Consider the following 142,765-nt stretch of genomic DNA (forward strand, 5'->3'; position numbering starts at 1 on the left):
TCATCATTGGTCAGTGGGAGCCTCTAACTGGCACCTAGGTCCTTTTGACATGACCCTTGTAGTCTTTAATAGATTCCTTGCTTTCTGTTATGACAAGATTTCCAGGATCATCTTGTACATTTCCTGTTTCAGACTTGACATCTTCCATTTCCCCAAAGAGTCCTGGTTCCTTTTAGTGCAAAGTGGTATTTAAAGACCACAATCTGGGAACTAGAGGTGCTTACTGCTACCGAGTTAGTCAGTTTCTTGTCCTTTTCAGTGCACAGAGCCAGGAAATGACTTTTTTTAAAAGTTAGAATGCATCAAGAGCTACTAGTAATACATCCAATTAAATCCAGGACTATAGGGATTTTACTTCTCTTCCTTGATCTTCCATCTGGTATTGTTTGTTTCTCCCACATCAAAAAAACTCCAAGAATATAAATATCATTACTTATTTGCTTTATCGGTGTATGCCCCACTAGGCAATGTATATATAGTCAACTACTAGGTTTTAAATTACTTGGAATAATTTCTATGTGGTTATGATACCAGCTCAATAGAGAGTTAGGTTCATTTGTTTTTATTTTGCTTTTGCTTCTTTGGGGATTGCTTATTTATTTACTTAATTTTGTTGTGACATTATGTAAAATATTTACATGGTTCTAAAGTCAAATCTGCAATATGAGATATCAGTGATATCAACCTTCTACCCTGTCCTTTCCATTTTGTTTCCTCCCTTCTTCAATAGATGAACTTAAAAAAAAACCTTCTTTGTTTATTTTTCCTTTTTGTAAAATGTAAGTTAAAAAGTATATGCATTCATATTCCTCCTTTCTTAGATAAATGTTTGCCTATTATACACATTTTTATCCACCTTAATATTAGTCTTTTAATAAAACTTATGTCCAGGAATATGTTCCATGTTCATGTTGTGACTCAGCCTGCTCCCTGTTTTGCTTCTTACCTAAGGGCATGCACTTCTTAAAGCAGATACCCAACGTCAAGGTATGGATGTACTTTAAAAGGGAAATGGACCTGGGTTTGAATTCCACCTCTACTTGTTACTTGCTGTGTGACTTCGGGCAAATATGTTAATATGTCTTGGTCTCATTATCTTTATCTGTAAAATAGAAATAATAAAACCTTCTTAATAGGGTTATTGTGGATAATGCAGGAAGAACACTGAGCTCAGTGCCTAGCCCATACTAAAGGTTGGATAAATGTGAGTTGTTTTCAATCATGCTATTATTAGCTCTGAGCTTTCTTTCCTATTTTTGTCAACTTGATGATTCCAAGAATCTTACAATTACTGAATGTGATTTACCATCCCTTTAGTTTCAGAAGAAGCAGATACCACTTGGGCCACGTGAGTACTCAGAGCACTGAATGCTGTCAGGGCTGCTCAGATACTACTCTGCAGTTAGGGGCTGTGTCCTTCGGACCCCAGCCTGGGCCCCTACATTCTGGCCAGCCACAGAGAGCTGTGTCCTGGCCTGCAAAACCCGACAGGGGCCACTATTTCTTGCTTCCCCAACTTCCCTTCTTGACTCAGCTCTTTCTTGTCCCAGGCTGCATCATCCCTGCAGAAGCTGCTTCCAGACCTCTGCTGTTTCCTGAGGAAGCTTCTTTTCAAACTTAGAAAGAGCTCTCTCCCTCCATTCTCAGGGCCTTGGGCTCAGGATAAGTGTTCCTCTTCCCTTCCACTGTCCTTGAGGCTTTATTATTGTGTGACATCATCACCATTCTGACGTCACTATATTAGTACAGTGTTACTGAGTTAACATGATTACACTGTAAGTTGGTCGTTTCATTGATTGGTTGCATGGTTTTTACAGTCATTTCAGCCCTAAGGTGTCCCTGATTACAGGGTTACCGCATTACCACAATATAGCCCCATTTGTTAACCAGTAAATCATTTCCTGGTTGATATTAGTAAATTATTGTATGGTTATCCTGTTTCTGGATTACACCATTACAGCCCTACCCTATCACTTATACCTGGTGGCACATCTTTACTGCATTATATTATTGTAGAACCACTTTGTTTCAGTATTATACTACTACTTTGTCACAAAATTACATTGGCTCATCCAAACTAAAATACAAATTTGGAGGATAGGAGAGTGAGAGCAGGAAAGTATATCTCCCAATTCTACATCCCAAAGCCGATTCGCTCCCTATAATTCTGTCTATTGGACACCATGCCCACGTATGTTGCTCAGACGCGTACACTCAGCATACAAAGTCATGCTCATTGTTTCTAGTCCCAAGGTGGCCTCTCTTCTTACCTCTGCTGATAGCCCAATCAGCCACCCAGCTTCTTGGAAGCAGTTATCTTTGCCCTATCTCTCTTCCTCACCTTCAGGTCCAATTGGTAGCCAGGTCCAGATATGCCATCCCAGTGAGGCTGTCACTAGACCTTCTTGGGCAGCTTGATGGAGCCCACTCGGTTCACCTCATCCCCCTCTGTCCCTCGTGGGAGACTTCTCCATCACAAACCTTCCTTCCACAAGTCAATATCTCTTCGTCATTTCTCATAACTACACCAGCCTCCTAAAGTTCTCCTTGCCTTAACCTTTCCCTTCAACCACTCTGTCTGGCAGCCAGAATTACCTTTGCAAACAAAACTTTGCATCTGGCCGTCTTAAGAAGCAACCAGTGACCCCCTTCCTCATCAAGGGCAGGAGAAAGGCCAAACTTAGCCTGGCACTCATTGCCCTTAACAAACTGGTCTCCCTTTCCTTCATCCTTTTCATCCAATCAGTATCCTCGTCCTGTCAGTTCAAACTTAGGTAAATATATCAAAATCAGTTTTGGAAAGTTCGCTCTCCAACTGTTTCTCCCTCTCCTCCACTGGTCAGCCCCATGTTTCGCATGCACCCAACTCGCTGCACAGAGCATGCTTCTTCCAGATCCTGGGCTTTGCTCTTCTAGCAAGTCCTTCCAGTCATTCTCTCTACCATTCTAACCTCCAACTGTCTGCAGCCTCATCTGAACCCACCCAGCACAGCTGGCTTAAGTCAGTCTGATGGGCTCACAGGTTGACTGAGTGTTCTCTGAGGGAACCCCAACATGTCTTGGGCTGCCAGGAGAGATCTGACTCTGGGGATCTTGACCCCAGAGTCAGGCCAGGGATAGAGCCAAGACAAGATTAGGCCTTTATTCATTCAGTTATTTATTCACCAAGTATTTTCTGGTATCCACTAAGTTCCAGACTCGAAGGATAAAGACACGGACTCCATTCCTGTGAAACTTAACATTTGGTGGACAGAGAGACAATGCACAAGTACAGTGACATGTTGATGAATGGGAAGTTTGGGAGCTGTAAAAGCACCTCATGGGTTCAGGGAAGGCTTCCTGGAGGGAGTGACATGTAATCTGAAATCTCAAGGATGAATAGGAGTTAGTCAAGTGAGTAGTGGGTGTGTAGGGTAGAATTTTTCAGGCTTCGAGAAGAACAGCGTGTGCAAAGGCAGGAGGGGAAGGTCAGTGGGGCTGGAGCAGAGAGAGCAGGGGAAGCGTGCTGGAGGCAAGGCTGGGCTAGTGGCAGAGGTCGGGGCTTTGTGGCTTGTGAGTCAGGAGTTTGGACTTGACCCCCTGCAGGCCCATGGGGGTCCATCAAAGAGTGTTAAACCGGAAGTTAGTGTGTATGTGTATGAGTGTGGTGGGGTACATCAGGATATTATTTGCATTGTAAAAGATAACATTAGCTACAAGAAAGAGCCTAAATCAGGAGAGCAGGCAGAGTCGCTGATGGTGGTGAGGGGGAGCTAGAAGATGGTGGTGAGGGGGAGCTAGAAGCAGGTGGCCCAGATTTGCTATGTTTCTGGGAGGTTGAACTGACAGGACTTGGATTCTGATTGGCTGAGTGGGATGAGGGAGAGGGAGGGGTCAAAGACGACTTGTGGGATTCTGACTTAAGTAGTTGAGTGGGAAATGGTGCCGTTCCCTCAGATTAGGATCAACGGTTGGGACAATCACGCCTTGGACTCTGCACAAAGAGTCACCCAAGATGGTTGAGGGTAATGATGGGGGGCACAGGAAGTTATGGGTCCTAACACAGTCAAGGGGCCAAAGAAGCCTTCCTGATTAAGACAGCTGATGGCAAGGCCTTGACTAAATGCGGCTGAGGGTCTAAGACATGAGGTTGGGCCTAGGGCTGGGATCTGGGGGCACCTGGAAGCTGAGGGAGCAGGACGCCTGGAGACTTGGAAGTGGACGTAGAGTGGCCAAGTCCTAGGTGACTCTAGCCTTGGTTGGTGACAGACGGCTGGGCTGGGCTGGGCTGCCCTCTCCTCCTCCGATAATTAATCCCGCACGGGGGCCGCGGGCGATGACAGGGCTGTCTAGCGTGCACTTAAGCATTAAATGACCAATTTCTGTCAGACTAACTTCCCCAGCCTCCCCGTCCCCTCCTCTGCCACCCACCCCCCGCCTGCACCCCCTCCCTCTGCTCCCTGCACTGAGTTTTTCAGCAACTGATGGCTCCTGGTTCATTTCTGTGGAATTAATTGGTCCCTGAATGAATTCTGTTGACAGGGCAATTTATCATGTGTTTGGGCTGACAGTGCGGGTGTCGGGGGGCAGGGGGGTGGAGAGATGAATCGGGGGGGCTGAGATGAAGGGGAGGAGGGTGTCTGGGTTGGGGTGAGTATTGACCATAGATAGGGACCTGAGAATTGTCAGCCCAAGGGTTTGGGGTGCCATAGAGCACCCCCAATCATGGCTGCATGCTTTGATACACATCCTTGATCCCACAAGTTTGAGAGAAAACACTAAATTGGAGAGGACCCTCCAAACTTTGTCTGACTCCTTCCCGATCCTTCAATCATCTCAGAGAGGGTATCTTCATTGGGGGAATTCAGCACCACCCTACCTTAACCCTCTGAAGGCTGGAATGGGGCCTGGGGCTCTGGGAGAGAATAAGGGAGTGTGTGTCTGTATGTGTGTGTGTGTGTGTATGCATGTGTGTGTGCATGTTCGTGCACTCAAGGAGCAAAGGGACTGATTAGTCTGGGGGGTAAGGGGGCTGGTCCCCAGGGAGTTGGGCGCTCAGCCGGCCTGGCTAACAGGGGCCTAAGGGACTGGCTAATTAGGGTACTGGAATGGTTTGGGCAGGCGGGGGTGTTGGGAGGAGGCAGGAAATGTAGTTGGCCCCAAATAGCTGCTTCCTTTGTCTCCCTCCCATAGTCCCCTACCCTACACCCTCAATGGTCCCCACCATTCTCCTAGAGATCCCTGGGCAGATTCTGGGAAGAGAGACAGCAAAAGGAAGTACTGACTCCCAGGTGGGAGAAATGGCAACAAATTAATAAATCCATGCCTCCTTTTCTAGCTTAAAAAGTCCCCCGTCCCCTTCCCCATCTGAATGTATCCACCCCACTTCCACAGAGCTTTCTTGAACCTCTCTGGGCCACAGAGACTGCCAGGCCACCTACCATATACAACTGCAGAAGCTTAGAATGTCAAAGTGGGAAGGAGTCCTAGAGGCTGGTTTTACACACCATCTGGTTTTACACACGAGGAAACTGAGGCATGGATAGAGGGAGGGGCTTGTTGAAGGTCACACAGTGATCTTGTGAGCCAACTTCTGGGTCTCTTCTGCTTTCGGCTTGGAGAGGCCTCCATACACACATGCCTTTTGCTCTGCTTCTAGGTTGCATCTGGGGGCTGAGAATTCCTTAGGGAGGGGGAGGCTCTTCTACAGGCCTCTTCTACCAGGAAATTGAGGCTGAGCCTGGGCACTTGGGGATGGACAGTCACAAAGGTCAGACCATGGGAATGGGCCCAAGGTGCTGCGGGGGTTCAATCAGGTAGGGAGGCCAAATGGAGGAGTGGGATGGGAGAGGGGAGAGCAGTGTAATCTCGGGCCCTGAACCCTGAGTCCTGAGAGATGGAGCCAGCCAGGGTAAGGGGAGCCCTGGATCAAGGCAAGGGTCTACCACCCATGTGTGCTCTCCCTGCTGCAGCCTGGCAAAGTGCTCCTTCTGCCCTCACAGACTACCTTCTAAATCTCCCAGAAAGATTCTTCCAAAACTCTTTACCCTCCACAAGGCAGGGCCCAGCCCTTCTCCCCCAACTCTCAGCAGATAGCAACTGTGTCTCCTGCACTCTCTCTGAGCAGCGATAGGAGCTCCTAACCCCTCATGATCTGCCTCTCCCCGCAGAATTCTCGGCTTCTCCCCATCCCTCACCCCTATGCCTCCACCCCATTCTTTCAGGCTTCTTTCCATAAGCCCCTCAGTCCATCTCTGAACAACCCCTCTTCCCCCGCCCAGTCTCCTTCCTCTGCGCAGCCACAGGCCCGCGCACGTAGCCTTAGCCTGAAAGGACCCTCCCTTGATCTCATTGACTGCAGCATCTCCTGACCCTTCTTGTGTTCCCTTCCCTTCCAAACTTTTCTAAAGAATTGTTTACACTCTGCCTCCATCTACTTCCCCAGTTCTCAGCCACCCCTCCCCCTGCAGCTCTCCCTCCACCTTCAGAAAGCACTAGCTTTCTGGTCACCAGGTGGCCCCTATTCACCAAATTCAATGGTCTTTCCCTCAGTCATGCAATAAAAAAAGCAAAATCTAGCTTATTCATCAAACAATTATGCTTATCTGTGTCAAGGAGCTGGTTGTCTCTTTAATTTTTTTTTAATTTAAAATTTTTAAGCTCAAAACTACATTAAGAAAGTGTACTCACAGAAATCTCACCCTTACCTAGTCCCCATCCACACTGTTCCCTGTTCAGAGATAACCATTTTTTATTAGATTATTAATCTTTTCAATGTTTATGTATAATCTTTTCAATGTTATGTATATATAAGCAAATGTGGTAAAATCCTTATTTTCCCTCTTTCTCACACAGTGTGTCCACTGTTCTGTACTTTTCTTCTTTTACTTAAAATTCTAACCTTGTTGTGTCTCCAAGTCAGTGTCCTCCCTGAGCTAATCCCTAGCATGGACCCCATCATATCTTGCCTGGACCATTGTAGTGGGCTCGTACAGGTCTCCCCATACCCACTGTCTCTCCTTGCATCCCACTCCTCACGTTGAAGACAGAGAGCTCCTCCAGAAATGAGGGTCTATTACTCCGCTCTCTCTTGCTCAAAAACTTTCCATGACTCTCCTTGCCTATAGAAAAAAATTAAAATTCTTAAGAGGGCATCCATGCCCCCCAGAACTGTTTAAGTCAGAACTTTGGGGTTACAATTGGTAAACACTCAACACATTTGCTTAAGTGAAAAAAAAAAGGAGAAGGTACTGGCTTACGACCCTGGAAGTCCCAAAGTGGCCTTGCTTTAGGCCGAGCTGGCTCCAGAGGCTTGAATGATATCGCCAGAGCTCTCCTTCTGTCTCCCTCTCAGCTCTGCGTGTCCCTGCTTGACTCTGAATGTGACTGCACTGAGCTCTCAGGCAGGGACTCTCCACATGGTGGGAAGCTGTCCCTAGGGGTCCAAAGCCCTATCGTTGCAGCTCACAGACCAAAGGAAGAAGAGGCCCTCTCTCTTCCAGTCCCCAGTAAAAAACCTTCTAAGAGGACTCTTCATAACTTGAAATCTACGTGCTTTGAACCGGGATATGGGGTCCCCATTGGCCAGACATAGGTCTCAGGCCCACATCTATGGTCAGGAGCTGATGGGGCATTCTGATTGACAGTCCCATAAGAACTACACAGGATGGGGGAGGGACAGTTTCAAATGGAGGGGGGGTGCGGATATCTTAAGGAAGTGGGGGAGCCAGTCATGGGGCTGCTAGGGGGAAAAGGCACATCAAGAGCAAATGTCTTGGGCATCCCTGGTGGTGTAGTTGTTAAGAATCCGCCTGCCAATGCAGGGGACACGTGTTCGAGCCCTGGTCCAGGAAGATCCCACATGCCGCAGAGCAACCAAGCCCGTGCACCACAGCTACTGAGCCCGCACACCACAGCTACTGAAGCCCATGCGCCTAGAGCCCATGCTGTGCAACAAGAGAAGCCACTGCAACGATAAGCCCGCGCACCATGATGAAGAGTAGTCCCTGCTCGCCACAAGTAGAGAAAGCCCGCGCACAGCAATGAAGACCCAATGCAGCCAAAAATAAATAAATAAAATAATTTATTAAAAAAATAAAAATATTGGATGCTCTTTCTTAAAAAAAAAAAAGAGCAAATGTCTTGGGACTTCCCTGGTGGTGCAGTGGTTAAGACTCCACGCTCCCAATACAGGGGGTCCGGGTTCAGTCCCTGGTGAGGGAACTAGATCCCATATGCATGCTGCAACTAAGAGTTCGCATGCCACAACTAAGGAGCTGGAGCAACCAAATAAATTTAAAAAAAACCAAAAACCTCAAAAAAAAAAAAAGAGCAAATGTATTGAGAATTCCCTGGCGGTCCAGTGGTTGGAACTCCGCGCTTCCTCTGCAGGGGGCACGGGTTTGTTCCCTGGTCAGGGAACTAAGATCCCACATGCCACGTGGCGTGGCCAAAAAAAAAAAAGCAAATGTCTTGAGAAGGCTCATGCTTGGTGTAGGCGAAGCGCGGCACAGAGGGCAACAGGCTCAGAGCACAGTGAGCTGGGGGGGGTTGTAGGGGTGGAGGTGGGGCGACAGGGGACACTCAGAACACGCAGGACCTTATAGATCAGTTTTAGCATTCTGACTATGATGGAGAAAGGGAGCCTCTGGGGGGCTCTGAGCAGAGGAGGAGCATGCTCTACTTTACATTTTGGAGAATCACTCTGTTGATGGGAAGAGAGTCGACTGGGGTAGGTGGGGCAAAGATGGAAACAGGAAGGCCAATTAGAACTTTTTTTGCAAATCGAGGTGAAGGATTTTACTGGCTTGAGCTGGGATGGTAGAGTGCAGATCACCAGAAGTGGTCAAATTCTGGATCTTTTAAAGGTAGAACTGTCTGGTTTTGCTGGTGGATCACATATGTGATGGGAGAGACAGGAGGAGTCAGGGAAGATTTGGGGTTTTGGCTGGAGTGACTGGTAGAATGGAGTTGTCCTTGACTGAGAAGAAGAAGACTGGGGAATCCCCTCAGGGCCTCCGTTGGGCTTTGACTTTCATGGTAAATGGCCTCTTTCTCTCTGTACTTCCTAGTTCTGTGTCCTGAGAGAGGGGGACTAATTGGCTTAGCTTGGATTTGTGCATGAGTCCAATTCTAGTAACAGAGTTATTGGTGGATACACGGGCAGGAAGGGATGTGAGTGGGGCAGCTTCCTTAAAGTAGCTGTCAAGTGATGGATACCATTTGGACATTTCTAGTGTCCTGGCTCTCAACTACCTTTAAGCTTCATCTCCTGTCACCTCTCCCAACCCCCTCTGTCTTTCACCAGGCAGCTTATACTTCAGCCACATTTTTTTTTTTCTTTTGCGGTATACGGGCCTCTTACTGTTGTGCCCTCTCCCGTTGCGGAGCACAGGCTCTGGACGCGCAGGCTCAGCGGCCATGGCTCACGGGCCCAGCCGCTCCGCGGCATGTGGGATCTTCCCGGACCGGGGCACGAACCCATGTCCCCTGCATCGGCAGGCAGACTCTCAACCACTGTGCCACCAGGGAAGCCCTCCAGCCACATTTTGTCTGGTATATTTCCATGCCTCCATGTCTTTGCTCCTGCCGTTCCCTCAACCCAGGACAGTTTCTAACTGTCATACTTGGTGAACCTCAGCTGGGAACTCTGTGGGAGTAGGGTGGGGGGACAGGGCTAGCAGAGTCAGAAGTAGGTGAGTTCTGAGGAACAACGAGGCTGGAGAATAGGCCCTGTTTGTGTTTGGGGTGGGTAAATGGGACTGCAGTTAGAACAGGCAACTGGTCAAAGATTGTAGAACATGTTTTGGGGGCCCTCAGGCTGATTCCAAGCAGAAATCAGCACCCCAGGAGCGACACAGCCTGAAAGCTGGGCAGTGGTGGTTACTGTTGACAGCGGATCCTCGCTGTCCAATTTGGTATGAAGGAGACCAGAAATAGAATAGAAGGTAAGAAGTTCTGGTGGGACCCAGGTAAGAGGCCCTGGCTCCCAATCTGATGAATTGAGCAGGCCAGGGCTCCCATTCTGGGGGCACCTGGAGGCAAAGCCGGGCAGTTGGGGCCAGATAGCCTACTCTACGGGATGAACGCAGCATTGACTGGGCCAACCCAGTGCCCTGACGACCTCCAGGAATTCACTCGCTGTGCACCAGGCAATAATCAGGAGTTCTGCCATGCTGGATTTCCATGGGTTCTGAGCAGGCTCTCTGAAGTGGGGTGCACATCTTCCAGGGGGAGCAAGATTATTTATGCATGAGAAGAGAACACTGGAATTTCTATGTATTCCAATCTCATCCTTTTTCTATTTTATGTCTTGTAAGATTCATAATATGTTAGTCTAGTAGTACATTTATGGAATTTGTAAACAAGTAACTATACTTATATTGCAAGTACATATTTACTTCTTTTTACTGATAGGGTGTATGATCAAAGAAGTTTGAAGACCACTCTTCTAAGAGACTGGTGATTAAAAGGAGCAGCACTGGGCAGGATGGAAGGTGGGACTGTCATTTGCTAAGATGGGAATAGGGAGGAGACACAAGTGGGGAGGGAGAAGGAAGGGGATGGACTTGATTAAGGGCTTGCTGATTTGTTGGGGGTCCCACAGTGTCATGATATGAGTAGGCTGGGCAAATAGGCTTGGGGAAAGACAGGCCTGTTGGAATCATGATGGAAAGGAGGTGCCTGGGAGACACTGACCGCAGCCAATGGGAAAGGTCATTCCTAGGTCTGCCTCTAGGCTCTGCTTGCAGCTGCCCAGCCACCCCTGGCAGCGCAGAGCTTCAAGAGGCTTTCAAGTGGGAGGAGACAGAGATGGAAGCTGAGCTGGGAAGGTTTCCCAGGGGCAGAGAAGGAAAGTATCCAAGGGCGGAGAACAGGTGGAGGCCGTGGCCTTTGTGGGAGGGCTGGAACTGGGAGGCTGCTGAAGGGATGGAGAGCAAACCCCTTCCAAGTATCTTAGAAGCAGCCAGGACAATCACTCCATTTCTCCCCCAAACAGGAACAGAGAGACCCAGGGACAGACACTCATCCTTCACTGGACACCCGGGCACAAGAACAGTAAGGGTGTCTGAGAAAACCAACAGTTCTCCCACTTCCCCACCCTCAGACTCACACAGGGACACGTAGACCCACGCAGACCAACAGAAATGGGAGCCAGCGACCAACCAACCGACCCACAATATAGGCGCCTGTATGCCCTCAAGATACACCCGGACTGCACCAATCCTAGCAGCTGCTCGCCCAGGCCAGGACTCCACCAGAATCAGGGGGTGCGCGAGGTCGCTTGAGCCCTCTGGTTCTCCCCCGGTCTCTGCAGGGCTGGATGCTGTCCCGGCCTGGAAATAAATGAGCAGCGAGGAAACTGGTGGCAAGCGTCTATGTTATCTGTGCGGCCTGGGGGATAAAAATTGAGGCACGGAGGAGGGAGACAGGACAGCAGACAACCCCCCACCCATGCGGAGAGGACCTCCGATGTCGCATTCTGAGAGCCTGCACCCTAAGTTTGGGTGTGGTTGGAGAGGTAGGGAGACCAAATCACTCACTCGAAGGTAGTCTCAAGTTTTGCAAAGCAAAAACTCCTCGCCCCGAAGGGGGGTGGGGGGGCAGGCAGACTCATCTGGGCCACCGCGGGCTTTCGGCTGCCGATGAGAGGGTCCGAAAAGGGGTGGGAGGAGGGTCTCAGCAAAGGGGTGGCAGGGTGGTCGCAATGGAAGTGCCCTTGGGAGGATTATTGAGGGTTTATTTGAGATCGACCAGTGTGAGGGAAGGCCTGTCCCAGAGACAGGTAGAGACAAACCTGGAGCCATGGGGAGTGACATACAAAATTTTATTTTTATTATTATTTATTATTATTATTTATTTGTCATGTGCAAAAAAAAAAAAAAAAAAGGAAAAGAATCAAAACGAACCGACGCGCTGAAAGTGGCCAAGGAGACCAGAGCCATCGGGGGATCTTCCGAGGGTTCGGCTGGGTCCTGGGTCTGGGTCCCCTGTTGCGCCAGCCCCACAGGGACTGGAATGGGACGGGCCTCGGAGTTTGAACTTTGACTCCCTCGCTGCCCGGCTCGGGCCACTGGAGCCTGGCTGGGCACCGGCATTTCCCTTAACTATTCTCTTCTCTCTCGTTTTCCTTTTCAAAAAAAAAGGCTCCAAGGGAAGAGAGATCTGGGCGAGGACTCCAAGCCTTTTCGGATTTGTTCAAGGATTTTTATTTATTTATTTATTTATTTCACTTTTATTGACTTTGTTTCTGTTATTTCGAGTCGTCACGATCCACGGGTGAGGAGACATGCAGGGCGCATCGCCGCTACCGAGAGAGCAACTACGGGGCAGGGCGGCCTGGCCGCCGGCGCCCCAGGGCGCGCGGGGCACGGCCTCGAGGGGTAAGCCTGGGGGCTGGAGCTGCCACCTCTGATCTAGTCTCAGGGGGCAAGGCAGCCAGGGCAGGGCTGGGGAGAGAGGCCGAGGGAGGGAGAGAGACAAGAGAGACGAAGACTGAGAGAGACAGAGTCAGGGGGAGAGAAGCAGAGAAGAGAGATGGAGAGGGGAGAGATGCAGAGGAGAGAGATGAGGAGGGAATGAAAACAGGGAATTACATTGAAATAGCCAACAAAACAGAGGCGAGAGGAGTCCACAGGACCATGTTCATCATTTTGCATAGAGATTTCTTTTCTTTCGTAATTTTTTGTAACAGAAAAAAAAAAGCCCCCCTCCCCCAGGACGTGCTGTGCTTTAGTGGGCGTGTAGCTGTGTCCCCCCCTCCCCCCCAGCGAGCGGCGACTCTCACAGCACAGACAGCAGGGCGTATCTACAGGCAGGACGGGCGGGCAACTGGGACTCTACCCGGCGGGGCGGGGCGGGGTGGACGGGGTGGGGTTATATACACAGGGGTTCGCCTTCACACGACACACCATCTTTCTACGAAGCAGCAGCCTGTTGGGTTTTTGTTTTTGTTTTCCTCTTTTGCAAAGACCATCATATTAAATAAATGTAGACTTTTTGCGGCCCTGTTCATTTCCTGCCAGAGGAGGAGGCTGGACGTGGGTGGGAGGGGGTGGAGTGGGCAGCCCCCCACCTCCCACCCGGCGCAGCTCATACGCCAGCTCAGACCCTGCTCCCACCACCTGCAGATTGAGAGTCTGTGTCGGGGGAGTGGGGGGGCATCAAGCAACCGCTCGGGGAAGACCAGTGCCGCGGCCTGCGGAAACTAGTCCTGAGGCAGGCACGGAAGAGCCTCCGGCGGGGCAGCGAGTTAGGGAGGAGAGATGCAGAGCGTCGTGGGCTGGGAAAAAGACGGGCAGGAGGGGGAAGTGCGAGGTCGGCAGATGGAAGAGACGCTGAGGTAGGGGCAAGGCGGGGCTGAGAGTCCGGTCACTAGTAGGAGATGCCTGGGCCCTGGGGAACTGGTTAATTCAGGTGGAGTAGGGAAGAGCCAAGAGTCGGGCTCCGTGGGTGCGGGCTGCTGAGGCCTGCGTGCCTTGGGTCACAACCTTGGAAACACCGGACAACCCAGCCCCCCCCCCGCCCCCGTCCCCGTCCCTAGAGCCCGGCCCTCACGCCCCCATTCCATTCCACCTTCTGGGCAGGGCACAGGTGGGAGCAGTCCGGTTGGCGCCGGGGTGCGGACTTTTTCCCGGGGACTTGGTGGGAGGCTGTTCCCCCTTCTGCAGAACATCGTTTTGTTCTTAATTTCCTTTGCCCAGCGAAGCCTCCCGGCGCCGGAGCGTCCGAGGCGGGCTGCTCCGGGGCTGGGCCGCGCTGCAGTCCGCGCTGATTGTGTGTCACAGAAACGTGTCCCCCGCGCAGCGGCGGGCCCGGCCAGAGTCCGGCGGTGTGGCTGGTCGACTCCCGGGTCGGCTCGGGCGAGGCGGGGATGAGCTGTGTCGGACCCTCCTCGCGACGCCGCGTTGTCCAGGCAGGCGGGGAGGGGCGGCGGGCGGGATTGGGGGCGGCGGGCCCGGGCCTGAGGGTCCCGCCCGCGGCTCCACCCGTCCTGTCCGGCCTTCGACGGGGTGAAGTGAAGGGCTGTAGGGGTCCTGGGATGGGGTGGGTCTGGGGCGGTGGCCGGGAGGCTTCTTGTCGCGTCGATCCTCCCTCCCTCCGGGGTGGGCGGTCAGACGGGGACGATGTGGAGGCCAAAGCTGTCGGCCTGAAGCTTGATGTGGTCCCCGCGGTAACTAGTGGCGGTCATAGGCAGCGGCAGCAGCGGCAGGGGCGGAGCCCCGGGGGGCGGCACTATAATAATAAGGGGAACCTGGAAGTTAACACAGGAGAAGAATGGGCTGGGTGAGAGGACAAACAGGAGAACAAAAAAGGAAAGAAAAGCAAAGCAAAGACCTCCCCGGGCTGGGGTCTAGCAGGGTCCGGGCAGGGAGGCATTGGCTGGGCTGCGGGGCTGGTTGCCCCCAGGAGACCTGCATTCACCGGGTGGGAGAGGGACCCGATCGATGTCGGCCGCCGCCCGACTGCGGACCTTCAGGGGGCCCGAGGGTGGGGGCGGTGCAGAGCCTTCCAGCGACGGGGAAGGGAGCGGAGGGGAGAGTTAGGAAGGAGCGGGAGGCGCGGGCGTCCTCTAGGGATCCCGGGGCCTCAGTGCTGCACTAACAAGCCTGCCGGGCTGGGCACCCAAAGGGCGGGTCGCGGGGAATCGGACCCGCGTCCGGAAGCACTGCCGAGCTGGCCGGGGGGCGGACGGAAGCGCTGAGCCGCCGGCCAGCCAGGTGGCGTACTCACTTAGTAAGGCGGGGTTGCTGAATCTCCAAGCCTCGTTGTAGGCCGTGTACTGGGGATGGCTGTACGGGTTGCCGGAGAACTCGCTCCCTGCGGGAGGGCGAGGGAGTGGGGATCAGACACGGCGCAACGCCAGAGCGGACCCGACGTGCCCGGCCAGCGGCCTCCCCCGTCTCTCCGAGGTTCAGGTGCAGCGGGCAGGGTAATGCCCACTGCGGGCGGACGGCAGGGTGGAGGCGGAACAATCCACCTGGTCCAAATGGGGGGAGCCCATGGGGTGTGTGTATGCGTGTGCGCGCAAAAGCACCGACCCGCCTCGCACACCGGCGTGGAGGTAACTGCGGGGCGGTGCCCGCCTGGGGCTCCCCCCGCGGAGGCGCTCCGGGCCACCCAGGAAGGGTTTGTTCCGGGTCCAGGAGTGCCTACGCCGCTGCGTTGGGGGCCAGCGTCTCTTTAGTGGAAACTCTGGTTCTAGGAGCCACAGCCCCATAGGGTGGAAGCGGGGGAGGGTGGCGAAGACAGGCCCTCGGGACACTTTGTCCCAGAAAGTCCTGAGAATGGCATCTCAGCATGGTGCCAGTACAAGGGGTGGGGGCTCTGCTGGGAAACACCCCCCTCCCTCCTTTCCCTCTAGAGATTTGATAGGTGGGCCACGCAGCAGGGGAAGGAGGCGGCGGGAGGCAGGTGGACTGCCCGCCGGTTCTCAAGCGGTGAGCGGAGGGCCCCGTGGGCTGGGAGCCGTCGGAAGCTGCTTCCCTCCCTTCGCGGGAGAAAGGCCAGGCCTCCGGGTTTCCCCCTCGCCCTTTCTCCTGTGTGATGACCCCAGACTGTTTACAGTGATCCCTAACCGCGGGTTAAGTAGAGGAGAAGGGGCCCCTCTCGGAGAGAGAGCTGGGGTGGGGGTGGGGGATGCAGCCACTGGAAAGCCTGTTTATTGACGAGGAGGGAAAGCATGCGTGCAGCAGGATAATGAGCTTCTGAGCTCAACTGTGACCAAGAGGAACTGAGCTATCTCCTTCCCCATCGCTAATGAAACAAGTGTAATTTCCTCATCAGCACTAGATTCTGTTTAACGACTCCCCCCTTGCCACCATGAGCTCTCTGAGGCTCCCCTCATCCCCATCCCCTTGCAGACTCCCCCCTCCCTCACCCCCGCCTCTCTAAGACCTCCTCCAGCCTCCACCTGCTCACTGCTGGAACCTTCCCTGAAGAACCTCCTGGCACCCAACACTTCCATTCGCCCTACCCCAAATCTGGGCAGGGATACCCTCACCCACACCAGCAGCTCTCCTTACCCAGTTCCTCCAACTCCCTTCAGCCCCTATTCTACAACACCCAGCAGCAGTCTCCCTCTTGGCCAGCCCCCTACATCCACCTCTGCTTACCCAGGGCTGTCCCTGAATGAACGGTCCAGGAATGGGGCCAGTCACCCTACTCTATCTTCCCCCGCATGAGAGCTGAGCTTCAGGGAAGGGGCACACAGAGGGCAGCCAGCAGGACAGGAAGCAGGCCCAGTGAGTCTCATCCTCTTTAAGACAAGAGTTTTTTGGTGCTTCTGTGAATAGGAACTTCAACTCTCTTTGGCTTCAAGCCCAGCTCCCAATCTGGGGTGAGGGGTTGGGGAGAGCACAACCTCCAGCTGCAGTCACCAGACCCCAAATATGGCCTCTGTCTCTCTGATCCACACAGCCCAAACCCAGCTCCTCTCAGATGGGGACGGGTCAGAGCCCCCAGGAGCAATGAGGGCCCAGGGCTCCTCTCAGGAGATGTGGAGGTGCTCCAGCTTGTCTCTCTCTGAAGCCAGTCTCTCTGGTTCCTGCCACAGTCTGTCTTCTGTTCCTCTTTCCTTAGGGAATAACTCCCTTCTCTCCCTGGGGTGGGGTCGGCTCTCCACACTGGTCTTCCCTGTGGGTTGGTGTGGACCAGCGTGGCTTTGTCTGAGTGACAGACATGCCCCTGGAAATGGTTCTTGGCTCCAAGTTTCCATGGAAACCAGGGCAGACTCTTCCAAGCAGTGTCAGCTGGCTGGGGGTGGGCTGGGGCACTGAGTGTGGAGCTGAGGCTGCGTGCTCCTGGACACAGACTGGGGTGGGTGGGCACTGCGGAGGGGCCAGGACGTACAGAAGGGTGCACACACTACTGCAAGCACTTCCGCAAGTTCCCTCCCTGGATTACTCATGAAGGAGGATGAGGGACCCCGGCTGCAGCCTCTAGGGAGAGAGAGGGATAGAACAGCAGTGGTTTGCAGGGGAGGAGATGTTGGGTCTCCCCCAGCCCCAGCCTCAGACTACAGACCACTCAGCGGCTCACCCACAGTTTAGCTACTCCCACCTAAAATAGGCAGCTGCAGCATTGTCACCTACCAGGCACCATTCCTGCCAGGGTGGAGGTGGGGTAGCTTCCCTGGCCAGTGGGGGGCACGTGAGGGGGGTAACCAGGCAGAGTGGTGCTCGCCATGTCACGACCTGGAAAAACACAAAGGGGAAGGGGTGAGGCCTGGAAGAGAGGGGCCTGCCTCTGCTCACACAAGGGTAGTCCATGGAAAAGAAAGCGCTGAGTGCAGACATGTAGGGCCACACCTGAATGAGAAGGTCCAGGTGTGCCCTTACATGTATCTAAGCTTACCTAAATGTCCTATGAGCAGCTGCGTGTGTGCACCTCTGCTCTGTGTAGCTCTTTGTGTGTCTCTCTGTGCATGTGTGTATGTGTGTTTGCCTTTGCTTGTGTCTCTTTGTAGCCCAAACCCAGATGGAGAAGGGAGGGAGATGACCTGGTTTTACTCCTCCTTCCCAGTGAGATATTCAGCTGTGGTCTATCCAGTAGCCAAATGGACCTCTATCATCTTGCTCACCTCTCCCCTCTTTAACACCCCATCTTTCCTTCAGGCTTGGAGGACACCCCACCAGCACTTGTACAGGAGCTGATGGGTATTCCTTGTCCTCTCCAAGTGAAGCTGCAGGTGCTGGGCCTGGCAGGTGTGAAGAGTGGGGGGCCAGCCAGTGGGCTATTTTGCTGTCAGTGTTCATGGCATTTAAATGATAGAAAACCATCCCTGAAGCAAATCAGGAGCTTTGAGCTAACAGTGCAAATGGATCAGATCAAGTTCCAATGAGCAAAGCCTGCTCTCCCCACTAGCTGCTAGACTTCTGTCCCTGGAGATGTCTATTAGCTAGAGTGTGGAGAGTGGGAGGAAGGGCTTTCCTAGTATCCTGGAGTGAAGGCAAAGTGAGCCAATCTTAGGGAGATACTCATGGTCCACAGATATCTCTGGAACACAGCTGTATCTGAACGGCCCCCCTTCCTTGCCTGCCCCCTCCATCGCCATGAAGCGGTCACCGCCTTCTTTGCAATTTAGCATGCTCCAATCTCTAATGACAATAAATTTGTCCTCTCCCATACTTCCATGCCCTAGAGACTACTTCATCCTTTTCTGGGTCCTGGGTCCCCTTTCTCCTCTCCATATTTCCCTTACACTCCTCGTCAGCCAGTGCCACTCTCCCACTTCAGTGCCTCTGTCCAACCCTGGAAAGAGGTGTGGCTGGAGGAAGGCAAGAACTAGGCATCTCTGGCCCACTTTCTTTTCATCAGTTGCCCTAGACCTCATCCTCCCGATGGCTATTCCAAAGCATTTCTCTCTCTCCTTGCCACTCTCTCCTTAAAGTCGACCTCACCTCCAACTTTCCTGAAATGTGTGAGTTTCCTCACTGCTACCTTAACACATCTGAATGATTCATCCTTCCCTAAGTAGACAGGGATGCAGCTCAGGCTTTTGCATTCCCAGCTGCCTGTGAACCTTTTCATTAGCTGTCCCACTGTCACCTCAACCCTGACAGGAATAAAAGAGATCACCTTCCCCCCAGTCAGTTCTACTGACCTACTTGAAGACCATCAGACCAAAACCTCTGGAGTCGTTCTTGACATAGCACGCCCAGCTTTGAAGTCAGTCGCTGGGTGTTGTCAATTCTCCTTAGCAATATCTGTTACATCTGTCCCACCTTCATTTCCTCCACCACCTCCACAGCTCAGCGCCTAAGCACCTGCCCTGGGTCTGCCACAACAGTTTTTTTGCTTGTATTCCCTGCCTCCACATTCTTCTCCTTCAGTCTATGCCTCACGTGGCTGCTTGGCTAGCCCTCATGAAACGCTGCTTTCATCACATCACTTCCCTTGTAAGAGCCATCATGGATTCTCTGTAGTCTACAGTTTGGGTGTCTCTCAGGCAGTCTACACTCTGCCAGGCGTTCAAAGCCTCCCAGGTACTCTTCCCCACCCAGTTTTCTCAGCTCTGATTCTCACCCCTTCTGGTTTAGTGTGACTGTTTTCACTGGCTTGGATGCTGTGAAATCTCTGCTTTTGCTACCTCTTTTCTTCTTCTTGCTATAGTTTCCCTTTCCTTCCCTTATAAGCTCAAGGCTTAAAACCCCTACTATTCTACCCATCGGAGAAGTTTCTCTCTTCTAAACTTCTATAGTGTCTGTGCTCCATGGTTTACCACGTCACTACAGTTCATGAAACATCAGCCCTGTTGTTTTCCTCCTCAAACAGATCATAATCAAACGGAGGGCAGGCCCTGTCTTCTGCTCTGTAATACAGTTGAGAATACGGTAGATGCTCAATAAAAACTTATTGACTAATTCTCTATCACTCTATTGGACTTAATAGCCAATTCTTGGTGGATTATATTGTTTTCTGTTTCATATATGTTGGTGTCCTTTGAAGAGGTAAAAGCTGGGCAAAATGTAAATGTTTGAATCTGCTTTTTTCCTACAAATAATTTGAACAATGGATTGTGAATTTTTATAAGATGATGAAAGATTTATACAGGATGATGAAAGAGGGACTCATACGATGTGACTCAGCTTTATCATGCAACAGAATGATTTTCTCTCTACTTATTAATATAGCTAATATCTTACATTTTAAAACTCAAGGACAAACAACAGAGTAGAACTGTCAAACAAGAGATCATTTTGAACTCCCAGAGAGATAGCAGAGAGAATCTGTGTTTGCTCTGTGTGGGTTTTCTTTCATTGACTTCTACTGTCAACTAAATGTACAATCTTCCTGACCATCTCTCAGTGGAGAGGACTTCAAGTGGACAAGTAAACAACATCTATCAATTCCTAGAGAGATTAATAATATGGCATTTCATTGTCAAAAAAGGCCTAAGAGAGGAGAGTTAGTGAGGATGTAGAGGTTTTGAATAGAAAAATACAGAAATCCAATTCTTGGTCTTGTGATCCTAATGTCCACAAAGCAGTCAGGAAGAGAAGGCTGCTTCTTTCTCAATAAACAGGAATTTAAATGCATCTGAATTCTGATTTGCAGCTGCATAGCTCCCTCAGCTTTTCACACACAAATTCCTTGTACTCTAAGGTTGTGTCACACACTCCCTTACTTAGCTTCAGGAGAGAAGAGGAAATGTGGGATGACTAGAAAGGTGTTTCCAGCTACCTGGAGGCACCCCTATTGCAGTGTTTACTTCCACTGGATCTTTCTCTTGCAAATGGTCCAACTGCCAGCATATAGAAACTTTGGCCTGCTGAAAGTCAGCCACAGAACTGTTGATTGAGAGACACGTTTCCAAATTCTATTTTAAAAACTGAATCTGGGAAGTGCTATTCAAGCATTTTTTTAAGTGTGAGAGACGAGACCCATGATGAGGAAAAAGCACGCAAGCACACGGCTGTGATTCTGCTGTTGTGGGTTCTGTAACATCATTACAGCATCACTGGATTCTGTAACATCAGTACAGCATCACTACCAAGAGGTGCCCGTTCAGGACCCCTGAGCCAACAAAGGTATAAGCCACTGCATACAAAGCACCCTCAATGGCTTCATTAGCACACAGGTGACACCTGAAGAACAGGAACAAATTGACCAAACTCTTGCCAGAGCCATATATTCTTCTGGAACACCATTGTCAATAATAGAAAGCACACACTGCAGGAAGTTTTCAAATTACTAAGACTGTCATACCATTTGCCCAGCAGCATTCTGCGAGCAAACTTCTTTTAGTGACTGAATATGAATGGGTAATGGAATCTGTGCAAGGAAGAATCGACAGAGTGCTGGGCGTTGCATTACTACCGATGGGTGGACAAAGGGGAGCGGAGACAGACTCTAAAACTGTATGACATCACAGCCACCTCCTTCAAGCAAACAGGCAAAAGTGCAGAAAGAGGAGAAAAATAGCTTCAGAGCAGAATACATCAGTTATAAAATATGTCATCCGACAGACAATAGGAAGCAGTAAAGCATTTGCTTTGCTCACTGACAATGCCAGGAACATGAAAGCAGCACGAAGAATTACACATGGATAAAAACCCACATACTACAAGAGGATGGGCATTTCCTGTTGGATAATTGCTTCCTAAGATTACGAAGTTTTAAAGATGGAAGAGCCTTCGAGATGATCAGTCTCACTTCCTTGTTTTCAAGTTGAGAAAATGGGGGCACAGAGAGGCATCGTGACTTTCCTATGGCTACAGAGCTAGTAACTGACGGAGCCAACGTGTGAAGCTAGGTCTGTACCACACTGCCTTTTACTGATAACATGAAGTTAGATACTCCCCAAAAGAGCCAAAGAAAAGGAAAAAGAAGTCATCTGACAAGCAAAATCTCATATTGTCACTGCTGTCATTAGGATGAGGCAAGAAAAACAGGACACAAAGCATAAAATATTGACACTGAAAGTCTGTAGTAAAACCCCATGGGGTGGAGTATCAATCTCTTTGGAGAGTTTTCTGAAAAACAAAGAGGCTCTTCAAGAAACAGGAGTAGCTGAGAATCTAAAGCATCCAGAAGTGTTAGAAGCACTGTATTTGATGAGGATGTCTTCTCAGTTCAACTGCAGAAGTCCCTGAAGATTCTAAAGCCAATTTCTACAGCAATCACTACATCTGAATCAGACAGTGCACTTTTGTCAGACATTCCTTACCAAATGGGCCAGATCAAATCAACTGTTTCGGAGAATCTAAGTGCAGTTCCTCTTACAAGTACAGAGAAAAGCAAAGTGAAAGACTTTATTAAGAAAATTTCAGTCACTGGATAATTTATGCTGTTTTTTCAGGTCTTAGGATCCAAGGGCAGAGTTGTGTTTCTACTTGCACCTAGACTAGCTAGCATTCACTGAGCACCTACCATCATGCTAGGCACTGTCCTAAATATTTTCTATATATTATCTCACTTAATCCCCATATCAACCTATGATGTTGATCTGTTTTAAATCCCCATTTTATGGATGAGAAACTGAAACTCGGAGGGGTTAAGTACTATATCCAAGATTTCACAGCCAGTAGATGACAGGACCTGGACTACAGAACAAGCCGTATACTTGGGGATGGATTCTAGAATGACATTCTCAAATAACGTAGACCCAGAAAATAGGTATTTGGTCCAGGGAAGTAACCTGGGATTATGCTAAGCGAATCCTTCCTATAACAGAACATCTTGTCACTTCTTGTTTCTTGCATGTTTCAGGTTCTTCCATTTTCTACAGCAAGGCTTTTAAACTGGGGTTCACCGATCTTGTAGGATGTCATGGACGTGCTTCAGGGAGTCCATATAAAACTATACATGTGATGTTACAGATACATATATGTAATATCTAGATGGCTTTTATCATGTTCTCAAAAGTATTCATGACTCAAAGATTAATAAGCAGGGCTTCCCTGGTGGCGCAGCAGTTGAGAATCTGCCTGCTAATGCAGGGGACATGGGTTCAAGCCCTGGTCTGGGAGGATCCCACATGCCGTGGAGCAACTGGGCCCGTGAGCCACAGCTGCTGGGCCTGCGCGTCTGGAGCCTGTGCTCCGCAACAGGAGAGGCCGCCATAGTGAGAGGCCCGCACACCGCGATGAAGAGTGGCCCCCACTTGCCACACCCAGAGGAAGACCTCGCACAGAAACGAAGACCCAACACAGCGAAAATAAATAAATAAATTAATAAACTCCTACCCCCAACATCTTAAAAAAAAAAAAGATTAATAAGCAGTGTTTATAAAAGACCAAAGAACCTTTGTTTTTTGGTGTAAGAAAGACACTGATTTGTTTGAAACTATTTGAATTGGACCAATAAACCAGATCATACAAAGAACAGTCAAATAACATGTGAAGGGTAGGGAAGCTTATCTCAAGTAAGGCAAATGTCAGCATCCAGGAGACCAAGGAAATAATAAAAAGGAAGCTGCCAAAGCAGCAGAGATGCTTTAGTTCAGTGATGGCAGGACAACAGACTTATTAGACACAGATTTATACAGTAAAAGTTATATTCAATCAGTTTAGAGATGCTTTCCCTCAGTATCTTTCTCTGAAAATGAGCACTTTTGCTATCCACTTGACACTATGGAGGACCCTAAGGCCGAAAAACATAACTCTTGTTTTACTATCCTAACCTCAAGTTGTGTCTGCTTCTCATAAGGTCGTGAAAATGAAGACATTAGATTGCTTCAAGGTTGGCAGTCTGTGCCTGAATTTGACACAAGCATTTATAATACTTCCAAGAATACAGTTATTAAATTTGTAATTACTGCCTAAATATACCGTACATTTACCTGTACTACACCAATTATGATCCCTTTATGACCAATCCAAGTTATACAGAATACACCAAAGTAACAAACTTTAAATCTGTAAAAGATGCTTTAAAAGGAGAGGGGAAGAGCTTTCTACATATTTCATTTTATTCCTTATTTCCCGGGTTTCCAAATTCTCCGGAAGTTTTCTCCTGGGGGGCAGAGGCGCCTGTATGAGGGTCCCCAGCCCCAGGCTCTGTCTTGGCCCCATAGCTCTGCATCCCGAGGCTGGCCTGCCCTGGGCTCCGGCAGACGGGGCTGTGCTTGCAGCTCAGGGCGGCTGCACTCCCAGCCGATCTCAATTCCCACCCACAGCTGGACCTTTAGTCCCCGGTGTGTCCTAGGCAGGGATGCTGCCCAGATCTATGTGGGCTCAGTAAGGTCTACACCTCGACAGCCAACCAACTGGACACAACCAGTCATGCTGTGCCTACCCCTTCTCCCAGCACGCAGCCCTTCATGGGCCACGGTAGCCTGCTGGCCTAGGGCCCCACAAGAGGCGCTCCTTCTAACTCAGCTGGACCATGGGTGGAGCTGCAGCCTCAGGATACTGGGATAAGGATAGGGAGTGTTGGGGAGAATCACATTCTCAGGGCCGAAAGGGAATTTGACTATCCTCTAGTCTACTCCCTCTCATTTTACAGAAGAGGAAACAGGCTCGGAGAGAGAGGAAGACATCCCAGCCCTCTCCGTGGTTCACTTCCCCAGGCTACCCTCTCTGGCTCCACTAGAAAGTGGCAGAGGAAGACTGGAGTTGGGCAGGTGCTGGCACTCTGGAGGCTGGGCCCAGGCTCACTGATGGGCTCAGAGCCCCTCGTGCTGGGTGGGCAGAGGTTAAGCCTGTTTGCACAGTCTCCCGATACTCCAGGTCTCCCAGTTCCTCTCCGGCTTTATTTTGTTCTCTGAGAGCACTGAATTGTCAGCTCTAATCCTTCCGAAAGCGCAGCGTTTTTCAGGCGCTCTGTGTAAGTGAAACCCTAATCCCAAGGAAAACGGCCACTTAAGCTGCCGGAGCATCAGGCGACTCTCCGAGCCTGCCACAGGATTTCCTCCGCCCTGCCCGCCAGCGCAGCGGCCCCCGAGAAGGAGAGGGGAGCATTCCAGGCTGAAGGCATGCAAAGCCCTCTCTGAAGTAACAATAGTGGCAGGGCTTTTGCCTCCCAAAGCTCAGGGTTGAAAAAGTGCTGGCTTGTTTGTCCTGAGCAGGGGAAGGAAGGACTCTGATCACCCGGAGGAGGGTGGGAGGTCTTCCTGTCACCTTGCGGATGGCTGGCTCTCCGGGGGAAACAGGCTTTTAGGTCTTACCTAGGTGACTCTGAGGCCACCAGGACATTTCTGAGCCCTTGGTCCCAATACATACCTGTAACATTCACTGGGACACCCCTCTTTAGGGTTTCTGGTCATCCAGAAAAGGTTGGGTTGGCTGACTTCACTTTTACTTAGCCAACCTTTTCTTCTTAGAAAGTGCCAAGTAATGGAGTAAACAGGCTTAGTACTGGGGGATCCCCCCCTTTGGAGAACTCTCCTTTGGGACACCCCAAGCATCTCTAAATATCTACAGCAGCAGAAAGTTTCCCTATAACCCAGCTATCCATGAAAACAGTGCCCAGTGCTTTCTACTAGGCAACACTTTTTTGTAGTTGGCTACTACATGCATTTGAAATAAAGCTCGTTGATTTCTCAAAAATATTTTGATTCAAATTCAAACTGTCCTCTCTCCTTGATCTCTAAATGAATTAGTGATTCATTAGGGGGGCCAAGCACAGTCCATTTGGCGTGCTCAGCCTTTGGGTCTCATGGACAGAGGGAGGAAATGAAGGAAGGAGTCAAGAGGTAAGGCCCAAGGTAATGGGCCAAAGCTGAGCTCAGCTTAGAAGACCACAGAACTACGTCTTTGCTAAGATGCCCGGGTACCCTTCATACCTTCCTCCTGCTCCTCATGCCTCTCCTTCCCTCTGTAGCTCCATTAGCAGCCTCACGTGCTTCTGCCCAAGGCACCCTGCTGGGGAGGGAAGCCCGTCACTGCTGGGATGGCTGGTGGGCACAGACATGGGTGTGGAACTGGGGCTGGAGATTGTGGTGGCCCAGCTTTTGTTCTATTCAAATTTGACCTGACTCTCCCAGTCCTAGAGTAAATTAATGTCTTTTCTTTGCAATATCTTTTCCCTCTAGGGGTGGACTGGATAAAGAAGGAAGGGAAAGAGCCCTGATCCAGTGACTCCCTAGGCTGCAGACCCAGGGCACCCACATTATCTGTCAATGTCTCATTGCTATGGAAATGCCCCTGTAATTAAATCAGAGCTGAGGTCTGGGGGCTGGAGGCCCTGGGGGATGTGGCTGGAGGCCTCAGGGATGTTTGGAGGAGGCTAGCCTCTTCCCAGTGGGCCTTCTCGGCAGAGGAGAAGCCCTCTGGCTTGGTGTGTCTGAAGTTGCCCTAGCCCTCTCCTTTCAAGGTTGGCGAGGAACTCTGATGTCTGTGCCCTAAATTCCTCAGCTAATCAGGGGCTTTGAGCTGACAGACAAGGCTAGGAGACTCCCAGCCTCCTTCAGAAACATTTCTCAGCCTTTATTGCCCTCTCCTCCCCCAAGAGGCTGGCCAAGGGCTAAGCTGTTTGTTTTATGGAGGGAAATGCAGTGCATTGGAAGGGGGTTGTTAACTACAGGAAAGAGGCACTTCCTAGAGGTCCTCAGGACTCCTAGAGCAGGAGGAGGAGGGTTTCCCAGGGTCCACACCTCTGTCTGCTAAAAGGCCACTTCACTAACCATCCTAGATGTGGGTAAGGAGTCTGAACTTCTAAGAGTCTGCAGCCCTTTCTCAGAAGCCGAGCCCATACTACTCTCTCTAGGCCCCGGGGGCCAGCCCCTGCTTTTCTTTGAACTTTGTCTTACTGGCCTCCTCCACCTCTGCTCAAATTTGCCAACTTCCAGGAGACCCCCATCTTCTGCTCTCTCTCCCCACCGTGGACACTCTCCTCTTAGGACGCATCCACATCTCCTCCCGGATCTTAGCTACAGATTCCAGCAGAGCTGCAGTCTCCGGGCATCAAGAGAAGTTTCTCCCAAGCTCTTGAATAAAACCACCTTCTCCCCACCAGGATGGGGAAGCTGACAAGGCTTTTTTTTTTTCCCCCCGTGAGGGAGGAATGGACCGTCCCTGTTACAGTGCTCCAATGTTCAGACATTTTTCCAAAGAAAAGGGAAGACTCTCTGCTGAGACTTAGCAGTCTGGGAACTTGGATAAGCAGGGGAGAGGCTCTACTTTCAGGGCTGCCTGGGGCTCCTCTCTTTCCACGCCTCCGAGTCACAAAACAATGCGCTATAGGTGCCTTCTTTGCCCTTTAAGATCTCCATTATCTGACAATTTGCTGAGCAGTGGTGGGGAGGGGGATGTGGGATCAAGATCTGTGATTAACACAAAACATACTTCTTTTTTATCTTTTTTAGAATGTTAAACATGCTTACACTATAGTTGTTTTTGGATTGTTCTATTATCTCTAGTTCTTAGGGGTATTATCTGTCCTGTATATTGCTTCTGCTAACTCCCCCTCATGATAGTTTGTATTCATATGAGGTGTGTAATTTTTTATAGTGAGCTCATCTTTAGTGATGGGTTGTTTTTTTTTTTCTTCTGTGGGAGTCCCATGTGCCCTGGATTGTAGAATGTCTCTGCAAGGAAGGTTTGCCCTTGTTCCTGCTGGGGTTTCTGAGTGGGTTACTATCCTAGACACATTTTTATGTAAGTTCTTAGCTGGGGGTTCCTGCCACATCCTCATGGTATAAATTTGGACTCAGGGTCAGGCTTGGGGGGGTCTCCATTTCTCATGGAGACGTTATTTTCCCTCCCTTGCTTTCCTGAGCACCTGGGATGAGTTTGTGTGTTTCCCATGCATAGATAGCGTTGTCCTGCTCCATCCCTGGCTTTACTCAGGGGAATGCTGACTTCTAGTTTCCTGCTTCTTTGGGGCCCAAGGTCATCTTTTCTGTCTGGTGTGTTACAACCCCAGCCTCCCCCGATTAGGGTCTGCCTCCAGTGTGATGCCAGCAGCCTCGCAATCTGCTCTGGCTTTGGGTCTCCCTCTATTTCTTGCACAAGATGGTGAGGTTTGGTTGTGTGGTAGAATTCTCATTGTTACATTTATCCAGCTGTGTTTTGGTGAGTTTAGCCTGCCTTGTTTCTAGATATCAATCTCATTCCTCTATAACCCCTCCGGGACTAAAATGAGGATGGCGAGGACTACACTTGCACAAAGCTCTCCCAGTGCTCGGCAGTGAGCCTCACCAGACGCCAGTGAAGCCTGCTCACTTGGTGCAGCAGCTCTGGGGCCTGGTGCATCCCTCGGCTTCTAGAGTGAGCATGGAGAACCACTGTACCATCCCCGACTTCCTCCAGCACTGTCTCGTTCCATTTGGGCTCCAGGGCAGGGAACCCGCTCTCATTATCAGGGTGGATTTTCGCCAGGTGAAGGGACTCTCAGAATTCTCAGAAGCATCTCCAAGTGACTTTGGGACTCCTGAAACTAGTATTCATCTTACTCTCCCAGATCAACATCACTGCCAAGGTCCCCTCTATGGCTGCAGAGCTGGCCAGGCACAGGAAGGGAGGAGTCAAGGTGAAGAGGCTATGAGGAAGGGGGGGCTCTTTTCTACCAGTGACAGGCGACTTGAAGGCACCAGCACACAGTTGGAGTCAGAGTCCTCACTGAAGAGGCCCTGACCCAGAGGCCTGCGGGACCGCTGAGGGGTTAATGGCAGCCCACTGTGGGGTCCTTTGGAAGGGTAAGAAGGAGGTAGAAGGTACCAGCCACAGCCAGACAACCTGAGGAAGCCTGGGGCCAGAGTGCCCCCACCCACTCTCTCATCTAGTTGGTCCCTTTTTCCTTATCACTTAGGAGAGACTCGGCTCCGTTCCAGACCAGCAGCCTAGAGCAGTGGGCTGGAGAGAAGAGACGCTGCTGAGCTAGAGCAGCCCAGCGGCGGAAGGGAAAGTGGGTGATAAATTTAAATAACCAGCTTGACTTGGCAGCTTGCTGAGTTGTGATGCAGTGAAATTAAAATCTCGGCAGAACTTGCAAACACTACTCAGAAAAATGAGTCTCTCTCCTTGGTTCCGTGAGAGAAGGTGGGGAGGGGAGGCTTTTGGGCCGAGCCCCGGCCTCTGGCAGCCACCCTTGCCTGCAAAGTGATTAGCTGTGTCCTGGCCCACTGGGCCCCACTCTCCCCTCTACACAATAGTCCAGGCTCCTCTCTCCTCTCAGTCCTGACCTTGTGGAACAGCTGTATCAAGTGGCTGGTGAAGTTTGAAATCAGCCTCCAGTGCCAGGAGGTGGCAGGAATATCAATAAGGTCAGGTTGAGCTAGGGCTTCCTGGGCTGGTTTCCTCAGGACTCATTCCCAAAGGTTTGCAGCCTCAGCTGCCTGTCCCTGGGGAAGAAGATGAGCTGGGGGTTTAGGATGTAGGGGATGAAGAGGGCTCCTTGAACATCTTGGCACACTCAAGCCAGGCTGTGGCCACAGGATGCCCTCCTGCTCTCTCACCCGTAGCACATACCTGGCCAGAATCACCTGCCAGAAAGTGCCTCCCCTTTTCCTCCTCCACCAAAGCCCTTCATACTCTCCAACCAAATAAGCTCTTAAAGAATCTTGGAGGGCAATTTTTACAAATACACCAAAAGCCCCTCCCATATCCCAGCTATTCTTGGAGCCCAGTTCTAGGTGCCAACATCTTTCTAGAAAATCTCACCTGAAATCCACCTCTCTGGTCTGCTCTCTACATCACTGCTCACCACTACCCGCAAACTCCTGGCCCGAAGGCTAATGTGCTGGACCCATTCCTGAGATGATCCATGAAGCCTCTGGGCACTGCCCTGTTTCTCACCCTGACAGTACCTCCAGCAAATTCTGTTCATCCCCATAATAAACACATCATGAATCATTCATCTTTAATAGATTATGCAAATTAGGAGGACGTAAAATCAACAAAGATCAATAACTGCAGCCATTTAATTGCCAGCAAAAACATTTTAAGAATGAGCATAATCTGTAGCCCTTTCTCGGGTAATGGCACCATTAATCCAAACATTGGATCTTGGCCTAAGCGTAGAAAAATCATTCCCTCCCCCCTCCCCCCTCCCCCCACCCCTCCCCCACTTCTCCACACACTTCTCTCTTTTTGGTAATTTCCAGTTTCTGAGCAAGTTTCCCTGTCATTACCACTGGTGAACAGCTCCGAATGTTAATGGCTCTGCTTTTGTTACTCCTGGCTTGATTGAAATGTCGCATACAGATTGAGATGTTAGTGCTAACTTGCCACCTGGGAATGTCAAGCTGGGTCTGAAATGAACTTTTCTCACACTTGGATCCAGATGGATCAGCCAGAGATGTTCCCAGGCTGAGCTGGGACCGTTCCAGGGCCATGGGGGGGAGGCGGGCGGGGGATGCTCAAGGTGGAGGCACTTTTCTGCACCAGCCTGAGTTCTCCTGCTGCAGGAACCCTACCACAAAGATCCTTCTCTCCACCCCAGGAAGCCTCTGCCTTCTAGACTGTGGCCCTGGGCCCAGGGAAGCACAGTTGGGGTTAGAGAAAAGTCTCCTGGGCTCTGTTTTGCTGCTGCCTGGGGTGGGCCACTTTTGGGAGGTGACCAGTGTGACTCTCAGCAGATCAGGAGAAACATGGCCTGGCCTGGACCATCACTCTTTCTTGGGTCAGAACACCCACAGCTCAGAGAGCTTCCGAACCGGGCTATGGAGGGTTCTTGCCGAGGGCCAGTTGATCATAGGCTGTATCCTGACCCAGCTTATGCTGTCACTCCCAAAAGCCCATCTAGGTCTCCGACACTTCCAGAACTCAACCTCTGATTGCCTAGCCAAAGAGCTCGACTCTGTCCAGGCCGGAAACAGCTGTACCAGGACATCCCTTAGGGAGAATCTGGGAAAGCTAACAACAGGGCTCTCCCAAGCCCCCCAGGTGGAGGCCAGGTGGCCACTCGCAGCCCATCTCAGACCTGAGCCGTGCTCAGAACAGCTCCAAGTCAGAACCAGTGCGCTGTCCTCCAGTGGGGCCATGCCCGCTCCCTGTCTTTGGTGACGCTGGCTGCTGCCAGGTCCCCAGGCCGCCTCCGCTCGCCTTGTCGGCAGGTAACGCCTCAGTGTCTCCCAATCACCACCAAGACCCTTCTCAATCATTCTTTCTCCCAAGGAACAAACGGCACATTGGCTTTAGTGTCTCCAGAATAATTAGGTGAATTTTAATAACACCTCAATGTGTGTCTCTCCCACTTGGGCACTTTCCTGGCCCGGAAACCCTTCTGCAGTGCCAGCCGCCTTCCACAGCCCTCAGCTCTGGGGCCTGGAGCCTCATCAGCTGGGCTCTACACTGCACTGCACCTCAGCCTTCTTCCCCTCTAGCTGCCTCCGCTGCTCCTCCCTCATCCATGCCAGCACCTGGATTGGGTGCCCCCTCCCCCTGCCTTTTGACTGAGGGACAGGCTGGACCCTGCCTGGCCTTGAAATCAAGCCTTGGTCTTAGTGATTTCTCTGGGAAGCTGGAGAAAGGCTGAAATAATTGAGCTTACCTATAACCACATGGCCAGATGCCACGCTTTGAAGCCCAAAGCCACAGCTTTGGCACACCAGGCTGCCCAGAGGAGAGGAAAGCAGGTCCCCCAGGGGCCTCGGGGACACAGGAGTGTGGAGACTCGACACTGGGCACTCATGCTCCACTCTTGCCAGCCCGGCCTATTTGCCCTCATTCTCCTGCACACATCCTAACAAGAGGCTCATAATTCCGGCCACCTTGGTGGAGGCAAGAAAAAAGGCAAAGGAAGAGGCAACAGGATGGGCAGAAAGAACCAACCCTAGCCCTTCCTGGCTTTGACATTTCCAGGCTGGAGCGTACAGAGACCCTGACCACGGTTTTTTCTCCCACATCTGCACACATCTGTTCAGGAAGCACCCTGGTTTCTGGAGACTCACTCTCTCTACAGAGATCATGGCAGGGAGCCCGCTTGTCACGCTGGGCCCCAGATGGCATGGGCTGAGGTGCCCCCCACTGAAAGCAGTTTCCCACCCTCCTGGAAGCCCCCTTACCGGTCACAACAGGGTATGTCTGCGTGCCCGACACGTTGCTGCCCAGCTCGGGGTTGGTGGATGCAGATAGACTCGACTTGACTTCATCAAGCCCAGGGGTCAGTGCTGGGAGGGAGTACTCGTTCCCCTGGGAGGAGAGAGAAAAGAGACAGCTCACTATTGACGTACACATGCGGAGAGAGGGCTTGGTGTGCAGATGGGGAGGAGGAACGGGGAGCCCTCCCAGATGGGGTGGAAGGAGATGGCCAGGCAGAGGGCGGGGAGTGTGGGAGGGGCGGGCTCGATGGATGATGGAGAGTTGTGCGTGGGTGGGGGCAGACCTGACTCTGGGAAGCTGAGGTACAGCCTGTACATTCTCGGTGGGCACCCCAGCACCCTTTACATCTCTGTAGCATCTCTTGTCTAAGAAGCCCCAAAGGCGGGGTTTAGCAGTGGGAATCCCCCTGCTGAGAGGCAAGCGGTGTTTTAAGGTCCCCCAGGGGTAGGGAGTCTTGGGGAGGAGGGGCGAACCCTGACATGATGGCAGAGGCAGTAGCTGGGGGAAGGGCCTAGTGGGGCCTCGAGGCTGGCACTGCTGGGCTGGCTGACCGGGTGCTGGAGCCCCTTTTTAAAAAACAAACAAAGACTGCCTCACGGGCCCCTCGCTCTCTGCCTGTGCACTGGGGTATGAAATTGGGGAGGGGGAGAGTCCACATGGCTAACAGAAGGGTGGGAGGGGGCCAGTCATTGACTCTGAAAGGGTGTCCTGCCTGAAACACTCGGGTAATTGCCTTTTTATTGCAGCCACCGCCAAGCCAGACCCCAGAGCTGGGCTGACCAGGAGCCCACACGAAGCAGGAAAAGTTGCTCTGATTAATATTACGTTAAATTAAAACTGATTTTCTGCTCTTTCGGGTCCGTTTTTTTTCCCTTCCGCTTCCTGGCCCCCCCAGAGGGCCCCCTCCCCTCCCTGGCTGGACAGGATTGCCTCGTCATTTCCAATTCCTTCTCGTATTGATCTTCCTGTAGAAATCAGTTTTGTAATTAGCTGCAAATTAGGCCTTCTACTGGGGGTGAAGCTGCCCCCTGATTTATCACCAGAGTAATTCGCTGTGATCGGAGAGAAATTAAAATGAACTCAATTAGGCTTCGGATTTGCTTTATGGGCCCTGCTCCGAGTTTCAGGGGGAAAAATGACTGTGCTGGTGTTTAATAGTCTAATGAAAGTAAATAAAGGTTATTCATTGTAATACAGCCGGGGACTCGGGGAGGGTGCACCAAGCCGCCCGCCTCCGCCAGCTCCTCCTTTGTTGGTTTATGGCTCAGGGCACCTTAAAAAGACTTTTGATTTTTGTTTTATGAAGACAAACAGCTTACGGGATAAAAGGACAGGCGGGGAGAAAGGCGAATGGCTGGGAGCTGTTGGAGTCCGAGAGTGGAACTGCGCTGTGCAGTCTGTGCAGTTGCGCTGGTGCGTGTGGGTGTGTGCCCGAATGGGCACACGTGGCAGGCTGTGCTGTGCTGAGGCCGTGGGCCTGGCCTGGGCTTTAGTGTGGGGGGATGGGTGTGTGCTCACGCGTCGGCGTGTGTACACAGGGGGCTGTCCTGGTGTGTGCGTGGAGGCAGGTGTGGAAGTGCGCTGAGCTGGTGGTCTGTGGGGCGTGCACACCTACTGGCTGAAGGGCTGTGCTGTGAGTCCTGTGGGCTGGGCGGCGGGTGGGCAGCAAGCAGGTGGGTGGCGGTGGTCTGTGAACACGTGCACACAGGTGAATGGGAGCAGTTAGGACATGTGTTTCTATGCTGTGTGATGTGCTGGTGTGTTGTGGGCTGCATCCCATGCTGTGTGTTCTGGGTTGCTCTTCATCTGTGGGAAGTATTGGGTCTGAGGGGTAGGCTGTCAGGAGGCAGGCACAGCGGGCTCACCTCCTGACGCCCCAGGCTTACTCAGACTTTCTGTAGGACCCTAGGGGCATTTAGGCAAGGGACGTTCCTGAGTACTCTGTGCCAGAAGCACAGAATGGCAGGGCTGGAAACGACCTGTCAGTTCATCTGTCCAAGCCCTTCATTCTACAGACGGGGAAACAGGATAGAACTGAAACTGAAATGGGATTAAGATTTACCTACAGCCATACTCGCGCCCAAAACTCACCCTTTCTAACTACCATATACTATGACGATTTTCTTAGCTCTGCTATGATGTCCCTGTGTGAGCGTGTTCACACAGCGCACCCAAAGGCAGCACACACGACGCTGGGTGTGCGTGAGGCTGACCCACGTGTGCACGTCCTCCAGAGGCCTTGCTCTGCCCAGTCCCTTTCCACTTCTGCAAGCAGAAAGCTTCTTCCTCACCTGCTCTGATTTGATGTGCTCTGATGCCTGGAAGACGTCAGGGTAGGAAGGACGCTCAAAGACCCGATCCAAAGCTTCTAGCTGCTGCTGGGTGAAGGTGTCAGCTCGCAAGTGCTTCCGCAAACTGTCCACGCCACTCTGGGAATCTCCATTGGGGACTGAGCCCTCAGACACATCTGGAGGACACAGGGACACTCGGGGCATGAGTGCAGGTCAGCAGAGGCACACAGTGGGCAAAGGTGACGGGCACCTGGCTCGGCCCCCAGGGCTTTGCACCCCTGCTGGGACCCCTTTTCCCCAGTTTTCAGGCTGGGAGGGGCTGGCCATGCCTCAGAGACCTGGCTGAGATAGCCAGAGCCCCTGAATGTCCTGGGAAGAGGAAGGGAAGCTGTCTCAACTCGGGGGCGTGGGAAGGACTAGGCAGAGGCGGTGGAGCCAGAGGGATTCCCAGGGGCCATCTCCCCAGGGCACATCTCCCCTGAGCCCCTTCTGTCCCCCCCCTTGGCCTGGATTGGCCTGGGGAAGGAGCTGGGTGTCTTGGGCCAGCATTACCCAGCCTGTGGAGAATTGAACTCGGCTCTGAGATGAATTTCAGTTCCACTGACCCCAAGGGTGGAAAATCATCAAATCTCCGAGGCTGAGTGTAACATGGAGACTGGGTGAAGTAATTAACTTCACCACTGAGGGACGAGGGACTCAGGGCCCAGCTGAGGCCCAGCTTGCGTCGTGCCAGGCCTGAGACTGGAGCAGACAGCAAGTGGCACGTGAGTCATGAAATGCAACTTGGGCAGAGACTGAAGACTGGGTCCCTGTAGACGCTGCTGTGCCCAGGCCACCCTCCTCAGCTTGTCCCTGACCTGGACTCTGGCGAGGCTCCGCCAGAGGCCAGCTCCTTGGCCGCCTGGCTCCTCCTGCAGTCTCTACAGGAAGCTGAGACTCGTCCCATGTATGAAAAACCACGGTGCAGCCACGAAGTGCCCGCTCCCTGGGGCTGTAGGCCAGTCCTGTCTGTGTACTGCTCTCCCCAGGCCTCCCACCACTCTGCTACCCTTCCCTCCCTGGACCTGCCCTCTATCCTGGTCCACTGGGGTTTTCAGAGTTCACAGCGGGCCAAGTACCTGCTGTGCCTACACTCCCTGACCCCACACCCTGCAACTTCCCGGGCTCAAAGCTGGGTCCTCCCAGCCACAGCTTGGCCACTCCTTGGCTTCCCTAGCCCAAGACCAGCTGGGGAGCCTTGGGCCTGGGGCCAGCCCATGCTGTAGGCCCCAGGGTGTTCCTCTGGGACTGTTACATATATCAGTTTATAGGTGATTATACGATATGATATAATCAATATTGCATTATATACAGTAACACCGTACAGTATCATTCAGGAGAGCATAGAAAATATTACGTATTGATTAACCTCAACCTGCAGCCATCCTCTCTTGCTGGCCTCCCAGATGGAGCAAGGGGGTCTGCTTTCCTAATGGGACTTCCTGTCTTCACTCGATCCTGGAGGGGGTGGGAGAGCAAAGAAAGGGTATTTGTGTGTGTGTGTGTGTGTGTGTGTGTGTGAGACAGAGACAGAGATAGAGAGAGAGAGAGAGAGAGAGAGAGAGAGAGAATGGAGACCAGGATCGTGTCTGAGGTGGACAGACAGACACAGGGACAGCCTTGATGATATTTCTATGTTCCCTATGTTCCTAAGGCCACAAAACTTGGTTGTTGTGTTTTTTTCTGTGTAAGCTTCTGGAATGATTTTCTGTCTTAGAGGCAATGTATGCATCTCTCTATATGAGTTAGGGTGGGACATATTTATTTTTCCCTTTTGTGTATTTTCTGTATATATGCATTTCTACACGAATAAGCATCCAGATAGATAAGCGTCTGGGAATGTGTAAGTGACAGTCCAGGAACCTTTCTGAAAAGGTGCGTGTGTACGTGTGTGACTGCATGGGGAGTGTGAGCCCACGTGCCCCCGTGTTTCTTCTGTGCCTGCTTCTCTCTCAAGGATCTGCCATCATCTTAATGCTACCCCTTGGGGCTACTTGCATGTTTTATTGTGTCTAATTCTCTCTTGCTGGAGTCCTCCTACCTTTTTGGGAAGCACTTCTGTCAGAGCAGAGGGAGACAGCGAGTGTCTTTGTGTGTGGTTACTGCAGTGTCACCAGTGAGTCCTGGCAAGTAAAGTGCATTTGTCTGCGAACATGGGCTCACATGTTATGTGCATGGGTGTGTGCATATGTGTGGCGAGACTCATACTATGCTTCTGTGTAAATTTGTGTATATGCCTGTGTGTGGCTTGGCCCAGCCCGCACGCGTGTGTGTGTGTGTGTGTGTGTGTGTGTGTGTGTGTGTGTAGGGGCTGAACTGAAGCTTTGTCCTCAGGTCACTGGCTGGAGGAGTCTCTTTTCCTTCATTTATTCAGGGGCTCTTCAGCTCTTGACAAATCTGTCACTCTAAATTTGCGAGAGATTATGGTGCTCTCTCCGCAGCCCGCAGAGAGGTGATATATGATATCTGCTGCCCCTATTGATTGCCTGATCTGGTGGCAGAGGCCGGCGAAATGAACTTGAAATGAACATCATGCCTCAACTCATTGTGCGTATAATACACTACTTAATCCCACATTTTTCAGCCGCTATGGAATTCAATTGATCAATCATGTTCCACTGATAGTACTGTTTTAGGGGTTATTGCTGCTCCCTCCACTCACTGACCTTTTTATTTATTTATTTATTTTTTGTATACTCAGGCCCTGGTGATAAAACAGGTTACAGAGGCAGCGATGGAAAGGGGGAGGGAGGAAGGAAAGGCAAAAGGATGGCTGCTACTGGAAGAGGTGGCCGAGGGTCCGGGGAAAGGGAGGAAGAGGAGAGGGAAGGGGGGTGGGGCAAGGAAGAGACAGAAGGTGCTAGAGGAGCAGAAAAGCAAACTAGTCTGATGCAAGCAGGAGAGAATCGCCAAGGGAGGCTGCAGGAGGCTTGAGGAAACTCCTCAAAGGAGAAGGAAGGTGATAGGGAGGTGGGAAAGGCAGCAGTCATGATGAATGGTGAAGGAGCACAAAGAAAGTTCTGGGGAACAGGGAGGACAGCCACAGGGGCAGGGAGACGGCAGTGGCATTACTGGTGGGGGACAGGGAGGCAGTGTCCCCCAAATCAGCCAGAGGGCCCACAGGCTCTCCCAGGCTCTCCCCAGAGGCCAGGGTGGTGCCCTTCCCTCAGCTAGAGAAGGAAGGGAGGAGTGAAGGCAAGGAGGAAGGGCGGGAAGGGAGTGAGGGAAGGAGGCCGGGAGAAGCCTGGGCTCAGAGGTCAAAGGAGGAGAAGCTCAGGGAAGAAGGAAGCCCAGAGGCAGAGGCAGGGCAGAAAGGGAGAGAGGAAGAAAGGGAAGAAGCTTCCTACACCAGACGCCTCAGGAAGCACAGGCTGGGCTGAGGGCCCTTGTTACAGGAATAACCCAGCTGGTTCTGCTTTCCCGGAAGCCTGTGTATCCAGTGAGGACGGTAGCCTGGGGCCTGGACGGGGGTGGGGTTGGAGGGTAGAGGTTGGAGGAGGAAAGAAGAAGAGAGTAGAGGAAGAGCAAAAAAGAAAAAAGAACATGGAAGAAGAGAATTGAAAAGGAAGAGAAAACGAAGCTGTTGTCAGTACCACCCACTTGCAGGGACCTACTCAGGAGATGGAGAGAGAGGGCTGCGTGGGCGGGTGCTTCCCAAGGTAGAGTCTCAGCGGTGGCAGCAAGGGAGAGGGATGGAGCTGGGCTATGAGACACTGCCAGGCCCAGGCACCGAAGGGCTCTCTGGCAGAGCTGGGCTAACATGGAGGAAGAGGCAGAAACAACTCCTGATCTGGGCTGCAGAGTGAGTAGCAAGGAAAGTAATTAGATAGCACCCACCCCCTTGTGCCAAGGAGCCAGGCTGGGAATTCCCTGCGGGCAGGAACCATGACTGGTGCATCTCTGTAGATCCAGTGCCAGGCATGGAGCTGGGTACAGACTTGATACTCAATGGATGAAAGAGTGAATGAATGAATGAATGAACGAGGCTCTCCTGGGTGGCATTCAAAGCCAGACTACTGGCAGAAGGCCTCTGGACCAGCCACCTGGCTGGCTTAGCATCCCAGGACACCCAGTTACCTGTCAGGCAAGTCCCACACATCCTTAGCTGTCAGAGGATATGGGAAGACCCACGACAGGCCCCTGGGTAGACTCATGCCCCTTCTTCACCTGCCCCACTGCTTGTTAGCTTCCAACAGCATTGACTCTGGTCCACAGAGGCCCTTCCCACTCTCACCAACACCTTCCTGCCCACCTATGGTACTTCTACCCAAGGACAGAGCACACCGTGTTGCCAGTTAAGAGTGAAACTTAACCTTGGAGCTGCAGAACTGCCATCCAAGGCAGCTGGCAGAGGCTGCTTGAGAAGTGGGCCCAGAGATGGCCCCTATGTTGGACTCACCACACCACGGCCCTTCGCAAAGAGTAGGATAAAGTGGGTCTATCTGCTCATTCTTGGTTCCAGGGAAGGCCTTTCCTAAATGACAGAGCAGGCCCTCAGCCTTCACCTTGATGGGAAAACCAGCCCCTACCTTGTCAGGGCTCCAAGAGGAGGGCTGGAGTATGATGCCGCATGGCCTGGACTTTCTGGAGCAGTTCTGATTTCCAGTATTCTTTCCCACTCTCAGGCCACATTTTCAGATTGAGGTTGGAAAATGTGGCTGCGAAGGTTTAGTAAGACTTCCCAGAGCAAGGAAGATACCCTGTGCTCGTTGGTCCCATATGTGGAGGATTCGGTCCTGTTCTGTTGTCCCCTGCCCAGCCACCATCCATTAGCAGCTCACAGTACTGTGAGCTTGTTACATGCCATTTAATCCTCCCAACAACCCTGTGAGGTAGGTGCTGTGATACCTATTTTAAAGATAAGGAAACTGAGGCAAAGAGAGGTTAAGTAGCTTATCCAAGGCCATGCAGCTGGTAAATGACAGTTGGGATTTGAATTCAGGTCTGTTTGACTCCAGAGCCTGCTCTCCACATCATTTCACTCTGCTGCCCCGGATGCCAATCCCAGGGGACCCAGTTGAGGGCCACTTGGCCCCACCCAGGACACTGCATCCCTCCCAGCATCCCCCCTTTTCTACTTTGTACCCTCCCTACACTGAGGCTACCGCCTATGGCCCCTGAGCTGGCCGAGCCCAGACTGCCGAGAATGATGAGGGGACACCTGGTCCAAACTCCTCATTTTAAGGTAATGAAAACTAGCAGGGTGGGTGGTGAGGTGGGGGAGGGGAGGTGACCAGTCCAAGGTCACACAACTGACTAGTAGGACCCTCAGAACTGGAGCCCATTCCAGGTGCTTTGTCCACTATGGCATGAGCCGTAGCATCTCTGAAGGAGAGTGAGCTACCATAAGTCCTTTTCGGAATGAAGCAAGATATAAATACATTAATTAAATTAAACAAACTGCTGAGTTAAAACTTTGACGTAGATTACTCTTTCAAAGGGAACAAAGGTTCATATTGTCTTCTCCTCTGACCACTTCATATTTGCTTGCAGTTAACAAAAGCTTTCACAGACCTTATGTTATTTGGGCTTCTTAACTACTCTCCAAGGTAGCTAGGGATTATAATCCCCTTTTTACTGGTGAGGAAACTGAGGCTCAGAGTAAATGAAGTGCAGCATAAATGAGGGTAAGTGGCTAGGTCAAGGGCATTTCTACCAGGGAGCCTGGCACAGGGAAGATGCCTGTGGACAGTTGCGGCCTGAGCCCCAATGAGGAGCAGCAGCTGCCTGCCCAGCCCATGTGCAGAGCCTGGGATCCAGCAGTGGGGCCCTGATCTCCGTGCAAAAGAAGAGAATTGTAAAACCAAAGATCACCTTGACTGGAAGGAGAGCCACCCACAGGGTAACAGTGATTACTCCCTGATCGTGAGCAAATTCTTTTCTTCTCATCTAAGTTTTTCTATATGATCCAGGCCTTGTACAGGAAGCACATACCACTTCTAGAATCATTAATAAAAATGGCTTTTACTCCTCAACAAAAAGATGTGATTTCCTCATTCACTTAACCTTGTCACTCCCCATCCATTCCTGGGCCACCCTGGAGCAGAGCCCTACCTCCCACACCTCTGACCCCAGGCCAGAGCCCTCTTGCTGGCCAATCATGAATAGGGCTGGCCGGTGAGTTCTCAGCAGCTTGGGGAGGGGGACAGGCACTGAATACCATGTATTAGGGATGAGGGCTAGAGACAAGGGACAAAACAGAAGTGTTCTGTCTTCCTTGTGTGTTGACACTGTACCTGAATCTCCAAAGCAGTCCCTACAAGGGACAAGAGAAATTCTCGTGTGCTGACCAAAAGGTAGGTGGGGTTGATGGTAATAGAGAGAATGAAATAATGCCATTTCCTTGGTCAGAAAGCACCAAGGCTCATCAAAATCAAAGTGGAATGAATAGGGGCTGCCCACCAAACCCCAAGAAGTAGGAATTAGGCATTTGAGAGAAATTCCTTTAAAGTATAGCAAAGAACTATATTAACTGCAGTTTTCCAAGCCCAAATACACACATCTACCCATCTATGGGGAAACTGACAATATTAGGGCTTCCACCTACACTCATTAAATCCATTCACTTTTACGAGGTATTTACTATCATTCTTATCTTTCAGATGAGAGGCAAAGTTATTTGTTCAATATCATCCAACTAGAAAGTAGGCAAAGGCTGGATTTGAACTCAGGAATATCTGACTCCAAAGCCCTCTCCACTCTATCAAATTTGCCTTCCCTGTCAAAGATCATCATCACTGTCATGTACTGAGCACTAACTATGTACTAGGCAGGCTCCAGGTTCTTTATTACACATTATCTCTAATTCCCACATAACACTTGCAGAAGAGCTACCATTAATCCAATGTTACAAAAGAAGAAACAAGCCGAGGGAGAGTGAAAAACATGTGAGTGCTTCACACAGCTAACAAGGAGCAATCCCAGGGAAAGTCAGTCTCACTTCACCTGTAGACCAAAAATGACCTGAAAAAGTGATATAGGAAGAAAAGAGAAATGTGTGGAGGAAGTGGGGACAGTAGGTGATGGACCTCAGCCTCTAGGGGGCTTCGGGGAGGAGGAGGGGTCAGGGCACTGATCCGGGTGGGAGCTCTTTGCTGCATCCCAGTCTGACCAGTGGCCTCTGCCCCCTCTCCCTGTCTTAGCTCCTCTAACGCCACCTTCCTCCTCTGAGGGGTTCACTCCCAGGCCGCCCCCAGTCTCCCCAGCTGCCAGTTGTTGCAGTTTCAAACTCAATTGTTCTCCTCAGTGCTGAGGCAAATGGAGTCATTAATTACCTTCTATCAGCTGGGCTGAGTTCAGAATGCGATCAATATCCCCGCTTGTCATTCAGGGCAGCCTGCCTGTGCCGCTCCAGCCCCACCCCCACGGTGGCGCAGGACCGCGAGGTCTGGGCTGACACCCTGGCCTCCTATCTGATTGAGAACGGGGAGAGAGGTCGGGTATGCTGAGGAATGGGGCTGCTTTCCGGACTGGGAGAAGAGCGAGGATTAACAAAACGGGGAGGGGAGGGGGCAGAGGGGAGCGGGAAGGAGAAAGGAAAAGGAAGGAGCATGAGGGGTGAGGAGAGAAGGGCAGGAGACAGAAGGAGGAGGGAGGAGGAAATGGGGGAGCCATGAGCTGGGAAGAAGCTGATGCAAACACTGTCTGTCCAAGGAGGTGGGATGACATTCCCCATGGTCTCCTGTCCTTATACCAGACGATCCGTGGGACTGCCCTGGCCAGTCACCCCAAGCCACGCTCAAGAGGAGGGCATGAAGAAGTCCTTGGAAACCTGGCCCGAAGCTTTGGCTCTGAGCAAGACCAGCTTCTGCCCAGCCTTCCAGCCCCGGAGAACCTGCTAACCCTGACCAAGCCCTGCTTCTAAACACTCCATGAGTTCACGATAGGGTGGAAGGCAGGGGCATGGCTACCTGCCTGCCTGACCTCAGTCTTACTGGGCCCATCTACACCCATGTGCCTCTGGGGACACTAACTACACTAGTGGCCCTAATGTGACACTGAACTAGGAGTATCATCTCCTGGGTTGAAATCCTAGTTTTGTCCCTCACGTGCTATGTGACCTTGGCCAAGTCCCTCGAGCTTTTCTGGACTGAGTTTCCTCAGATGAACACCAGAGGGTTGCTAGCTCCTACCTCAGCAGTGTTCACTTCTCTTTTCTCTGTGTTCCAGTAGACATCTATCCAAACCGCGTTGTAGAAATAATAATAATAACTAAAATCGATCCAGCTCCTATAATGGTACCAGACACTATGCCTAACGTAATCCACTGATTCAATCCTTACAGTAACAGCAGCTCACGTTAAGTGCTTACTATACATAGGGCACTCATCTAAGAATTTTACACATATTGACTTGTTTAATTTTCACCAGAACTTAAGCAGGAAGCTCCTATTATTATCCCCATTTATTTTGTAGGCGAAGAAATGGAAGTGAAGAGGTTCAGGAACTTTCCCGAGGTTACAGAGCTAACACGTGATGGAGCAGTCAGAAGCAAATCCAGACAATATGCCTCGGGCAGTTCAGCTCATAATCTGGAGAAACCAAGGGCTACACAGGCTTTGCAACTCACCCCGAAGTACTTATTCCAGCCAGTAAGTGGCAAAGCCAAGTTTAGAATCAATATGTATCGTAGTTATCACTATCATTATTTTTTTGGCCACATGGCGCGGCTTGTGAGAACACAGGGTCCTAACCACTGGACCGCCAGGGAATTCCTACGTCATTATTTTTTAATGTTTGTTTTCTTCACTAAACTGTGACTATTTTAAAGGCAGGGACCCATCTTTTTCATGTATGTAAACTTAGCCCAGGGCCTGACACATAGTAGGTGGCAAAAAATGTTGGCTGATTTGTTGCATAGAATTCCCAAAGCAAAGATTGATCCATTCTTTACTTGCCTTGCAGTTTACCTTTTAGAAGGAAAAAGAAGCAGTGTAGGACACTGCCACTCTGGATTCAGTGTTATCACATTTTATAGCCAGAAAGTGTCATGGAGATAATTTAATCCGTTCCCTCTTAGAGATTTAAAAAGAAAAAAGAGGCTCAGAAAGGTTGGGTAATTTCCCCATGTCACACAGCTAGTCATCGTTAGGATACAGAGGTTTCTCAGACTCGTGCCCTTTTCCGCTACCCCAGGCTGCTTAATTCTGACCAAGAAAGAAAAAACTGATAAAAGGGAACTGTTGGGGATCTGGGGAGAAAGCACCCATGTCTAGAGGTGACAGTAGCAAAAGGAGGGGGCATTGCACAGGATCTGACTTGAGAAAAGCAAACTGCTATGTGTTGAGGGAAAGAATGGTTGTGTGATCCCGTGGCAAGAGATTCTAGAAGGGAATATAATTCCATGAGGACAGGATGCTCTAAAAATGAAATTCTGCTGCTACAAGCTCAAATAATCAACCTGACAAAGTAAAGGGAGTAGGAGTGGGAGTGGGGGAAGGGTGGAAAGAGAGGGTCTTGAAGGGAAATCATTGTTGTTGCACATGAATAAGCTTTAAAATATGATGAGCCTAGATTTTAAAAGAACATGTACATGGAACAGTGGAAGATTATGCAGCCATTAAAAAATCATGTTTTCAAAGAATATTTAATGATATGTGAAAATGGTCCTATATAATGTTAAGTGAAAAAAGCGAGACACAAGCTGTATATACAGTATAATTCCAATTCTGATAAAAATTATATATATATTTAATTATGTATACACAGGGGAAAAAAAGACTGTAAAGAATATGCCAAAATTCTAAATCTCATCACCAAAATTCTCTTGGTGATGAGATTATGGGTGATTTTTTTTTTAATTTACTGTATCCTCCAAATATTTTTACAATGAGTATACATTACACTTATTATCAGACAAAAGTTATTTTTTTCCCTCTTATAAAGGACACACACAACAGATGGAAGGAGGGGACCATAACCAGGGATGGATATGAGAGTAGCAGGAGCCTGTCAGGAAGACAAAAGCTCAGAACAAGCTGAAACAACAAAAAAGGGCCTTGGTAGCTACGTCTGGAGAAAGAACAAAAAGGAAGGCTAGCTTAAGCTCAGTGCTCAAGAAAGGATGCAATGCTGAGAGAGAAGGCGGAACTTCTCAACCCCTGGCTTGACGTGGTCTTCTCCATCAAAGAAAAGGATCTTCAAAATGGGACCAGGAGGAGCTGCCCAGGTCAGGAGGAGGCCAGGCAGGTACCTCTTAACCATTTCAATTGAGTTACCTCTCCCAGGCCCAGATAATTCATATATCAGAACTCAGGTGAGGCAGGGTGGTGGCTGGGGGGAGGTAGATAGCATCCTAAAGTTTTTGTTGATAATCCTTGAGTGGTCACAATAAAAGGGCAACACAGTGACAAAACCAATGCCATCGTGAAAAGGGGAGAAAGGTAAGCTTATGCAAACAACAGTCTAGTACATTTAATATTAGGGTCTGGAAATCTTTTAGAAGAAATTATCATGCCGTTAATGTGTGGGCATTAGAAAAGAAAATGGTAATACTGTGGAGTCTGCATGCACTCCCCAAGAATACGTGGTAGCACATTAACTAGTTATCAGTGCTTAGATCAAATGCCATCCCTACAAAGACTTCCTCAATTGCCCTGATGGGAAGCAACTGCCCCCCGCTTCTTTACATTTATCATAGCACTTTATACCTTGATCATAGATCTATCACATTCTGCTTGTGTAATGGTGTGCACATCTATCTCCCTACTAGATTAGAAGCTTCTTGAGGTCAGGGACTGTGTCCTTCCTATTTACCTTTGTAGATCAGTCCTGCTATGCTTTATCCATAGCAGACATTCAATTTTCTCATCAACTTATATTGGATTTTTAAAATTGATTGATTAAGGAAACACTGTGGGTATAGTGAATGGTAACAGAGAATTTCACAGAGAGTCTTCCTAACTTTATGGACAAGATGAAGGACAGTGAAATGGCTGATGGCTGTTGGGCTCAATGGTCCCTAAAGCACCCAGGAGGGACGTCTCCACTGGTGGGCCATGTGGCTTTCCTTTATTTTAAAGGAAAATCACTCTTTAAAAAAACTACTTGGGGGACTTCCCTGGTGGTCTGGTGGTAAAGAATCCACCTTCCAATGCAGGGGACATGGGTTCGATCCCTAGTCGGGGAACTAAGATCCCTCATGCCGCAGGGCAACTAGGCCCGCGGGTCCCAACTACTGAGCCCGTGTGCCTCAACTACAGAGCCCACGTGCTCTGGAGTCTGTGTGCCACAACTAGAGAGAAGCCCACACACCACAACGGAGATCCCGCGCTTGGAAATGAAAGATCCCCCGCGCAACTAAGAAGATCCTGCGTGCTGCAACTAAGACCCGATGCAGCCAAATATTAAAAATAAAAAATAAAGTAAAATAAATAAAAATAAATTTAAAAAATGAGTAGGAGATGTCGGACAAACAAGAAAAAAAACCTACTTGGATGATGACATAGAAGACATCCTTATGATCTTAATTGGGTGGAATTAAGAGCCCAAACCAACAAGATGAAATTCAACAGGGATAAATGGAATGCCCTATGTTTAGGTTTAAAAAAAATCAATTACACAAGTGTAGAATGGGGTAGACCTGGCTTGATAGCAATTGATGTGAAAAAGATCTCAAGGTTTTAGTTGACCACGAACTCAATATGAGTTTGAGTCTGACACGGCTGCTAAAAAATCGAATGTAATCTTAAACTACATTATGGATGCAGAATCTCCAGGTGGAGAATGGCAAGCGTTCTACTGTACTCGGCTTTGGCTAGACTGTCTCTAGAGTTTAGTGTTCATTTAAGAAGGACTTTAACTGTCAAGAATGAATTCAGAGATGGGTAACCAGGATGGTGAAGGGCCTTCCACAAGCATAGGGACCACACCATGTGAGAAACTGAAATCCACTCAGGGCTCAGCCCGGTGTTAGGTGCTCAGTAAATCAGGTGGAATGAATGGAAGGGTGGGAGGGAGGGAGAAAAGAGGGGCTGTTGCGTGGAGATCTTTACCACCCCTCTATGTGGCAAATGTTGTTATCTTATTTTAAAGATGAGGAAACAGATTCGGAGAGATTATGTAATCAGCCAAAGGTCCCAAGGCAAGCAAGGAGAGGAGATGGAGCCCAATCCAGACATCGGGATTCCAAGTCCCATCCTCTTCCCTCAACACCACGCTGACTCAGTATAAAGGCAGTGCTGCTAACAATGACAACTGTCCATCTATGTCCTATGTCCAGGCAGGGGCTGTGACCTGTCAAACAGAACTGCTAGAGGGGAGAGTTCCATGTGAGTGGCAGATAAAACCAGATGACCTTTAAGAATCTGACTCTCTTGTCACCAGCCTTAGCCCAGCCACTGGCCTCCCTCCATAGGCGAGATAGCCCTGGAGACAGCCTCTCCAAATCTCAGCCAATTCCAGCTTCAAGTCCCATCTCCTGCCTGCTCTTCTAGCCACTTCCCTGGATTTCTACTGAACACTCAGCCACATGGTTCAGCGTTCAGTTAACAGCTTATTGTCTGGTTTGGGATAGCCTTACCTCTTCATAGACTGTAAGTTCCATGAGATCCACAACCTGGTTATTTGCTCCTCTTACACATCCTAACACAGTGGGAACTTGGGCCCACAAAGATCCCCAGAGAGATCAGTGTAAGTTTTCTCAATATCCCACCTGTTTACACACTGAAGCAAAACCACAGACCCTCAGCTCTCTGAAATGGTTTATGGGAAATCAGCCCAAGGACAGAGAGATGGCCTGAATGATCATTTAGGGCCCTCATATTTTCTAACCAACCAGGGGAGAAGAGGCATATATGGGGGAGACCTAGAACCCCAGAGAATTACATCCACACTGTCACTATACCCGTTTTGAATAAGTTAGCCCCCAGTTACCTGTAGAAAAGTGGGTCATGGGCGCCTACTGCCAACATGCTGCCAGCGTGGTGGCTGTGACCCCTACGTGAGGAAGTAGAAGGACGGCGAGCAGGGACAGATGGCGGAAGGGGAACAAACAGGTAGTGGGGAGAGAGGACCGCTGCACAGAGGAAGGGGAGGAGTGAGCATTGGGTGGGTTTGGGTGAATTCCCCAGGATGATCAACCTTCCTGGCTGAGAGCATACGCTGAGCCTTCCTGCTGGCCTGCAGGCAGAGGCTGGGGCTCTGGGCGCACTGGCCACTGGCGGGGAAGGAGGGCTGGCTGAGGGTCTGTCTGAGGGGGACCTGAGTCCTCCTTCACTCCTGTCTGGGCTCTCAGGAGGGGCTGCGGCCTTCTGCCTGGTGCCGGGCTCCAGCTGGGGCCAGAACGAGTTAGAAACCTCTCTGGAGCCAGAAGGGAAGGGGCCTTTGTTAGCTCAAAGGACACAAGCAAGGCGAAAAATTACATACCAGGCCGCTCTAAGTATGCTTGTTTAGAGAAACTGCTTGCATTTATGAAGTCTTTGGTGCGGAAAGCAGGGTTGCAAATGACTGCATCAGAGCGACAGTAAAGGCCATTAATTTCCTGTTATGTTTTCCTGTGTTGGGGGCTTTATTAATTTAATTTTACACTGTCGAACAACAGCGAGAGCTGACACTGCCACACCGCCACGGCTGGGGTTTTCTTTTTGTGTGTGTAGCAAAGCTTTGCCTGACATGCAAATCAACGCTATTACTGGAACCAATAAAGATGTGTGGAGGGAAGAGGGGAGGGATGAGGAGGGGGAATGAGGGAAGGAAGGAGGGAGGAAGAGAGAAAAGAGGAGAGAAAGGGCAAAAGCCATCCCTGGGCAGTTTCTGCCTCCCTCCATGGCTTGTGTCTCCTGGCTTCCCAGAGCATCCTCCACAATCAATTTCCAGCCATCCTTCCCCTTCCCTTGTACCCTCTCCTGCTTGACTCTCTGCCTTCAGATGACTCTACCTCTGTTTTCCTGCTCTGTCCCAGCTCCTGGAAGAACCTGAATAGGGACACGGAGTTCTCAGGAAAAGGTGGGAGGTAGGCTTCTCCCCACTGCCCGTCCCCAGCTCAGGCGTTTCATGGGGCAGGAGATGGATGTTGCCACCTTGCCCTGGGCAGAGAGAAGGCTTTGCTATATATTTCCCTTTCCAGTCATCTTTCTTCACACTCTCCTTTTGTCTGAAGTCAAGGATTCTGGCCCACTTACATATTATTAGTGAACACACACATGAACCCAAGTGCTGGTGCACATGCGGAAGAGTCTAGAAAGGCAGTTACTCCGCCTTGCTTATAAGTCCGTCTGAGAGCTCCCATATCCTAACCTGGTCAACTATTTAGTTCCTCTGAATTCCCAGAAAAAATACTGTCTCTGATTGTTTTTCCTTAAGAGACTCCTTAAATTTCTCCTGAAGGACTGTCTTCAGTAGCTGTGGGGTATCTGATTGGTCTAGAGCAAGGTGCCAGACAAAAATGGATCCCCAGCATCAGAAAAAAGGCAGGTTCTTGGGAGACCACATTCTGGTCCCTTTTCCTTCCTAGACCTCAAGACCACCTGCACTGCCCTTTTCCCAGAGCAGCTTCCACAAGCTGGTTGCCCCAGTGGTCCACACTGCAAAGGAGATGGAGATGCGGATGGGGAGGTAAGAGGGAAGGGAAGCTCCCAGGGTCCCTTCTACCAAACACTCTTCTGCATCCCTCCATCCCAGGCTTTGCAGTCTGTTGGGGCCTAGGGAGATCTGTGTGAGCCAGTGACAGAGAGAGAGAGACAGAGAGACAGAGAGATTCTGTGTGTGTGTGTGTGTGTGTGTGTGCGTGTGTGTGTGTGTGTGTGTGTGTCTGTGCATCTCTCCCTCTGCCACCGGCTTGCTTGCACTCCTGCCTGCACTTTCTGTTTCGGGAGCTGTCTGGCAGGCTCCAAGAGGCTGTTGGATGGACTCCAGCTCTCCCCAGGAGGAGAGCATAAACTTCATAAACTGCATTTACTTTAATGCAGGTTCCTGGGGCTGCCTTCCTCCTGCTTTTCTTCCCTCCCCTTGTCTGCTCTGTCTCGATCACATTTTATCCCTGCCCTTGTGTGCACCCGGACACCACACACATACACACACACACACACACACACAAACACACACACACACTATAGCTCTTGAAAAAGATGAAGCCTGGGCAGGAGGACGGGTGGGCAAGGTGTAAAAGCTTTGTCTGAAGGAGGAAGCCTCAGCCCAGCCCTGGAAAGACCCCCGTGAGATGTCCACACGCTTGCCTCCAGAGGAGATGAGCACAAAGGGTGCTTTGAGGCAGGCCGGCGGGCACCTCAGGGAGGGAGGGATGCTGACATTTCGCTCGGATGGCCAAATGAGGAGCCACCTGGAGGCTGGGATACGGGCTCCAAGGAAGGGAGGGAGAGAAGGCGAGGCCTCCATGCAGGTTGAGGTCTGTGAGGCCTCCCTTGTCTGGTGCTGTCAAGGTCAGCAGGTTTGAGTTCACCGAAGGGTCAGGATGGTTTGAATTACTGGCTGTGCTGCAACTACTCGGCTCTGAGGCTCGTGATCCGTCTCCCAGCCCTCCCCCAACCCTCCTGGCCCTTCCACCCCCACGGGGGAGAATGGGGAGGGTCCCCCCTGCCGGCCACCGGGGCCCTGAGGAAGGCAAGCAAGGGAGGGGGCCCTCCCTGGGCTCTGGGGCCCCTCTTGTGCAGCCAGCAATGGTCGGGAGGCTGCTGGGACCCATTCCTCTGGCAGGCGGCACTCCTGGGTCTCCCCAGCTTACCTTCTCCCCGACCCTTTTTCTGAGGGGTCCTCCAGGCCCCTGCCCGGATTTCTCTCTTGTAGCCCTTGCCTGTGGGGGAAGGAGGACGACACCTACCTGCAGGGCTGGAAGGTAGTTGCCAAGTGGAAGACAAGGGGTTGAAGATGTGTTCTGACACGGTGGGTGTGCATACACGTGCACAGGAGCGCACAGATGCGGGAGTGGGGAGGACCCGAGGCCTCTGCTGAGAAAGTTATTGCTATTCCCACCCCAATTTCCAGTGGTGGAGGGTCACACACAGCCCCTCCACTGCAAGTCTGTACCTCCTGTCCTGGGGAGCGGGGTCAACCCATCCATTCTGACTTTTTGGCACTTTACGAAAAAAATGTACTCTTTTGTGCTAAATCTCAACATCCTTCCTCAGACAACCAAATATAACTCTTTACCCACAACAGCATGAACTGGCTGGGAAACTAAGGGGGTTAATGACGCGGCTACAGTCTCTGATATAAACGCAGGGATTTACAAATTCACGCACCTATGTCAGCTACACACAGCCATGGCTAAACCCTGCTATCTCTCTACAGAAAAAAGTAAGTCCGAGTGTGCACAGGGCGCAAGGCAAAGGTCTCAATAAAACCTTTAAACCTAACTCTGTATAATGACATGGTTGGTGTTCAACAGGCTCGTAGCCAACATTACCCTGAGAGTTAGGCTAAAATATGTGATCCAACTAAGATAGAAAAATTCCCCCCTCAGGTATGAACGGTCTAATTTCCCACGTTACTAGGAAGATATACTCATAACAATGAATGTGTGTTCAGCAGTGGGTTTTGGGGGTTTGTGTGTCTTAGCAAATACTGACCTTTAAAACTTAGTTTGCTCTTGGGCTGGAGTGGACAGTAGCCAGGGTTTGAATATTTGTTGGAAAATGAACATAGGTTGAGCTTTGTTAATACAGTTAAAGTTGGGTGCTTGTCTAGACAGATGACTACCTCCATGCAGATTTTGTTTCTGAACTTTCATAGAACCTGCCTCCTTAGGTTCAGAGTCTGTGACCTGTGCTTGGTAGTATGTAATGTTTGTGAAATAATATAATTCTAGCAATAACCCGCAGAGGTACTTTCCTTACAGAAACTCAAACTCCACTTGGCTTCCCTCTGCCAATATACTGTCCTCATGCAGTGCCTGGCCGGGGCCTGGAGGAGAGTAAAAGCAAAAATGGCTCTGCGACATCCTGCCCACGATGCAAGCGCACTCCAGAGGTCTGAGAGCACAGCACCCCGGGTCCACGCTCCTGGATGGGTCTTCTCTAAGAAAGGAGTTGGATGGCTGGGAGTGTGTGTGTAGGGACTGAGTGGCAAACAGACATAACTGCTCCCAAGTGCTGGGTTTAGGTTAAGGAATCAGTGCAACCTCCTTTTGTTTACCCAACATAGTGCAACCTCACCTTGCCTCTGGGCCCTCCTCTGCACCCCTCCCAGCTCCTTCAGGCTGCATCCTGTCCCACTAAGATGATGTGGACTCAGCGAAACTTCCCTAAGCATTTCCCATGCAGGGAGCGCTCAGATCCCTCTCTGCTTCTGCCAGCCCCCAGCCCCTGGACCAAAAGGCCACAGAGAACAGGCGCTGTGGGCCCCAGAGAGTCAGGCTCTGGCTCCTGCCTCTGCCTCTAAATGTCCACCCATGCAAACCTGCGAAGGAGCGCTCACCTGCAGATCCCCCCAGCAGCCTCCTCCAGGACCGAAGGTCCGGGCCTTGAGCACCAGAGTCCCAGCGCCTGGCAGCTGGCCAGCGGCGGCCTCTCCTCTTTCCCAGCGTCCTCCTTGCCTGCCTTTTCTGACACCAGCACTCCTCCTGCTGCCCCTCCAGAAAGAGAGCAGGGAAGAGAGCCCGGTGACCAGGGCATGCCTGGTTTACACTAATGAGATACACCGAGTGTAATCCAGCCATGGAGGCAGCCTACAAAGGGAGGTGATCTCGGGCGGCCAGGAGCAGAGCTGCTCAGGTAATTGGTTTATCTATCTGGAAGCAGGGGGAGCAATCTCAGCACAGACAGACTAGCAGTAAAGTCTCTTCCTTAAGGCTATTTCCTTTGTCTTTTCAATTGCTTGCACATCCATGTGAGAGAGGGAGAGAGTGTTAAAGAGAGAGGGAGAGGGAGAAATGTTAATTTGTGAATTAATGGCTTTTCTCAGCGGAATTGTAAATTCAAATGTCACCTCACACGGTGACACCACGGCTGGTCTGCTGAAGAAGCAATGATAAGATCCCCCACCTCCCTCGGTGCCCCTCCCTCCCCAAAGGTAGCTGCGGAGTGGAACATGCTACTTTTAATTTGCAATAACAACACAACAGAGGTATGCAGTAATGACTGCCTTCTTCTCCCCTCCTCCTGGCTTCCTTCCCCCCAGTCCAGTTGGCTCCCCACTTCCTCCCTCCCAACCCTCTGCTCTTCTGAAGCAACACCTCACCTCACCCTGGCTGCCCCCCACCCCACCCCAACCAGGGCCTGATCACATGGGGGGGTGCCTTTGGAATTGATGCTGCAACCCTCTCTTCTCCTTCAATAATCAGGGAATTAATGACCCTGAAGTTAAAGTGAGGCTGATACCGAGGCCCTGCCCAGCGTTGGGAAAAAGCCTTCATTGTTTTCAAGCAGGAGGCGGGCAGCAGCGAGGGAGATTCATGGACGGAGATTGAATATGCAATTTTCTTTCACCTTGCCAAGAGCTGCCCCTGGGCTGTGCCTGGCCTAAATTTTTCCTTTTACCATCTCTGCCTTATCCGGCCCTCCCACCTCCCTTCCATTCTTTCCAGAAAATTACCTTCAAAATTGATTTCCACTTTTACAAACAAATATAATGGGAACACAGGAAAAAACTTGGGCCGTGATGAATTAGGGCTGTCAGGTGTTTCCAGGTCTCCTTTGCTTTTGTTTTACTACCCGATCTGCTCTTTGTTTTTCCAAGGGCTGGAAAAAGTGTCTCCCATCCACTGAGGGCCTGACCCTCCAGGCCACAGGGCCTCAGCCCCCAAAGCCAGCAGTAGCCCAAGGCGGAAGTGAGCCAGGCCCTGAGATTCTGTTAGCCTCTTGGTTTCCCAGTGGAATCCTGGGCCACCTCCTCCTATTCTGCTCTCTGGCCCTTAGGAACCCACTCTCTGAAGACTCTCTAATTGCCGCCCCCGGCTCTTTCCCCTGGTCCCCGCACCATGTTCCCTCTGGCCCCCATACCTCTTAAAGTCCAGACCAGATGCAAACCTCCACCTCCTCTAATGTGGGCAGGATCAGTGTATACCTCGACTAGAGCAAATAAGAGACAGACACTGAGAGATCGCGAAAGACAGGCAGGTTGAAGACCGGGGAGGGGGGAGAAACCCTGAGGTTGGGAGACCAGGTTCCTCTGTAAGGGTTCCCAGTCTCAGTCTCCCTTGCCTTGGGGGCCAGTCCACCCATGGAGGCAGGATCAGGACAGCCCGTCCTTTTGCCAACAGAATGCAGGGTGATGCCTACAGGGCCCTTTGGGCAAAATTCCATACGCGAACCTATGCCTCAAGACCATGCAGCCTTAACACACCCAGGCCTGGCTTAGAGCTCTCCCAGCTCCCTGGAGCTGCTGACAGGGACATGGACATGCACCTGCTCACATTTGAACATCTCTTCGCGTGCATACACTACCCAGAAAACTGCATGCCTGCCCAATGCAGTTCTGCATCCCCTTTCACCCAACGACCTCAGAAAGGTAGAGAACACACAATACCGACATTTGCATAACCCATGTAGAAAAGCACATGTGGCCACAAAACAAACATACATTTCCCAGGGTAAATAAATAAACTTGTATGTGGGAACAGAAATACACAGCAATGGATAGAGGGAGGGATGCCTCCACGTTAGAGAAGAAGGGGTCCCGTATTTATTTACCCACATCTAAAATGCCTGTGGAGGCTAATAAGAGATGACATGCGGCCCAAGTGGATAACCGCAGAGCAGATGAGCAAGCAGAGATGGACAGAGGTCCTCCCAGTCACACAGGGGAGGCTCATATCTTTCCCCCACTGCCCTGGTCCCATCTAGGTCGGTTTATCCCAGCATCAGCTTCCCTAGGCTGCCCTACGTAAGAGGAGCTGCACCACGATGAGAGAGGCTGTACCTAAAAAAGTTTCTTTCTGACACAACTTCATTTCCCCTTGAAACATAAACCTGCCAATTACGCCTTCCTCCCCAGACACACAGCAAGCCATCTTCCGAGACGGAGTCGGCTCAACTCCATCTCCATGATCGCGTGTAGTGCTCCCCACATCCCTGTGAAGTAAGTACCGTCACCGTCTCCATTTCACAGAGGAGAAGACTGAGCTGATGAAGGTTAAGTGACTTGCCCAAGGCACTAGGACTCAAAGCCGGCTGCACCTCCCTCCCTCCAGACCCCTTCCCCACTGAGCCACACTGCCCATCCCTGCTGCGCTCCCGGGACTGCCTGTTGGCCTCCACCCGAATCCTTCTTCTGCGTGGGGGTCTTTGCAGCCTTCTCTTGCCTGAAGCCCAGGCTCCTAGACAGAGCAGGTGCTGCTCCTTCCCACAGCCTAATCCCCTCACTTGCTCCAAGTCAAATCTGAGCAACACACTGGGGGACTTTTGGGGAGAAACTAACTAAGGAAATAAACCACTTCTTGAAGTTACAGCTTCATCCAAAGCAGAAGGGAGCTATTAAAGGCAGTGACAGGTCTCGGCTGTTTGCAGCCATGCAGCCTGCCCTACCTGCAAACGTACAACTGCACCGGCCTGGCACCACTCGACTGCACAATTCATTGTGCCCCTAATTAATGGAAGGCAGAATCACGGCCCCCTGCAATCCCACACATCAAAGGATGATACCAACACACCTCCCCTCACACAGATCAAAAGACTCACACATATGACTTCATTCAGATTTTTGGACAAGTTATGTAATTGCTCTGGCCTTCAACAACACTGATGGAGGGCAATGCTTTAGGCCACAGCCAAAAGCAACTGGGTGAAGCTAAAGGACTTAGGTCTTTCAGCCTAAAAAGAATACAAGAGTCCCTAACCTGCAGCCACATACGCCAGGGCATGCAACATTCGGGGAAGCAGTGTTCCTTCAAAGGACCCTAATATACCCACCCATAATTGTAGCCAAGAAGAGGGAAAGATTTTAGCAGGGTACTGAACGGGGATCTACCTTCTCAGACGGATGGACAGCCTGTCTGCCGGGTGCTTTGTGACATAACTTCCTCATCTATCCCTGGTCTGTCTACCTGTCTCATTCTGGGACCTCCTGGACTCTTGTGGGGAGGGGAGGTCAAAGCTTCTTGACTCGCATATTTCTTAAAGGCAAGTCTGGGGATTCTTCCATGCTTCCAAAGGCCAAAGCATGAGAGGCGTCTCAAGCAGGCTCACAGGCACTGTCAGTTTCCTTTTTCCCCAGAGTCACAGCTGATTGGCCCTTCACTAATGTCCCCACAGATCTGATTGCTGCAGATACTAATAACGCTGTCCATGTTCTGAGTACCAATGCCAGTAACGCTCTGGGTATTATCACTGCGAACACCAATAACTACTGCTGAGATTGTCTCCAATAATGCCAGCGCACGCTGCAGTGACTGTCCTCGCTAATGCCCACCACCATTACATTGTTAGTGCTGAAGAATAGGCCGAACCGTACCCACAGGCAGGAGTGGGAGTGGCTTCCTTGAGGACAGAGAGGCTCACAGCTCACCCCTGGGCTATGACACTTCTAGGGAGATGCCCCAGTGGGTGGGGCCAAAATCGAGCCAGCCTGGCAGGGGTACAGGGTCCACCTGGAAACAGACCTGCCCCTCCACTCCCTCGAGGTCTAGTCCCTTGACATGTATCCCCATTCCCATCCCAGCGTCCCTCATCGTCTGAGTCAGCTCTCTCTTTTGCCTGTGGTGCTGGCCCAGTGGCTGAAGGATACACCTGGGTGTCTGTGCAGCCCATGCCCGAGGCTGCCTCCTGCGACCGGCCTGCCAGCTGCTGTGCTACCTTGGCCTGACTGCAGAGTTGGGCTACATCATCTTGACACATAATTATCTCCCCTATTCTTAATCATCTGAGCTGCTCCCTAATGCAAACTGGGCCTGGCTGCTTGGAGGCACCCAGAATGGGGGAAGGGGGGAATGGGCTGTGAAAGGTCTGCCTTTGCTCTAGCCTCTCCTTTCCCCTCCCTTTCTACCTGGGTCCGATGGATCAAGTGTGTGTGTGGTGGTGTGCGTTTGGGGTAGGGGGGTGGTCAGGGAATACTGGCCTCCCTAATAGGCTCTGGCCTCCACCAGGGGAAGGACAGCTCCATCTGGCCTGGGGTTGGTCAGAAGGGGTGTGTCAAGGCAAAAGAACCCTCTTCCCCCAAAAAGAAGCAGGGTCTCTGATCCTTCTTGCCAACTGGCTAGGCCTGTGGTAAGTATTTAAGCAGCAAGAGTAAACTTAGAGGCTGCCATTACCCCTCACCCAGAATTCAACTGCTTCCTGAGATGCCTCCCCACTGCCATCACCACCACCCTCCTGGAGGAGGGTCTTCCCCAGCCCAGCCCTGCTCTTGTCCTTTCCTGCCCAGACACTTGCAGTGGCTTCTCATGTCTGCAGGAAAAAGTCCAAACTCCTTATAGGGCCCCGTCTTGGCCTGCTCTCCTGTGACCCTAACCCCTCCGCTCAGCCTTACTGCCACGACTTCCCCTCAGGCCCTTTCATCCCAGCCAAAGCACCCCTGTGTTTTCAGCACAGTGTCTTCTGGGCACAAGGCTCAGTCTGTCCGATAGAATTTCAACTACCGTTGTCTTTGAACGGTGCCCCTTGTCCATCCCTCAGGCCCCTCCTCGAAGAGCAGCCTTTCCTGGAGGTTCACTGCCTCCCCACTTTGAGTTCCCATGGCCTGCAGCCCAGACCTCCATCACAACACAGATATCTAGATCTCTGATGGGCCTTTCTGCTCTCTGGACTCACGTGTTTTACATGCCCCACTAGACTGTAAGCTCCTTAAGGACAAGAATCATATCTTGTTCTGCTCTGGGATCCTACAGCACCAAGCCTTTCTTGCGACTGATGCCCAGGAAAGGGTGACTGAATTGAATTGACTTGAAACAATGAATGTGATCAATTGCTCAGAGAGGAGAGCACTCTGTTCTGGGCCAGCCGGGCCCGACCTGCAGTGGCCGCAGCCTCAGGCCAGCGACTCTCTAACCTCAGCTCCTTTCACGGCCCATAGGAGCCCAGGAAGCAGAGGACACGCTTGGCCCCAACCGCAGACCAATGGGGAAGAGGACAAAGGGGGGGTCCTGGTCATCTCACAGGTGCTGGTGGTTAAAGGAGAAAGCCTCAGGTTCTGAGGCAGAATCTTCCAGATCACTCAGAGTGCCAGGGAGCCTGGCGAAGGCCTGAGTGTGGGAAACCCCCAGAGAGAACTGAGACTTAGGCCCTTTCATGCAGCCACCCCCGCTGCCCGGCAGTGGCTGCCGCCAAAACAACCACAATGAAATTTAGTGAGTGGCAAAGGCCGTGGCAGCCAAATGGGTTTGGATGTTTTGGAAGAAGGAGAAATAGAGCCAGACAAGCTGTTTTCCTGTGAAACGAGGCCATTAGGGCTTCTGGAAGGAGGCCAGCCCCAGGTCATCCCTGTCTTGCCAGGCCCAGGCCTCTCCTACATGCTGTCCTTTCTGCTGGAGGCCGGGGCTCTCACACTCTCTTTTCCCTCAGTCTGGGTCTAGGGAATCTCAGCTTTGTCTCTTTTCTCTGTTCCTTACCCTCTAGAGCTGCCCCAATCAAGGGCTTGTCTGCGCTTGGGATGACCACATGATTTACTGTCCAAACAGGACATTTTTGAGAGAAAAAGGAGACGCTGACTGGCCAAGACGCAGAGACAAAGGCATAAATTGGGACTGTCTGGACTGATGGGATATTTGGTCACCCCCCTATGTTCATATTTAGAGGGTTCTGTCTATGTCATGGGAGATACCCTTAAAATCATATGCCCTTCCTAGACCAGGAAGTTACTGTCTCCCCAGCAGGGACCATGAGATCAGGGCAGGAAGCAGGCTCCAGACACTGGTGTCTCCCTTTGTCTGGGCCTCCAGCCCTGCGCCCTGGCCTCATGCATCAAAAGAGAACCAGATGGGGCTTCCCTGGTGGCGCAGTGGTTGAGCGTCCGCCTGCCGATGCAGGGGACACGGGTTCGTGTCCCGGTCCCGGAAGATCCCACATGCCGCGGAGCGGCTGGGCCCGTGAGCCATGGCCGCTGAGCCTGCGCGTCCGGAGCCTGTGCTCCGCAACAGGAGAGGCCACAACAGTGAGAGGCCCGCGTACCGCAAATAAAAGAGAACCAGATGGTCACCAAGGGACCTTAATGTCATAATATTTGAAGAACACCTTCTTCCAAGTTCATCTCCACCACTCTCTCCTCTGAATTCCTTTCCCTGCTCCTCCTCTTCATCTCCTCACCCTTTAACTCCCTGCCTAACAGCTAGCTGCACCCGAGGAATTACAGGGAATGAGGGGAAGGGCCAGAGAGGAGCCTGGGGGGTGTCTCCTCCCATAGAGAAGAGCAGAGAGGGCCCATGCCCAGCTCCCCAAGTGGTCTGAATGGGCACAGGGTCCACGTGTTACAGAGAAAGGACACAAGGGTCAGCTGCGCATGACAACACCCCCCCATCTCCTGATGGGTTGAGATCAGAGGAGGACAAGTCAGGTTGGCTTTTCATCCCCAGGTCAGAGACCAGCTGTCCCCCAACCTCCAAAACCTTCCCATAGTCCATGGCTCATGCTTTCCCTCCTGGCATCTCACCGGGATGTTCGGGATGAATCCCAGCGGAAGGTGAGGCAGTCGGGGCTGCTGAGCAGATGGTGAAACTGATGGCCCCACCAGCAGCCTGCCTCCCTCTCTCCAGGAGCCAGCAGGGTAGTGGGGGGACCCAGGCTTTGCTACTAAAACTGATCTCACAGCAGAGCAGCTGCGAGGCTAGGCCGAAACCGGAGCTCTGAGGCCAAGGACAAAAGCATGCACGGGGGAAGCCAAGCCTCTTCCCTCCTCCCTACCTTCATCACGTTTCCTCTTCTCACCGTTGGAGCGAGGGATCCCCAGGATCCCATTGATGGAGTAGGATCCCACCGGATCATTGGAGGTGCTGGAAACAGGAGGGGAGGCCGTACTGGGAACTGGACGAGAGTAAGGAGGAAATGCCATCAGGATAGCAGTTGTGATCGCAGGCCAAAGCCCCAAGGCTGGGGGCAGAGAGAAGCAGAGGAAATGAGGAGGGATGGGGAGCCCATAGTCCCCTCCTTCCTCTGAGGTTTAAGGGGGAACGCATTGCTACATACAATTTAGGCTATTCACTGCTGTCCACCCTGGATTGAGTGGGGACCAGTCAACCCCAGGCCTTCTCTGCAGACCTAGAGATTTCACTCACTATAGATTGAACCCACTCCCTGAGTATGTGGGTTCAGCAAACAGCAAAAGCTGACTCAACCTAGAAAGCGACTCAGCGGTCGTGCAGAGAGCACAGCTCCTAGGATGCCTCCTTGCACAGCTCATCCCATCTGATCCCCACCGGACAAATCCTTCTAAACAAACCCCAGGCCATTGTTTCTAGTCTCCTGGGTGGAGTCTTTCCCAGTCCTGATTTAGAGTGTGGCTTTCTAAGGTCTATCTGAGTCTCTTAGAGACACAAGAATGGTCCTGATATTCCCCGGGAGTGTGGAGCTCCTCTCCCCCAGCTGCTCCTGGTCTTGAAATCACTTGAGAAGTTCCTAATTTCTCCTTCAGGGCACAGAGTAGTGAACACATTCACTCTGCGGTGATCAGCTCAGGTACAGCCTGGCCCAACCCTCCCTCCCAGCACATGCTGTAACACAGGCCTAGTAAACAGCACTCCTGCCAACTCCAGGGGGGCTGGGACCAGCGCTTTCTACTTCCTGCTGGTCAAGAGAGCGGGGACAGCTGCCAAGAGGGCAGCAGGAGAAGTTTAACCACATCCCAGCCCCTAAAGCCCCAGACCTTATCTATGGCTTCAGCAGCACCAACGCCCTTGGGCCAAAGGGAAGATAGTGTGTGTGGGGGATGGGGGCTGTTAGCAGGTGTTCTGGTGGACCTGGGTCATGTCTCTGTGAGGCTGTGAGCGAGGGTCAATAAAGGAGGAGGTTCGAGAGGGGCAGACAGTTACTGAGCGGATGAGAGAGACAAACAGATCAAGAGACACTGGTAAAGAGCAGAGAAGCCATGAGGAGGGAGGGAGAGAGACAGAGGAACAGGTCCAGGGCCATATGGACAGAGAGGAGAGGAAGGAAGAGGAGAGAAGAAGGCAGAGGAGGGGAGAAGAGAGGAGGAGAATCTTAAAAATAAAAAAAAAACAAAAAATGGAGTAAGCAAGTAGATATGACAGAGGGACAGGGAACAAAAGATGGAGAAGGAGGACGGGAAAGAGAAGGAAAGTTAGAGGGAATAGAGGGAGAGAGACAGACACACAGACGGATAAAGGCAAGGCAGCTCTGAGGAGATGCTCACAGGAGGCAGAGAGCAGTCCTCGTGAGCTAGTCTCCCAGGAAGATCCCGAGCCTCTAGGAGCCCAGGGAGAGCACGGCCCTTGGACCTCAGACAGGTGGGCATTTCCCATGGGCAGAGCTGCTTTCCCCAGCTCTCAGGGGGATCAGCTTCCCCCCTTCCCCGAGCCCTCTTACCGATGGTGTGGCCAGGGGCAGTCACTCCGGTCCCGGCTCCATCCGGCGTTGGGTGGAAAGGCTGCTGAACTTTGGTCCGGATGATCCTGCAACAGCATGACAACAGCATCACACATCACATGCCCTCTCCTGCCCTGGTCACCTGCAGCCCAGTCCTGCAGAGGCGCTCCCCTGAGCTCAGCTCCCTCCTCACCCATCTGCTCCCTGCACCCCTGCCCTCTCTGACTGCTGCAAGGCAGGAGCTTGCCCTCCTGTTGGCTCTGTGATCCAGCCTAGTACAGCCCTGGGCAGAGAGTGTCTGCATTCTGTCCTGCTGTGTGATTCGTGAATTGCACCTTGATGTTTGGTAGCAAGGATCAGGCAGCAGAGCGAGTGGAGCACAGCATCCTTCCCGTTTCTGGGAGTGGGGGCTGCCCTGGTGACTTGCTGTCCATCCTTCCCTCCTCAACCACACACATCTCCTCCCGAGAGGAGTCTGGAGATCATTTTGGAGCTGGCTTTCCTATTGGGACTGTATCACAGTCCTCCAGAGCCGAGGGAAGGGGTGAGATTTCCCCATTTCCTGAGCTAAAGAGAAGTAGCCAGTGAAAGGGCTGGGTCGCAGGTAATCCTTTCATCTCCAGGATTCCAACACAGTACTGGTCCCTCTGCCAGGTGTCAGGCCCTGAGCAGCTCCTTGAGCCCGCTTAGGGCTCTCAAACCTGTCAAAGCCCTGTCCCTGCCGAGCTCGCTGGCCCGCTGGCCTCCTTCTCAGAGGCCTTACTTGGATCACACCTTCTTTACCAGACTAGGTGAAAAGCCTGGTACCTTCCCTACGCACTCCGTTGGGGTGGAGTGGGGGGAATCCAGATCAAACGTCCCAGGGCTGGGGATTGTTAGCGATCCGAGGACGCAGGGCTCAGCGACACGAAAGACCAAGCCCAGGGCCAGGACCAAGGAACACTCGCCTCCACCCACTGGTCAGTCAGGTGCCCTTGGAAGCCACTTTCCTGGAGGCGCTGCTCTCCCTGCAGAGAGGAGTGTGAGACAACCAGCCAGGTGAGTCGCAAGCCGTGCGTGGACTGGAACACTCACCTGCAGGCAACCGAGACAAGGCCCCTGCCTCCCAGGGCCGGGAATGAAGTTGGGCAGGGAGGGGACACACCCCGAGAAAGCTAAGTAACTCAGAGGGGGCCAGGCAGTAAGGGCCAGGAGGATGTGGGGGAGAAGTCACCCCCCTTGCAGGTGGGGGAAATGGGAAAGAAGTCACTGAGGAAGTGGAACTTGATATAGATCCTCAAAGCAGAGTAAGGCTGAATATATATACACACACAAGTATAGGAGCCAGAGGCAAGAGGATAGTGGAAAAGTCACTGGGCTTCATGGCTGAGGCCCCGAGTCTTCCACTAAGTGGCCACATAGCCTTGGCCTCATCGTTCTCCTTTTCTGGGCCTCAGTTTCTTCAGCTATAAAGTAAAGAGGTTAGACTACAGAATCTCTAAGGTCTCTTTCCCCAGTAAAAAAAACCCAATATGATTCTAAGATGAACAAAGAAGTGGAGAAGAGGGCCTTAGAAGCAGATGCTGGAGGAGGGTAGAAGCAAAGCACAGGAGCCGAGTGGTCACGCTGGGTTAGGGGCTAATGCCTAGGCCAGGAACGGTGGAGGGATGTAAGGGAGTAAGAGGAAATAAGGCTGAAAACTTGGAAGTAATAATGATACTAGCGATTTTCTACTTATCAAGCATCTATTATATGCCAACGTTATATGCAATTTATATTACTGTATATATATATATACTATTGTTAATTCTCACAACAACCTCCAAAGCATTACTATTATCCTTGTTTTGCAGACTGAAAACCAAAGCTGACAGAGGTTAAAGAGCTTACTCAAGGGCTTCCCTGGTGGCGCAGTGGTTGAGAGTCTGCCTGCCAATGCAGGGGACACGGGTTCTAAGCCCTGGTCCGGGAAGATCCCACATGCCGTGGAGCAACTAGGCCCATGTGCCACAACTACTGAGCCCGCGTGCCACAACTACTGAAGCCTGCGCACCTAGAGCCTGTGCTCCACAACAAAAGAAGCCACCGCAATGAGAGGCCCGGGCACCACAACAAGGCGTAGCCCCCACTGGCCACAACTAAAAAAAAAAAAAAAAGAGCTGACTCAAGATCACATTGCCAGCTAGGGCAGAGTTGGAATTCAGTATTTAAAATGTGTGCTTTTTGTTACTTTGTCAGACTTCCCCCAGTATATAGGAACCAGGTTTACAGAATCTCAAGCCATGAGTGATTTTTAAACTAAAGGAGACATGTGCAAACCGATGCAGGTAAAGCAATAGACAGGCACAAGGCCATAGGTAGCTGGCCTCAGAAAAGAGAAGGAAGAAAAAAAAAAAAGGGAATTCCCTAACAGTCCAATGGGTAGGACTCCATGCTTTCACTGCCAGGGGCCCAGGTTCGATCGATCCCTGCTCGGGGAACTAACGTCCAACAAGCCTCGCGTCGTGGCCAAAAGAAAAAAAAAAAAGAGAAGGAAGAATTTGTAAGGTGGATTTGGCAACTAAATGGAGTCAACCATGGCTCTAAAACCCCAGTTCTGTGTAACTGGAAGTCTGGTGGTTTGTCCCACTGTCAGGAAGAGGGATGCAGGGAGGTGACTGGTTGGTCCTTGACGTGAGCATGTGAGGAGGTAGGTGAGTGTCCAGGTGGATGGCCGTGCACCAGCCGGCAGAGTAGATATGGATTTAGGAGATTATCAAGGAAGGAAGTGTTGGTTGGGATGAGAGGACTAAAGAGCAGACCCTGGAGAACATCTACTATGAGAGGCTGAGGAAAGGAACCTGACCTTACACAAGGGTCAGAGTTGGTCACACAGGAAATGGCAGAACCAGGATCAGGCAGTTTTAGCTAAGTCAACAGAGAAGAACATTTCCAGAAGGAGAACGTAATGCACAGCATCCGTGGTGACATAAAGATTGAAGGGAATTGGGAATAAGAAGAGGCACAGATCTGGGAATTTTGGTGACCACTAGTGAGCTTGGGAGAGCGGCCTCAACAAAGCAACTGAGGCAGGAGCCAGATAAAAAGAGGTTAGGGAGTGGACAGCAGGAGAGGGAGGCAGTGAACGTAGACTATTGCTTCAGAAGTGTGTAGAAAAGGAGAGAAAAGTGTGGAAGCTGAGGATGGAAGTGGCAGCTAAGTGGAGGGAAGGCTGTTTAGGGGAGGAAGGACCTGGATAAGTCTGTAGGCTAAGGAAAAAGAACTGGTGAAGAGGGAGAGGCTGGAGTTGCCTGAGAGAAGGTGGATGCTTGCCAGACAAGGCAGAACAAGGGGAGAACGGAACGGCGGCCACGGGGACAAGGCAGCAAGAGATGGCACGTGGTGAGGTGGCCCAAAGCTTCTGGGTCTGGAGCATGATCACAATGGGAAAGACCTGACAGTCGCTAAGGGCAGTGTAGACTGGTCTACACGAAAAGTCTAGAAGGAGGCTGAGCAGCTCAGAGCAGCTGCTCCTAATTCATTGCAGCAAAAGGCTTCTGGGATCTCAGTGGGCCTGTGGGTGGATCTGACTTGAGAGCTGGTGGACTCTGGGCTCTGGACTGAGGGAACCCCAAGACTGAGGCTGGGTGAGACAGACAACTGGATGGCCTTGTGGAGCTGCTGTCTTTGTTACCCACAGCCTCTGACCCCTGGGGCGCTGGTGCAGTTTTAGCTGAGGCAGCAAGTGATGGAAAATCACTACTCCCTGACAGCGGCTTGGTGGTGCACGGGAGAGGAGCTGGGCAGGGTGCCTGCTGTGAGTTACTAATGCTCTTGGTGTCCGTCCATGCCCCCCAGGAGGTGGACACTCACCAGTCCCCAACGGTGATCTCAGGGAGTTTAAGAACTCGGATTGTGGAAACGTTACGGTCACCCATTGCCCCCCTGCGTCCCATACACAAACCCACTGACTAATAGGAATATCACTAAGGGTTAAAAGGATAAAGAGGTTGCTTTGTGTGACTGCCTGGTCCTATTGCCCCCTGTTCCTCCTCCTCTTTCTCTAATTCTTTTTCATTCTTGGCCGCAAAGGACAGCCAGACACATCTGTGGCCACCACGGCCCCCCACAGGTTTGGCCTGGAGAGTCAAGTTCCTGCACATGCATCCTTGCGGGGCTACAGTCAGGAGCCCTGGGCCCATTTACCGGGGGTTGGAGGTGCCATTTCCCATTTCCACAGAAAGGCTGCCCTGCGAGGGTGCCTGCTCCCCACTTCTCCTTCCAGCGTGCTTTCCTTGACAGGGACGCTCTTTCTCCCCCACCTCCACCTTTCCAGAGAACCTCCTAGGCTTTGCCTTGCAGGCGGCTTAGAACCTCACACTCACAGGAGTATGAGAAGAGCAAAGGCAAGAAGGGGATGGGCTCTGGGCTCAGTCTGCCTGAGTCTGAGTCCCAGCTCTGATACTTTTTTTTTTTAACATCTTTATTGGAGTATAATTGCTTTACAATGGTGTGTTAGTTTCTGCTTTATAACAAAGTGAATCAGTTATACATATACATATATCCCCATATCTCTTCCCTCTTGCAGCTCCCTCCCTCCCACTCCCCCCATCCCACCCCTCTAGGTGGTCACAAAGCACAGAGCTGATCTCCCTGTGCTATGCGGCTGCTTCCCACTAGCTATCTACTTTACGTTTGGTAGCGTATATATGTCCATGCCACTCTCTCACTTTGTCCCAGTTTACCCTTCCCCCTCCCCCTATCCTCGAGTCCATTCTCTAGTAGGTCTGCGTCTTTATTCCCATCTTGCCCCTAGGTTCTTCATGACCAATTTTTTTTTTTTGTAGGAGTGTTGTGAGGATTAAATAGGATAATTCACGTAAAATGATTAGTATGATGCTTGGCTCAATAAATGCCAGCTATAATAATAACTACTAGTATTATTATTCCTATGGGTGATCCCCAGGACTGGCTGCATTCTTTGGAGGGGCTGGGCCAGGTGCAGACAAGGAGGCCTCTCAGGCCAATATGCCCCAGCCTGGTCAATGCAGCTGCTTCAGGGACCCTGGGAAGAGCACTGAGAAGACAGGAAACAGCAGCAGCAGGTGTCATAACCTGACCCCAAAAGAGACTCTCGGGAAGACAGACTGGGGACCTCTGCCTGGGGGCACCGGGAGGGATCCATAGACAGTATGAGCAGCAGCTCCCTCAGGACCTAAGAGATGCCAGGGGCCTGTGGCAGAGCTTTAGGGTAAAGGATGACAAGGCAGGTGAAGTCACTCCCTCTTTGGTTAAATTCCCCAGAGGTCTCCACTCCCCACCATGCTGGAGATCAAAACAGTCTCATCAGCTCTGTGAGTTAGCATGAAAGCATGTAATGAGTCTCCTATTAACAATTTGTTAAACTCATGAAGAAACTGAGGCACTCTCAATTCTAAGAAAGCACTGGGGTGAGTCTTCACTCCTCTTCTGGTTTTCCCCGCGTCCCTCCCCCCCCATCCTTCCTCTGTGTTTCATTCTCTCCCCTTCCTGTCTGTCTCTGCCCCTCTCTCTGTCTCCCTTCTCTTTGTCTGTCTGTCTGTCTCTTTGCACCCTGAAGTCCCACTGTGGCTGTGTGAGCTTATCGATTCCTGGGAGCTGGGGGAAAGTGGGAGGCAGGGCTGGGGTGCAGGCTCGGGGATGGAAATAGAAGGCTATAAATTATTTGTGACAGGAAAGCAATAGTGGCAGAGTGCTGAGCACAAGTCCTGTGTCACTATTAGATTCCTTTTAGCCTGATGACACTGTAAAAAAGGTTAAGTGTCTGCTGGAATCGTACACCTGGGGGGCCGGGGCAGCCTGGGAGCAGAACAAGCCACTGAGAGCAGGTATATCAATTCTCCAGGCCAATAATATTCCTCTCATTGATCGCCACGCAAAGTTCAAAAATCTCATTACAGCCAGGCAGACCGGGAACTTTTTACAAATCAATAGAATGATATAATGTATGTATACTTAGTACAAATGTATCTATTCATCTATCCATCCATCCACTGTCCGCCTCAGGGTTTCCAGGTTAACCTACCCATCATATTATGTTATGTTATGTATGATATTATATTGCACTATATTATATGATAATAAATGGTGTGCAAAAACTCCCCCTGAGGTGGAGACAAGAAGAGGTCCTATGAGCATTGAGGTGACCTCAGACAGCTCACCTTGGAGGGAGTCAGGTGGCAGCATTTCCAGGCCTAGGCTGGTCAGGATTTCTAGAAGCAGTGCTTCCTTAGCGGAGGCTCCAGTAATAAAAAACTATTGTCTACTGAGTACTTACTATGAGCTAGGCAATGTCCTAAGCGCTTCAAACAAATAGTTCATTTAATCCTCCCAACGACACATTTTGCAGATAAAACATGTAATAAATTGCCTAAAGTCACCCATTTAAGAAACGGACAATCTGGGGTTTGCATTCAGGCAGACTAATCCTAGGGCCCATACCCTTAACCAGGAAACCACACTGCCTCCAGGAGAGAGATACCCAAAAGCCCAGAATCCAAACTCCAGTATTCTATGGTTCTATTCTCTTGCTCTATTGTGTTCTGAGAAACAAAGGATAAGGGGCTCCCTGAGCTTCAGCATTCCCTTCTATAAAATGGGGGTATACCACCTGCTGGACCAGCTGCTGACAGCGTGATATCCACATGGGATCTCCAAGCAAGTCCCCATGAAATCCTGTCCAGCTGCCTAGAACAGACTGCCTTCTCCACTTTGGAATTACTTCCTAGCAGGCTGGCCTCAGGCCCAGTCATATCACTGGTTTGCTCAAAGAGTCTTTGGGGCAAGAAGTCAAGTATTAACATACATGTGTTGTATACATGTATGAATCAGTTTAAATTGCCTACTTCTAGAGTCTTTGCAGAAAATACTTAATCTCTGGCATGGGGAAAGTTTTTTTTTTAATTTATTTACTTTTGGCTGCATTGGGTCTTCATTGCTACACAAGGGCTTTCTCTAGTTGAGGCGAGCGGGGGGGCTACTCTTCATTGCGGTGCTTGGGCTTCGCATTGCGTTGGCACGGGTTCTAGGGACACAGCCTTCAGTAGTCGCAGTGCACAGGCTTAGTTACTCCGAGGCATGTGGGATCTTCCCCGGCCAGGGCTTAAACCCATGTCCCCTGCATTGGCAGGCGGATTCTTAACCACTGCGCCACCGGGGAAGTCCAGGAAAGTCTTTCTTGATTGAGTAAATCAAAGGAACTCCAAGGTGGAGAATGTTTCAGACTAGCTGGCCCCACTGCCCATTAAACAAGATGATGGTGGGAGGGGCCTCTGCCAGTGACTTCCAGCTGCCTGGGTATTATAGGCTGGATCATTCAAGAGGACAAAATGATATTTGCCTCAGCAAAGGATATTTTACACAAGAATGCAGGTAATTGCTTTAACTCAGGCCTTTGAGAGCTGCCTAGTCAGGCACGTGTCCCTGGCTCTGCCCTGAGGCAAATCAGAGCTACAAAAACAGCTGGAGACTTTTCATGGCAGAACCTCAAGTGAGATCTCATAGATTATTCAGGAAAATTTTCCTTCTTCCCAAAACGGTTCCTACCTCTCCCTACTCCTGAGAACGCTAAGGAACTGAAATCTCCCCTCTGTACATCCCAAGGACTAAAGAACAGTAAGTTACCACCTCCTCCTCACAGGAACCGAAAGGAAGCAGCAGCCACCCAGCCTTCCCCCCTGGCAGCCTGGAAGTGATTCACATGCACTCTGTTTTCCTAGGCCCCGCTCTACGTTTTGTGCAGAGTTTAGAGCTGTTTGCCCACGCCCACTCATGGGTTTCAGTTTGGACAGCTGACCATATGGCAGGCAGGGTTCTGTGCGTGAGGATGGCTGCCGAGGAGGGGAGGCTATGGGCAGGACCTTCCATTCTTGCTGTAGCAGGATATAACTGGAATACACAGGTTCTGAGGTTACCAGGGTTCTCCCCAAACATGTCAAGAGTTTCTGTCTCTTTTGTTGCTTCTCAGAGGTCATAACTGAGCTCTAAGAGATGACAGTCCTACCTAAAAGTTTACAGAAAGGTGTCCTCAAACTACTATCCTTGAGCCACTTGCATTAGAATCCCCTGGGGTGCATGCTAACATGCAAAGCCCTGGAGCCCTCTTCAGACCTTCTGCATTAGAATTTTTAGTGGGGCCCAGGAATCTGTAGTTAAGCAAACTCTACAGATTACTCTTAAACTCTCTAATATTTGAGAAAACTAGCTTAAGCCAGGGGGTAAGAAAACCATCCTTGAGAGAGTTGGGAGAATGTCTTAGTGAGTTACAGAAGGTTCCTTCCTCATATTCTATCAACCCACAAGCCCCGTCTGCTAACCCTGACTCTATCTGACACAGTTACCAAAATTCAAGAGGCTCTCAGTTCCTCTGTGGAAACTAAACTATAAGCCACAAATAAAAATAATTTCAAGATAGTTTTTGGTACCTTCCAGGCTGACAGATTTCCAGTGGGTTCCTTAGATACCAGGAATACTTTCTGCATCAGTTTAGCCTTCTAAGACTGGCACTGAGGATGATAATCCTTCTACCACGAGCCCAGGCCAGATACAATTTACCAGGCTAGATGGGCCATGGGGCTGGCCCAAGGGGGCAATAGCGATGGTTTATATGATGAATGGTAAGCATATGGATTGATTTAAATTCAAAATATGCATAGGTTTAAAAATTAAGGGGCAATGTGTTTAACTAACCATTTGGAAACCAGTCTGCGGTGCATGCCAAGCCCAGAGCGTGACCGGACTAGCTCCTCTCGCCACCAGCCCTGCCCTCATCTGTCAGGGCTTCTGGGCTAGAGCTGGGGTCTACCAGCTGTCCACCCCATGGTCCAGAGGCTAGAAGACTGCCTAATATGATGGGGAAAGTGGTACTGCTATAGACTCATTGCTGGAACAAGTCCTCCCTGTCCATTCTCCCCTTCCCTCCACAGGTACATCTCCCTCTGCAAGCAGAAGGGAGCCTGGAGGGAAGGGGTCCTCAGCAGCAGCCCGGCTGGGGCCTGCTAGAGGCTGCCTGGCCTCCCTGCCTCTGGCCCCTCCCACCTCCCACCTTCTTGCTCCAGTATTCAAAAACAATCCATCCGTCTCTCTGTGTCTGTTCCTCAAAGAATGCAATGTGGCTAAAGCCTACAATTGCTTCCTATTACCTACAGGATAAATTCAAAATTCCTCAGCCTGGCCTTCAGAATCTTTCCCAATCTGGCTCCGCCCTGGTTTTCCAATCTATTTCTCTCTGTTCCCCTCTTCCACTTACAGTCCAGCACAGAGCTGAAACCTGTTTTCTTGCTTACTCAATTCACAGTGAGTCCTCCCCTGGACTCTGAGCTCTGCAAGTGCACATGTCATGGTTATTTTTCTCACCATTGTATTTCCTGCACCTAGCAACAGGGCCTGGCATAATATAAGTACTTAAAAAGTATTTGTTGAATAGCAAATCAATGTTATTACTATTAATAATAACAATAACAATCTTAAGGGACATAGTGAACTAATATATGTTCACTATGTGCCAAGGCACTCTGCAAAGTACTTTACATGGATTATTTATTTTTCACAACTTCTTATGAAGACTATTATCCCTGTTCTACAGAAGTGGAAGCTGAGGCTCAGAGAAGTTGAGTAACTTGCCTAAGGTCACACAGCTGTTAAGTATCAGAACTAGGATTTAAACCTAAGAGGCTGACTCCAGAACCCATGTTGCTAACCACTGGGTAGAATAAGTCAGTCGTAACAAGAACAGATGGTAGAATCTATGAGAAACTGGGTCTGAATAGAAGAGTTGCATGTAAAAATAGTAAAAGTAATAACTATCATTTATTTCATATTCATTCTACGACAGGTGCTATAACAAATGCATTTTCTCATCCAAATCCTAACTACAACTCTATCAGACAGGAGTGTTCTCTGTTTTACTAAGGAGACAACAGAGAGGCTAAGCAACTTGTCCAAGGTCATGTGCGTAATAGCACTGGAGCCAGACTTTGGGTTTGTGACTCCAATGTCTGTAGGCTGAACCATGTCACCTCTTCTGGAAATTTCTATATTAATATTTCTTTGTGTTTATTAACTATTTGGGCATAAGCAATTTTTTTCTTTCAGTCTTTTCACATCCATGATCTGGACAACTGTGCAAATGTACATGTAGACAATGAACAGAGATTGCATGTAGCTGTGATTCTAAACATGCCTGCCCTCTCCTGTGCACGTGCCATAGCTGTATTTGATAAGCGTCATGTCTGTGTTAACCTCAATTTTAGGTTAAGTGACTATGGTTTCACTGTATTTTATATACATTGGTAGGTTTGGGGGATAGATTTTCTAAATTCTCTATATCTATCTACTTTCCAAATCGTGTACATGATTGTGTGGCAATACTGAATACAGACGTGTTTCTCAGTTTCTAGAAACTATTTCTATGACTAGTGTATCTTTATATTCATGTCTGCTCTAATGCATTGATTCAAGATTTATAATACTGGATATATTTGTCAAAAGTCCCCTCATGAATTTCTGCCCAGTCATGCCTTTCAAATCTGTAAGCCACGGTCATACATGACTCCACACTCATCACTGTTTCCTTACCAAGGTGTTTCGGACGCTCACATCACAACTGCGTTTCTATACTGGTCCATGCACCAATACTGATGTACATAACTGTGCCTTTGTATACCTGTGTATCTCTCTGTCTATGGCCAGGATGGGGTGGGGGTGGGGGACTGTGGAAATGAGAGAATTATTAAATGCCAAGTAGATGTGCGATAAATTCCATTGATTTTATAAACTCCAACTTGTCTTCAGTCTCCTTCCATTCTTTATTCTGGGGGCATTGCAACAAAAACCTATTTTAAATACCTTTACTCCCCCTCCCCAAAAAAGTGTCAATATTTTATTTGGATTTTTAACTTCGCTCCATAACAGTTGTTTGACCTCCTGACTCGTGCGAGTCACATAAATTCTGGGACTTTATTCAGGAGCCATGTTCCTGCTATTGAATAAGCAATTTGGGAGGGTGAATTAATGACTTGTGCTGTTGCTGGAAAGTCCCTGAAGAAATATTAAAATTGCTTGCAGACTGAATCGATACTCGGTGAACACCCAGCAAGAGGGCTTCAGCTCTGGAATGGCCACAGAAGGCAGTGCTTGGTGGAGGAAGGGGAATTCCTGCACCCAGCTTGGTGAGCCCCCTCCCAGGCCACCCCCCACCCCCCGCTTGCCCTCCATCCCTGGAGCGCTGTCATTTTCAGTAATGGCGAAGTCTTACTAAACCCCCAGCAGGAAAGGGCTGATTTGTCCTGTCTCAGGAAGCAGGCTCAGGGGACAGTTTACTCTCTTACTAGCAACGAAAGCCCAGAGGCTTTATTGGAGGTGATGGTCTGGACACATCCGCCTGCTGGAGAGATGGGATGGCGCTGCTTCTTTCTGGCAGGCTGCCCTGTGCTGGGGACCAGGAGAGCGCTGGGTTTGGGGAGGCTGTGGCAGTGATCCTTTTCTGCTGGGTATGCAGGAGGGCTAGGTGTTGCACTGCTGGCTCCATCTCTGTGGATGCCTGACCAGTGTTTACTATCGCTCAGGTGGCCACATGATTTCAGCCTTTGGGCATGGGTGTGCCTGTGGGACGGAGCACTTGAATTGTGTTGTGTGGTACCATGTATTGCTGACACATTCCGGCAGCTGGCTTAAGGTCTGTTACCTGATGTTTCGTGGTATTGTATCAAGGTGACTGCACTTTGTGTAACACTGAGTTGGAGGAATTTGAGTATTGTTTGGTGGCAATGTCTGTGTTTCTGCTTTGAATTATTGTGTTCGTTGATCATATCAGCATCTTTCTTTTTCGTAATGTATGTCTCAGAGATTAGGTTAATGGTGTCTCCTTGGTGATGTGGGTTGAGTAATGATGTTGGATCTGGGTGGTGGTGTATGATTCGGTAATTGCTTTCTTGATGTGGCTGTGTGTGAGAAGACCCATCCTTTAGCTTTTTTAGCTTGCTCTGGCTTGGTCGTTTGCACTGCTTCTTTCCAGAAGGAGGATGCTAGAGATGGAGGACAAATCTCTTCTTGACGACCATTCGCACAGTTCTATTGTTCTTGCAAGCAAGCTGCCCCTGCCCTACGGAACAGACCTGACCTTACCACAGCGACACAGGTTCTGGTGCCACCCTCCCCATATCTGCCTAATCTGGAGAGTTAAGACCCAGGGCCAAACCCAATGCCTGTCAAAAGTCTAGCTCCCTGGTGGGACTACGGGAGGATGGATGGGACTAAGCTCCCCAATCCCAGTGGGAATAACATGAACTCTAGTTCTGAGAATCCCCAGTTCACTCTACCCTGTGGCTCTGGCCATCAGCATCTTCTTCCTTCCCAGCATCCACAGATGATGTGGCTCAGCTGTGGCTTGTACTCACAGGGCCACAAACACGCACCAGGAAGAGTACAGAAGCTCGTACTAGGCATGACTTTCTACTAGGTGCAGTGTCTCTGTTCTGAGCTTGTAAGTACATGTATACATACATGTACTCCCTGGCATGAGACTTCAAAATATATAAAGTTGCTCAAGAGATCACACATTCCTGCACTTCCTTTGATCCAAAGTAGATATGAAGTATGGAGCAGTGGAAAAGCACATGGGTTTTAAAGCCAGTACTGCAGGAGTTCAAATCTTAGTTGTGCTACTTAGCCTGTGACCTGAATGAGTTATTCAACTTCTCTGTACTCCAGTTACCTTATCTATAAACAATCCTATAAAGTCCTATGGGGTTGTTTATGAGGCTTAAATCAATTAATATACTTAACATGATTATAACAGTTCCTACTGCAGTAAGCACTTGTTAGCTATTATTGTTATGAACATAAGGACTTACTAAGTAAAGTGGCCATAAGATTGGCCTATGTGTGTGTATAACCACATGTGTTAATGTGAATAAAATCTAAGATAAATCAAGTTGTGTGTGTGTATGTGTGTGATTTAAGCAGAGAAGTGTAAAAATTGCAGTCAGGTAGCATGAAGGCAGGGGGTAGTTTTCTCCTTGGGCTTCTGTCCATGTGGACAGTGAGGGGGGGTTGGGGGTTGATAAGAATCCACCACTACCCATCTCCATACAGAGGGCTATACCCAGCACTGTGGTAATGAAGAGGCAGAAAGAAAGATGGTGGCCCTAATACATTTGCAATCATAAAAAAAATATATTGGGCTTCCCTGGTGGCGCAGTGGTTGAGAGTCCGCCTGCCGATGCGGTGGACACGGGTTCGTGCCCCGGTCCGGGAAGATCCCACATGCCGCGGAGCGGCTGGGCCCCTGAGCCATGGCTGCTGATCCTGCCCGTCCGGAGCCTGTGCTCCACAACGGGAGAGGCCACAACAGTGAGAGGCCCGCGTACCGCAAAAAAAAAAAAAAAAAAATTTAAGGATGATTGAGCTGTCAGGATTCAAATTTAACTCATTAAAAACATTTACTTTCTAATTTTAAAAATCAGGACCTTTACCAGCTAATAGGTGTCAATGAGGAGTAACAGAATATAGGCATTAAATTGAGAACTAAGGAAGAGATAAGAAAGGAATAGGAGTGAATGTTAAGGCATTTGGTGTGGACCTTACAGAAGTCCATTGGGCTGGACTTGGTTACATAACTAGGCCCAAGGGGCAGGGAGAACTTGGGGCCTCAGCCTTATTCCACAAGCTTTCCCATAAAGATGGTGAACCAGAATATACTGTCAGTTTAGGAAACGTCCATTTTCATCTTTGCTCATGGGCACAGATTAAATAGGAGAATTCACAGAGCCCAGTTACTTTGAGCCATTACACTGAAAAAGTGAATTTTTCTCCTGAATTTTTTAAAAAATATTTTATCCTTTAGCAATGGAATAACTGCAATGACGATCAATCTCCCATGCTTCCCTGGAATATCCAGATATGCGGGGCCACAGTAGACAGATTTGGTTTGAATCTGCCAAATATTTGCTCACTTCCTCCTCTCCTCTTTCTTCATCCTTTACCCTATCTCCATTTTCTCTCCTCTTTTCCCCTCCTCTTTCTGTTTACCTCCCTGTCCTCTCCCCTCTATGACATTTAAGCATCAGAGGAACACTTCAAACCCATCGAATAAGGATTTTTTTCCCAATACCATTTCATTTTATCTTTTAAAAAAACTGCAAAATGCAAAGCACCACAACGCATGAAGATGCCATGAAGCCCAGAAAATGCCAACCTTCAGCTCCTCAAGCAATCATAGCCTTATCCCAGAGAAGGAGTGTGCGGTCATAAGAAGTATACATGCACACATGCACACGCACACACACGCACACACACACAGGCTGGGCTCTCAAAAACAGTGGACAAAGGGGGTAATTATCTAATTCTGTTCAATGGTCATGTAACTGAGTCATAAAGTTTCCTTTTTTTTTTTTCTGGAAGTACAAAGAGCAGGCCCCCTTCCTAAATCCAGCTGGGCTCACAGTGGACCATAATTCTCACTGGCATTCATGATACACAGTTCTGTTCACAGAGTATCTTTTTGGCTCCTCGAGCTTTCTTATTTAAAAGATTTCAGTGTTTATGCATGCACAAGCCAGAACTCACCTACGCTGGCAGACACATAACTTGATTATTACTACTGCCATAATAATAACTAACATTTATTGAGCACTTGATATCTGCCAGGTTTATGCGGAATAACTCATTCAACCTTCATGAGAACCTATGACAGAGCTCTAGCTACATGATTATCCCCATATTAGATCAGAATAAGGAAACTGAGGTCCAGAGAAGATATGAGATTTACCCACAACCACATAGCCAGTGAGGGAGGAAGCTAGATTCAAACTCTGGCAATCACTTCCCAGAGCCCACTTTCTTATGTTTTCTAGGCCACACAGGTTTATGTCTGGCACATAGTAGGTGCTCAGCAAAGGTTTTCTGAATGGATGAATGAAAGAATAAATGAAGGACAGACCATATCTATTAAGAACACTGATACTTCCTTAAGATAGCAAAGTGGGTTCCCTTATGAAGCCAGGCCTATCGGATAGCTTAAGCTTTCTTTGGACAAAGTGATTTGCCCTCCCAACCAACTTTCCGGGGAAAGAGTCTATCAGCCATGCTTGCTCAGATACTAAGTGCTCCCAACCACCAGCTCTCCACTTGACTTTCAGGCCAAGCCCAGCCTCCCTTTAAACCAGAAATGAGACCCAAATACATCAAAGGTGCTTTCTAACCACAACATTTTGTTTCCTAGAATATTTCCCTCTGAAAACGGGTGTCTCCCAATGAAATGAAACACCAATGAAATGAAAACAGGAGTGTGCCTGGATAAAAACTAAGAAATTCAATCAATAATGTGGACATCTCTAAATCCCCAGATATTTGGCATCATACTGATAATCTCTAGAGATGATTGACTGAAGGTTTGGGTTTTCATCCAGATGTTTGGGAGCTGCCACAGTCATTAACCTGTTTGTCAGCAAGTGCTCATGCATTTCCAAGAGACCTAAGTGAACACTAAAGAAGAAAAGAATAACCCAGAATAAAACAGACTAAAGAGGACAGGGGTAGCAGCTATTCGACAAAACCAGTCAAGCAGACTCCGTTCTGGGAATGGGTTGCTGCCTTGGAGATTCATTAGAACGTGGATCCAGCTCACGAGAGACTCATGTGCTCAAAGACCTTTAAAAACCGCATAAGGCTGTATCCTTGACTGTCTACAGAACCCTACCCCATCAGATCGCAGTGTGGAGGAGTTGACGGATCAGTCCCAGCACCAGGCACAGAAGCTTACACTGTGGTCAATCCACCTTCATACCCACATGGCCTTATCCACTCTCCGGATGCCTCATGCCTGTGTGCGTAGTATGTCTACGCACTGTCAGTCCAAGCCGTAGATTTTGCAAGGCTTGGCATAAGTCTGGTTTGCGCCTTTGTCCATGTACCCCTGTTTGTGATTTAGTGCTCTGCCTTTTATCATCTCTCCTACCTCCATTTTCTTTCCCTCTCTACTTTTTAATGCTATTTACAACTTCCCTAGCCATAGTGCAGCACAGCGATCTTTCAGTTCCTCTACTGATAAACCCAAATGATTTTTCTTGCCCAGGTTTTCTCTCCACTCAGCTTAATTTACATTTTGGTAAATAGGAACTTTAGATCGTTCCATTCAATAGCATTTAGAGTTACCGCTTTTATCAGAGGGATCACGGCACTAAAGGACTCCCTGCAAGGGACATTTGTTTATTCTCACGAGCGATCGGCTCTCTCTACGTTCGAGAAGGCTGCGTGCGTGCGGGCGTGCATGCACAGCGTCCTCAGTTTGAGCATCTATGCTCCACTGCCCTGTGTCAATGCTGCTTGGCACTGGCAGGAAAAGCCCAGTGAAGCCATTATGTGGACAGCAGCCGACCCTCAAACTGCTGGAGATAAATCCAGGCCCTGGGTCCTCTGTGCTGATGACCACTCGGTTCTTTGAGGAGCAAGCCCACATATGCCTGGCAGGGCTGCTTCTCCAAACTCTCCCTCCCACATCCACCCTTCTTCCCTGAACTGCAGGGGAGGCTTGTGGTGGCATTACTCACAAGCAAGGTCTGGGGTCCCTTCTCCTAGAGGTGGGAGTTGGAGGAGGAGGGTAGGAAGCCAGGACAATGCCTCTCTCTCTATTTCTGGGCCATCTGTTGTCTTTTTCTACTTTTTTTCAATTCTTTCCACACCTTCTCCTCTATTTCTAACTCTGTTTGACCTTGAACTCTGGCCTCTCCTTTCACACCAGAATGTGTCCCAAGGGGGACAGAACCTCCAAAGAAGCAGTTACCTGGCCTGACAGGCCTGGAGACCAGTAGCCAGGGGGCCAGCCCATCACTCCACTCCAGGAAATAAATCCCATTGTATTTGCATTTTAATTTTCCACATAAACAAAGGCCCAGAGTACTCGCTTGGGCAGCATCACTGGACGAATTTAATTAGAAATGAAAAGTTTATAGGGCCCTCTTTAATGCGATTAATGCTCAGTTAACATTTATCACATTCGTATGCTGGAATCGCCTTTTTAAAGTAGCCACTGGCCATGAAATGAATTTCTCTCAACTTTTTTTGTACCTAACCTGGGAGGTCACCTCCTGAGGAGTCTGCACTGCCCTCCAAGCTGTCTTCCTGGGGCCTCTTCCCCCACCCTCACTTCCCTTTAACTTGGCTTTGAAGAGACAAATGTGTGCTGGGATGGGAGGTCAGAGGGTGTGAGAGTGAGGGCGAACACGATTTCTAGGAGGGCTGTACCCTCTGCAAAGAGCTGAGTGGTCAGCCCAGCAGACTGGCTAAAAGACTTCAGAGCCTCTTCCCTAAAGAAAAAAAAAAAAAGACACCCCTCCCCCCACCTTCCCAACACACACAGCCGATCCATTTCTGTGGCCGAAACCAGGCTTTATCTGGGGCTGTTTGGTGTCAACCACAGCTGGCTCTTGCTTCTCACCTTCTGTCTTTGGCCATCTCTTTTCTACCCTTTTTTCTCCCTCATCCTGGGCTCTCTTAGACTTTCCTTCCCAGGCCCGTGGCGACCAGGGAAAGAAGCCCAAGCCTCAAGCCTGGAGGCACCTCCGTTTCTCTGGCTCTCCCAGTCCCAGCCCGTGGGAAGGCCGCCTGTCCTGGTGTCAGCTCCTCAGGGAAGCAGAGCGGAGTGGGGGGAACACAATACCTCTTTTGGTCCCTAGAGGAAGGATGGCCTTCCTTATCTTAAATTCTCTTCACTCTTCCTTAATTGGCCTCCTAACCCAAACCAGCTAACCTGGGTAATGATGAGGAGAGAGAGAAAAGAAAGGATAAGGGATGTGGAGAGGGAGGGGAGGTATGCACTCTGCAGATGATAAGAGGAGAAAATAGCTTGACATTTGTCCCTACCTAAGTGCACACTCCCTATGAGGACCTCAGCAGACACAAGCCAAACAGCTGCTGCCAGTTTTCCTAGCAGCATGTCACACACATGCACCACCCCGGCATTGCACACAGCTCTACACCCTCGCCTCTAGCAGAGCAAGTGCACATGTGCCTGCACCAGACTAAACGAGTTGGGACCCTCTGTGCACCTGACAGGACCCCCACTCATCCACCCACTGGGACGCTGACCATCCATTCAACCCCAGGCTTTCCAGATAACATGTGCCAGCACCTCGAACAGGCGGGCCATCCCAGTGACGGCAGATGCTTTCATCCTGGGACCAAAAGATGCCTTCAGCCCTCTGAATGGCCAGCTACCAGTTTGCCGTTGTTCGCTGGACAAGACGGACGACTTTTAAGAGCTCTCTGTAATGCCAGGGCCATTTAGACAGCTTCCTAGGGCCTGAATGCCAGGCTCACCCAGATACCATGAACCCACACACTCTTCCCCAAACACAGCCACACGGAGGCTCCCAACACAGAGGCACCAACCCCTCTCGGTACCACACATAAGGGGCGGGCACCATCTTGTCCTCTAGAATTAGAACCAAAGGTCACAGGATAAAGGGCAGAATGAGGGCCTCCTCCCTGACCATCTCTGTGGCCTGTCAGGCCAGATGCTGTCCACGAGGCTCCTGGTTGCCTTTGGCTTCCTTCACCAGCCCAGCAAATACCCTGGAGCCACAAGGGAGCATGTGGACCATGGGCAGCCGCCCCAGTGCTCACGCCCATTTGTTCAAGCTCCAGGGCCCCTGCTGCTCTCCCTTCTCGCCCTCCTGCCCTCTCCAAGTCCTCTGAGTCCTTCTATTTCCTGACCCGACTGTGCCTACAACGTAGGTACAATTCCTCTTGCAGCCTGCTGCCCTGTCTCACAGCCCTTTCTCCTCCTCCTGCCAGGAGCTGCCAGGAGCCACCCGGCACGTCCTCTGGCTTCCTCTGTTTCTGGATGGCTGCAGAGGGAGCTCACTGCAGAGGAGTGCATGGCAGGCTGAAGGCAGGCAGAGGAGGGAGTCCGGAGCAAAGTGGCCAGAGGCTCCTGGGTGGAGGGGGCTCTAACCTGGAACACCCAGGAAGCGGGGCCCTCCCTCCCTTCCTCTTGGCCTCTCTCCCACTCTCCCTTCTGCCAGGCACCAGGCTTGAGCGACTGCACTGCAGCAGCGCCACATCCACTGCCGGCCTGCTTTGCGGTGCTCTGCGTGGTACGGGTGACCGTGGGCTCCAGGTCTTGCGACTTGACCTCCCATGCCACTTCCTTTGCTCTGCCACCTTTCTCCTCCCTGGCTGGCCTCCCCTTTTCTCCTTAATAACCTTCTGAGAGGCAGCCCCACCAGCCTGCTGTACCAGCCGCCCAGAGCTCTGGTTCCCTGCAAACTTTTCACATGCTCCGTTCCCAGGCAAGCCCGTCCCAGCTCCCAGGACTCTGCTTTTCACCTCTCCCCCTCATCACCTCCTTCCTCACGCTTCCTCCTCATCCTTACTTTTGTCCTTCCCTTTCCATGTGCATCTCCCCCTCCCCTCCTCTAGCTGTGGGGAGTTACACCTCACCCCCACTTCCCTTCCTCGGGGGCTTCGGAAATGTCACATTCCCCTGTACCTGCACTGAGATTACTGCTCTGGTCTGAAGCAGAGAGATAAGTTATGGGCAGTTACACAGACCAGGGGCTGCAGACCGCTGGCCCATGAACTGAATCAGGCCTGGAGATGTGTTTTATTTAACCAGCACAGAGTTTTTTTGTTTTGTTTTTTTTTGCAGTATGCAGGCCTCTCACTGCTGTGGCCTCTCCCGCCTCGGAGCACAGGCTCCGGACGCGCAGGCTCAGCGGCCATGGCTCACAGGCCCATGTGGGAGCTCACGGGCTCCGCGGCATGTGGGATCTTCCCAGACCGGGGCACGAAACTGTGTCCCCTGCATCGGCAGGCGGACTCTCAACCACTGATCCACCAGGGAAGCCCCAGCACAGAGTTTTAAAAAACGAAATCTCAGTGCCTCTAGGCTGGGCCTGTGCACTCCAGCTCCTGTTTGTTCAGTTCTCACCACCTCTGTCTCAGCATCGTAGGTTCTCCTGCTAACCTTCCCCGCCGGGGTCCTGGAGGCCTCTGTGCTCACGACCCCCTGCAGCCACACGGCAGCTCCACTAACACATTCTCACCAGTCTGGACTTTGGGGCACTACTTTCCTCCCCCTACAGCCTACAACAAACCCGAACCTCTCTAGGATGCCAACGACTCTGCCTCTCTCTCTCTCGCATGAAAAACACAAAATATCTTCTTATTATATTATCTCTCAAAAACTGAAAGAAAGAGTCCCGTTATTTTTGTGGTTGGTGAGGATGAACTACAAGACGAGCCTGGCTCCATGGCCTCTCCCGTCTCCCTCCTACATGACTTCCCCTCCTACCTGAGAGTTCCCAGGTCTACACAGGGCCTTGCTTCTTCTTTTCCAGTCCCAGGTCATCCTCTTCTGGTTTCCTACACCCTCAACAGCTCCCCTATGCCCAGCCCTCCCCAGGAGACCGCAGGCCTCTGCCTCTGCCATCATGCTCTACTTGGTCTGGTGTCCAAGCCTTCTCTAGTTCCCAGTTACGTGTTCCTTGCACCCAGCTTCTTCCTTATTTCCCTGGCACCTGGATTACTGGGGAAGGATTTGGAGGCTGAGCCTGGGGCCTGGCCGTTGGGAGAGCTCTGACAATGACCGTGTCCCAGTGCTGCTGACATGCCTCCTGCTGGGGGACCCGCAGGTCCCTTGGTGGGCCACTGCACCGGAACTCTTCAGGAAGGGGGTACACCAGGAAGGCCATCTTCTTGGCTGCTTATGCAGTTGGTCTCTAACTAGTTCTGCCAACGGGGCTGGGACTCAAGTGTTGAACTGAAGATGGACAGTGGATCACACAGCTCTCTATCACAAAGGCAGCATCGCTGCAGCAAAGCCCCTCTAACTGGGGCCTAACTAGACTATGGAGTGTTACAGTGCAAATAAAAATTGAAGAAAAATTTGGCCCCAATTTTCCCAAATTATGAAATGAGAACCCTCCAACCCAGCCCTATTATTGCTGCCCAAGGGCCCAATGACTGCCTCACTGATTGACCTGATGGTCCCAAGGACAAGGTGTCCAGCCTTTGTCTGTGACTGCAGGTTTTCCTCTTTTTCCTCCTCTTGGCCTCAGAGCCCATTTACCTAAGAGCAGACGCAGGTAGTCACAAACACACACAAATCCACACGCCCTGAAGACATCAATCTCTGTGCCCACAAACCATCATGAATCGAGTCAAGCTGCGCCTTTACAGGACCAAAACAAACAACTTGCTCAACAGGAGAAAAACATTTCAACCCAGTAGTTTAGTGGTAGACAGATAAACCCGCAGCGATTTAATTCTCCACCCGTTTAATATTTCACTTGTTATTAGGGCACTGGTTGTGAGACCACAACCAATGGTTGTTACTAGGGCATTAGTTGTGAGACCGCTGCCCACTCCTCAGACTTATCAGGGCCCCTTCTCTCTTCTCTAGGCTCACCCACGTGGCTGGGTGAGCAGCACTGGGCATAGCTTCCCCTGCATGAATCTGAACTTGAATGCAAGAAACTTGCCCTCCGAGAATCTGACCTGGGGGTGGGGGTGCTGAGATGAAACAGCAGGGATTCAGAGAAGTGGCAGGCCATGTTCACACCCTTTACTGAATTCTTTTAAAGAACAGGAAGTGAGAAAGGAATTCTTTCCAGCATACAGTTTCCTCTTAATATAAGAATTCCAACTCCAGGCAGCAACGAGGAAGGGCCAAGGATGGACCTGAACTTTAAGAGGCAAAGTTGCAGAGTAGCTGGAGCTGAAGGTCTAGGGAGCTGGGGGCAGACAATGGAGCCCCTGGTTTAAGGCGCTCCTTTGTGGGCTCAGAGGGAGCCCCCTTTTCAGCGTGCAGGCTCTGGTGTAGTGGGGTTTGATTCATCTTCTGCATCAGTTACTACTATCGCGATTCTTTCTATGGAAGCATAATATTCTTGTCCACAACACACACCATCACACATACAACCACACTATCCCATGGGTACTGGAACAAGCCCACTTCCCAACTGCTCCCTACCACCCCAACTTCCAACGGTGCCTCTGGTCCCCCGGATCTACTTTGCACAATAATTCCCACCTTGTGCCAATATGCACACAAAGCCATTGCCCCATCTCCCCCCCTCCCCAATATTCTCTTCTCCAGGCACCCCGTTTCCCTTCTCTAGGGGCTGCTCCTGCCTGGCCCCATCTCCACTTGGTTAATTCCCCCCGTGGCCCCTGTATTGAACTGTTGTGTTGTCCATTTTCCTGTGACAAGGGCTCTGGTTACAGAGTTATTGATTGGTTTTCATGCAGACAAATGGGCCCTTCCCGAGCTCCCATCGAAATCCCTGGCTGTATGGGCTGATTGTTGCCTCTCGGGGTGTAGGATTGCACTGGAGACCACCCTCCACGCGACCTCCTTTGCCCAGACTGTGGACGGTAATAAATGGAGGCAGCCTGAGCGATAATAAAAGCAATTGAGTAGGTTACCTGTGCAGATACAAGATTTATGCCTCTTCATATTTGATGTGATTGTTTTATTGAGTTCTCAGAATCGTTGGTCACACTTTATTTATTTATTTAGGGTTTTCCCGTCTTGTTTCCTCTTTGCATCATCCTCCAAAACCCACCTGGAGCTTTCGTTAGGGACAACCCCTCCTGCCTTCCTCTTTCCTAGAGTTGCCAGTGGAGGTAAGAACTCAGGGCAACCAGCCATTGCTCTCACCTGAAAGCCATTTTGTGGCCTGCCCGCCCACTCGGAGCCTGGCCACAGGGAAACAGGCCGATACAATTGCTGGCCAAGAAGTCTAAAATAACTAAGGGAGCAAAAATGGCTTTTCAGGGGGACAACTCCAGCTCATTTTAAGAAATAAGAAGGCCAGCAGTCATGACTATTTCACACATTATTCTAACGACGGGCAGCCTCAGCAGCAGGAGATGCTCTCTGGGGAAGGACAGGTGAGAAAGGCTTTTCAGACAGAAACTGGCATGTCTGTCCACTATAGGCGGCCTGATCCACTAGGCCCAGGGCCACAGAAAGCAAGTTCTCTATCCTTACTTTTCCCTTTCCTCTGTGGGGAGAAGTCGTCTTCTTAACCTACCAACTTGCCTTGGCTCTTTGCCACTAGACCAACAGCCCTGACCACCAAACAACTGCAAGGGTACGGAGATGGGCAGGCAGTGCTGCCTCTCTGGGCCAGCTTTGTGCCAAGCCAGGTCCAAGAGTCAAATGTGCAATGTTCTAGAACCTGTGTCTGAGAAAGGGACACAGACCCCCACCGTGAACATGTCTTCAGCATTCCCTTGGCTGGGATGAGTGGCTCCCAGCTTACTTGGAAAGGCCTTTGAATGAACAGCTAGGCCACTGTCACCCCAGTGCCAGATTTCCAACGAAGACCTGCAGATGACACGAGACGGAGCTGTTCAACAGCCCTGGGGCTGGCGCCTTCTTGAAGCCAGTGCTGCCACTGCTAGGAGAGTAAATATGCTCACTTAGAGCCCAACAGGCTAAGAGAGAGTGTGGGTAGCAGGTGATCGGGGGGAAATTGACTCTGGGAGGGTCCACTCTAAGGATCTAGGAGCTGAGAGTGCCTTGATCCCAAAGAGTATAGGGCAGGCTGAAAAAGTTAAGCGAGCCAGGGCCTCCTTGCCAGCTCAGTCCAAGACAGTGCCCTCAGGGGATCTTCAGTAACCCTAGACTGTATCTGGAGTTTGCTCCTGTGCCTTCAAAGGAGCTATATTCCCTGCCCAGAGCAACAGACAAACCTGAAGACTCTGGCATATAATCAGGAAAATCCTTCCTGCCCAGCCAATTGCTCAGCAACGTAACTAGGTGGCTGTTTCCCTTTCAGCAGCTTGGATCTCCCTCCATCTCCTCCCCCCTCCGGGCCACTTCCCACACCAGGTTTCAATCTCAAGTCACCTGTTTATAAACACCCGCCCTCTACAGCAGTGGTGTACAAGCTGGAGAGCTGGCAACTCCAGGCTCAGCGATCAGTAACCCAATATTGAGAGTCATTCAAATAAATTCCGCACGCTAAGCAATCTAGTCAACCCTCCGGATTTTTGACGGTGGTCTCTGGGGTGAGGGTGAGGTTGGGAGGCTTCTCTGACCTACTCCATTGGCTCAGAGAGGTATTTCTATGAGGATTTGCCAATGGAGAATGCGGGCTGGATGTCCAAGCCTTTATCGCGACAGGATCAGAAAAAGCCCAAACCATTTTTAAAGCATGAAAAGCAATTTAGTTTATAACCATAACAGTATATTTCAAGTGTGGCAACAGCATGTGTTTGGGGAGGAGAAGATGAAAACCCTCATGATTTGGCTCAGGTGGATAAGCATGTGTGGATTTCCTTTCTTGCCAACGGCCGGCACGGGCACATTCTTACCATGAGGGTTATAAAGTACCCAACACAAGTGGGCACCTCACCAACAGTAAAGCGCTAAACTCAAGAACCACCCGGTCCCCAATGCATCACACTTTCTACACAGAGGAAAATCTGTAGGCTCTTCCTTACAGCAAGTGAGATTTCACAAAGTGCCTGGCATCAGCGGCGCCAGCAGAAATCCCGCTTTCAGCAGGTTTTAGGGTTGAAGCAACGCATCTCAGATAAACCCTCCCTTTCAGAGCAAAGCACCTCGAGGGATGACACTAAGGGCACAGGCCCAGATGCATCCCTCCAGTCCTGACTCGGCAGCACACTGGGAAGCCCCCAGAATTCTTTCCAAAGTATGAGTCACGGTAGGATTCTGTCCCAAAGCAAAATCAAGAATACCCTGACCGTGCCTTGTTGACAAAGCAAGCCAGGAAGCCTAGCTGCAGACCCAGGGCTGGCTGCCCATGCTGCCGGTGGCTTCCCCGTTCTCCTCCCACTCCCTTGCCATCTCCAGCAACACCTGTCCACAGATGGCTATTTTCCCACACCCAAAGGTAGCCTCCGTGCCCCTCAGGTGATAGGGCTCCGTGCTGAGCAAATTCTGCTGTCAGAGCTGTCAAGCTGAAGCCGTTCTTTCTCCCACTCTCATCCCACTAGCAGCTCACGCTTCTACTTTCTCTCAGCTCTGGTGAGCGCACCTCAAGGCCTCTGGAGCTTGATCCTGGGGTCACACGGCCCCTGCTCTCCGTGGCTTGTCAGGATGAGAGTATTCCCCAACTTTTGTATAAGCCAGCTTCCCAAAACATCTCGGCCAGTGAGGGGTATATGTTGGGGAGAGGGGGGAGAAGGGGTGCTAGACAGAGTGCTAGGCAAGAGGTGCTGCCACCACACCTGCCTTGATTGCTCCAATCCTCCACACATCAAGAGAAGCACATTGCCTTTGACCGAACATATCTTGGGTTCCTCCACCGGCTTGCAAATTCTATCACAACAACAAGATTTCTACCAAATGTTCTCCAGAACACCAGCACCCAGTCCCAGCAACATTGCTCCTCAGCAGGGCTGCTCTCCTCCCAAGACCTCGGCTCCAACTCACTCCCAAGACCAGTAGCCAGCCTAGAGGCTGAGAGGAGACAATGCTTTGGCCCCTTCCCATCCCTCACCGCCACTCTTGCCCCAGCCCCAAAGCTTCCCCAGCTTCCTCCTCTGGCTTTTAAATGCAAAAGACTCATTCCTCTCCCAAACCACCAGGAGAATTTCTCCAGCTCCTTTGGAAGGTATCTGAATGTCAAACCACTATGCTCTCAATACTTAGCTGAGCCAGGCCCAGGGAGCTGGAGAATTTTCGGAGGGTGTATAATTAGCTGATCAGTATTATGGTACCCTGTTCATAACTGAATAACCATTTTATACAGATGGCACACACTGGGATAATTTCTGGGGTCGCCTCGCAGTACGTTACAGCACGAGTGTGGCAGAGGGAATCTTCTTTAGCCAAGGTACATTCTACCAGCTAATTTTACCTGCTGTTTTCAGCATGACTTGGGATAATTCCATTTCATTTGCAAAATATTAAAAAAAAAAAAAACCCTTGATACGCGATGCCAGTTTCAGAAAAAGGCACCAGCTGAATTATTACTTGTCCTGATAATGAGCCTATGAAGAGTGTAAAGAAAAACAAGGGTATGAAACCCTCAGCCTTCTTCTCATTTGGGGCGTTGCCCTACAATGGGCGGGGCGGGGGTAGAAAAGCTGGCCAAGGCTGTCTGGAATTTGCACAGGGTCTCTGCTGACATCAGGTTGTACAGTTCTGTGATGGGAAAGCCAGCTTGGGTTCCCATGTCCAAGTGCTCTTGTTATGTGCTGTACCTGCCACATGTGTACACTGGCCGAGGGCGGGGGGTACATACATGGAGTGTGCATGGGTCCCAGAGAGCACACTGGAGTGGCTCAGAGATTGGGAGACTGACTATCTTGTGCTACTATATGTCGAGCTGAATCCAGCCTGAGTTGTCCCCCTGTGCCTGAGCCTGTCATCAGTGCAGACTTAGGTCTGGACGTAGGTACTCTAGGTGGTTGGAGGCATCTCGTAAGGTTCAGTCTCAGGGTCCAGAGCTCTCCCTGCTGACCTGGCATCCCACTCCAGGTCTAGTTCCTCTACTCCCTGCCAATGGCTGACCGGTGGTTGGCGTTTGCTCTGCAGGCCTGGATACTGGTGGTAACAGACCGGAAATTTGTGAGGAGCTGGCTAGCAAGTCCTGGGCTCCCGGGAGGCCAGCTTTGTGGGAGTCAGCAGGGATGGCGGGGGAGCCAGGACAGGCGGCTGCCCCTGCGGAAGGGAGCATGCCTTTAGAAAGGGAAGTCTGTTTGGAGGCGATGAATAGACACTGGTCATTTTAAAGGCTTCGGCTGTGGGCTGTGATTGTCTCTAGATACCGAGGCGCGTAATCTTGGAGTCTTAATTACCACAAACACTTGGATTCATTTCCAGGACGCCAGCGGGAGAAGCCTGGCAGGGAATACCCAGCCCTGAGCTGGAGACAGCCTTGTCTGTCTGTCTATCTCTCTGCCTCCCAGGTCCCCTCTCCCTGCCCAAAGGACCTGGGAGCTGGGAGCAGGAGCAAGGGCAGGCAGAGGCCGAAGAAAGAACGGAGACCGGTGCTAGGGGAAGCCCTGGTGGGCAGGAGCTAGGAGCTGGAGCCCCACCCTGCAGCCCGGCGTGGCTTGCTCACCTGTTGATGGAAGAGACGCTGGGCACTGTGTCATTGTCACAGATGCCCTCCGCCAGGAGCCGGTCCCGGATCTCCCAGGCGAACATAGTCGGGTTCTGTCGCTTGTATTCAGCAATCTTGTCCACAACTTTGGGTGTTGCCACTTTGGGCTTGGAGCCGCCGATCACTCCGGGCTTGATGCTGCCGGTCTCGTAGTACCTGCGCCGGGAAGACCGGCGGGGTCAGCGAGAAGCGGGTGGTGGCAGGGACAGGGCGCTGCAGGCGCCGGAGCCGCTGAGCCACTCTCCTGCCTGAGGCAGTGGCACGGAGGGAAAAGGCCCAGAGTGTCTGAACCGGCTTCCAGAGTCTACTTGGCTAGGGCAGGGACGCACTGGAGGATGAGGGGAGGGACACCAGGGGCGCTCCCTCCCTGGAGGTGGCCATACCAAAGGCTGCACGCACAGCAGCTGGAATCAATGCCCCTGGGAGTGGAAGCCCGGCCCCTCATTTGGGAAGAGCGGGGTGGGGGGGGGACAGTACTTGGAGGCCTCCAGACCTTTCCCACAGAGCACAGGGACCCTATGGGAACCAGGACCAACCTTCTACCTCCCCAAGCTGATTTTTCTCTTCTCAGGGACCCATTTTTACCTTCCACCCTATTCCTCCAACCCTCCCTTCCAAAGGGAAGAGCTGTCCTTCCGCTTCTGAAGACTGGAATCAGGCTATCCTCCAACCCTCCCTTCCAAAGGGAAGGGCTGTCCTTCCGTTTCTGAAGACTGGAATCAGGCTATCTCCCAGTGAGGACCCTGGAGCGGGGCAGGTGCTGGATGGCCCTGCTCCAACCTCGCTTCTGGGGCCACAGTCACCACCTGAGTGCCCTCTCCAAAAGGAGCAGCTCTCCAGATAGCCCCAGTCAGGAACCTCCCTCTCCCACTGGCGACCTCGACTTAGCCAAGCCCTCAGCTGGAGACCCAGGGCTATCCAAACAGGGAAGGAGACAGGGCAGCTACCAGGGGCAGCTCCGAGGCCCTCACCTGCCCAGGATTTTGCTGACACAGCCGTGGCTGACCCGCAGCTGCCGGGAGATGTCGCAGGGCCGCACACCCTGGTGGGCCAGCTCCACGATGCGCTGCCTCACCACGTCGGGCAGGGGCCTGCCATTCACAAACACCCCCCCAAGCTGGTTCACACCCCCGTGCCCTGCTGGGGAGAGACAAGAAAAAAAAAACAACACCCCACACACAGCAGGGACCGGCCATTAGTCAGGGTCCGCGACCCAGGACGTGCAAAGGGAGCAGGCAGGGTGGAAGGGCACGTTCCCGGACTCGCGGGAGAACGAAGGCCGCCGACCACAATGCAGAGGATTAGGGACTGGAATCTGCGGAGCTGCAGAAACGCGGAAGCGCAGATGCTGGGCGGAGGGCTGGGAAAGAACGGCTCTAAGACCGGTGCTACGCCAGGGAGAAAGTGAGGGAAGGAATGGGGAAGCAGGGAGAGAGGGAAAAAAAGGGAAGAGGGAGAGAAAAACAGCACAGTGGGAATTAATGCCAGCAGGAAAGAATGTAGGGAAGAGAGGACAGGAAGGGCCAGGCGGAGGACGGAACCGGAGCGGTGTGGAATCCCGCCTGAGCCGCAGGCAAGAGGGAGTTGTAGGAGTCTGCTTGGAGGCGGATGATTCTGGGGTGTTTGGGTCCGGTTGACTCTGTACATAAGGATTCCAAGCACAGAGGGGGCCTAAGTCCCTGACATCCCCCCTTTTGCTCCCTACCTCTTTCCTTGTATTTATTTTTAATTGGAGTTAGAGTTTTCCTGCCTCTTTCCCTGTGTTTTTGTTTTGTTTTGTTTTCTGATGGGAAGCTTTTCTTTCCTTTATGTTTTCTATCTTTAGATATTTGGGGAGCCATATTTCCCCTTCGCCTCTGTAGTGTTTAAAGTTCAAAGAAAGCCAAGTGGAGGAGGGAAGGCTGAAGAGGCAGGGGCCCAGAATCTGCTGCGCTCGGAGACGGGGAGGCAGTGGAAAGCGGCAAGGTGCGGGGGTAGCAGCCACAGAACACAGACTGCTTGGGTTCGTCCGCCTGCCGCGCTGCGCTAGGCTTGGGGCCCACGGCCTCGCTCAGGACGCACGGTACAGGTAGCCCAGGCGGGCTGAAGGCGCACGGGGCACCCTGTGCAGCCAGCCCGAGCCAGCTCGTGTCCATCTGACCTTTTAGACCTCCGCAGCCACTCGGGAAACCGGGCAGTAACGGCGTTTGCTCTCCTGGGCAAGAGGAGGGTGCTGGGTCTCCAACCAGACTCCAGCGCAGGCTCCCAACCTCGGAGCCGAGGTGGTCGCCGGATGCCAGGCCTGAGGACGCTGCCTGGCGCCCCATTCTCCCTGGCTGACAGGAGTCTAGAAATCCTGCACCCAAAGCCATCAACCTGCAGCCGCAGTTACTGAGCAATCTAACCCCAGAGAGTTCTAGCGGCAGAGTCCGACCCGACCGGGCCAGCAACCTGCAGTCCCTGTCCTGCTAGCCTCAGACGACTTTCGGAGAAAGCGGGGACATCTGCACCCGACTTGCTTCTCTCCCGTTCCCTTCTGGGGGACCGAGAATAGGGGCCGGCGAAACCCCTGGGGAGAGGCCTCTGATCTAGAGGTTGGGGGAGGCCGGAGCCTCTTATTCTACCCCTCATCCTTGCTAGGCTCCCTACCTCTAGCCCCGCTCCTCACCCCTCCCCTCCCTCCAAACCCGACCATCAATAATTTAGGCCCCGGGAGAACTCGCGTTACCGGTATGAAAAGGTGGCAGCTGCGGGCAGATTAAAGATGAATAATTCAGCCTCCTCGGGCTCCGGGCCCGGCCCCTCGACCCCAATCTCAGGGGTGGGTAAGGGAAGGGGGCACGGCGGGAGTCCAGGGCTGGGGCCGAGAACCTGCGCTGAGTCGGGCCTGGAATGCACCACTGCCGCCGGCGCCGACTCGGGCTGCCGCTGCTGGCCGGCCAGCCCGCCCGCGCCGCGGTCTCTCCCTTCCTCCGACCACCTTCGGCTCGCCTTGCTACCCTTTCGGTTTCAAAGTGGCACCCAGTGGGCGGCCAGGACTCGGCAGATCCCCCGCGGAATCGGCAAGAGAGGAGAGGCAGCGGGGCCAGGAGGCCGGCGGGCTGGGCGAAGACGGCGTGGTACCCCGTTCCACTCCCTCCGAAAAGGAGTCAGGATTTCAGGCTCGGCTCCCAGAAACCCGCGGCAGCCGGAGGCCCCTGGCTCGGATTTCCTGTGCTTGGAAATTATTTAGGGAAATATATTTTGTCACAGGAGTATTTTTTAAAGCATATATATATATATATATATATATATATATATATGCGCTAAATATATGCTTAGAGAAAAATACAGCTCTCCCTCCTAGGCTCTCTTGTCCGAAGCACAGATCCAAGCCAGGTCTAAAAAGTTTCCCTGTGAAAAGTTACAAATCATCCTTGATTATTAACCTACAGAGGAGGGGACGTTTTCTATTTAGAATCTATTTATCTTTAAAAAAAAGAAGGCGGCAAAACAAAACAAACAAAAAATACCTCTGAATTGTTTTCCAAGCTAAAGACATATGACAAGAATTAGATAAATTCAAATTTCATTAAAATAATTCTCTTTTCCTAGTTTTAAATTTCTTTTCTCCCCTTCTCCTTTTTCCTGTAACATTTTTTTCTGTTTTCTGGCTCTTCTTTCCTCCCCCTTGTTTTGATTTCTCTCTCCTTTCTCCCCAGCTTTGGCATTTGCCTTCCTTTTGTTCTCCCCACTCCTTTTCTCCCTCTTTTCCTATCCCCTGGCCAGGTTACTGGCTGGCCCATCCTTACCAGGGAGTGGGAGCCCAGCAAGGAGCCTCCAGAACTAGAAGCAGAGCTTTGCTCTACCCAGGGATCGCCTGGAAGGCTCTTCTACGTGATCTTTCACAGACTTCGATTTCTTGGAATCCCTCTTTGTTTTTAGAGCATCTCCCAGGGAGAGGCAGAGAAAGATGACCACCACGTCCTGCCAATCTCCGACTCCCAACTCCAGGACAAGAGGGGAAGGAGTAGGATGGAAGGTAGGGAAAAAAAAGAAGAGGAAGGAAGTATTTCAAACCAGCCCACAAGAAGCCTTGGCTGGGCTGGCAGGGCCAGGAGGTGCTGGGAGCTGAGGGTCAGAAGGGGGCACCCCACCCCCACACTCTTCAGCCTGATTGTCCTGACACTGAGGCTGCCCTTGCTGGGAGTCTCCTCCTGGACCACCACACTCTAAGTTCCAGAAAGGTAGAGATGAGGGGAGGGAGGAGGGGGAGACAGAGAGAGAGAAAGAGAGAAGATAAAGAAAACAAAAACACAACACAACACAAAACCCTGAAAACTGCCTGTCCATTAGTCCCCCAGCTCCAGTCAAGAGGGTGGCCAGGGAGTAGAGTGGTTGGAGCCAGGGTCAGGGGCTGTGGATCCACTACCTAAGAAAAAGCAGGTGGAAGGAAGGAGGGTGATGGGCACCAGGGAGGTATGAAGGCAGGTAGAAGAAGTATGAGCGACAAGGCAGAAGGGAGAGAAACTGGGGGCTTTAGAAACACCGGGAAATGAGGAAGAACGAAAGGGGTGACCAGGAGAAGCCAGGGTGGCCTCCAAGATGGGACCTGGAGGCGTGGGGAGCCAGGGCCGCGCCAGGACGGGACAGGGAGGGACGGGGAGCCCCGAGCTGGGGCAGGAGCCGGGCGCCGGTACTCACGGTGCATCGCGGAGAAGGGGTCTGCTTTGCAGTGCATATCCATGGGGAGACAGAGGAGCGGGAGCAGCGCGGCCGCCGCCGCCGTGTCGCCTCTCAAACTCAACTTCAGGACTTGAGGAAAAAAGGGAGGGACGGTGGGGGGGTGAGCGGGCTCCCGGCTGCGGCGGAGCGCTCGGGGGCGGGGGGGGCGCCGCGCTGCGCTCCCCGCAGAGACTCCTCCCGGGCCTGCCGGAGCTTGCAACCGCAGCGCCCGGAACTTCCCACCGTCGGGGCGCGGGGCTGGGCGGTCAGCAGAACGGCCCCGGGGTGGCAGGCCGGGCCGGGGGGACCTGGGGTCGCATGGCGCGCGCGGCAGCTGCGGCCAGGGCTGAGTCTGGGCGGGGGAGACGGTTCGCTCAGCTCCCCTGGAACCCTTTCATCCAGTGGCGGCAGTCGGAGTAGCCGAGGAGCAGGGCCGGCCCGAGGGCGCCGGGCGGGGAGCCGGGCCGCTCCAAGTGCCGGTGAGTTGGCGAAGTTGGCAAAGAAGTAGCAATCCTCGGGATGTCCGAGCGGGCGCCTTCGGGAGGGGAGAGCTCGAGCCGGGCCCCCGCCCCCGGAAAAGGCTGGCGCGCTCCGCCGCGGCCGAAGGGCCGGGAGGGAGGGAAGAAGGGAGGGAGCCGAGGGACGCCGGCAGCACTGGACTGGCCCCAGGTGGGTTGCGTTTGCGAGAAGACTCGGCCAGAGACTGGAGCCTCGGCTCCCGGTGTGTGTCTCTCTAAAAGCTGCAAAGCCCCCTCCAGACCCCCTCCCTCTCCCCGCGCTGGGAGATGGATGACTTGTCAGACAAAGGCAATAGATTCCACCACTCTGTGATTCGCCAGCGCCAGAGCCCCGAGCTTCGGCGAGGAGGGCCCCGCGCCTGTCACTCCGGTGCCGGCGAGGGGAGGGCAGGGGAGGGGGAAACGGGAGGGAGGGAGGGAGGGAGGAACGGGTGAAGGGGGAGGGGAAGGGGAGGGAGGGGGAGGGCAGGGGAGGGGAGCGGGCCAGGGGGAGGGGGCAGGGGAGCCTGGGATTAAAACTACATTGAGAAACGAAACTCGCCGATAAGATAAACGTTAGATAAGGATAAAGAGCGGCCAGTCTAATGAATATTCAGGCAACGACAGAGGGTCGCAGAACGCGCCACGCTCGGAAGCCGGCTCGAAGTCCCAACTCACCCAGCCCTGCCATCCACTGGCCAGTGCCCGCATGAGCCACGGGGCCCCGAGCTCGGTCCGCAACCCTACTCCTATCTCCCCTACTCTCAGCTCTCAGTTCCCTTCCGTTCCCCCTGGTTCTTCCTTCCTCTCTCTGGTCCTTCTCTTTCGTCTGTCCCTCCTGAGGTAACTCCCCACCCACATACCCCCAATTCTCATTCCGGGGCAAAGTGTCCGGCGGTTTTTCCTCTCTCGTCCCACGCACGGCTGCGCGCAGGGCTTCCCTCGTCCCCTTGCCTAACGGGGTCTGGACAGCCCAGAACGCTCGGTTTAGAATCGAGACCTCCGGCGGGGACCCACCTGCCTCAGTGGGACCCAACGGACGGTGCGAGAGCCCGGGGACTTGGCTCCTGGACCCTCGGGTGGCCGGGGAGGGGGCTTGGGGAGACAGTGCAGAACGACTGGTCGCTGACGGCTGAGGACGCGGGAGACCGAGGCTCGGCTCGCTCTCCCCGGCTGGGGAGAAGAGGCTGCGAACGAGGCTGAGCGCCGCCCGCTGCCAGCTCGGCGGATCCAGAGCAAGCGCAGGAGGCGCAGCGCGCTCTGCCCGGACCCGCTCCTGCCGGAGCAGCTGGTCCAGCCTCCGCAGCCCTCCTCCGCACTCGCTCCCTCGCTCGCTCAGGTCCGCTCGCACGCACCAGGCAGGAGAAGCCCTTTGTCTCCTAACTGGTTAAGTACAGAATATCCGGGAGATCTTTATGAAATATTTTCCCTCGTCTCATAAATCATCTTGGCACTTCAGCTGATGTTTTAACTCTCCCTCCTTCGCTCCCTCCTCCTCCCCTTTCTGGGTCTGCGGAAGGGCGGCTGAGGGAAGCCGGCGCTGCGCTCTTGCAGCCGGTACTCGAGGAGACTCTAGCCCCTGCCTGCCGACCCTGGCGCCCGCAGAAGCGCCGCGAACTCGCGCCGCTGTCCCTCTGGCCAGCGCCCAGGCGGCAGCTAGGTTGGGGGCCGAACCCGCTCAACTCAGGCAGGAGGAAACTCCTACAGGGCCTCTTGCACCTGGGTTTTCAGAGCGCCCTTCATCCTCGGGTGGGGTTCGGGCCAGGTTCAGCCCGACAGGGTTCCGAGCTTCCCACTCTTTAGGAAGCCGGATCCGCTGGGATCCTGTCATTTGCTCTCCTTCCTGGATCCTCCGGAGCCCAATCCGCTTAATCCACCTGCGAAGTAACTTCTGGGAGGAAAAATCCCCCCCTGCCCCCTCCCTCCCAGCCCTCACCCCCACTTCCTTTGGGCGGCCAAGCTGGTTCCCTCGGGCTGTAGGTGGAAGGCGCAGGGTCCAGCCCCAAAGGTCAGTCTCTTCCTCTCGAGACCTGCAGATGGCGCTCCCGGGTTTGCTTTGGCCTCACAACCCCACGAACACGCACTAACTTGGTGTGGGGAGCGAAAAACGAAAACAGTTCCGGGCAGCCTAAAGGAAAAGGCTCCCGGGCCTGGGAGCAAAGGGCTCTCAGGTGTTATTAGCTGGTACAGCCTTGGGCTTCTTTCAGGGAGGTAATTAACCCAGAATTGGGATGAGGGGGCCACATCGAGGAAGGGTCGCTACTGAGAGGAGCTCAGAACCGAAGGAGCCCTTTGCTCCAGGTCTCCCTATGTTGGTCTAGGACGTTGTCTTAGGGAGTCTGAATTCTTGGAAAAACTGGACTGTGGGCAGGACCCCTCTCCACACACAGACTCAGATTTTTCTAGAATCAGCTAGACATGTCCCTAGGTTACACATACTACGAAGAAGTGTGGGTGCAGACAACAGGCATTTTTTACATGCTAAGCAAGAGGGATTTTCATGTTTTGTAAAGAAGAGGACTTAGTGCACAACGTGTGCTGGAAGTTGCACTCACACACCTATACGACACATGTACCCCATGAAGACACTTCTGTGATAGTCCAATTCCCAGGTAGCCCCCGAGATTCCAGAACCCCACTCCCCCTGCTCCTGGGACACTTTCCTCAGCACTGCATTAGCTGGACATCCACCCTCCCACAAAGCCAGCCCCTGGCAGCTTCCTCCTTGGCTCCAGCCTGTTCAAGTGTCTAGAAAATCAAAGAGCAATACTCCCCGATGATTAGAAACCCTTTTAGCCAAGACTCAGCCTTCTCCCAGGGCTCCAGCCTGAAGGGCTGGCCTACAGATTTCTCTCCAGAGGTGCTGGCCTCTCCCTCTGATGCTCCCTTTCCTGTTCTTCCCTTTTTACTCCTATAGTCTTAGTAGAGGAGAAAAAAGCCAGAAAGGAAAAAAGGAAAGCAGAAAGAAGAGGAAAGAGGAAAAGAAAGAGAAAGAAAGAAAACAACCCAACCCCAAACACAACCCGGGCTCCGACCTGTCAGGGTTGGTTGCTTTTCCCGTCTGCCTCTAAATGAACCTTTTCTCTCTGGTGTTTTCAAAGCAGCCCTTCCACCCCCCAACCTAGGGGCATTTACACTTCAAACAAGGCGCCCGCCTCGCTGCGGAAATTTAAAGGCAAATAAACTTTTGGGGAGTTGCTCTGATACCCATCTCGGGATTTGCTTCATTAGCCGCCTCTGTGCATCTGATCTGCCCAATAAATCTTCCTTGTGGATCTCCGCTCCTTCACCTTCTCCGCTCCCTTCCCTGCCAGGCTTGCCTGGCGCCGGGCACCCCCGCCCTTGCCTCCTTCCTCTCTAACGATCTCCGGCCACCAGGCTCTCCAGTTGTCTCCCGTCTGCTTTGTCGGGTGTAGGTGTCCGGGAGGCCTTGGTCGCCATTGAGCTTCTCTCTCCTCCTCCACAGTATACACACGCAAAGTCACCCCAAGCAAGCCAAGAGCGACTAGCACCCTGAGCTCCCAAATGCATTTCTGTGCAGGCTGTGCATGAAGTGCTCGGTAAACCCTTTCCGGTGCCCCCGATCGCACCCTCTCCCTGCCCGACCCTTCTGCTCCTTTTCCGTTTTCCCATTCCCTGGCCCAGTGCTTTCTACCCTGGCGAGGAAAAGCTGAGTCTTGGCTGCCTACCCTCTGCAGGCAGGGCCCTGACCTGGGGCCCCAGGCGCCTGACCTGGAGCAGTTGAGGAAGGCGGCTGGGCCGCGAGGGGGTGGGGGAGGGGGGCGCCTGGTGGGGGCCCGGAGAGCATCCCAGCCAAGCCCCTCCCTGGTGGCCTGGGCCAACCTTCCTCCTTCCACTCCTTCCACCTCCCGGGGAGCGGCAAGGGGAGCCAGGGCCGGGGCTCTGAGGGAGGGGATTAGAAATTCCGAAATTAAATGTATCTCCCTAGGAAATGCTCCCCACAGCGCGGACCAAATTAAACGCATTAAAGTTCAGGGCGGGGAAAGCTGTTTAGAACCAAGGGGGGAAAAACAAGTCCAAAGGGAAGAAAAGCAGAAACGGAGGAAGGAGGAGCGGAGGGGTAGAGCAGAGCAGCAGCTCCACAGCCAAGCTTTTTTTTCAGAATTATTCCCAGTTTTGGAAGTCACCACCACCAGAAAAAAAGAAAAAGAAAAAAAAGTTTGTCTGACAATCCAAGTCCGGGACAGCTGCGGCCCACTCGCCCCAGGGTCCCGGCGTGCACCCCGGGGCGCATTCTCTCGGCGACCAGGTCCCAAGCAGCCGGCGCACGCACGCTGGCCCCTCTCCAGCTCGCCCTGACCGGCTCCAGCCCGGCCGGCCCTTTCCCCTCCTCCTCCCCATTCTCTCCCCGCCCCTCCCCCTTCGTAGCCCTCTGGTCACGTTGGAGGATGGTTTTTTTTTTTTTTGGAAGAGCTTCTGGTACAATATGGAGCACCATGGGCTGCAATTTCACACTCCACGGCACATTCCCCCTAAAGCTACTTTCTTTTTTTCATCTAAGACCCCCTAATTTCTGCTTCCTCGCTCCCTCCCTCGCTCCCTCCCTCGCTCCCTCCCGCTCTCACTCTTTTCCCGCTTTTGTTCCCAATATTTGGGCTCCCTGCGTGAAGCCCGGGGGGCCTAGCTCCCGGCTGGCCCCGCCCGCTCTGTCTGTTGGTCCTGAGGAGGCTGGGCGCACGTGCTGCGCCTTCATCTTCCCCGGCCCCTCCTCCTTTAACCCGGCTTCTCCTCACATGCGGTCCTAGCGACCTGCCGGCCCTTCACAGCTCCTTTGAGGGGAAAGGACAATGCAAGCCACTTGGCCACCAAAGCGGCCTCTTAGCCGCACGGGCCTGCCAGGTGGCTGCCACCGGTGGGCCACCCGACTGGGGAGCAGAAAAAAATGGTCAAGCCAGGAGAAACTGGGCCAGCAATCTATAGAGTAGGAGTGGAGGGCTCTGTCCAACAGAGAAAAAGCTAGAAGGAGGTGAGGGAGGCGCAAGAGGCCCGGTGAGGCTCTGGTACTCCTGGACACAGCCTCCCCCACGCACACTTATGGACCTCTGCACGGCTAAAGGGGCCACTCACTCCAAAGCCCAGGGAAGGAGTAATAGCCTCCACATGCGCAGTCCCTTTGCCTCTTTGAGCTTCAATTTTCTTACCTGTAAAATAGTGATAATTACACCTGTCTTGCCTCTCCGTGGAGCTAGCCAATAGGAAAGCGTTTAAAAAACCAAACATTTCTATAGTAGATAAAGGAATAAGTGCCTAATTTTCTGAACCCCTAACCATCCACAAAGAGGGAAGGGAGGGATTTGGGCACTTAGGCGGGGCAGGGGGTGGTTTTTCCCATCCAACTTCTACCCTATAAAGGTAACTAGAGGATTCCTCACTGCTTTCCTTTCTGTGTTCCTCCCTTTCAGACTTCTTTTCTTTCCGTTGTCGATACCACACCCTGTCCATGTTCATCACTCTGCTCTCTGTCTCTTTCCTGCCACTCTTCCACTCCCACTTCTTGCACCCCTTGTCCCACTGCACCACCGCAACTGCTAGAGAATCAGTTAAATATCACCCCGCCCCCTGCGACACCCGGGTTAATTGTGGCCTCAGGCGCAGTCGCCTTTGGGCCAGGAGGCCAAAACCGTTGGGAGGAGCTGGCCCACTCGTGGAGACTTGGGGAAGGAAATCCCGTCCAGTTCGGTTCCAAACAAAGAAAGTTGGTCCTCCCAGGACCTGCAGTCAACCTGCCAAAGCCAGAGCGCAGATGAGACGGCGGGGAGAGGCCTGACCAAGGGGAGCTGTGGAAGAGGGGAGAGAGGAGGAAAAGAAAGGGATGCGAAAGGCGCTGCGGGGCCGGAGAAGGCACTTGTCTCTGGAAGGACCGAAGAGGCTGGTTTAGGCCAAGCCGAGGTCCCCACCTGGCTAACTGCCCCCTCCCTTCCTCCCCAAGGGTGAGAGAGTCCCAGTGAGGCTGAGGGTCCATGCGAGTAATGATTAACCTTCTCAGCCAGGCCCTGAGCCCTGAGCTTGACCTGGCCGGTGAAGGGAGACAGTGCCGGCGGGCCTCCAACGTCCCCAGCGCTACCCTCCACCGCCACCTCGAAGAAAGGGGCTGCGGAGGAAGGGGGCAGACGGTAGCATGGGGCAGCCCGAAACGGAACGTAGTGCAGGGCAGGGGGAGCGCAACTTCAGATGCTGGGCAGACCAGGGGAAGCGAAATAGCCACCGCCAATGTACAAGGAAAGGAAAGGGCCAAACGCGGGAGAGGGCGCGCGGCTCTGCGTCGCTGAGGAATAGTTGTAGGGGGCGGGCTGAGTTTTCCCGGAGTTGCGAGCAAGCACCAAATCTACTCTCTCGGATCCGTCCGCGGCGCGCCCGCCCTCCCTGCCTCCTCTCCCAGCTGCTGTGCGGACGTGAGGAGCAGGCGGAGAAAGCGCCAGAACCGGGAGCGGGTAAGGAAGGCAGGGGGAGCCCCGCCAGCCAAACAGGGAAGCGAGGGGCAGGGCCGCCCAGGCGGGGGCCAGGCTGTTCGGCGCCGCGAATTGGCCGGAGACAAAGGACCGGAGCGGAGGGGAGAGGGGATCACGGGGCGGGGAGGGGAGAGGGGGATCACGGGGGGTAGGAGAGAGGGGATCACAGGGGTGGAGGGGAGAGGGGATCACGGGGGGGGAGGGGAGAGGAGATCACGAGGGGGTGTCGAGAGAGGCTGATGAGACAGGGAGAGAACCAAGGAAGAGGGGTCTCTCTGGGGAGCGGCCGAGGTTCGTCTACTCCTGCCGCCTCCGCCCACCTCGGCCTGGAGCCGGGACGTCCCGGGGGTTCACTATCGCTTGGGTTGCTGGCCGGAGGGCCTGTGGCCTGAGATCCGGGCAGAGGGGTGTTGCTGTGGCTCTGGGGCCGTGTGTGTCTGTGTGTGTGCGCGCGCGCGCGACAAGGTTTAGGGAAGAGGGGGAGGGGAGGGGAGGGAGGGCCTTCGCTTTGGGGTTAGACCCCTGCCCCACGCTGCTGCAAGCCTCCGCCCTCCACTTTCCGCGGTCGAGAGCCGTCCATCCCCCGAACTTGAAACAAAAGGGCTTAACCGAATCTCTCAGGAGTCAGGGCACGGGCTCTTTCTGGAAAAAATGCTTTGGTTTAAGACTTTAAGGGTTACCCGCATCCAGGATTATTTCTTAACTTTCTGCAACTGTTCCTGGGGGTGGGTGGGGGGAGATGCAAAGTAAATCTCAGACAGAGAAAAGGCTCAGGTCCCAGTAGTTCGCTCTGCTCTCTCTGAGCAGGCCGGTCGTGAGGTCTAGACCCGCGGATAACGAATATAGTGAAGAGAATGAATGATGGAGGGAGGAAGCCTCCTTCAATTTCTAAATCGATTAAGGAGAATTTCTGATGTGTCTCTTTGGGGGCTGAATGCCTCTTGGTGAAGGGATCATGTGAGTGTGTGAATGTTGTGAGGGTGTGTAAAGGTGTATGTGAGCGGGGTGCAGTGAGTGTCTAGGCTGTGTCCCAGGCGGGGCTGAGATAGGAGTTCAGGACCCATATCCACACCTCCTCCTCCTCTCTCCGCCCTCAGCCGAGGCTGCACCGAGGCCAAGGCCTCCCCAGCCTCTTCCAGCGGGGCCGCCAATCAATCCTGCCGGTCAACACAGCAATTAATAACGGGGTGAGGAGGCCTGGCAAAAGAGGGCGGGGAGGCATAGGGCTGTGTCTCCCCCAGGCCCTGAGGACCCGGCGGCAGGACAAGGGAATAGGGAGGGGTCTCCGAGGGCATAAAAATCCCTGGGAACCCAGTGTGGGCCCAGAACCCCAGGAGGGAGAGGCAGGGGACCAGCGACAGGGAAGCAGAGAGCCAGCTGGGACAGGCCAGTGGAGTAAAAGGAAGGTCATCAAATAAAGGGCTTATTTTTATGGTGCTGGGAGTAGAGGCGTCGATGGCCAAAGACCACAACTGACCTGGTAGCCGATTCTCTTCTCTTACCCTTTCCCTCGCTTTTTCCTCGTCTTCGCTGTTCCTGAACGGGCTCAGCGAGACTAAATAAAACCCGCATCCTTCGCAAACCCGGCTGCGGAGGTTGCACCAGGGCGTCCGCAAGGCACGCACGCTCGTTCGCGCGTGCGTGTCATTGTCATTTTCAACCAGCTGGATGGGTATAAAAGGGGCGCGGGGGCCCTCTGGGGCACGCAGGGTCCCCGGGGGAGCTGTGCCCCGGCCAGAAGTGTATAAGAAAGAGGTGAGGGCCGAGGGGCCGGGGCGGGGGGAGCCGTGAAAATAAGATAGAAGGCGGCTTGGAAGGGAGCGGAGGTTTCCTTCTCTCAGACCCAGCCCTGCCCAGTTCCACAGCTCCTCCCCACACTTCCCCAAGCTCCAGCTGGGCTGGCGGGCGTTTGATCCCCGCAAAAGCGGGGAAAGGAGGGAAAGGAAACGGATTGCGGTGCGCAGCTGCTCTTCCCGGCCGCCCGGCCAATCGCGCCGGGAGAGCAGCTCCCCGGGCAGACGCAGGTAGGCGCAGGCGCCCTTGGGTAAGCGCCCTCGTCCCTTGTGGAGTATCCCGAGCGCCAGGAAACTTGGGATGAGAGCCCGGACAGGTGCTCAAGGATGCCCCCATCGTTCTTCCTTCTCTTTCCCGAGGCACTGGGGAGAGGGCCTGGCTACGTCTTCCGGGAGATTTGCAGAGACTGGGAACAAGGTTCACACACCTCAGGCCTGCGAAGCAGTGAAAGCCGCCTTCCAAGAGGGAAAATGGCAAAGTGGGAGTGTCGGGAGCCTGAGCAGACAGGACGGGGAAGGAAGGAGGGGTGGGGTCAGGAGGCGGCAGGAGTCAAAATAAATAGATTCAGGCAGAGTGAGGGAGAGAGGAGCCCTGTGCAGGAGAGGAAGAAAGGGGGAAAGAGGTTCCCAGGAAGGCCCAGCCATTAGGTCTGTCCTTGGGCTGCATATTTATACGGTCGAGGGGGTGCACAGATGGGCTCTCAATTGAATTCCATCTTCAACACCATCAGAGATTGATTTTGTACTCGCTTTTAATTTTGCCATAATTAATTAGATCATTACAACTGTTTGCTATTGAACTCCCTACTTAAACCTCTGATGTGGAGGGGTGGCCCAGATCCCTAAAAGCCGAGGAGGTGACAGTTGACACTCCTGGAGGCCCAGATTCCCCAGTGAGGACAAGGCCCCCAAGGGGGAATGGAGGCAGCCGAGGGACTAGGCCAAGAAGCTACAGGAAGGGCAGTGCTGAGGGTGGAAACTGGATTATCAGTTGAAAGAACTAGAGCCTGAGCTGGTAGGGGATGGGGGGAGGAGGGAGAGGAGGAAGGCTATTTGGAGAAGGAGAGGAGTGAGGCAAAAGGGGCCTGGAGTTAGTCCTTGACCTCTGTGGTATTATTTGAAAAACTCTTGGAAACCTGATCCGACCCTCTCCCTCCCCAGCAATCCAAAACTAAACTTGGGTCCCTGGCTTCCCACCCCTGTGCTATACCAGGACACCTAGTGGGCAGATGGAGTGGAGTTGGCAGGCCTGAGGGAGGGGTGGAGGGGAAAAAAAGAGAGAGAGGAGCCCTCCACTCCCTTAGCAGCTTCAGATTCTCCTCCCCACTCGGGTCCCCTGGGGCCTGCCATCCCTCCTCTTGCCCCAGGCCTCCCTTGAGTCGTTTATTTGGGGAGCAGCCTTCTCTCCACTTGCATTATCTACACCAATGCTTACACTTTGGTTCATACTCAAATACACAAGGCTCTCACACATATGCACACAGACTTGTGCACACAGCCTGTCCCCACCCACTAGCACACATGCACACGCATCCATACTCCAACCCCACTAGAAACTAAGGCCTTCCCAGTGCTCCCAGCTTGGAGGCAGTCAGGCAAAATATTTTTACACTGAAGGAAAGTGGAAAGATAAAGTCCTAAACGCACAACAGAGAGCAAAGCCCAGGTTCTGCAAAGTGACCAAGAGAAGTTGTAAAACTCACGTTTTCTGGGTGGAAAGTTTTTAGTTGATTCAGAGGACACTGGGACGGAAGGCCCGGAGGCCTCAGAGGTGGGAAGAGGCCATAGAGCCCCAGTCCCCAGTCCCGCCGCCAGGCAAGCACAGAAAGAAAGAGGAGTGGGGTCCCTCGACTTGGCCGCTCCCATGCCTCTCGGTCACCCGCACCCCCCTTGCCTGTGGCGCCGACGGGTCCTCCTCCCTCTTACCTGCCCGGCCCGAGAGCTGTTCCATGCTTTACTCCCCGCCGCTGCCGTCTGGGCCTGGGTTTCGCTTCTCGGCTCCTCCGCGGCCCGACAGCGCGTCTCGCCTTTGCCACCGCCGCCTCGAGATCTGGGCGCAGTCACCCAAGACCGAGCGGCTCAGATAACCCGGGCTGCCCGCCGCCTCGGCTGTGCGTTCCGCTCGCGCCCGCGCTCACCCAGCCGGCAGCACTGAGGCACAGCCACGCGTACAGGAGCCCCGGGCTCTCCGCCCCGCGCACACGCGCGCACACGCACCCCGGCCCCGAGCCCGCCGCAGGCAAGCAGCCGCCGCGCTGCCGCAGGCACCCAGAGACCGAATCCCCAGCCTAGACGCCAGCGCACCCGCTCACCCCACCCCCTCTTCCTCGCTGTCACTCGCTCCCGTCAGTCGACAGCTTCACAAGCAGGGGCGTCTTCACTCTCATACTCTCCCCAACTTTGTGCGTTCCCCTTCCCCACGACTCTCAGCGCTCGCCCCCTGCTACTTTCTCCACCAGCACTTGCTCCACAGCCTGACACACACGCCCGGATCTCAGCCCATGTTTTCAAGATTCCTACAGACGCACCCCAACTTTCTTGGGCAACATAGTCATTCCCTGTCGCCAATACATTGTGGAACTGCTCACTAAATCCCTCACAAGCCTTTCCTGCTCCAAATTCTTTCCTTTTCTTTTCTCTTCTTTCCCTCCCTTCCTCCCTCCCTCCCTCCCTTCTTTCCTTCCTTCCTTCCTTCCTTCCTTTTTTAAAAATTCAGAACAAAAGGAAAAAGTCCTGGCTTCCTTGCCTTAAGGAGATGACACAGGCCCTGAGGAAAGGGAGAATTACCAGACCCCTCCCCAGCTCTGGCCATGCTGAGAGGCCGCCCATTTGAACCACACCATTCCACAATATTCTGGTCCTCTCACTCCAAGTCTCTTGGACCCTTAGATTGACACCTCCTCCAAACACACTCACGCTTTCATCCCTGATCAAAGGCTCACTTGAGCTTTGTCCCACATCGTGCTCTCCCGATCTGGAATTTACACCTCTCACACCTTTGTCACAAGTTCTCCCTCAAACCTCTTATACACCACTTTGCTCATACCCACCTTCTTGTACTCCTCCTTCTTACACACTCACACACCTCTCAAGCACAACTGCTCCCACTTCTACCCCCCACGTACCCCTTTCTCACTTTACACTCCCACTCACTTGCTTTGGGCCTCCCACTCTCGTGCAGCCTTGATCCCACGTGCTGAGTAACACTGAGAGGCCATCAAGGAAAGTACTGGGTAAGCCCCAGTGTGCAGACAGGGGTCTGTGGCTGGCCCCATCTCCTGCACATACACCTCCAGGCCTCAGGCACCACAGCAAGGGTCAATGCCCAGGTCCACAGGGCCTACTGAGCCAGCTTAGGTTAGGAATGGAAGCTCTTCACTGGGCGTCTCAGACACTTCAGCTGAAGTTCCTTCAGATAAATTGTGCAGCTCAGGACTGGAGAGGCACAGGCTCTCAGAAGCAAAAGCCTTATCGTGGTTCCCCAACTTAAATTATTTCTTTTTGGCCACGTGCATCTTGCAGGATCTTATTTCCCCGACCAGGGGTTGAACCAGGGCCCTCGGCAGTGAAAGCTTGGAGTCCTAACCACTGGACTGCCAGGAAATTCCCTTCCCCAACTTAAATTTTTAAAATCTTCCCACAGGAGCATGAATCTCTACTCTTTCAGGGAAATCATGGCCAAATTACTGTCTTATGTGATCACAATATGTGATTTAAAGCCTCAGACTTTGCTCGTGTTTCTTTGCTTTCTTACTTCTTTTTAAAAATCAAACAATGATTTTCCAATGTAAGAGTACGGAAACTTAAAAGTAAAAAAAAAAAAGTTTTTGCTTTTTGTAATACACAGAACACCATTCCCAAGGACAAGGATGGGAGAGCAATGTGCATAAATGAAACTCTAGTCACACACACACACATACACACACCACATTCTCATGTGGTTATTCCATTATACACACCACGTGAGATGTTCCCACACATAGTTAGCCTCTCTGTCACCTACTCAGAACCACACACATGGGCCATGACCTGCTGAGTCACACCTCCACTGCAGGGCTCTTTGTGCCTTTGTTACCACTGCTTTAAGATAGTGGTTTTAATCCTTGCCCTTCCCACAGGTTTCTCTTGAGAAACTTGGGTGGAAGTGATTGATAAAATGTGAAGTGCATATTCATTGCTCTTATTCCTGTGTTTTCAGAGACAGGAGTTGAGACCCAGCATTCCACACACACATAGCAGGGAGGCACCCACTGGGGAACCAGGTGGTTTGAACTGGGGACACTCACAGACTCAGCTCAGTGTCCCTGCTGCTCCTGAGCCAGCTTGTCACAGTTACCTGAACACAGGGCCCAGGGTTGGGGCAGTGCCAGGGCTGGGGCCTAGGCCCAGGGGAAGGCAGCTCAGGCCATTGTGCTAAGCAGCCTGTCGAATACCAGTGGGACCAAGAGGAGGAAGGAGCTTTCTTAGCTCTTGGAGCCTTTTGGAGCCTTGGGGACCCTGGAAACCTGCAAAGTGATGCCAGTCAAAGGGCAGGCCCTGCACCTCAGCCTCCCTTCAGCCTCCTCCCTTAGTCTGTGCTCCTCTTTGTCTCCCAGCCCTCACCCTTGTCCCACACTGCCTCTCAGGGCCCTTCTGCTCATTGCCCGCCCCATTGATTGAAAGTCTCTCTCAGCTTCTCCAAGGAGTCCCAGGAAAAATGATCCGCCAGCCTATTGATTCTTCATTAGAATTACATTTTCACGTGTGCTAAATTGGCTTTAAAAGGTTTTTCTGTTGTTATTGTCTTGTCAGACCCTGCGGTCCAGGGCAAACCAAGTTAAAACGTTGTGGCTTCCTAGGGAAAAAAAAAATCACCGGGGCCAGGTCTGTGATTACTCGCTCTCCTGCCTTATTGTGGTCATGATGACAATTGTGATTTGGTTTAAGTATCTTTAGGAAAAGGGCCCTGCAGGAGGCCACTCAGGTCAGGCTGGGGCTGGCTGGCAAGGTGGACGTGTGTGAAGAGGGCTCTGAAGCCCCTGGAGGAAGGAAACCAGAGTAGTTTTTCTTGCCTTGAAAATTAAATTTAGCACTCGGACCTGTGTTAATTGATTCTGGGACTTGAGGAGAGGTGACAGTTTTAAAAATCACTTTTATTTTCTCCATCCCCTTCCAGATTGAATAGAGAAATAGAAAACGCAGCCTCACTTATTCTAGCCCCCTCCCCTTTCCCCTAAATAACTGGGGAGGGGGTGTCAGTCTTTCACAAAGTGCTGAGGGAGAGGTTGCAGCCTCCTGCTTTGTAGCAGGTCAGAAGCCCAGTCACAAGGATGCTTTTAGTCATTACACTTTGTGCTACGGGAGGAATGAATGCAAATGAGGGTGGAGAAGTGGGAAGAGAGAGGTAGGGACTCCCATAGAGAAAGGGGGGTTGGGGGCCCAGACTATCAGAGAGAGAGACAGACAGACACACACACACACACACACACACACAACGCGGAGTCAGTCTGATGGGCTGTTCTTTGCAGAGAAGCAGAGGACAGAGAAGAATGCAAGGGAGAAAGAAAGAAGGAAGAAGAAAGAAAGAAGGGGAAAAAGAAGAGGGACTGAGAAAAAGAAATGTACAGAGGAAGGGAAAGAGAAAGAAAGAGAGAAAGAGCACAAGGTAGGCAGAGGAGCAAGCCCCCGGGAGCTGGCAGCCCCTCCAGCCCCCGCCCTCCTCCTGGCCTGGCAGCTGGCGGGCAGTGCTGGGGAGTGGGCACAGGGCAGCTGCGGAGCCCAGGCAGGAGAGCTGAATGTCTCCGTGATGTGTTTATCCCCTAATCAGTTCATTAGTTATAAACAACATGACATTAGAAGTTAGGAGGCAGTTGATATTAATTTTTATTTAACTAGTTGATGTTTAATCCGTCACGCCAGGCTGGGTAGCAGCGAGAAAGATCTTCCTGACACAAAACCAGTTAGAACTTCATAAGGCGCAATGAGTGTCCCCGCGATGAAACAAACAAGAGAGACAGAGACACAGAGATAGGGAGAGACAGAGGCAGCCTGGCCAGAGATGGAGCCGGCGAGGCGGGCGGGGGAGAGAGCTAACCCGGGGCGAGGGCTGGAGGGAAGTAAGCTAGAAAGGCTGAGAGTGCAGAGGACGGCTCGGCGAGCGGCAGGCAGCCCTGAACTGTGGTCTCCAAGCCCAGCGCGGCCTGCAGTAGTGAGGGGCTGGGCCCGGCGCCCCGGAAGGCCCGGCCCGGGCAGCGGCGGGGCTATATCCGCCAGGGCCCTGCCAAGCCTCGCGAAGCCTGGCCGCGGCAATCACCAGCCTTCCGCCGTGGAGCGCGTTGGGTGTCCGGCGGCCTGGCGGGCGGTCAGGGGCTAACGTCCCATCCAGGCAAGGCCTGGACTTTCCCAAACTGTCCTCGCCCAAGTCCGGAGGCCCAGAAATCCCTCCTGTCCTGCTTCAAGAAGAGCCGGACGGGCAAGAGAAAGGAGGAAAAGGCGAGGAGTCTGTGCCCAGCGGCTCAAGTTTGACAAAGTTTGCAGCGATCACAAGCCAGAGCAGGGTGTGTGTGTGTGTTGGGGAGTCTCGGCAGTGGCAAAGGGGGAGGAACTGAGGGACAGTCTGGAAGTTCTGCAGTCGGGGAAGGGCTTTCCCCCGAGTTTGCCAACAAGGGCGTCCCCGCGTGCTGGGCTCCGAGTAGGGACCAGGCTGTGTTGGTCGCGGGATCCTCGGGTGGCCGTGCCCGGTTAAGCTCCCCCCTCAACCCCGCCCCCAAGCACGAGCCGCTCGGCTTTTTCCACCTTCACCCCGGGCACCGGCCGGGCAGTGGCTCGGTCACGGCTTCGTGCCCAGGCACGGGCGGGGGAGTGGGGTAGCTCCGCTGTAGTTTTCCGCCGTCGCGAAGGACACTGCTTGGAGGGGCAAAGGCATCCTCACCCGCGCGCAGACTCAAGCCGAGCATCTCACCATTTGCATGTTAATCTGCCTCCACCGCGAAAAGGAAATCGCTGAAATTCCGAAGAAAATTGCCTCTCGCCGGCGGTTAATAGTTAACTCAGACGGGAAAGTTCCCAGGGAAAGGCGAATGCTGGGACAAGAGGCGCAGGGGAGGCGGCCTGGGAGGGCTGCGGCCGGGCCCCGGCCTCTCCCCTCGCCCGGCGCGCTGAGCCCTGAGCGCCTCCCCTCCTCGGGCGGCGCGTCCCCCACCCCGTAATTAGCATCGTTTAGTTCACAAAACCCTTCCTGGGAGAAATCTGTTCCCTCGTTCCGGGGCGCAGTTCAGCACCTGATTCCGCCGGGTGAGGCGAATAAATCACTGCGGCGGCGGCGGGGGAGCCGGACCCGAGCCCGCCAGACTGGGGCCGCCGGGAGAAAGAAAAAGTGAGAAAGAGGCGGCCGAGTCAGGAAAAATGATGCAGGAAGATGGCGCAGCCCTAGCGCAGGGGCAGCGAAGGGTCCGGGAAGGGAGACCCAAAGAAAGACAGGGACTCAGAGGCAGAGAGGGGGCCAGAATAGAAGCAGGAGATACAGAAAAAGACGGAGAGAAGCGGGTCAGAGACAGTGAGAAAGAAAAGCGAACGAAAAGAAAGGAAAAAGGGACGTTAGGGAAGAAAGAAGGGCAAGGAGGGAGACTAAGAAGGAGGGGACAAAAGAATAAAGAAAATAAAAGAAACTCAAAAGAGCAAACTCTTTTGTTGATCTACAAAAACTCCCCTGCGAGGCTCAGCAGTGGAAGCGCGCCCCGCGGCTGCCGGGGCTCACGCTCAAGGGCGGAAGACCCGGGAGGCCCGGGCGAGGAGCGCAGTCTGCGGACTCCGCGCTCTAGGCCGTGTCAGCGCAGAGCCAGACTCCAAGTTGAAGTTCCAGGGCGCGAAGCGCACAGGAGTATCTGCCCCTGGAAGCAATGGACTTTTTGTGTGGGATGTCATCCTGGAGCCATGGCGGGGAGGGGATGGGTAAATAAAAGGCGCACGGCTCTTTCTTGGGCGCGCACTAGGCCGCTGGAACTTCCTGCCCCAGCGCGAAGGGAGGCAAGAACCCGGGGAGGACAGGCTTTGGCTGATAAGCGCAGAGCCCTCAGCTTTCTGGTAGCTAGAAGCACCACCACCACCACCCCCGCCCCCCCTTCAGCAGGGTCTCGGAGACCATCCCTCGCTTACAGATTCCTAGCGCCCAGGCGGGCGCTCTGGGGCACAGCTGCGAGAAAAAAAGTAACTCAGCGAGAACCGCGACCCGACGCCAGCGGAGGGCGCATTTCCTGAACCGCCTCCCCGCGGCGACTGAGAGGCGAGGCGCAGGTTCGGCTCGCTCTAGGGGCCAGGCTCGGCACTGGACTGCGCAGGCCAGAGGGTGGGGAGGAGGAAAGGGAAAAAGATAAAGAAGCGGGGGAGGGGACAGGAGCCGTGCAGAAGAGAAGCAGAGAGAAATGAAAAGTGGAGATGCGGACTGGAGGGAAAGGCAGAGCAAGGGTGTTAAGGAGCATCACCCCTTGGGTCTGACGAGGTCTCTGCGTGGACAAAGGTGGGAGCGCTCCCTCCCAGGTCTCACTCATTTCAAGCCCCCGTGCTCTGGCGCACCCAGGATGCTGGGCTGGAGACTGAGACCCCAAAAGGCCTCTGTGCCCGTGGGACCAAGGTTGAGGAGAGGAAGGCTTTCCTGCCCCCCACGCAGACCCTGGGATGACAGGCGCCTGGAAAATTTCCAACCTTTGGGACTTCTGGGTCAATGTGGTCCAACCCACTTTGCTCTTCCTCCTGGCTTCTACCCCTCCCTCCTGCCTTGTTTGTCTGGCCTGGTCAGCCACAGAGCTGGACTAGAGGAGTGGGGGGTAAAATACCTACAGGAAGAAAAGGGGCAACTCAGGCAATTCCTACTTTTGCACAGAGACAGGAGAAACTGATACCTAGACCAGAATCCTTTGGGCTGCGGAAGGCAGGGAGGCAGTGACCAAGCTGGCTCAGGTGGGAGGGCACTGGTCAGTCAGTCAGTACGCCTGGGCCTGCTCTGTGACGGACACTGGGGTTATGTTACCTAACCAAAGTTCATGGGCCCAACACACAGCGAGGCCAAACAATACCGAAACGTCGGAGTTTGGAGCAGGGAAAGGTTTATTGCAGGGCCATGCAAGGAGAAAGGGTGACTCATACCGCCCCCCAAACCCCAAACTCCCCAAAGTGTTTCAGCAAAGCATTTTTAAAGGCCAGGTGAGGGAGGGGCGTGGCTGGTTGTTGCAAATTTCTTGGTGTTGGAATCCTTTGCTCTTGCAGCTCTCCATGTAGGTCAGTTCCCTGTAAGCCTCCAACAAGAAAGGCGTTATTCTCTGTTCTGCAACTTTTAAAATCTCAATATGAATGGAAAAGTGTTACACTCTTAAAGAGCAGAGCCTTGAGAATGGGCTATCCTGTATATTTCAGGCTATAGGCAACATTCTTAACTCAAAGCAAAAGCAGTAGAATACAAAGGTTGAAGTAAAAGAAACAGATCTAATATGGAGTCAGATTTGTTCTTCCCTATTACAGTTATAGAGGTATATCTGACACTGGCCCCACTTTTAAGGAGGATATTACCTGGTGGCAAAGAGAAAGCTTTGCCAAGAAACTCCAGAAAGTGTCAAGATATGGACTGGAAGGGTGACTGAGACCCAGGGAGTGTCAGAGAATGCTTCATAAAGAGGATGAGGTCTTGACAGATGATGAAGTGTACACTAGATGCAGGGGTACCTGGGCGAAACATTCCCAGGCAGAAGGAGATCAGGAGCAAAGACATGGGGAGGGGGCAGCAACCCACCTAGTTGGGAAACTGCAAAGGATTCTGTGAGGCCAATATGGATGTGAGAGTTGAGGCAAGGGGAATAATGTTGGGAGGTAGGCAGGGCCTAGATCAAGGAGCACTTTTGCTCAGGAGTTTTGATTTTCTCCTTTAGGCCATGGGATGTCATTGGAGGATTTTAAGCAAGGAAGAGAAAAGATCTGATTTGGAGGGGAAAGACCACTCTGCAAGTGTAGACAGTGAGCTGGAGGTAGAGAGAGCAGCAGAAACTGGGAGAACAGTCTCAGCAAGAGAAGAGAAGAGGTCTCGGAAGAAAAACGTCTAGGAGAGATAGAGAAGAGAGGGTAGATGTGAGAGATGGAGGCAGGATGGTCAGGATTCAGGAACAGATTGGAGGGTGTGTGTGTGTGTGTGTGTGTGTGTGTGTGCGCGCGCGCACACGCTGTGGGGTGAGATGATAAATTAAGGTCTGTTTAGATCTCTGGGTAACTTCAGTCTCAACTCTGACCCCTCCCCTCCCCTTGCAAACTCTTCCGCATTAGCCATTACAGAAGTGGAAACCCCATGTATCATGTCTGAAGGCAACTTTTTTCCCCTCATCTCATGCACCCTTACCAGGCAGCCTCATGCACACTACAGAAGAGGAAAATTTCTCACTAACCCCAAGACAAAGAAGGCAGCACCCAAGAGTGAAAAATGGAGCCAGGTGGTCCTGAGGTAGACCCGCCCCCCTTTCTCAGTTCCAAAACATACCAGTTTTGTGATCTTGGGCACATCCCTTGAACTCCCTGTGCCTAAGTGTTCACATGTATAAAACAAGGATAAGAATTTTGCCTTATGGAATTATTGGGTGGTATTAAATATGGGGTATAGTAACCACCGATACATAGATGCCCACCCCAGGCCCAGATGTCTCCACATGCACTGATGGAGCACTGTCTCCTGCAGAGTCACAGGGTGTCAAGGGTAGAAGGAGCAGTGATATAAAGATACTCCGGGGAAGTTGTTGATCCATAGGGAAGGCCAGGTGCCCCATTGAAGCAAGGTTAATAATAAAAACAACTAACATGTCTGAGGGCTTACTGCATGTCAGGCATTGTTTTACATGCTTCGCATATATTAATTTCATTCATTCTGCCTACTATTTATTACTGATCCCATTTTAAAGGTGAGGAAACTGAGGCACAGAGAGTTTTAGTCACGTGTCCACAATCACACAGCGACTGGGTGGTAAAGGTAGGATCTGTACCCAGATACTGCCTCCATAACCTACACTCCTAAGCACATGCTATGCTAAATATTCCTAGTGCCCAGAGGGGAGTCAGAGGGAAAAGAGACACTAGTTGTGGCTCAGAGGTTGAATGGGTCTGAGAGGATTCCTTCAGGGCATCCAGCTGGTGCAACCCAGAAGCCTTTCTCCCCTTTCTCTTCCAGAGCCTCACACCAGTCCCCTTTCACCATCTCTACGCTCTTCCTTCTTCTCTGCTCAGGGCCTCTGAATCTGGAAACTCACAGTTGGCTTCTGTGACCAGACCAGCCAATTCCGTGAGGCTGCAAGTTCACCAGCCCTCAACCAGAAAGCTGGGAGCCCCACCTTAAGAGTTTTCCAAGCAGGCCTTGTCCCTTCCCATGGGCCCTAAGGCTTCTCCAGCTTTCAGGCCTGCAGCCTCAATATGGGGTGCGGGGCTCCCCTCCACGCCTCACCCCAGCTGGGCTCAGCCTCTGATTGGGCCTCTGTGGATCCTGATCCTCAACGCCAGCCACAGACAAGAATTCCCTGGACTGAACCTGATGCCCTCCCGTCGCAGGCCTGACTTGGGTTGTCCCATATGGCTCCCCATCAAGGTGCCCTGAGAACTACAGAGGAGTATGGAGGGTCCTACTCAGAGCCCATCCTCTCTACTGGCTCCTCTGGGCCCACACAACAGGCCCTGTGACAGGCACCTCAGAATTGACCTTACTGTGGCCAGAGAGCCGCCCTCTCCTATATGCTGGAACCCCCCTACAGTCTCTCCTTTCCCTAGGCCCACAGAGGTCTGTCTTTTCCCTCTTAGGTCAGGAGTTATCTTTGCCAAAAGTCAAAAGTTGAGGAAGCTCTGGAATGATTCAGGTATGTGGAAACTATCTTTAACCCATCTAGGAAGAGTGAGACCGAAATGAATGTTGTGTGTATGGGGAGGAGGGGTCTGGGCCTTTTGTTTGGAGGGGTCTCATTTTTTACTGGAATTTAACCAATTCCCCACCTAATACACCAAATGGCTTCTTCTGAATGCCCTGTGAGTTCTTTAAAATAGTCACGGTGGCCAGGCAGATATTATTCCCAAAGCGCCGGCACCCGTGGAGCAAAACCATTTATAGACTTCTTTTAGGTGTCTGCCTTCCCAGCTTGCAGCCTAGTCTTTTGAACCTCTTCCTCCCAGATGGACAATGTATTAGGCAATATGCCAAATCACTTAGAGCAGACGCTAGGGATGAAGGCGACTGGGCGGATGTGAATTAGAGAGGGGAACTTTCTCTCTTGCTGCCCCCTTCCTCCCCCGCCACCCTTGGTCTAGGGAAGTTGTCTGGGGAGGGGAGGGGTGCAAGGACAAATTACTCTCTAAGTCTTAGTTTCCTCCTCTGAGAAGTAGGGAGACTCATCCATTCTGCACGGGGAAATTAAAGCATTAAAGCACCCAGCACAGCTCCTGGCACACGTAGTGTCTCCCATGAATGCTATTGTTATCGTATGTCTTTAAAGGAGCCCTCACTGCGTCAGTCACAGGCTTGGGGTTCACGGACACTCCTCGACACCTGTGGGAGCTGGGAGACGGGAGGGTGCGCCTCCTGCGGCAGAGCCGCGCCTCGTGGGCCTGGGGCGGCGGACCCGTTTGTCTCCCCGGCAGAGAGCAGGACGCTCGGCTGCGCAGGCGCACGGGCCAGAGCTAGAGGTTGGACCGCTGGTCGGATTGGGGGTGGAGATGAGCGGTGCGGACTGCGCTCAGAGTCCCCTGAAGCCCCAGCCAGTGTGCGAGGTGGGCCTGGCCGCCGCCGCCGCGGAGCCCTCCGGGCTTGGAGCTGCCCCGGGACCGGCCCGTCCTCCGCTCTCAGAGCGCGCTCGCCCGCGGCCCGCCCCGCCCGCCGAGAGCCGGCACTCGATTAATAATCATAAACCCCCTGCTCACCCTCCTCTTAAAATTAATAACTCTGTAATTAGAGTCATTTCAGAAGCCTCCTGAGCCGCCGAGGCCGGCCGGGCCGCCGGCCGCCCCGCGCCTGAGCAGGAGGGAGGAGGAGGCCGAGCGCGGCGGCCGCGGCATCTGCAGGTAGAGAATGAGAATTAAAATCGCTCTCAACAATCCAATACACTTTTTATCAGCCATCTATCTGAGAGCCGGACCCATTCATCATCCGAGGCATTCTCCCTGAAAACAAGACCCATTCAGATTTTATACAAATTATCATATTTATCATCGTCTCCAACTCCGGAGTAACATCTCCGCCAAGTGTCTGCCGTCTCCCCGGGGAGCCATGCGGCTCACAGCGCCCGAGCGCCCGCCCGGCAATTCCCCCGCCGGGCCCCCTCCCCTCGCCCCTTCTTCCCCCTCCCCACCCCCCACAAAGCGGGCCCGGTCTCTGGCCTTTGATCCACTGTCTCTGCTTGCCCCCACCGCTCTTTTCTCCCCACTCCGCATCAATCTCTCTCTCATCCCTCTCTCGCTCTCTTCTCCCTCTCATCTCTCCCTCTGGCCTTTGACCACTGTCTCTCTGCTTTTCCCCTCCCCCCGGCTCACTTACGCTCTCCCCGCCCCCCCATCCACCCCCGTGTCTCCCACCGGCTCTCCGGGGCCTGGTCTGTCTTCCTTCTCTTCCTATCTTTCTCTCTGTTTCCACTTCTGTCTGTTTCTCTGGGTCTTTGCTTTCTCCCCACCCAGCATCCCCATTGCCCTGCCAGAACCAAGAGGCAGGAAAGGCCGTTTGTGACAACAGCTGGAGCCTCCCCTCATGGATGGAGGAGGTGTTTCACAGTGGGGCTCCCCAGGTTGATTCCAGGCGTCAACTCGGGCCCACATCCAGGAGCGTTAGGAAGCGAAGCAGGGCTACAGGAGAGACATGCTCATGCCCATCACACAGTAAAAATACCCGCACAACCCACAACACACACACAGCCACACACACTACACACACCGCACACATGCACACACACAGCCCTCCCAATACACACAGCCCCCTCACACCACACACACGGCCCCCAATACACTCACCCCCCACCACATACACACCACACACACACCCCCTAATACACGCAAGGCCCCTACCACACACCACAAACAGCCCCCAACACATAGCCCTCAAGACACACACACGGCCCCCAATACACTCACCCCCCACCACATAGACACCACACATACACCCCCTAATACACTCAAGGCCCCTACCACACACCACAAACAGCCCCCAACACATAGCCCTCAATACACACTCCACACACAGCCTCCTAACCATACTCATGTAGCCGATCTCTCTGTACATAAAGCCCCCCTCATACCACACACAGCCCCCCAATACATACACAGCTCCCTACCACACACATGGCTCCCAATACATACAGACACACATAAGTGCAGGAATTCACACACATTCTAAACACACAGGTGTCCACATTGTCCTCCCCTGTCCTCTTACCCAGGTTCTCAGCCCCTGTGTTCTCTCTCCTCTCTCTCAGCACATATGTACACTGGAGGTCTAGGCAGGAACAGATCAGGCACCAGAGCCTCTGGAACACCTTCTGGCTTGGGTGTGGGAGGACTCAGCTGCCCCATCTAGCTACTGAAAGTGCTCTGCCCTGACCCCCAGGCGTTAATGAGATCTCCCCAGTTCAGGCCCACAGACACTGGGGCATTTCAGAAGGGGCTTTTATTTAGATTCTAAGGACGGAGACCTCACCAAAAGTGACAGCAGGAATGTTTAGAACACAGGTTTCTGACTCAAATAACCATCCATGGGTGACTGCTTCCTTTCTAGGCCTCAGTCCTGGGGGTGACCCTGCTGGCCTACCTGGGAACAGCCAGGCTCCAGCATTACATGGAGGTCCCCTGTGACCTAGAGCATTCTCAGTTTCCCCTCAGAAACCTGCCTCAGTGGGGTGCTGTGGAGGAGCCTGTGGCTATATCCCTTGTGGGCCATTGGTTGGTTGATTCATTCATTCCTCAGTCATTAATTCAACAACCATTACTGAGTGCCTTCTCTGTGTCAGCTCTGAGCTTGGCATGGGATCACAACTGTGGACAAGAGATACTCAGCCCCTGCCTCCATGGAGATTACAGTCTAGAGCAGTGCTGTCCCACAGAACTTTCTGTGATAGTGCAAATGTTCTATATCTGCACTTCAAGATGGTGGCCACTAGCCACATGTGGTAGTTGAACATTTGAAGTGTGGCAAATGTGACTGAGGAGCTGATTTTAAATTTCATTTATTTATTTAGGTAATTCCCTGGTTGTCCAGTAGTTAGGACTCCGCACTTTCACGGCAGAGGGCCCCGGTTCGATCCCTGGTTGGGGAGCTAAGATCCCACAAGCCACAAGGTGCAGCCAAAAAAAAAAAAATTAACTTTCATTTTATTGAATTATTTAATTTAAATGTGGCAAATGGCTACTGTACTGGCCAGCACAGGTCTCACAGGCAGGTTAGTCTTCATTTCGTTAAATGGAACAGGATCTATGTGAAGGAACTTCCTCCCTCCTTCCAGAGCTGTGGAAGGCCGGTGACTGTGAGCAAGGAGCCTCTGAGCATGCCTCCTCTTCCTGTTTGGACCACCAGTTCCCCACATGCAACAAGAAGGCCACCCATCCACACATGTGTGAATGTAAGAACCTGTGCTCCTAAGACAGGCCCATTCAAAAAAACTATAGAGAAGTAATTCCCCATGAAAGAGTAACAATAGCATTTCTTGGCTACCCGACACTATTTCCATATACCGTATCATGAGTCTTACCAGGGGTTCCTAAACACAGCTGCCTGTGGGGCAGAAATGGCTGGGAAGACAGCAGGGAGGGGGGTTCTGGGGCAACTGGAGAGGGCAAAGTTCTCTCTAAAGGATAGGATTGTCATGCAAAAGTGGGGGCCAGTGATGGCTAGTTGTTTGAGTTTTTAAGAGTAATGAGGAATCTTGTTTTTTCTTGGAAATTCATTGTAAACTATCTAAAATTTTTTTTAAAAAGCACGTGACCAGGCAGATGACCAAATGATGGATGTGTAAGGAGAGTCACTGCAGTTTTGTTTGCAGATTAGAAGTAATCTAAATGTCCACTATTAGGAGCCTGGTTAAATGACATATGGTACATCTGTTCAATGGAATACTATGCAGCCTTAACCAAGAATGAAGTGAGTCTTCATATATAGATAAGGAGAGATCTCCAAGGTGAACCAAATAAAAAAGTAAGGCATGGAACAAAGTATAAGTTACCATTTATTGAAAGAAAAAGAGGCACACATATATACATGCACACATTGTTCCTGTAGAGACTAGCTCTGGAGAGATATGCAAAAACTGGAAATAGTAGTTGCCTCAAGGAAGAGGGCAGGGGTGGAAGGAAGACTTATTTTTCCCTGTATACCCTTTGGCATGTTTTCACTTTTCCATTAACTGCATGAGCTATGTATCTACAGTGTAGGCCAAGCAAACCTAGCTAAAGGCCAGCTATGGCTTTTGGGCCACGTATTTATAAACTCTGATCCTCATGGGGTGTCCCTTTGAGGTAGATATTACTGACCCTATTATACAGATGAAGAAGCTGAGGCTTAAAGTTGCACAGCTGGTGAAGTTTATATAACTGGTTAGCAGTGGAGTTTCGATTCTAACCAGGTCCCTCTGGCTCACAGGCCACAACACCACACCACCTCCTCCAAGAAGAGGGGAGGAATGATGATGCCAATAACATCATTGCTGTCAACAACAGTGTTTATTGGGAACCTGTTATATGCCAGGCACTGTGATAAATATTTCATGTCTCATTTAATCCTCACAACAACCTTATGAATTAGACATCATTATTATTCCATTTTGTAGATGAGGAAGCTGAGGCAGCGAGATTAACTAAGCTCCCAGAGTTACACTGGCCAGAAGTGGTGGAGCTGAGCTCCCTGCCTGGGTATGCTAACTCCAGAGTTCTGTGCTTAACCATCTCAGTGCACAAAGAGAACACTCCATCCTATTTTTGTACCCCGGGTGGGCTCATTCCCAGAAAGCTCTGTCACATCTCCTTGGGGCCTTCCATGAGTGTACACTGACCCCTACAGTGTGGACCTATGGACACATTTGTTTGCTTAAACACATCTGCACAGCCGTGAAGCAGGTGTCCTCGGGGGACAGACTTCCTGTTATCTTCTGTGGTGAGAAGAAATGGATATCTAACTGCTAGCAATGGTCCTTCAGATTCCTTGTGACTTGCCCTTCCCACTTATACCTTGGCACTGCTCCATGCCCAAGAGTGGCTGGAGTTGCCTCTTTTCTCCAGGAAAATGTGTGTCTGGCTCCAGGGCCCAGGTGCTGACAATACCAAGTGATTGTAGAGCACGTTCTCTTTCAAGTCTCTTAACATCCAGTGAGGAAGGCAGGAAAGGGTTACTATTCCCTTTGTGTGGATGAGGAAACTGAGGGTCACACATCACACATACACACACACGTGCACATACTTGTAAGAATGAAAAATATATTGCGGTACAAATTAATCCACTTATCCCATTATCTCATGGCAATGTCTCGAAAGTCCCTGTGCCCATCTGGGAACCATGGGAGGATCATTCCCCAGGGGCCCCAAGCTGGAGTTGGAGGAAGACAGCAAAAGAAGCAGAGAGCTAAGGGAAGAGCCATGTCCTTTGAGCAAGAACTCCCCCCATTGGTGGCTTGAGTTGTATGGCTAAAATTGTGGCCAAGTGTGACCAGCGATCTAGCGTAGCTCTCTGTGCACAAGACCGTGTATATACTCTACTGGCTCTTCAGGCACCGACTTCCCACACAAGTTTCCCTTCCCCCACAACAACCCTGTCCTACCGAGACTGGTCCAAAGAGCAAGTGAATGGGAAGGTCTGAAGATTCTCAACCTGTCCCCTGAATCCCCTCAGCCACAGGCCTAAATGCATGTGCTAGCTCCACCCACAGTGCATGATAAAGGAAGAAGAAGCAGGCAGGTATTGAAGGAGGGTTCCCTCCACCCCCCAAGTTGTGTCCATGGTTATGATGGCAAAACACAGGCTCTGGCAGGATCCAGAATCTTGGAGGGTCCAGGGTAGCCAGAGGCAGCCTTAGATGTGGGTGGCAAATCTGGTGACTGAGAAACTAGGCCTTACCTAGGGCCTCAAGCATTGCCTCCAAGGAATTTATTTAGCAAATACTTATAACATACATGCTACGTACTTGGCACTTTTGTACATACTTTTACAAGCGTGTTAGTTTCCTATTGCTGCTGTAACAAATTACCACAGATTTAGTGGCTTAACACAACACATTTATTAGCTTACATTTCTTGAGTTCAAAGTCTAAAATGGATCAGCAGGCTGTGTTCCTTCTGGAGGCTCTAGGGGAGAAATAGTTTCCCTACCTTTTCCAGTTTCTAGAAGTCACCCACATTCCTTAGCTCATGGCCACATCACTCTGATCTCGCCTTCTGTCCTCACATATTCTTTGACTGATACTCCTGCTTCCCTCTTATAAGGAACCTTGTGATGACACTGGGCATACTCCTACAATCCAGGATCACCTTCTCATGTCAAGATCCTCAACATGATCACATCTTCAAAATCTCTTTTGCCATGTAAGGTAACATAATCACAAGTTTGGGGGATTAGAATTGGGGGGGCAGCCATTATTCTGCCTACCACAGCAAGTATTAACTCATCTAATCCCAATAACAACTCTGTGCAGTAGGTGATATCACTATTACCATTTTGCAGATGGGGAAGCTAAGGCAACTGGAAGTTAAGTTTGCCCAAGGTCGTATACTTAGTACAAGACAAAGCCATAATTCAATCCCAAACAGCCTGTCTTCAAAGCCTGTGTTCTTAACCACCACACTACAAGTATTTGGGCGCTGAATAGAAGCAGATGCTCTGTGACATCCACAGACACTTCACATACTCAGACATCTCACATAATGTCTATGTATTTTCACACACATGTAACATACACATGCACATGCCCTTCACATATATGTACTCTGCTCACATAATACACTCTATAGATACTTGAATATACAAAAAATACCTGGACACACACATTCACAGACATCCCCTCTGCTCACATGCACTCATACTGCACACATATACACATGCCCTAAACACATACATGCACATTTATGCATACTATCCCATACAGAGCCTACTTTCTATGCTATTTGCACACACAAACATCCTGTGTTCACAACCACATAATGCCCTGTGATATATATATCTTGCACATGCATGCCCACCGAACCAAGCAAACATATATCTTCTTTAAAACACATCTTGCAAAAAGACACATTATGTGCCTGTGATAGCATACATATCCCATACATGAATACACCATGCACTCACGTATACTCAGCAAATACCTATCCTGTCTAGACACATATCTTACCTGCACATAGATTCTATGCATACAAACCCTACACAGAGTCTCACTAGGCACATACACGTATTATGAACACACACACTCTGAACCCCAAAGCTCTATGCTCTGCATACCCTACCTACCTACATATTTACATACCATGCATATATTATCTACAGAAGCCCTGGGGACACACATCCTGCACATGCACACACAGCCCACCCGGAATGTATACATTCACACACACGTACAATCCTTTCTTCATATATTTTATATGCACATCTTGCAGTTACAGAAATGTATGTCCTCTTCAGCGTGACTAAATCCACAGTGAACTGTCTGCTTTAATTAGCACTTCACACACAAAAATAACCTCACAAGTGTACAGCCCCATCAGACGTTTTGAGGTGCTTCCTTAGGCACTCCCCAACACTTGATGGGGGCTGTTACCCCCATTTTCCTGGGGAGGAGGCTGAGGTTGGGAAGGGGCGGGGCTATCCCAAGGCCGCCCCGCCCCCTCCCGCGGCTGCCGAGGTGTCATCAGCCCCCGGCTCGCAGGCATCAGCCCCCGGCTCGTATGCCTCGGCCCCAACAGAAAAGTAGTTCCAATACCATGTTTGTTAACTAGGTTATCTAGGCTGTGGAAGATTTTAATGTTGAATTTTATAGCTTTACCACGCTCTGCCGTCCTTGTGAATATTGTAATATTGCATTTTTTACAAGTTACTCTTCTGTTAATGTTCCAGCTAGTAACTTTTATAATCCTCCTCAATGAAATTTTTTTGTATTCTTCCGCACCGTTAACCCCAATGGCGGCGCCTCGGCCTCTGGCAGGAGGCAGATACGAGATGAATTCCTCTTCAATCAGAAATAATAATAATAAAAACACACATGCGGCTCGGCTGCCTCTCACTCCGGCTTCCCTCGCCGCCGCCTCTCAGGGCCGCCCGCCTGTGGGCCCTGCGGCCTAGGCCCGGGGCGGCTCCGACAGGCGGCGCCCGGCTAGGGCAGGACCGGGCTCGCGGCGGTTCGCCCCATCCCAGACCCTCGCCCTTTGGTGTCTCCCTCCCCGACGCTGCTGCTCCGGCTCCCGGAGAACGAGTCTGCACTCTTCAGGCCCCAGCGCACACTCCCTCTTTTCTATCCCTCTTTCTGTCTGTCCGTCTGGGCCTCTTTGGCTGCTTCTGCCAATCACTGTTTCTGCCTCTTCTGTCTTTACGTCTGCCTCTGTTCTCTATTTCTAAGGCGCTCTTCTTCCGTTCTCTGTGCCCTTCTCTGACCCTCTTCTTCCAGTGGTCTAGGTTTCCTCGCAGGCTTTTCTCTTTTCCACCTCTTTATCCTCTGCATTTCCAGTCTCCACATCCTTCCCTTTTTTCTTCTCAGAAGACCAGAAACCATTTGGGTTGGAGAGTGGGGAGATTCGGTGATGGGATGGACCCTGTTTAGTGAAACGGGGCTTTGGACTAGGTTGGGGCTGTGTTGGGATTGGGGGTATGTTTGGAACCACTAGGGAACAGGAATATCAGAGAGGGTTACGGTGTCTGTGGTCATGCAGACAGAAGGGGTCAGCTGGGGGCAGGGAGAGGATGTCCAAGAGTCACGGGAAGGCTAAGTCAGAGGGTCCTAGCTTCTGGGGTCTGGGGAGAGAAGGCAGCTGGCCAAAGAAGCCCTAGCTTAGTGTCAGACATATCTTGCCCTGGGGTCCTCTTCTATCTAATGGGAAAGACACGCCATGGAGGTAGGGGAAAAAATGGGCTGTTTTCTAGAAAGACAAGGCCTGCAGTTTGGGAAGCGTCTCCATAGAGGGGGATGGTGTGTGCATGTTTAGGAGCATGGGGTGAAGGGCCTGTCTTCAGTGATAATAGCACAAGAAAATATTATCCAAGACTACAGCAGACCACATGAATGCCTTCATTCAGTCAGCAGATATTGAGCATCCACTGTGAGCACCTACTGAGGCCCAGTGCTAGACCGAGGGAACACAATAAGTAAAAACACAGTCCTTGGCCTCATGGAACTTACGGGCTACTGGAAGTCACAGATATTAATCAAATAATCGCACAACTTGCAAACTGGGATCGCAGCTTCCTGTGGCTTTCGGTGATCCTTCAGAAGCTGGCGGGAGCGAATTGGCCTCAAGGCTTGATAAGGACTCCAGAGCTTCTCATCTTCCTCCTCCTGCTCAAGCTCCCAAGAAGCGGGAGAGACTCCTACTCCCATTTGACAGAGGGCACTACTCCCCTAACTGATATGAGGTGTTTTCAGCTGGTCTTCAAGAAGCCACCCCGTCAGATTTCCCTAGGGACTCCCAGATCGAACCACGAGGTACTCTCCTTCCTTATCATGCAGAGGGGAGCATGGTCCCACACGTGAAAACAGAGATGCCCAACATCTGGAAATAGCCCCAGCGCAGCCGAACATCTGGAGCGCTAATCGCAGGAGCCGCGAGCGGCCCCGGAGGTGGGGTCGGGGAATGGGACTGGAGGTGGGACAGCTCAGCCAGCAGGGCACTCGATGCCCCGCTCCTCGCGCCCCCAATTTGGACCTGGCGGGGAATTCGCCTCAACGCAATACTGAAGGCCGCCCCCTCCCCGCCAGTGCCCCTGCGTCACCAGCGGAGCCCCAGCTCTGCTAGCAAGGGTTAACGGCCTTGCACCCCGTTCCCAGCTCCACCTCGGACCAGGAGCATGCAGGTGAGGGGATATCTTTTAACCACGACCTGGGGGGTAGGGGGAGGGGAAGAGGGACCGGAGGGGGAGGGGTGTGAGCTGGCAAGGCGAAGAGGGGCGGGGGCGCCCCGCGCGCCTGTGCGGAGCGCGGAAGCTGAGAGCGCCGGCGACAGTAAAACATCTGTAATGTGCCATTCGCCGCTGCTCGCTGATTGCTCATGGATTAAAGATTAAAATCTCGGCTTTGGCAGATGGGGAGAGAGAGGAAACTCTTACGAGCACGTTTTGCATCTGCATTTCATTCTGCTCGGTTCCCTGCGCCACGCCTGGTGGCGCCCGCCCTACCCCGCCCGCTCCGCTCCCGGGTCCCCAGGGGCGGACCGCCTGGGCCGGACCTCTCGGACCTTCGGTCGTCTTCCCACCCTTCCTGTCGCTCTGAACCCTGGGCAGCTGGCCCCCCTCGTCTCATTCTCATCTGGGATTCTCGCCTCTGATCCAGTGTTGGTTCCCCGGCTCCCACCCAGACTCCAGGCAGGGCAGAATGAACCTCCCTGAAAAGGGGTACGCTCCCTACCACGGGCTGGGGGCACCGCCCACACTCCCACCGTACCTGGCTGCCTACCCCTGGGAGGTAGGCAGGCCGAGGAGGGCTGGGGCGTCGGAGGTGGATCCAGTGGTGGTACTCCTGGCCCTTGGAGACGGTGAAAAGTAATTATGAAGAGTAATTGCTCAGCTGGGTGGATGTGTCCTCTCTGTTTTTCACACTGAGCTGCTATGGAGGCTGGGAGTGAGACAGAAGAGACAGGGACGGGAAGACTCTTAGCAGCTCTTAGGGCCGGGAGGGCTACTTCTGGAACAGGATCTGCTTTGGCTTTTGGATAATCCCTGTAAATCAGCCTGGTCCTGGACCACCAAGGATTTGAAACGTGTGCTCATGTGCTGAGGCACCTGGGGCAGATCCACTGACTTCCTCATTTTCCTCTCTCTCCCAGAATGTGTCCCTGGCATTAAACTTTGTTGCGGAGGGAAATCCAGGCAGAGAGAACTAGAGACAAAGGGCTGTCAGAAAGACAGACAGGTATTAGAGAAATAGAAAAAGGAACAAAAGCTGCAGAGTAGGAGGGCAGATGTGAGCACCTGCATCTGGTGGTGGGGGGAGAAGGCTGGGGAGATGGTGGGAGGGGGCCCTGTCTGGGTTCTCAGGCCCCAGCTGGGAGGAGGAGGTTGGTTCAGCGTGAGCAGAAGAAAAGCTGAAGAAGGATGACCGAGAGGAGTGTCGGTGTGGCAGATGTAATTAATTACTGCATATTAAAATGTTTGTTTACAGAGATGAACAGCGGCCGGAGGTCTGATGGTAATTAATTCACAGCATTTTCCAGGCTTCTTTCAGCCCAAACCCCTCTGGGGGCCTGGGGGTGGACCAGGGTGGGTAAGATGCTGGCTGGTTCTTGCCCTCCTGTCCCCAGGGACTGGAGCCCAGATTGCAGACACTGCAGGGAACCTGAGACAGCACCTACACAAGCCCCATCCCACTGCACACAATCGGGGAAGCCCAAGCCAGAGTAAATTTGTGACTAGCGATTTGCTCAAGGCCACGAGCTAGTCAGTGATGGAACCAAGACTGTAGTCCTTGTTTTCTTGCTCCTGGAAATGTGTTCAAGGGACACTGAGGGGATGGTTATCTTGGGCAGAGATTATATAACAGAAAGGGCAGAAAGGGAAATTAGGACCGAAGAAAGGGCTTGGGAAGAAGGAGGTAGACTTAGGGCCCATGGTGGAGAGGGGACCAGAGGCCCCCTCATTCTGGAGAGGTTGGGTGGGGCATCATGGTTATAAGGAAGCAGCTCCACCCCCTGCCACTGCACTAGCCTGGGCCACGAGGAAGGAGGGAGACGCAGCCAGTATCCTTGGCCTTAGAGTCTGCCACTCCCAGCCTTGTGAACTTTCAGAAATAATGTAACCTCTCTGAGCCTCTGCTTCTTTATAAAATGGACACCTCCCAGGTAGGTTAGTTTGGAGGAGTGCAGTGGCTGTTCGTACTCAAGCAGAGGGATCAGGCAGTGGCACTTACCCCATGTAGCTGCCTCTGCTCCCGCCTCCTCTTCATTCACACACGGTCACATTCAACACCAAGACAAGCCACGTTCACAAACATCCTTTAACTCATTCATTCGTTCATCAAGGAATACGCTGAGGGACTGCTAGGCAGGTGTGTGGGGTAAGGGGAATGCAAGATGCAGTCAGGATCTGCCCTGTTTTGTAGGAGCTCACAGGATTCACAAGCAAGAAGAGAGAATCAAAGGTGAAGGCGCAAAAGGACTGTCACCTGAGTGAGGGGTAAAGTCGGGGGATGGGAGTCCCAGGGGGAGCCAGTCTTCAGGAGGGGAGGCTTCCGGGGAATCTGGGCCCCAGGCTAGGTCACGAAGGATGGGTAGGAGTGAGGTGGGGGGAGTAGGAGTGGAGGAGGAGGAAGGCTCTGTGGTGGGGCTGGGCAGGTCATCATTTCATAGGTGGAAGGCAGGAGGGGCCTTGCAGCTCAGCACCAAGAAGTAAGAGCTTAGGGGAGAGGGAGAGGATAGCCTGATGGTGGGGAGAAGGTTGGGCTGAGGTAAGCAGCAAAACAGCTGGAGAAGGATGAATGAGGGCGTTTGAAGTGAACGAGGCCTTCATTCCCTGAAGGGTCTGAGCTGGAGGAAGGATGTGAGCAGGAGGCCATGACTGGGTGGTGTTCGGCGGGGGCTGTGAGGGGCAGGCCGAGTGTGTGAGTACAGCAGGGCCACAGGTGCTCCTGTGAGCGCCTACCTGTGCGTGAGTGCATTCTTGGGTGTGCGGCCATGACTGCAAGGATATGTTTATACGTGTGTGAATGCATGTGTGAGTGTGTGTGGGTGTGTGCCAGCATGTCAGCGTACCCCTGAGTGTCCCTGAGTGTCCATGTGTGAGGAAATGCTGAGGGACTACTTTTGTACATCTGGGCCTGTCTCCCGCAGCCAGCGCCCCTCCCCACATACCCTCAGCCTCTGCAGGGAAAGTGGGAGGAGGGGCAGGATCCCCCAGTGAGGGGTCATTCACCCACAGCCCTTCCAGAGTGCACTAGCCTCCCTCCCTGTGGCTGAATCAGTGCCAGGGCCTGGGGTCTGGGACAGAGCTTCCCTCCAACAACCCCTCTGCCCTGGTGTGGCTGTTATACCCCTGGGGGGAGAGTGTCACACATGATATATTTATTGCAAACAGACAAAGACAAAGGAAACTCAGGAGATATAGATGAGGAAAATGAAAGGAAAATCCACCTGTCAATTTACACCCAGGGAGACGCCCCTCTACAAGTTGGTATATTTCTTTCCAGTCTTTATGTGAACATGGCGAAAGCAGAAGTGGGGTCGTACAATGCAAACTGTTCGGCTGCCTGTTTGGCCCCTGCCATGTGCTTCTCCCGGTCCCCTCTGGTCCCCATTCCCCTCACGCCGGGTCTGAAGCCGCATCGAGGGAGACGCTGCTCCTCCTCCCTTTTCCCCAACCCAGGACGCACGGGAGGGCTGGGTGACGACTTGTCTGGCTGGGGTGATGGGCCCGGGGGCACCTGCTGGGCTCCCCGCCGGACAGTGCTGGGCCCGCAGCGGGCGGGTGAGCGAGGCTCAGGGGAGGAGCCGCGGGAGGGAAGGGAGCGGAGGGAGGCGGGGCCGGGCTGTCGCTTCCCATCAGGCGGAGGATTGTTCCCGACACGCGCAGGCCCCGAGGCGTTTCTGTGTCAGGGAGTTTTGCCGGCGCCGTGACCCATGCGAGGGGGGTCGGGCTGCGCGCGGGGAGCGGCCAAGAGTGACCAGCGCGGCCGGCCGCATCATCACCACCTGGCCGGGTCACTGCTTCCCTCCCCTGCCGGGAGCGCCGTAGAGCGGGGACGGGGCTGGAGGATGGGGAGGGGATGGGTTTCTCAAGTGTCACTGCCCCTCCCTCCCCCTTGGGGAAGGTCGAGTGGGGGAAGCATTTCCCACGTGGAGGGAGAAGCGAGAGAAGTCACCACCCAGGGCCTCGGTTTCTTCCCTTTGGAATGGAGGGAGGTCTTTCCTGGAGTTGAATTAAGGATGTCATGTTCCCTGATAAGTGGATGAGGCCACTGGCTAGTGAATGCAGTGCCTGAGGGTGGGCGAGTCCCCCAAAGAGGATCGGGGAGGCTCAGCCAGGCCCAAGTTGGCCCCAGAGCCAGAGCTGCTCAAATAGGACTGGAACCTGGACTCTTAATGGAGTAAGACCAGGGACCTGGAAGGCTGGGGGTGGGGTGTCTATGCAAATAAGATGATAATGGGGGTGTGGGTGGCTGAGTTTCCAAAGCAGGGATGGAGGGTGGAGGAGGGGCTGCAGGGAGGGAGGGGCAGGCTCCTGACCTCTTTCCCCCCACTCACTGGTCCCATCTGAAGTCTGGGGCTCCCATCTTCAGCACTTAATGATTTTGACGGGCCCCACCCGTGCACCATCGGGCCCTTTGTGTCTGCCAGACCAATGGCCCCTCTCCTGGGCCCAGCCATCAGTCACCCAGAGCTCCAGCTGTTCCCAGCCTTTGGAGCAACCTCGGCCGTCACCACTACAAATTGGCTCTCAACAGCGCTTGGAGACCCCTTCTCTGCCATTGTCTCAGGACAAATGGTCCTTCCCCTGCAAACCGCCCCCCAGGCCCAGCCCAGGCTGCCTGCTGCTTCTGGGAAGGGGAGGGAGAGCCCACGGAGCTATTCCAGGAAGCCTTCCTCTTTCTCTAACCCCAACAATCTAGCCAGGCTGGGCCAGCAGACAGTCCCCATTGCCCAGTTCTGGCCTAGATGCCCTGTGGTCTTTCCTCAGTTGGATCTGGGCTTCATGAGGCCGGGGACTGAAACTCCTCCTTCTGTTTCTCTCACAGCCCCGAGAGCTGGAGAAGTCTGAGTAGGACTTGTTGACTGAGGCTGAAGGGAGGGGTGAAAGGGAAGGGAGGGAAGGACTGGCGGAGGGCATGGGAACTGGGAGCCAGGGTTCCCAGGAGCTACCACAGCCAAACACAGAGCCAAGACAATTACATGCCTAGTTTTGCTGATTGCATTAAAATCATTAGAATGAGGGATCTGAAAATTGTACATTAAGGAGTAGAATTAGAAAGGGCTTTAGAGACTGGCGCAGGCATCCCCAAAGTGAATCTGGCACCATTAGCTCAAATTGTGTTACACAAACCACATACCATTTCAATGACCTTCTCATGACACCACCCCGAACTCCCTTCCCTTCTTCCTTTCTGTCCCACTTGCAGGATCTCTGCTCAAACTCTTTCTCCTCACTCCTCCCCTTTTGCTTTCTTCCTCTCTCATACGACACCTTGCTCCTCCAGCTGCCCAGGTTGTATTGCATTGTAATGAGTAGATGATACAGTGGGTGGGGTCTTTAGCTTTGGGGGTGAGAGACAGACAGACCAAGACATCCCCTATGGAGCTTGCCCTTAGTCAAAGTGCCCATCCTAGCATCTGTCCCAGCGTCTGTGCCAGGGTAGCAGGAGAGCTAAAATGGCCTGGGGTGGGGTGGGGAGGGGGTGGGCTTGTCTGCTGGTGTCTGTGTGAGAAGTGGCCTGAGTGTCAGAGTCTGGATGAGATCGAGTCTATGGCTGCCTTTGTGAGGGTATCAGTGTGTGTGTGTGTGTGTGTGTGTGTGTGTGTGTGTCCTGGCTGTGCCTTAATCCGGTTGGTAGCTAGCCTTCCTCCAACGGAGGGGTGTCAGAGTTCTGGGGAAGGGAGCCAGAGTGCCTCTCTTCTGATCTCACGGAGCAGCCGGCTAGGGGCTGGGCTGCCACCGGCTGGGCTCAGGCCTGGCTAGACTAGGCTGCCATGGGGAGAGTCTGTTGTAGCACTGGTGAATGGGCCTATATGGCTAGGGGAATGGTGGAGAAAGGATGGGGCGTGAGTGGGGGTGGAAAATGGAGTTGCCAGCCTGGAATGAATGGATGGTGGAGTTTCTCTTTTGTAACCGGGAATAATTAAGATAGATGTGCGGATGGATTAGCTGTCCTGCAAGGTCAGGAGCGCATTGCCGGATCACTCTATTATTTCGCTACGCCACAGCTAGCCGACTAACGCCTTTTTCATGATATTTTGAACATCCGCACAGAAAAAAAACCAAGTGAGTGCACGAGAGATACAAATGGATCGTTTGGTGGAGAAATCCGTCTTCGTCACCGCAGCCAGGCTGGGATTAATGCGATTGAAGGCTCCTCCAGGCTCCGCCAGGGAGACGGGCTCGGAAAAGCAAGAGAAATTGGTTTGTACCCCTGGGAGCACGATTGATGGGCCGGGCCCGCCCGGCTGGGCTGGGCCACCGCGTTCTCAGGCTGGGCTGGGGGCAGGGAATGGGTCTGGGCCCTTGCCTTGGCCTAGTTGGGGCCCTGCCCTGGAGGATAGGCCTAAACAGGCTGGATCCTACAGGAGTTTGTTCCTACAAGAGGCTGTGGATGTGCTGGTGGGGAAGAGCTCAGGCTCTGATGCCCTAGGTGGGTGGAGAGGCTTTAGGGGAAGGATGGCAATGGGGTAGCCTGATCCCCATTGACACCCCTCTTCCTGGAGTGGCCGGGAAGGCTGCTAAAGTCTTATCAGGACATAGGATCACGGCGGGGTGGGGGCGAGGGTCTCGACAAGGGCAATGTCCATTTACTCTCAGAGCAAATATTTACTGAGCCCGAACCGTGTGGCAGGCACTGTGCTAGGTGTGATAAGCACAGCATGGTTCCTGTCCTCAGGGATCTTGTACTCTAACTGAGAAGGGAAACACTGAACAAGTCATGCTGACCAAGTGTGATGGGGCTTGTGACAATGTTTAATCTCCTTGACTAAGAGATTAGGGAGGTTTTCCTCTAGGGGTGATATGAAAGCTGAGTCTTGAAGGATGGGTAGGAGCTACCAAGACAGGGAAGGGAGCAGTATTTTATAGGCAGAAGGGACAGACTGTTTGAAAATCTGGAAGTTAGGGGGCTGATGGAGAACAGTTCACCTGGCTGATAGAGGAGACAGAACTTACCCTCGCAGAGGTCCAGTGACTTGTCCAAGGTTACACAGCTAGTGAATGGCAGAGCCAGGGCTAGAATGAAAGTCCTTGACCTTCAAGTGACTGCAGATTCCTGCTCTTCTGGTGGAAGAGACAAGGTCTTCCATCTCTGAAAATGGTCCATGTGGGAGCCTCATTTGGGGGGTGCCCATCAGAAGAGGGGAGCAGGGCACACCTGTGTCTCTAAGAGGTACACACGCACCTTCACCTAATAGAGTGAAGATGAGCTCGGAGGATGATCAGAAAAAGTCTGGAAAATTTTGTTTTTGTTTTTGTTTTTTTACTTACTAAAGGCATGGGTATGGTAAAAAGATAAACATTATACATGGATATAAGGCGAAAATTATGTCCCTTCTTACCTTTCAATTCCTATATTCTCCTTTCCAGAAGTAACTACTGGTGTCGTTTTTGTGTGTGGAAATATTGTACATACACATTGTAGAAATATTTTCTACATTCACAAATGATAGCAAACTATACACATTGTTCCACATCTTAGTTTTTTTTTGTGTGTGTGTGGTACGCGGGCCTCTCACTGTTGTGGCCTCTCCCATGCGGAGCACAGTCTCCGGACGCGCAGGCCCAGAGGCCACGGCCCACGGGCCCAGCCGCTCCATGGCACGCGGGATCTTCCCGGACCGGGGCACGAACCCGTGTCCCCCGCATCGGCAGGCGGACTCTCAACCACTGTGCCACCAGGGAAGCCCCACATCTTAGTTTTTTAATTTAACAAATTATGTTAGAGATTATTCCAGAGTAATACATGAAGATCTCCCCTGTTCTTCAGAACAACAGCATAGTGTCCCATTGTGAAGATGTCCTGTTACTTGTTAAACCAGTATTGATGTTCATTTAGTTTGTTACTGGTCTTCTACCACTGTACAAAGTGACTATCCTTCAAGTGGAATTGCTGGATTAAAGGGACAGTGTCAGAGGGAGTTTGGCTTTGGGTTTCAAGGGAGTAAGCTCTGATATAAGAGTAAGAGGAGATGGAGAGGGAGACGGGCTGGGAGGGATGGTGAGAGCACGGGGAGGCTGGAGGCTGGTCTCCGTATCTTGGTTCTGTTTTTACCATTTCTGTGGGATCTTGAGCAGGTTTTTGAACTTGTCTGAACGTTTTTCTAAAAATGAGATTGATTTGTGTGAGGTTTAAACATTTTCCATGATTATGTATGGGAAAAGAATGGACATACTCTATAATAAAAGCAGCAATTATCATGGGGAGTGGTATTTGAAATGTTTTTAGTTTTTTCTTTTATATTTTCTGCATTATCTACATTATCTAAAAGGTCTGCAATGTGCACACATTATTTTCACAATCAGAAAGAAGTCATACAAACTTAGACGCTTGTGGTGGGGCAGGAGGAGGAATGGAGGTGGAAGCCACTGCAGGCTCACATGTTGGGCAAGATTAGTTGGCAGAGTCTGCCAGGGGTGGGTTGAATTTATAGGAAACAGAGTTGGCAAGAAAGCATGTCAAGTGTAGTGACATGAGTGAGCAGAGGCGTGGAGACGAGAAAGCATCTGTGGGAAAAGCAATCCAGTTGAGCAGATTGTACTCGTTTCTTTCATTCATTCCTTTAACATGCATTTACCGAGGCCAGATTCTGGACTGGGCACTCTGCTCTACTCTTTGGATATGATGGTGATTAGAAACAGAAACAGCCCGAGTCCTTCTGGCGTGGAAATAAGTACAGTGAAGAGCTATGTTACCTTTTTTTTTTTTTTTTAATGAGAAGGTCTGCAAAAGAGCAGACCTTTGCAGCTTCTACTAGAGAGGTTTGGACTCACCAGAGAGGTCAGGGAAGGCTTTGTAGAGGAAATTCCCACTGAATTGTGGATTGGAAGGACAAATAGGTGTCAACTAGGCAAAGAGGGAAGGGAAGAGTGTTCCAGGAAGAGGGAAGAGCAAGAGGTGGGTGGCCCAGGGTTAGCAGGAGCCTGATGAGTATGAGGGACAGGCACAGAAAGCAAGGGGAGGAGCCTGGAGATGCTGGCAGGCCAGGCTGTCCAGGGCCTTCCCAGTTGTGGAAAGAATTTTAGACTTTATATTGAGAGCAATGAGGAGCCATGGAAGGATTTAAACCTACAAGTGAAATGATCAGGCTTGTGTCTTCAGCAGTCCCTGCTGACTGCAGAGAATGGAGGTCTGTGAATATGAGGAGACCACTCAGAATAGAAGGTGGTAATGTGATGGAGGGGAGTGGTGATGAAGATGGGGGGGAAAGGATGGGACTAACAGAAGAGGAGTGGGAGAAAAGGCTGGAGAGATTGTGTGTGTGTGTGTAACCTGTGGGGTGTGAATGTAAGGCCAAGATGAAAAGTTTAATCGGTTGGCCACCTGGAGTCTTTGATAGTCTTTGATTCATAGAGTGGAGTGCCTACCTTTGCTGGGCCATGCATAACTATTTTTTGCATGCATATCTCATTTAATCCTTGCAAACTACCCTGTGAGGATGGTGCCCTCACTCCCAAGTTATGGATGAAGTTAAGCAATTTGATCTGGGTTACCTGCTACTTAGAGGCAGAACTGGGCTTTATACCCTGCATTCTGGTTTTCAGAGTGTAACCAACAAGCTACACTGTCGTGGAAGCTTTTTGAGCAAAGGAAGGATGTGATCAGGGTTGTGACTGGAATCCGGTGGCAGTGAGTTGGATGGATGGGTTGGGGAGAGAGGCCCAGAGATTAATATTTCAGTTGGGCAGCAGTGAGGTCAGAGAGTCTGAGCCATAGTGGGACCAAAGTAATGGGAAGGAAGGGACGACAACAAAGGCTGCCGTGAATAGAAGGGATTTAAGGTAGGTATTAGTTCTCTATTGCTGCTGTAACAATTTATGGCAAACTTAGTGGCTTAAAAAGACAACCATTTTAAGATCTCATAGTTCTACTGGTCAAAGTCTGAGTGGGCTGGATTGGTTTCCTTTTTGGGCTCTGGCAAGGCTAGTCAGCTAGTCTGGGTTCTTATCTGGAGGCTCTGGGAAAGAATCTGCTTCCATGCTCATTCATGTTGGCAGAATTCAGTTCCTTGTGGTTGTAGGATTTAGGTTCCTATTTTCTTACTGGCTGTTAGCTGGGACTCACTCTTAGCTCCTAAAACACTCACCAGTCCTTGCATGTATCCCCTCCACCTTCAAAGGCAGCAATAGTGCATCGTTCTTGTGCTTTGAATAGCTCTGACTTCCTCTTCTGCCAGTAGCCAGAGAAAGTTCTCTGAGTTTAAAGAGCTCTGTGATTAGATTAGCATCCCCCACACACTTAATCTCCCTTTTGCCCTATAATGTAAACGCAGGAGTAACACCAGTGGGTGAAAGTCATGGGGGCATCTTAAAATTCTGTATAACCATGGGACCACTTGTGTTTATGCGTCTTGGAAAGCTGGGTGAGGCAGAATAGAAGAAGGGGGTGGTGTGGGGACGAGATGGCTCCGAGGTTTGGAAACTAAATAATTGGGAGCATAGTGCTGACAACACTAGGAATGGAAATCAGGAGGAGAGCTGATTTGGGAGGCTGGGGAAGATCATGAGGTAGACATCTAGGTGGACACACAAGGCAGTTAGAAATTAGGAATTCCCTTTCAGGAGAGTGGTGGTATTAACAATTTTTCACTTTTTTTGAGCTATACCACACATACAATAAAGAAATTAATCCTAAGCTTACAGCTCAGTGAGCTTTTATGTATGCAGATACATGTGCTACCACCACTCAGATCAAGATTTCTAGCCCCTACGAGTTCCCTTGTGTTCCTTCTCAGTCACTATCTCCCCACAGGCAACCACTGTTCTGACATTAATCACCATAGATTCATCCTGCCTGCTCTTGAGCTTCATATTAAGAGAATCATACGGTATATTCCCCCATCAAGTAATTTTCTGGGTGCCTTCTGGGTGCCAGGCACTGTGCCAAGCCCTGGGATTGCAACAGTGACAGGACAAAGTCCCAGCCCTCGTGCAACTTAAATTCTGCTCAGAAGGAAGAGATCGATACTGTGGGAGGCACAGGCTGACCAAGGGGGAGAGTGTGGACAAAGAAGAAAGAGGATGAAGATGAAACAGTGAGAAATGCTGAAAATGAGATGGTGGGAAGGTGGAGTGGTCAGAGGATTGAGAGAAGCCGGAGCATGCAGCAGCACAGAAGCCTGAGAACAAACACTTCAACGGGGAGGGAATGATCCACAGTGTCACATTGCTGCTGAGACGTTAATCAACACATATTTATGGAGCACCTGCTTCGTACAAGGCTAGGCACAGAGTGGAATAGAGAGTGGCATAAAACTCCCTGTAATGATGATCTCTAACATGTCTATAGAGATAAGGGAAGGCCCTGGCAGGGGAAGAACAGCATAAAATTCAAATACCATGTGAATTTGATCATGTCACTGCTCTGCTTAAAATCTTCCTATGGCTTCCCATTGCCATTGGGATTAAGATCAAAACCTCACTGTGGCCTCTTGGGCCCTTATGGTCTGACCCTATGGACTCCTCTAGCCTCAGCTCTCTCTCCCTGTCACTCTTACTCTCCAGGCATCCTGGCCTTCTTTTCCCCCTTGTTCTGCTCCCTTCTGCCCCAGGGCCTTTGCACACACCATTTCTTCAGCCTAAAACACTTTTCTCCTTTCTTCTACCCCTAGAAAGACCTTAGTTAACTCTACTCATCATTATTCACATCCCTGCTCGATGGTTGCCTCTTCAGAGAAGCTTTCCCTGGTTTTCCAGTTTAAAATAGTTCCCTGTATTTTGCCCTTCCACAGCTCACTTCATGGAGCTTTCTTTCCTAGCACTTATCGTGGTGAATGATTATATATCTGTGTGATTATTGCATAAATGTTTATCTCTCTTACAAATCGGAGGCCCCTGTGAGAGCAGAGACCTTATCTGCTTATGACTGTCAGTGATTCCCAGAGCCTAGCTCAGTGCTGGGCCCATAATGAGGGCTTGATAAGTACTTGCTGAATGAATGAGCTTATGAAGTTGAAGTCAGAAGACTGTCTTTAAGCCCTGGCTATGTGACTTTGGATAAGTGACTTTCTTCCCTTCCTCGGGTCTCAGTTTCATCATCCATAAAATGAAGGGATAGACTCTCTAAAGGTCTCTCCAGCCTTATGTCCTCAGACTAAATGACTCACACTCGTAAAAATGTCACCGGGCTGCTCGCCAACACATTAGCACTGATATTAGTGCTGAGTGAGAAGGTGCAAAACATCAAGTGCTATAGAGTTAGGACAGAGCAGTGTGATCCAGGATGGTCAGAGAAGACTTCCTGGAAGAAGTGGGTAAAAATGAATTAAATAGATGGGGAGAAAAGAGATATTCAAGAACGAGAAGAACAGAAGCATGAAACATGACAGGAGATCATAAGGAGACTGGTCTGGCTGGAGCCTATGGGAGGGATCCAGCTCCTTTAAAATAGGAGAGGCCCCCTGTGCTAGTTTCCTATGCTACTTAGTGGCTTAAAACAACACATTTTATTATCTTACAGTTCTGGAGGTCAGAAGTCCAAAATGGGTCTCCCTGGGCTAATGTCAAGGTGTTGACAGAGCTGGTTCCTCCTGGATGCTCTAGGGGAGAGTCTCCTTCCGTGCCTTTTCCAGCTTCCAAAGGCTGTCCTCATTCCTTGGCTCATGCACTTGCCTCCCCTCCCCTTTCTCTCTGACTTTGACCCTGTTGCCTGCCTCTTATGAGGGTCCTGTGATTACACTGGGCCCACCCAGATAATCCAGGATAATCTCCTGATCGCAAAGCCAGTAACATAATCACATCTGTAAAGGCCCTTTTCCCCTGTAAGGTAACATGTTCACAGGTTCCAGGGATTAGGATGAGGACTCCTTTGAGAGGCCCTTTTCCAGCTTATCACATCCTAGTGGTCATTCGTGTGGTCTGGAGCCAGAGTGCCTCATCTCAAGCCTTGGCTTTGTCACTCATTAGTGGCTTAATCCCAGGTCATTTATTTAACCCCTCTCTGCCTCATTTTTCTCATTCGTAAAATAAGGAAACAGAAGTACACACCTTATTTGTTTCAGCTATCTATTGCTATATGACAAACCACCCCAGATCTTAGTGGCTATAAACAACAATGATTTTAAAAAATATTTTTTTCCACGATGGGAGGTTCTTCTTCTCTCCATGGTGCTGGCTGTGTTCACTCTTGCAGCTGCATTCATCTGGAAACTCAGCTGGGATCACAGCATCTAAGTTGGCCTCGCTGACATGTCTGATGGTTGATGCTGGTGGTTGGCTGGAAAGCCTTAGTTCTCCTCCAGGCGGCCTCTCATCCTGCAGGGCCTCCCTCCCTTCACTGGCCTCTCTAGCGGGATAGTTCAGACTTCTTTACACGGTAGCCGACTTCCAAAGAGGTAATTATGGAAGCTGCAAGACTTCTTAAGGCCTAAGCCCAGAGGTCACAAGGTGTCACTTCTGTCAAAGTCTATTGGTCAGATAAATCACATGGCCAGCCCAGATTCAAAGGGAGAGGAAATAGACTCCACCTCTTGTGAAAGTCACATTGTACAAGTCTTGTGAGATACACTATTTGCCATGGTAATTGTGAGGATTCTATGAATTAAAACATGTGAAAGGACTTAAAACAGTGGCTGGTACCTAGTGAGTGCTCAGTATGTCAAAAAAAAAAGAAGGGCAGAATCTAGTGTTCAGCTGCTTAGATTCAAAACCCAATTCCACAGCTTATGGTTTTGTGACCTTTGGCAAATTATTTAAGCCAAAGGACCCAAGCCTCAGGGTCCTCATCTGTAAATGAGGTCAATGGTAAAACTTACTTTACAGGGCTGGTGCAAGGATGAAATGCAGTAGTAAGTGCAAACTCTCAGCTTGGGGCCTAGTGTATAGTTAGTACTCAATAAGCATTCTTTTTTTTTTTTTTTTTTTTTTTTTTTGCGGTATGCGGGCCTCTCACTGTTGTGGCCTCTCCCATCGCAGAGCACAGGCTCCGGACGCACAGGCTCAGCGGCCATGGCTCACGGGCCCAGCCGCTCCGCGGCATGTGGGATCTTCCCGGACCGGGGCATGAACCCGTGTCCCCTGCATCGGCAGGCGGACTCTCAACCACTGCGCCACCAGGGAAGCCCAAGCATTCATTTTTGATATTACCAAAGTTCTGTCAAGTACAGTGCCAGGCATTTTCTCATCTTTAAAAAAGTTTAAGCCCATTGTCAACCCTGTGTGGTCCATGTATATACACTTATGTATGAGGAAACAGAGGCCCAAAGTACTTCAGAAACTTGGGACTGGGACCTAGGTCTTTGTGACTCTTTCCACTTTATTAATGATTTGAAACATTTCTTTTTAGTAGAGTACTTCCCCTCCCCTTTTTCAAACAAACCCAATAGATAAAACTGAGAAAGACAGTATTTTACTAACACATAATAAGAAGGCTCACATTTTAGCTTTTTATTTTATTTTTAAAATTTTTATTGATTTTATTTTTATTTATTTTTGGCTGCGTTGGGTCTTTGTTGCTGCACGTGGGCTTTCTCTAGTTGCGGTGAGCAGGGGCTACTCTTCATTGCGGTGCGCGGGCTTCTCATTGCGGTGGCTTCTCTTGTTGTGGAGCACGGGCTCTAGAGCGCAAGCTCAGTAGTTGTGGCTCACGGGCTTAGTTGCTCCGCGGCACGTGGGATCTTCCCAGACCAGGGCTTGAACCCATGCCCCCTGCATTGGCAGGTGGCTTCTTAACCCTGCATTGGCAGGCGGCTTCTTAACCACTGCGCCACCAGGGAAGCCCCATATTTTAGCCTTTTAATCATCAGGGGAAAACACGTCAATTAGCACACACGTTATCATGAAGGTAACCTCTAATGTGTTAAAATTCAGTTCATAACATTTCTGTGAACATGTGAACTTTTACTGAGGTTTCAAAGAGTATATCTTTGTACAAAACTCAAATCAAAACTCTGTGGACCCTCTAAATACCTCAAAGGCATTTAGGGTTCCTTGGATCTCAGATTGGAAACCTCTTCATCAGATGACAGACATCCTTCCACATGAGGGAGGGGTAGGTGGAGCATCTGGATTCTGAGCAATGGGGGTCTCAAGAACCTGGCGAAGGAGCTTTGAGTCGTTTTGTAAGCAATGGTGTATCATTTAATGTCTCATAATCCACTATTTATTGGATTTTTGAGGATTGGTGATCAAGAAGAATAAAAGCAGGGAAATCACAGCCATTATTTATTAAATGCTTACTGTGTACCATGTACTACACTCTTTCCTTGTTTTATCTCATTGAGTTGTCTCAGGGCTGTACTGTTATCGTTTCTATTTGACAGATGATGAAACTGAAGCTCAGACTGAATAAGTAATTTATCAAGCTAGTAAATAATGGAGCTGGATTGCAAATCTATAAGTCATTGGAACTTTTTTTTATCAGGAGGTCAACAGTGTCCTGGTGAGTGGGAGCTGAGGGGTCAGGGAAGGAAGAAGTGGTGGAAGGCACCCTCCCAGGCCTCCTCTCCTCTTAGGAAGGCATCCTTGTTCACTCTCAGCATCTCCAGGTCTTCCTACTACCACTCCCCACCCACCCCGCAGTATTTAAGGCTGACAGCTGAGGCCTAACTTGTCCATTCCTATTGCTCAATCCCTTTTTCAGGGAAAAGTTTGTTTTCTGATCCCTGATGCTGGTTTCCTCAATGGAGATAAACAGCAGGACACTGTTTTTCTCTGTCCTATTAATAGGTCAGATTAAAGAGTCAGTCATATAATCAGCACATCATTTCTTACTGGCCCTTGAATAAGCTCAGAGTCCCATCTGGGAGATGAAACTCCCTGACAGTAAGCCAGCTGAAAGACATCCCAAGGCAGCATGTGGGTGGAGAGCCAAATGAGGGGGAATCATAGGAATAATAAAATGTTTCCCCAGGATTTTCTACTTTATAGAACAATTGCAAACCCATTGTCTCAGGTGACTCTCATAACACTCCTGTGACATAGGCCTAATTACCTACATTTGACAGATGGGAAACTGAGGCTCGGAGAGGTGAAGTCACTTGACAAGATCAGATAGCCAATAAGTGACAAAACCAGAATGGAAGGAGTGGCTCATTTGGGAACCTTCCTCTGGTTGAGTCCTGTCTGTGAGCTGTGAACTCCACAGTTTGGAGATGTCCCCCCACCCCACCCCCGCAGGACAATCCTTCTACCCTACTGCCAAGGGTCTAGGCTGGGAGGACAAGGAAGGCCCTCAGCCCCCAGGCCTCTTCCCGTGCTCCCCTGCCAAACTCCCAGGTTGATCTCTATGGCTGTTTGAGCCAAAGGTGCCTTCAGAATCCTGGGGCCTCCCTCCTGGTCCCAGGGGCCAGGCTGCACCCCTTGTCCATATCCTGAGATCCTGAGAAAAATCCTTAGCCATTCATCCAGGTCCCCTCCCCACAGGTCAGTGCTCCCCCCGCCACAGACAGGCTCCTGTGATGATGGATCGCTGGCCCCAACGCACATATTATTATGAAATGGGTTTATTACACTCTAAATCTCTCACTAATGTGCCGCTGTTTAATCCCTTTATCCAATTCTGTCTCTCAGGCTCAGGCTGGCCACAGCTCTCTCCACCCAGGACTAGGTCTGAATGGTTTATTGGATGATTTCTGACTTGGGGGGGACTAGGGTGGGGGCTGTTTAGAGGAGCGGGGAGGACAGGAATCCATACAGCCCTTGAGGGGAAGAAATCCAAGGGCTCAGTCTGGGGGCTTCTAACCTGGAGCCTTCCTGGCCCTGCTGTCAGTCTGTCTGCCACGTCTTCTCTTCTCCATCTTGGTCTCTCTGACTTGGGCCTCACTCCATCTCCGCCTCTGGGCTCTCATCACTTTCTCACTTCCTCTCTGACTGTCTCTGTCTCTCTGTCTTCTCTTGAAGCCAGACTATGGTTAGGATCATGGTGTCTAGTTCCCTCTGGGGTGAGGAGGGCAGTGATCCCCAGCCTTTCCCATCCCACCTCCAGCCCCCCTTTTCCAGAAGTTCCTTTAATTCTGCTGGGTTTCTGTCCTCTCAAGTCACTTCTTTACCCCAGCTCCACTGACCAGCCACCTTCCTCTTTTAGAATCTGCCCCTGATGTGCCCCTCTGGCTTTCCTCTCGTGACCCCAGCTCCTCCATGTGCCCTGCTCTCGGGCCCACGCCCAAGTCCCCGCTGACACCAGCAGCCTCTGCTTTCTGCTCAGCCACCTCTGCTTCCCCACGATGGTTGACACCTCAGCTCCTGAGGCCTTCCCTTCCCTCCCACTCTCGCTCTGGCCATCTCCTGGATGGCCTTCTCTCCCGCCCTCCATCGCTATCTCTGTCTCTCCCAATGTCTCTCCCTGAGCAGTCCCTCCCCGCTCTGACACACCAGCCGGTACCGCAGCCAAGGCTTCCTGCTGTCAGCTGGGGAATAGATAAAGATAAATGATATTATGTTAAATTCCACTTAATGACAAATTTTTAATTTTCTGAACATGGTCATTTTCTGGCTAGTGAATCAAGTGGAGGGAGCTAATTACATGAAGATCTGAACAAAAATAACTCCTAATTTTCAAGGATAATGGAAGAGAAATGTTGGAGATTAATGGCACTATTTATCTTTTTTAAATTTCTATCTTTCTCTGTGATAGCCGTGCTCCCCAAGGAAAATATTCATAAAATGAAATTGAAGTCGTAACTTAATAGGTTATTAAAATTTTTGAGTGCATATCACTTTCCTTCCGCAGCACTGTAAATTTAAATTGAAGTTTGCGGCTCCCCGAGTCACCAGCGGAGTTTTTTTTATGACGGCACAATAGAGAGAAACATGCATCTTTGTCAGGAGGTATTTGCTAGTCTAATTTTATGGCAGGCCGGATTATCAGACGGGAATGGCAGCGCCGGGGGAAGCTGACAAGCCCGCAGCCGGCAGCCATGTGTTTCCATTAGCGCCCCGAGCCGTCCGGGGTTTCTCTGGACTCTCATTTTCCACTTCAGTCTTTTATCTTGATTTAAAGTGAGGGCGCCCAATATTCAGGGCCTGTCATTTTTCTCTCTCACACACTCTCACGGCTCTTCCTCACTTCTCCCCTCCCACTTCCTCTGCTCCAGGGCCTGCTCCCTTTCATGTCGGGGGCTCTGCCCCCCCCTCACCCAGCCTCACCCAACCCTCTGGGCTCCACCCCGGGAGGAACAGAGAGGAGGCAGGAGAGGCCGCAGGGCAGCCACTGGAGTTAGTCATAAATTTGAGTGAAGCCTTCTCCCCACGGGCCCATCAGAGGAACCCTGGAATCGGGACTGTATGCGTAGGAGACGGGGAGGGGCTCCCTGGCTTGAGCCCATCAGGCCCTCTAATTGAGTGTTAATGGAGTTGCGAGGGGGAGGGGGAGCAGCTGTTGGCTCTGGGGACCCGAGGGCAGTGAGGATTATGGCCAGTCTCTCGTCCAGTCCCTGTCTCTGTTCCCATGTCAGACTTTGTTCCGGCTTTGTCTGAGTCTCAGAACCACTGACACAGAGGGAAACTTAAAGAGGCCCAGACCAACCCCCACATCTTCGAGATGGATGAACTGAGGCCCAGACACGGGGAGTGTCTTGTCCAAGGTCTCATGGTTAATTAGTACCCGAGACAGAACAAAATATTGGATATCACAGATACGTAGATGAACACACTTTCCACTGAACCACACTGCCTCGCCTCCACCTCTTTCTGCTCTGTCGGACGGAAGCCAACATCTTTGTGTCTGTCTCAGCCTCTACCCAACGTTGCCCACCTTGTTATTGGCACCAATGTTCTCCAAAGAGCTGGCCTTGACACCCCCATCGTTTATTCCTGTCCTATCCTCAGCTCCCTCACCATGTCAGTTACTAAGTCCTGCCATCTCTTTCCTATCTGTCTCTTTCTCTCTTCTTCACTGGGGTTCACCCGCCCTATGACATCAGCCCCTCCCTACTCACTCGTCTCCATGTTCTCCTCCCAATCCTGTCCCACAGTGACCTTCCCCAAATACCCCAGATCCCAAAACACTCTCCTGCCCTTGCTCAGAAACCCACCATGTGCCCTCCACCCTGTGCCTACAGGATTGAGTTCCAACTTCCCACTCAAGCCTCAGAGCCCTGAGTGACAATGGCGCACCCCACCATTTCCCCTCTGTCACCCTCCTTCTTGCCCGCCATATACTCATGCAGGGTCTACCTGAGTGAGGGTGGCACCTCTGCATCTTTGTTCCTGGTGTCCCCACTAGGAGTGTCCTTTACCCTTCAGTTCTATCCATCATTCATGACCCCCCCTCAAGCCACCCCCTCTCTAGGGCTCCCCAGGCCATACCAACCTGCCTTCTTCTCTGGCCTCCTTTAGCCCTCACCATCCAGGCATGCATCAATCTGCTTGCCCACTGCTTGAAACTCACTGTACTTGCTGATTTGGACCCTGCTGGGCCAGGGACCCTAAATTCAGTTCACATACTTTATGGTCACAAATGCTCGCTGGGTCACACACCCTATCCCATGTGTCCCAAGCACAGCAGCAGAGACCCCCTAGGTAAAACCTCAGACAGGAAGTCCGCCTACATAGCATCATAGCGTACTGGAGCTGGAAGGGATATGAGACTTCAGCTCTCTCATTTTATTGATAAGGAAACTAAGGCCCAGCCAGAGGGGTGATGCTCAGGGTTCTGCCAGGAATTAGGAAGGGAGTTGAGACTCACATTCAGATCTCAGGACTCAGGTTTCAGTGTTCTCTCCACCTCACCATTCCTCTTCTAGGGTTCAGGTCATCGCTGTCACTCAGGTGTAAAATGGCAATAGTTCTTTTAATCTCAGAGCCTTGGTTTCTCCACAATGGAGAAAAGCAGTCCTGGACCACGGTCTTCCTCAAAGTGGGGTCTGGGATCACTGGAGAACCCTGTGGCAACAGCAGGACTTTTCAATGCAGTATCTACTTGCCCCTCCTGCCCTCCCCTGCAACCTAGACTGCTCAGCCCTGCCCCATTCTCCCTGGCCTGGCCACTTGCAAGGACTGTGACCCCTCCTCCCCCTCGCTACCAGCCCTCCACTGGGCTACCCACCATTGTGTCCCATGTCACAGGAATGTTGCGGGCACGTTGCAAGCATGTTCGGGCATGTTTCAGGCATGGCCATTTCCACTTGGCTGCCTGTGCCACACAGGTCAGGTGGCG

At 51.8% G+C, this 142,765-nt stretch overlaps 1 protein-coding gene across 1 annotated transcript; it reads right to left on the minus strand.

Moving 5' to 3' along the window:
• Positions 1-13,532: 13,532 nt before the first annotated feature.
• On the minus strand, positions 13,533-88,378 carry PAX2 (paired box 2). Its single transcript, XM_067708879.1, is given in 10 exon segments — positions 13,533-14,214; positions 14,713-14,799; positions 17,073-17,174; positions 31,370-31,496; positions 33,698-33,873; positions 58,459-58,578; positions 60,097-60,182; positions 87,141-87,338; positions 88,154-88,344; positions 88,346-88,378. Coding segments are annotated over 10 exon segments (1,242 nt in total). The 3' UTR covers positions 13,533-14,092.
• Between the last annotated feature and the right edge of the window lie 54,387 nt (positions 88,379-142,765).

The sequence above is a fragment of the Pseudorca crassidens genome, chromosome 16 (genome assembly GCF_039906515.1).
Source record: "Pseudorca crassidens isolate mPseCra1 chromosome 16, mPseCra1.hap1, whole genome shotgun sequence".
Taxonomy (NCBI): Eukaryota; Metazoa; Chordata; class Mammalia; order Artiodactyla; family Delphinidae; genus Pseudorca; species Pseudorca crassidens.